General features: G+C 50.8%; 1 protein-coding gene across 1 annotated transcript; it reads left to right on the top strand.

Moving 5' to 3' along the window:
• The first annotated feature begins 57,957 nt into the window (after window positions 1–57,957).
• Window positions 57,958–143,490, top strand: FBXL16 (F-box and leucine rich repeat protein 16). Its single transcript, XM_039493069.1, has 6 exons — window positions 57,958–58,024; window positions 114,646–115,364; window positions 124,306–124,814; window positions 134,826–134,910; window positions 135,517–135,580; window positions 138,947–143,490. The coding sequence occupies exons 2-6, from the start codon at window positions 114,660–114,662 to the stop codon at window positions 139,093–139,095; spliced, it is 1,512 nt and encodes a 503-aa protein (XP_039349003.1). The 5' UTR covers window positions 57,958–58,024; window positions 114,646–114,659; the 3' UTR covers window positions 139,096–143,490.
• The last annotated feature ends 220 nt before the right edge of the window (window positions 143,491–143,710 follow it).

Raw genomic sequence — 143,710 nt, 5'->3', positions numbered from 1 at the left:
TAAATAACCCCAGTTTCCTCGACCTCTCCTCTTAAGTCATATGCCCCAGCCGCCTAATCATTTCCGTTGCCCTCCACTGGACTCTCTCCGATTTGTCCATATCCCTTCTGTAGTGGGGGCACCAAAACTCCGATGCAATACTCCAGATGTGGCCTCACCAGTGTCGAACAGAGGGAATAATCACTTCCCTTGATCTGTTGTCTCTTTAAAGGGTGTCTGAAATTATTCTAGCAAACAACATAATGCGGGTACAGAGTTTCAGACTGATGGCAGTGGGGACTGAAGTTCTCTGCCCACCTCCAGAATAAGAAATGCCAATTGTCTCCCATTGGCTCTTGCCAATGGGCTTCAAATCAGCTGCAGGTCAATGGGATCACTTCAATGGGATCAATTCTGTATCTATGTCCCCATTCAGTCATTGACCTCTCTGAGGCTGCCAACTGCATGTAGAAACGTGCCCATTAGAAACTGGGCTGAGACTCACCAGCTCATTCAACCAAGGCCAATGAACAGCCACCAGGTACATGACCTCTGTTCCCTGCTGACTTGGACTGAATTCCAACCAGTCTCCTAGTGATGAAAGGCTCTATATTATGTTATCCGCCCGCAACACCGTCTGCTCCCCACAATCTGTAGTTTAAAGCATGTAAACCCCTCCAGCTTCGATGGGTCTGCTTCCTAGAATGCTTAGATTACATCCATATTGGGTTTGTACATGTGGGTTCATTTTGGGGTTTGCTCTCTATCAAGGTGACATGTTTAACTCTGGCAAATGGTATGTTCTAGCACGGCTTCTCCTCAGGACAGCAGGAGGTTCCTACACAAGCTAGTGGAAATTTAGCTAGTTTGGTTACTCCAAGGAGAGGTACAAGAATGTTTCTGGGCACCCGTTTCTAGTCTCTGGGATAAGTAGAAAATTGCCACAAGCAATACTGGAGATGTAGGCTCGGTGCGCCCTCTAGTGACCAGAGACAGGCGCACAGATACTGCTTTGTTCTTGTGGCTATCACACAGTTTGATCCTGTGTAAGCTATACAAAGAGTCACCTCCAGTCAAGGAAGGCATGCTGGCTAGGCAAGGTGGAGGGTTCATCTGCCTTTGGAGGATGAGGGGCCTGCTTTGTGACTCAGCCTCATGAGTGTTCGAAATGTCCATACAGCAAAGCCTACTCCCAGATGGGAGAGACTGCTGAGTCTTGCTGTTCAGAGCTTGGACTCCAACCTGGATCTGAACATCCCCAAAATGTTCTGGGGTGGAGGGCCTTGAGTGGGGGCCCATCACTAGTTAAACCATCTCTGGCATCTGGTTTCCAGCTGGCAGGTCCAAGAGAATCAATGCAGGATTTCTCCACTGAGCCCACGAAAGCTTACGTCCAAATAAATTTGTTAGTCTCTAAGGTGCCACAAGGACTCTTTGTTGTTTTTGCTGATACAGACTAACATGGCTACCACTCTGAAACCTGTGTGAAGTCTGTTCTTAGAATAATGCAACAGCAACTGTTTCTAAATACCTGATGGCTCCAATTCTGCCACCTCTGCTCATGCCGAGTGTAAGGGTCCGGTAAGGGGGTTCGTCCTTCTCAGGCGTGGCGGGGAGCCAGGGCACCTCACTACAGGCAGCAATCCATCTCGGGCTCAGACCCCTCAGCAGGGGCAGAGCAAACCAATAGTCTCTAAACAAGGCAGGGCCTGAGTAAACACAGTGTCTATAAGCCCGGCCCTGGAGCAGGGCAGGGCAACAAGCAGTTCCAGCTCAGGCCTTTCAGCAGGGCTGAGCAAACACAGTATCTAAGCCCAGGCCCTTGGGCAGGGCGGGGCAGTAGCAGTTCAGGCTCAGGCCTTTCAGCAGGGCTGAGCAAAACACAGTATCTAAGGCCTCCTCAGGCCAGGGGGAGGGGGAGCCTGCCACCCTTGGAAGGGTGGCAGGGGGAACGCAGGCCCTCCCACTCCACTGCGTTCCAGCTCGGGGCCCTAGCAGCGGCAAAGACTCGCTGCAGTCAGTGGGGATCCTGGCCACAACACACTGACATTGGCTCGGGATCCCCTGGAGCCAGACTGGGGTCGGCTACCCCCGTGCCGCTTCCAATCTCCCCCTCCCTAGGTACCTGTCTCTCGCCGGCGTCATCCGGTGGGTCCCAGACCATGGGCTCCTCAGGATACCAGGCATAGGGGAGCTCAGGCGACTCCTCTGGATACCGGGCACGGGGAAGCTCAGGCCAGCGCTCCTCTGGATACCGGGCACGGGGAAGCTCAGGCCAGCGCTCCTCTGGATACCGGGCACGGGGAAGCTCAGGCCAGCGCTCCTCTGGATACCGGGCACGGAGAAGCTCAGGCCAGCGCTCCTCCAGATACCGGGCACGGGGAAGGCTGGGCCCGGCAGGAGCTCAAGCACCAGCATCTGTCCTCTCTGACAGCCTCCATCTAACTGAGCGCTGGGGCCTGGTTTTTATACTTCCTGTCCCGCCCCTTGACTTCCGGGGGGCGGGGACAGGCGGCGGTGGCTCCGCCCACTCCGGCGCCTGGTCTGGCTCGTCCTTCTCAGGCGCGGCGGGGAGCCAGGGCGCCTCACTACACCGAGTAATACCTTACTCCTTGAGTAGTCCTGTTGATTTCAGTGGGAGTGCTTAGGGGTAGGACTGTGCTCAGTCTGAGGAAGGGTGGCAGAATCTGGCCCTTTGTAATAAATTAGGTGCCCAGAACCTTATAGACCAATCAGGAGGCCATTGCCCCAACTGACAATCAAGGTCTAACCATTAGAGGAGTGAAGTTCTGGAACAGCCTTCCAAGGGCAGCAGTGGGGGAAAAAGACATATCTGGCTTCCATACTAAGTTTGGTATGTTTATGGAGGGGATGGTATAATGGGATAGCCTAATTTTGGCAATTAACTGATCTTTGACTATTAGCGGTAAATATGCCCAATGGCCTGTGATGGGATGTTAGATGGGGTGGGATCTGAGTTACTACAGAGAATTCTTTCCTGGGTGTCTGGCTGGTGAGTCTTGCCCACATGCTCAGGAGGTGAGAGGCAGGGAGCAAGAGATGGGCCCAATCCAAACACCCCTAAACTGTGGGCAAGTTCAGAATGGAATTTCACAGCTGCCCTTAGAAGCCAGATTGTCAAACAAACTCAGCAGCCAGCTGCCCCTCTTGACCCAATAATCCAGCTATTTCACTGAACTGCAAGGGCAGTGGAGCACTCAGCACCCCCAATGGGGCTGAATTTTCCAAAGGGCTCAGCAACCCACCACGTTGTGCTCTTCTGTGAGGTGCTGAACCAAACCCCTTGCTTTGGGGGTGTTTGGGTGACTCTCTGGTTTGAAACTAGGGCTGTCATTGCAATATTAGCTGTGGATTATCGATCCTGGGAGAGCTGCCATCTTTCCCAGGAACTTAGTATTCCCTTCAGAAGGCTCTTTCCTGCAGATATCCCATATGCCTGTTCTCATGCCTTTTATTCCAGGCAGTGGAGTGGGCAAGCAGAGCTCTAAGTTAATAGACTGAATTTCTTTGCACCCCTATATCTCACTGGCTGAATGTGTTCTGATGTGACTGCTTTTGAGTAAACAATATTGTGCCTACCGTTGGGTGTGTTGCAGTAAGAGCTGGGCTAGAGAACTTGGACCAACATTGCCTTCACCGTCACATCAAATGCAGATCTAAAAACCTTGAGTACAAACCTGCCTGTCACCCTGTGTCCGTGGACAGTGCTCTGGCCCTGTACACATTAACTAACTGACTCTCATAACAGCTCAGCAAGGGAAGTAGTGCTCTCCAAGCTGTACCTATAAACATTGCAAACATACCGGGATGTGCTGTCTCTGCACCTACAAATCCTACAACACCACCCCCTATCCCACACAGGGAGGGCCTTTTTTATAGCTATAAGCTGTATTAGGAGAGGCTGTCTGTACCCCTGCAAACCCTGGAACCCCCCATCCCACACCAGGAGGGGATGCCTCTGCACCTCTAACAGACAGTAGCCTTATGGTCCATGAGTATGGAAGGAACTGAGGTCAGAATCATGGGGCTGGCTTTGCTCATGCCAAAATGCCCAAAACCAGAAAAGAATGAAAATATAGTCCCATAAGAGTGTAGCCAAAACCTTATCTCTATTTCCCAACACTATCATCTACAGCGGGAAGCTCCCTAACCAGCAAGGGGCTACATCTGGCCAGCAAACCTGGCATCTTCCCCTGTGTCCAGTGGAACAGGAACAGCTCTGATGCAGGCTGTTGACAAGCACTGCCACTAGAGCTGGGTGGGAAAACCATTTCCCACCCTGTGGGGATTATCAAAATTACAAAACTTGTTTCAAAACTTGAAATGAAAAGTCAATCTTGAAAATGTTTGTGAACTAAAAATCTGCAAAAATTTCAGACTCAGATCAGTTGCTTCAATTTAATTTTTTTTAAAAGTAAAAGATTTTTTTGACTATCAATTAACTCAGATTTCAAGACAAAAAGTTCTTTTTAAGCAAAAAATGGAACTTTTCCTTTTGTTGATTTCAAAACTTTTTTTCCCAAAAACCTTTTCAAAATGGGAAATTCATTGACACCAACCCTGTCTTGGAAAAAGTTGTAGTTTTCACAAATCTGCATTTTCTGATGAAAAACATTCAGTCAAAAAATTCCCAACCAGCCCAAATCCACCAGCTTTCACTGAGCCCTTAATTACATTGATTATCCAGGCAAATTGATGGCAAATGCTGAATTAATGTACAGTTGCAGAATGCTGATCTGGAGGGTTAGGAAATGGGATGCTAACTGAATTCTCCTTAGGATTAATTATTTTATTTTAGCAAGTTGAATCATGGATCAAGACCACATTGAGCTAGGTGCTGTACAAACACAGTAGAAAAAGACAGGCCCTGCCCCAAAGATCTTCCAGGAGTCTTTATATTTTCAACTGTGCAAGTCAAATCCAGAGCCAGTGTCAGCAGGAATAACTCCATTGATTTAAATGGCACCCTTATGCCAGGGCTGTATTTGGCTCTGTTCTGGCAGGAATGGTGACTAGTAACTGCCTGATGTAGAGGAAGATGAGTTGCGAGAACAGAGGGTACCAAGTGTCAGGAGGTAGCCATGTTAGTCTGTATCCACAAAAACAACGAGGAGTCCGGAGGCACCTTAAAGACTAACAGATTTATTTGGGCATAAGCTTTCAGATGCTTACGTTGCATCTGAAGAAGTGGGTTTTTTACCCACAAAAGCTTATGCCCAAATAAATCTGTTAGTCTTTAAGGTGCCACCAGGCTCCTCGTTGTTTTTGAGAACAGAAGGGTTCATCCAAGCTCATTCTCCCTCTGAGTCTCAGTTTGCCTTTCAGATTGGCTGGCATCGGAATGCAAGGAGCACTCTAGTATAGTCCTGGAGTTTGGGAACCATCATCGCTTCTCTACCAGAATCCTGGCCACAGCTTATCAGTGAGAGGAAGGACAGGCTGGTGACCAGAAAGGCCCTAGGTTGGGTTCAATCCCCCTGTTCTGCCATAGACTCCCTGTCTGACCTTGGATGAGACATCTCTTGGTCTCAGTTTTTCATCTGGGAAATGGGAATAGGCCTCCTTCTTTTGTCTTATAGCCTGAGAGCTTTCTGGGGCAGGGATGTGGTGTGTATATGTGGTGTAGCATAATGGAGCCCACATCTCAGCGGGGGCCTACAGACACTACTGGGATAATAATGTATGATGAGGAGGGGGAGCCTTTTAATCAACTAATGTGTGTGATATTGATCTTCCCTTTTCACCCACAATCCTCACCAGAGATTGGTACCAAGGAGCCTGTGACTCTTCAGCAAAACTCAGTTATTACACTAGATAGCCAACCAGGAAAATCCTTCCTCTGTCGTTTCAGAAGGCATTTCTGTCATATCCATCTTTTCACCTATTCTGTATGTCTGTCTATTCAATCCTTCTCTCCATTCCATCTGTCTGCCTATCTGACCTTTCAATCATAATTATATTTACAATATACTCATCCCCATGGTGTCTGGGCACCACTGCCAGGGGCAGCTGCAGGCAGCAGCGCAGCAAGTGCATGCCTGGGCCGGCAAGCTGCAGGGGGCCACCTGCCAGTTGCCATGAGGGTGGCAGTCAGGCCGGTCCCGCGGTTTTGGCAGCAATTCAGCGGCAGGTACGCCGAAGGCGCGGGACCGGCGGACCTCTCGCAGGCATGCCACCGAATCCACGTTACCAGCGGACCTCCCACAGGCATGCCACCGAAAGCCGCCTGACTGCTGTGCTTGAGGCAGCAAAATACACAGAGCCACCCCTGACCACAGCACTTCTGTGATATAGGCTTTGTTCCTACGAAAGAGGCCTATAAGAGTATCACATCAGCATTGCACTGTTCCAGGGAAAATGATTTTGAAACTAGGTGCCATCACCTGACCAAAACCCACATGAAAGGATGAAGGGTCTAAGGCCTTGTCTACACTACAAGACTATTTCGAATCTACTTAAGTCGAATTTGTGGATTCGACCTTATGAAGTCGAATTTGTGTATCCACACTAAATACACTAATTCGAACTTCTGAGTCCACATTAAGGGAGCCGGCGTCGACTTTGGAAGCGGTGCACTGTGGGAAGCTATCCCACAGTTCCCGCAGTCCCCGCTGCCCATTGGAATGCTGGGTAGAGCTCGCAATGCCTGCTGGGGGAAAAAATGTGTCGAGGGTGGTTTTGGGTTACTGTCGTCATTGAACCGTCAATCACGCCCTCCCTCCCTGAAAGCGCTGGCGGGAAATCTGTTCGCGCCCTTGTCTGGTCGGTTACAGCGCGGACGCCACAGCACTGCGAGCATGGAGCCCGCTGCGATCATCGCTGCACTTATGGCCGTTGTCAACTCCTCGCACCTTATCGTCCACCTCTTCCACAGTCAGCTGCTGAGAAACCGGGCGAGGAGGCTCCGGCAGCGCGGTGAGGAGAGTGGCGCAGACCTCTCAGAAAGCAGGGTACGCCGCGCAGTGGAGATCATGGTGGCAATGGGTCACGTTCATGGTGTGGAACGGCGATTCTGGGCCCGGGAAACAAGCACAGACTGGTGGGACCGCATAGTGCTGCAGGTCTGGGATAACACAGAGTGGCTGCAAAACTTCAGGATGTGTAAGGGCACTTTCCTTGAACTCTGTGACTTGCTGTCCCCTGCCCTGAAGCGCCAGGACACACATATGCGAGCAGCCCTGAGTGTGCATAAGCGAGTGGCCATAGCTCTCTGGAAACTAGCAACGCCAGACAGCTACCGGTCAGTAGCGAATCACTTTGGCGTGGGCAAATCTACCGTGGGGGTTGCTGTCATTCAAGTAGCCCACGCAATCGTTGAGCAACTGCTCTCAAAGGTAGCGACTCTCGGAAATGTCCAGGTCATCATAGATGGCTTCACCGCGATGGGATTCCCAAACTGCGGTGGGGCTATAGATGGGACTCACATCCCTATCCTGGCACCAGCCCACCAGGCCAGCGAGTACATTAACCGAAAGGGCTACTTTTCAATGGTGCTGCAAGCTCTGGTGGACCATAGGGGACGTTTTACCAACGTCTTCGTCGGGTGGGCGGGCAAGGTTCATGACGCGCGTGTGTTCAGGAACTCTGGTCTGTTCAAACGCCTCCAGGCAGGTACTTTCTTCCCGGACCACAAAATAACGGTTGGGGATGTGCAGATGCCTACAGTGATCCTCGGGGACCCGGCCTACCCGCTAATGCCCTGGCTCATGAAGCCCTATACAGGCGCCTTGGACAGTGAGAAGGAACTCTTCAACTACCGGCTGAGCAAGTGCAGAATGGTGGTGGAGTGTGCTTTCGGACGTCTCAAGGGGAGATGGCGGAGCTTACTGACTCGCTCGGACATCAGCGAAAAGAATATCCCCGTAGTTATTGCTGCTTGCTGTGTGCTCCACAATCTCTGTGAGAGCAAGGGCGAGACCTTTTTGGCCGCTTGGGAGGTTGAGGCAAATCGCCTGGCTGCTGTTTACGATCAGCCAGACACCCGTGCCGAGAGAAGCGATGTGCATCCGGGAGGCTTTGAAAGCTAGTTTCCTCGCAGAGCAGGGTAACCTGTGACTGTCCACTTGATTTTAAGAGAGCCTGATCATGGGCCTGTGTCTGTATGTGTCGAGTTAGATCTGAGCTCACAAACCCGGTTCTCCAAGTTTCCCCCACTTCCAAAGCACGTTTTAAAACTAATGAAATGTAACAGTAATTAATAATAAATCTTTCGTTGACTTTGCATTTCTGTTTCTTGGTTGAAACATGGAAGCATACTGTGCTGGGTTCGGTGTGCACTGATGTACAGACCGCTTGTCCAAAACAGGACGGACAGCCTCCTGCTCCTACATAGGTCTGTGGGGTGGGGGACGGTTTACGGTGGTTGTGCATGTAGGGGTGGGTTTGCAGGAATGGGTGGGTTTGCAGGAAGGGGCGAGGGGTGCCGTCTTTGGATAGGGGTTTGCATGACGGCTGTGGGCTGTGGGTTTGGGCGTTGGAAGGGATGAGGGGTGTGGGGGAATGGTGAGTATCTGTCCCTGGATGAGGGCTCTTTTTGGGGCTCAGGGCAGCGGGGAGGATCGTGGCTACGGTCGAAGTGCATGTTAAGGGAAGCCTGCCTTTACATTCGGGGATGGCAGGCACCAGGACCCTGGACAAGCATACACATCAACGAAAGACCCGGGGCAGCATACACCACACAGACTGACCCTGGTGCCTCGTGACTGCAGTCTGTGTGTGCCCTGCAGTTGACCCTGCCCCCAAGTCTGTACCATGGTACTGTGGGCTATGCACTGCAATTACAATTCCCCCCCCCCACACACAAAGTCTTCTGACACGAGAAACGTGACGGAAACAGTGAGTAACAGCAAACCGCTTTTAATAATGTAGTACACAGTGGGGGGTTGAAACTTGGAGTTGGGACTGGGTGATGCTGTAAGGAAAGAACTTCTACAAATTTACAGCGTGAGAGGTGTCTTGAACATTAGCGCTCTGCTGCGGTGCAGTGACAGTTCTCACGGCCCCTACCGCCCCTCCTTCTTGTAACTTTGGGTGAGGGGGGGACAGGACTTCTTGGCGTTGGAGAGCAGTTGCAGATGCAGTGCAGGGGGGCTCTCTCCTCCTGCCTGCGGTCCTGCAGAACATCTACAAGGCGCCGGAGCGTGTCCGTTTGCTCCCTCATTAGACCAAGCAGCGTTTGAGTCGCCTGCTGGTCTTCCTGCCGCCACCTATCCTCCCGTTCGATGTGTGTGCGATGCTGCTGACACAGGGTCTCCCTCCACTGTCTCTGCTCTGCCGCCTCTGCTCTGGAGCAGGCCATCAGTTTCTGGAACATGTCGTCCCTAGTCTTTTTCTTTCGCCGTCTAATCTGAGCCAACCTCTGCGAGGGGGATGCCGGGGCAGTCCGGGAAAGAGCCGAAGCTGTGTGATGCAAAAAAGTAGGTGATTTCCTTGAACACATACATGTTTGCCAACAGTGAACACTGTCTAGTCAGTTTCAGTGAACAAGACCATACAGGGCACCAAGTCTCAGGAGATCTCAGAACTAGTTCGAGATTTCGGAATACGCTCTCATTGGCGGCGCCATTGCACAGGAGAGCGGACAAGCGAGGACAGACAGCTGCATCCCTCTTGCACAAAGTCCTGGTAAGCCTTACAGTACATACTGCTTATCAGTTAGTGGATAGCTGTGCTCTCCTGCTAAAGGCAATGTGCAAAGCAGAAAGGATGAGCCTTTTGCAGCCCCTCCCGCCAGTGCACGGGAACGATCAATGGATGCTTGTTCTCTGTGGCCTCTAGCACGTGGCTGTTAGGCGAGGGTCATTGTTATGCAACCTAATTTTAAACCATTAACAATAGTAACACTACACTAATTGCCCTACTTAGATGCAGTATTTGCAGAACGAGATCACCCTGAGGCGGGTCACTCGTGCCCAGAAAGACAGGATGTTACGGGACGCACTGCACAGACCAGGACCATATGCAGCAATGCTAGTAGAGGCGATGATTCCTCTCTATATTCGGATGTCCTGGCGTGGAAGAGTCTGCTTCCACGGAGCGCCCAACAAGGCACCTCTTCCGACGAACCTCCTGCGGAGGCTTTTCGAGGAACTGAATGACACCTTCGTGGAATTGTCGATAGAGGATTATTATTCTATCCCCATTTGTGTGGACCTTCTTTTCATATAGTTTAATATTTAGAATTTTGTAAATACTGTTTCTATTTTTTCTATACCAATGTTATAAAAAATAAATGTTTATACGTGTGTAGCACTTACCGCCTGATCCTTCCCCTGATTCTGAGTCCGGGTTAACGGCAGGGGAGGGTTGGTAGGGGATCTCTGTGAGGGTGATGAAGAGATCCTGGCTGTCAGGGAAAGCGGGAGTGTGTTCGCTGTCGCCTGCGCCGTCCTCAAAAGACCCTTCCTCATCTTCCCCATCGGCGAACATCGAGGAGGAACTGTCCCGGTACACTATTCCGTCCTCGGAGTCCACCGTCACTGGTGGGGCAGTTGTGGCAGACCCACCTAGAATGTCATGCAGTGCCTCGTAGAAGCGGCATGTCTGGGGCTGTGCTCCGGAGCGTCCGTTTGCCGCTCTGACTTTTTGATACCCTTGTCTTAGGTCCTTGACTTTCACGCAGCACTGCATCGCATCCCGGCTGTATCCTTTGTCTTTCATGGCTTTAGAGACCTTCTCGAAGGTCTTCGTGTTCCGCTTGCTGGAGCGCAGCTCCGAGAGCACAGACTCCTCGCCCCACACAGCGATCAGATCCATGACTTCCCTGTCAGTCCATGCTGGGGACCTCTTTCTATTCTGGGATTGCCCGGACTCCTCTGCTGGAGAGCTCTGCATCGTTGCAGGTGCTGCGGAGCTCGCCCCGATGTGCAACCAGGACGTCAGATTCAAAGTGCCCAGACAGGAAAATGAATTCAAATGTTCGCGGGTCATTTCCTGTGTGGCTGGCCAGAGAATCCAAGCTCGGACTGCTGTCCAGAGCGTCAACAGAGTGGTGCAGTGTGGGATAGCTCCCGGAGCTACTAAGTTCGATTAGCATCCACACCAAGCCTAATTCGAGCTAGCCATGTCGAATTTAGCGTTACTCCACCTGCCGGGGTGGAGTACCAAATTCGAACTAAATAGCCCTCTAGTTCGAATTAAATGGCTTCCTGGTGTGGACGGTTGAGCGGTTAGTTCGAATTAACGCTGCTAAATTCGAATTAAAGTCCTAGTGTAGACCAGGCCTCAGTATTGGATAAAGCAAATGAAAGTCACAGTAAATGACTCCTCAGGAAGGCTGCTCCGGCCATAGTGTGAAGGCACAATAGTGAGTGTGAGGGAATTAGGGCATCTCACAAGAGACATCCAAGAAGCCGGCCTGGTGGCAAGTGCATTGAGCTGTCTGTAGGGGAGCCAGGATTTCTGCTTAGGTTGGCAAAGCCTGTGAATCCTGGGGAAGCAGCATGTTGATTGCTAGTCATTCGTGCTGCGGAGGCTTGGGAGAGTACCATCCAGCTCTTCTAGGCCAGAGAGAAAACTGGTACATGGGGGATGTAAGTGGGGCAATTATTTGGAAAGAAACTCAAAGCTGGCTAATTTTGCTTTTCCTTGTGAATTCCTGATCAACCTGCATTTTCACCACATGTTCATGCTGCCAGAGGCTGGCATTTGACAATAATCAGGAGGACATTTCCTTGAGAAAGTATTTTCCCAGTGAAGCTGACATGATTTCCCCGCCACATCTGTGAGGGGAAAATGGGCCCCTCCATTTCAGTGGGATGGAAAAGTGTGTCATGTGCTTGTCACAAGAATCCTACATACCGAGCTAGCTTTGATCTAGCTCAAGTACCAATAGCAGTGAACCTATGGCAGCATAGGCAGCAATTGCTCAAGTGCATACCCAGGGTCCTGAGTGGCATAGATTTTTAAAGATATTTAGGGACATAAAGATGCAGATGGGTGTGTAGTGAGGTTTTCAAAGTGCCTAGGCTGCTTTACAGAACCTGGAGGTCTCCCCTTGATCCCTACAAAGAAAATATTTGCTCCAATATTCACTCTGCCCCCGTTCCCATTGAAAGCAGCAGGAGCATGGTTGGGTAGCTTTGGGATTATGGATTTCTGGATCTGGCTGTGGATTCCTTTTCTTGGAGTGCTTTGCAAACTGGATTCTGTTCTTTCATAGAACTGCATTCAGGAATAGACGTTGCCTGTGGATCTCGACCCCCTCAACAGTTGGGAGTGCTGAGATCAGAGGTTTCAAGTTGGGCCCAGCTCTGGTCTCTGCTTATTTAAATGGTGATTATTTTTATTAATATTATTAGAGCCACCTTTGTGCAGATGACAAAAGCTTCTCTGATACAAAGAGGGATTTTTGAACACAAGGCGGGTGGATCTCTAGAATGCCTGCCTGCCATCTCAACAGCCCCCAGGTGCAGCATAGATTAACTTGTCAGGTCTATTGCACTGACAACTGAGAGCTAAAAACAACTCCTACAACACATGTTCACAGTGCATTTATGAGCAAGGCAGCTTATTAGCCTGGTCAGAATTACCTTTGTATGTGCCAGGGACTTCTTAAATTAAACAAGCATGGTCTTGTGGTTAAGGCATTGGGTCTGGGATTCTGGGTTATAGTCCTGTCTCTGCCACATGCTCACCATGTGTCCTTGGAAGTGGCACCCCATCCTTCTGTGCTTCAATTTCCTATCTATACAATGGGGATACTGTAATAATCTTTCCTTTGTCTATTTAAATTTGAAACCTTCAGGGTAGGGACTGTCTCTTACTATATGTATATACAGTGCCCAGGACAGAGGGCACCTGATCTTGGTTGGAGCATTTAGATGCTATCACAATAATTACAGTTCTGCCTACTAGATGAAATACAGCTTCCATTCCTCCTGGAGTGGCTCCCTCAACCCCCCATCAAAGCTCTGCTGCAGTTTGGAACTACACCTAGCCAGCATGGATTGAACATTGGTTGTTCCAGAGAGGCGTGGGCTGCTGTGGACTCTGCTGCTACAGGGACACTGTAGTGGAACGGATTGGCCACCCACAGACCCAGAGGGGGAGGAGCCCCTCATTGAACCCTGGTGGGTGGAGCCACGGCACACTCAACCCTCCCATTGGAAGTTAGTTGACGGGACCGGAAGTACAAAAGGCAAGCCGGAGAACTCAGCTGGAAGGCAGCCGCCGGAGGAGCCAGACTCCTCCCATAAGTTCCCGAGCTGGGAGACTGCTGCAGACCCCGAGGGAGCCAAGGACTGGCCAAGACCGCCAGGGCCATTTACAGACCCAAGCACGGAGGAGCTGCAAGCACTGACAGAGGCCTTCTTCCCAGATGACCAGGACGACCCTCTGCAGAGACAGGTACACCCTGAGGGGGAGTTAGGAAGTGGCCCAGGGGTAGCCACTGACAGCGAGTGACTCAGCGTGTTGCGGTCAGGATCCCAGCTGACCTAGTGACATACCACTCTGCCACTACTAGGGCCCTGGGTTGGGACGCAGCGGAGTGGGTGGGCCTGCATTCCCCCCTGCAACCCCAATCCATGGGTGGCAGTCTCACACTCTCTTAGGCAAGGAGCCTGCACTTGTCGGCCCTCCGTCAGAGCTAGGAGGCCCAACTGTTTGCTGCTCAGCCTGAATACAGGCCTGAGCCAGAGACTCCTTGCTGCCCCGCCCCAACCAGGGATCTCCATAAGTGTTTGTGGTGTTCAGCCCTTAATGCTGGCCCAAGTTCATGTCTCCCATCACCCTGCTGATTCCCCATGTCAAGCAACGTACTGGGGCGGATTGGCCGCCCAGAGACCCGGAGGAGGAGGAGCTTTTCTCCCTCTTCCCGCCTCCCCCCACAGACTACACTTGGTGGAGAATGCAGGCATTGGCCTGACCCTGCTGCCCTGACCCCATCCAACCCCGTCTGGGGCTATGGAGAATCCCCCTCAATCCCTCAATGCTCATAAGGCTCTCCAAGATGGGACCCGAGGATGACCCGTAGGCATTCCTTGTCACCTTTGAGCAGGCCGCCGTAGTGGCAAGGTGTCCCCAGGAGCAGTGGGCCACTCTCCTGGCCCCCTACTTGACCGGGATGGTGCAGATTGCCTATCAGGGGCTTCCTCTGGAGGAGGCACAAGACTATGGGCAGGTGAAGTCGGCCAGCTTCTATGCCCTCAACATCATGCCAGAGACCTTCCGTCAGCAGTTGCGGATGATGACCTACCCACCCAGCGCCTGGCCCCACGTTGTAGCCCAGGAAATTAAAGACCCGTCTGGTGATGGCGTTTTCCAGAGTGCCGCTCAATGAGCGAACTCGCCGAACAGGTCTCCCTAGAGCAGTTCATCCAGGTGCTCCCACCCCACGGTAGGGCTTGGGTACTCCGCCACTGCCTGATAACCTTGAGTGCAGTGGTCACCTTGATGGAAGACTTCCTGGCCGCAGAGACCCCCATCGGTACAGGAACTTGGGCCATGGGCCCAGCACCTGGCTGACAGGTCTCTGGGTCAGCACAGGGCCCGAACCCAAGACCAGATGCCGATTAGGCATCTGCAACCCCGACGGCCAGCCCCAGGACATTCGTCAGCAATACAGACCTTGTTTCATGGACACGCAGCGCACCCCAGCAAGGTGGGCTGGGACTCTCACCGAAGCCCTCCCCTAGAGATGCCACCTCGGCCAGGACGTCCAGAAGTGGGACCCTGCTTCTCCTGCGGCCATTTTGGGCATTTACAATGGGAATGTCCTGAGATGGACTGCAGCTTTGGCCAGGTATGTACTGAAGAGTCCCTTGCCCGCACGCAGTCCACCACGAAGCTGACAACGCCTGTGGGAGTGGGGCTGAGATGAGTCGTGGCCCTCCTGGACTCGGAGTGCAGGCAAACCCTCATCCATCAGGGGATCGTCCCCAACCCTAGAGTGGTGGAGGGGGAGATCAGACTCCAGTGTCCATGGGGATGTGAGAGCATACCTGCGCGTCAAGGTATTCCTGGTGATAAATGGTGTCACAGAGGAAATGACAGTGGGGTTGGCCCCCACTCTCACCTATCCCATCATTCTCGGCTGAGACTGGCCGGGCTTTAATGACTTGTTGCGGGAGGCCAGCCTTGGGGTACCTCCTACCCGGCCGGCCCTAGAGGGAGACCCCATTGGAGACGGGGACACAGAGGCCGAAGAAGGGGGACCCCTTGAAAATGCAGAGGGGAGGCTGGGAGGAGAAGACCCCAATGAGTCTGAGATCCCAACTCTGCCTCCAGATCCCCCGGGGGAAGGCCCCTCGACAACTCCCCTATCTGACTTCCCTCAAGACCAGCAGGATGACCCTACGCTCCGTCATGCTTATGACCAGGTGGCACACATTAACGGGGCCGTGACAAACACCCAAAGAGCAGTACAATGGCCCCTATTTGAACTCATAGCAGATTGCCTCTATTGGGTGGAGCGGGACCCAGAAACCCAGGAGGTTCGGACCCAGCTGGTCGTTCCCCGGAGTCATCGGAAAGGCATTTTGAAGCTTGCGCACGAATTATGATTACACTCTTTAAATATATCAGAGGGATAAATACCAGGGAAGGAGAAGAATTATTTCAGCTCAGTGCTAATGTGGACACGAGGACGAACGGATATAAACTGTCAGTCAGGAAATTCAGGCTTGAAATTAGACGAAGGTTTCTAACCATCAGGGGAGTGCAATACTGGAACAGTCTACCGAGGGAAACAGTGGGGGCGAAGGACCTCCATGACTTTAAGATTAAGCTAGATAAGTTTATGGAGGGGATGGTATGATAGGATAACGGGCTTAGTCAATAGGTCAATTATGTGCCTGGTATGATATAACCTTTTCCAGAGGGTTTGGCTGGAGAGTCTTGCCCGCATGCTCGGGGTTCAGCTGACCGCCATATTTGGGGTCGGGAAGGAATTTTCCTCCAGGGAAGATTGGCAATGGCCCTGGAGGTTTTTCGCCTTCCTCCGAAGCATGGGGCAGGGGTCGCTTGCTAAGGAGTGGGTGGATCGGCTTATGTGGCCTGCATCTTGCAGGAGGTCAGACTAGATGATCATAATGGTCCCTTCTGATCTTGAATTCTATGATTCTATGATTCTATGATCCCTGCGGCTGGCCATTTGGGACAAGAAAAGACCCTGGCCCGAGTCCTATCCCACTTCTACTGGCCAGGAGTCAATCAGGAGATAAGAGACTATTACTGCTTATGCCCCAAATGCCAAAAGCGCCCTTGGTCCCCTTGATAAGTGTTCCCTTCGAGCGAGTCGCAATGGACCTGGTGGGATCCCTCCCAAAGAGCAAGGCTGGGTCCAGAATATTTTCATCCTAATGGACTATGCAACCCGCTTCCCCGAAGATGTTCCACTGAGAAACACCAGTGCCCACACAATCGCAGCCAAACTGGTGCAGGTATTTGCCCGCGTGGGGCTTCCCTGGGAAATCCTCACTGATCAAGGGACTAATTTCACTTCCCGGCTGCTCCGTCAGGTGTGTGCCCTCTTGGGCATTAAGAAGCTGTAGATGTCAGTGTATCATCTGCAGATGGACGGGCTCGTCGAGGGCTTCAACAGGGCTTTGAAGGTATGTTGAGGAAGTTCCCTCCACAAGAATTGCAGTAGTGGAACCAATTGCCTCCACCATTGCTGCTAGCCATCTGTGAAGTACCCCAGTTGTCCACTAAGTTCTCTCCCTTCAAACTCCTTTATGGTCGATGACCCCACAGGATACTGGATCTGATGAGAGAGGTCTGGGAGCACACCCCTTCAGCTTCACAGGAGCTTCTCCAATATGTGTTGCAGTTGCAGGACCGACTCACTCAGGCAGGGGCCCTTGCACAGGAGAATCTCCAGGCGGCACAGGGTACCCAGGAGCGGTGTTATAACCAGGGGGCCCGAGACTGAACCTTTGAGCCCAGCAACCGAGAATTCCTTCTTCTCCCCTCTGAAGAGTCAAAACTGCTTGCCCCATGGCAGGGCCCTTATGATGTAACCCGTGAGTGGGGCTGGTCATGTATGAAGTCCACCAACCAGACTGAAAAAGAAAAAAGCAGATTTATCACATAAACCTTCTGAAGCCTTGGCATGCATGGGATGGATTGTTAGTTACCCCTCACCCTCCTGAGCTGGACTTAGGTCCCTGATATGGCCAAGACCAAGGAGCCTCAACTGGGGGACACACTCTCCCCGGAACAACAAAAACAGGCTCGGTGCCTGCTGGACGCCTTTTGTACAACCTTTACCGCCCGCCCAGACCGGACTAGCATCATCCAGCACACCATTAAGACGAACCCCAGGGAGGTGGTTCTGGAAACCACTCACCCGCTCCCATGACAGACATGGGAAATTGTTGAAAGGGAAGTCCAACCTGCAAGCCAGCACAAGAGAGATCAAGATTATTTGTGGGATGTTCCTAATTTCTACTTGCTCTGGGAGTTTCAGGGTGAAGCTTTGCTAGCCCAGGATGTGGTAGAATGGGATCCTACTGAGTGCACTTGCCTAAGACAATTGCTCTACATTCACTATCACATATGGCAAAGTCCTGAAGTCCTCATGCAGGCAAAACTTCCCTTGATTTCAGTAAGAGTTTGCCTGAGTACAAGGGAGTAAAAGCTGAGTAGCAACCTCAGTGTCTGGCCCCTTGACTTGGATGGGAGTTTTGCCTGAGTAAAGAATTCCAGGATTAGACCCTTGGTGAAATGAGAACCACCTTTTCCCCAATGTAATATTCCACAGACTATCTCTTTGGGTTATTCTGATCAAATTTAATGTTTCATACCAGGATAAGAACAGCTCTTTGGAGATGAATAGATGTATAATGTGGATGTGTTTCAACTCCTGCTGGAAGACTTTAGGTTAATGTTAGCAGGTGGTTGAGATGAGAAATTAAAAAACCCACAACAATCAATATTCATTCATAATCTGAAAGGAAAACAATATTCCTTCTAAAAAATATTAACAGCACGGACATGAAGAATCTTTGAATTATATTCAAATTGGAGAAGAATCCAGCCTTCTTAAAGACATTGCAATTCCTTGGACTGTGATGCATGGACATGTATGGATTCTGACTAGCCATGATCCTGTGTCTAGGGCACTAGACTGGGACCTGGGTTCGGTTCCTGGCTGTCTCACCGACCATGATGTGTTGGGCAAGTCACTTCACTTCTCTGTATCTGTTTCCCCTCCAGCCCTTTGTTTAGATTGTAAGCTCTTTGGGGGCAGGCACTGTCTATATGTTTATACAGCACCTAGGACATGGGGCCCTGCTCTCAGCTGAGGCCTCTAGATGCTAAATAATAATTATAATAATAACGGGGTGAGGCAGTCCCTTAAGTAGCTTGGCCTGGTGTGTTTAGAAGATTAGGTTCCAAGTCTTGAACATAACTTGATATTTTCTAGGAAGTCAGTGTAAGGAGCAGAGCATCAAACTAAGGTGCTCTAGTCTACACAATGCCCTGCAGTGCCAGGCCCATCAGCCATGTGGAATGGTTGGAGAAGGGACCTAGGAAGCCTGTGAATCTTGCAGTGTGTTTTCCATGCTCCAGCAGAAAGGCTGTTTAGTTTCACTGAAGACATCTGCATGAACATTGCTTCTAGGGCTGTCTATTAATTACAGTTAACTCACTCAGTTAACTCAAAAAAATTAATCACGATTAATTGCACTGTTAAACAATAGAATAACAATTGAAATGTATTAAATATTTTGGATGTTTTTCTACATTTTCAAATATATTGATTTCAATTACAACACAGAGTACAAAATGGACAGTGCTCACTTTATATTATTTTTTATTAAAATATTTGCACTGTAAAAAGATAAACAAAAGAAACAGTATTTTTCAGTTCACCTCATACAAGTACTGTAGTGCAATCTCTTTATCATGAAAGTGCAACTTACAAATGGAGTTTTTTTTGTTACATAACTGCACTCAAAAACAAAACAGTGTAAAACTTTAGATCCTACAAGTCCACTCAGTCCTCCTCTTGTTCAGTGAATTGCTAAGAGAAACAAGTTGGTTTACATTTACGGGAGGTAATGCTGCCCACTTAATTACAATGTCACCTGAAAGTGAGAACAGACATTCGTATGGCACTATTTTAGCTGATGTCGCAAGATATTTACATGCCAGATGTGCTAAAGATTCATATGCCTCTTCATGTTTCAGCCATTGTTCCAGAGGACATGCTTCCATGCTAATGACACTTGTTAAAAAAAATGTGTTAATTAAATTTGTGACTGAATTCTTTTGGGGGAGAATTATGTCTCCTGCTCTGTTTATAATATTTCATGTTATAGCAGTCTCAAATGATGACCCAGCACATGTTGTTCATTTTAAGAACACTTTTGCTTCAAATTCGACAAAATGCAAAGATACCAAGATGAAATTTCTAAAGATAGCTACAGCACTCGACCCAAGATTTAAGAATCTGAAGTGCCTCCCAAAATCTGAGAGGGATGAGGTGTGGAGCATGCTTTCAGAAGTCTTAAAAGAGCAACAGTCTGATACAGAAACTACAGAACCCAAACCACCAGAAAAGAAAATCAATCTTCTGCTGGTGGCATCTGACTCAGATGATGAAAATGAACATGCGTTGGTCTGCACTGCTTTGGAGCGTTATTGAGCAGAACCCATTATCAGCATGGACACATATGGAATGGTGGTTGAAGCATCAAGGGACATATGAATCTTTAGGACATCTGGCATGTAAATATCTTGTGACACCGGCTACAACAGTGCCATGCAAATGTCTGTTCTCACTTTCAGGTGAAGCAAACAAGAAGCAGGTAGCATCATCTTCAGCAAATGTAAACAAACTTGTTTGTCTGAGCGATTGGCTGAACAAGAAGTAGGACTGATTGGACTTGTAGGCTCTAAAGTTTTACATTGTTTTATTTTTGAATGCAGGTTTTTTTGTACATAATTCTACATTTGTAAGTTCAACTTTGATGACAAAGAGATTGCACTACAATACTCATATTAGGTGAATTGAAAAATACTATTTCTTGTTTTTTACAGTGCAAATATTTGTAATAAAAAATAAATATAAAGTGAGCACTGTACACTTTGTATTCTGTGTTGTAATTGAAATCAATATATTTGAAAATGTAGAAAACATCCAAAAATATTTAAATAAATGGTATTCTATTATTAACAGTGTGATTAAGCACAATAATTTTTTTTAATTGCTTGACAGTCCTAATTTCTGCAGATTTCTGCCAAAAACTCCAGGGAATATGTTCTTTCTCCAGTGAGATTTGCCCATAACAGTCCAAGTGTTAAGGGTGGTGTTTAAGTTAGAGATGGAGCTGAGATGCTTCCCAAATGAATTGCTGTACAGTGGCACCATCGAGTGCATTCATCTCTCTGTATTAGCATTTCAACTGCTGGCCCAGATCAGCCCCCTCCCAGCAACAAGAACACATGGGAGGACCAAGGTTAAACCGGGAATTCCACTGCCTTGAAACTGCATTCATACAGTGTGAGTGGGTGGTGGCTCTGTGTGATCCCTGGGGAAATCGTATGGCTCTAGAGGTAGCCACAGAATACCAGGGCTTCGCCCACCAAGGCACTGGCCTCTGTTCTTCTGGGCCTCCCCTCCTGCATGCCAACATAGCAGATAATTATATGCCCCCCAGTGCTGTAGTATCTCTGGTGTAGTATCTCTGGGTAGCACCTCTGGTGTAGGGGCATGTCGTGTCCTTTCAGGGCAGCTCGTCCACCTTTGGTCCCCACCTGTCACTCAGCTCTCACCTGTGGCTCCTAGTAGCTGTAGCATGCGCAGCGGCCACACACCGGGCAACAGCTTCGACAGGCTGGCTAAACCAGGTTGAGGGTAGCCGTCGGGCATAGACCTTCGGTGAGATAGGGCCTTGTCTATCCCGAGCATGTGAAGACAGATTCCGGCGGATTGAGCGGATGAGACCTTTTGGAATAGGACCAATGGTCATGAAGGCGGTTTCTGCAAGCGACGTGGTACGCTAAGAGCATGGCAAGACGCGAAAGACGCCCTGGTCAACCACTGCACCCAGCCCATCTCCAACCATCTCGACTTTTGTCCTGCCATTGGAGCAAGATGGAATCTGGGAAGAGAGAGTGAGGCTGACTATGCGCACCTCTCCCTCACTTTAATCCAATTCACGCGCAAGTCTTGACATCCCTCCAATTCCCGTAAACTTTAAAGTCCTGTGGCGATGGGCGAGCGACGAAGCAGCAGGTGTGGATACACTGGGAGCTGTAGCCGCGGACCTGCACACAGGCGGCTCAGGTCTAATGGTCGTCTTCTTGCTGACCGAAGCAACAGCTGGATTCGGCGTCTACCTGAGTGACTGAGCAGCCCTCTTTAGGACTGCACTGCTCACCTCCGTAGTAGGAGGAAGGGGCTAGAAAAGGTGCCCTAAACATTGTTTGCTTCATAGAACCCTGGCCAGCTTACCGCGGCTGGAGGGGATCCCATCTTATGCGGTCGAATAACAAAATTTCAAACAACAAAACGCAAGGTGACACCACTCATTATTGGTACATGGAATGTACGCATGTTTCAAGACAACCCCTCAGCAGATCGACCAGAAAGAAGAACAGCTCTGGTCGCCAGAGAGCTCGCAAGATTTAACATTGATATTGCGGCCCTGTGTGAAACTCGTCTAGCCAACGAAGGTCAGCTCACAGAAACAGGAGGTGGTTACACATTCTTCTGGTGTGGACGTAACAGTGACAAACGTCGTGAATCTGGAGTTGGCTTTGCGGTTAAGAATCATCTTGTCCGCAAACTTGCCAGTCTTCCCAAGGGCATGAACGATCGACTCATGACACTGCATCTTCCACTACCGAGAGGAAAGTGAGTTATACTAATCAGCGCTTACGCACCCACAATGACGAATCCGGATGAAGTAAAGGACAAGCTTTATGAAGATCTCGATGCCCTACTTTCATCCGTGAAGCGCACCGACAGGCTGATTCTACTTGGCAATTTTAACACGAGAGTAGGATCCGATCACTCTGCCTGGGATGGTGTCATTGGAAAAAATGGAATCGGCAAATGCAACAGCAATGGCCTACTACTATTGAAGACATGTGCTGCTCATGATCTGATCATCACCAATACCATCTTCCGCCTGCCCACTCGCAAAAAGACGTCCTGGATGCACCCACATTCCAAGCACTGGCATCTCATTGATTATGTCATCGTGCGGAGGAAAGACAGACAGGATGTAAGGGTGACTAAGGCCATGCCGAGTGCTGACTGTTGGACTGATCATAGACTTATCATCTCTAAATTAAGCCTTCACATCAAGCCAAAGAGACGTCCGCAGGGAAATAAAGCTGTGATGAAAAAGATCAACGTCAGTAAACTGAGGAACCCCAGCACAGCAGCTTCACTAGTAGAAGATCTCGACAACCAACTCTCAGAGCTGCAATTAGAGGAAAACGTTGAGAGGAACTGGGAATGCTTCCGAAATATTGTGCACTTTTCTGCACTAAAGGTTCTTGGACCCTCACACAGGAAACAGCAGGACTGGTTTGATGAAAACGACGAAGAGATCAAGGCTTTACTTGCTGAAAAGCACCGCCTTCACCGTGCTCATCAGAACGACCCGTCGTCAACAGCTAAGAAAAATGCCTTCAACAACATTCGCAGGACCGTACAGAGCAAGCTTCGTAAGATGCAGGACTCCTGGTTGAGTGCCAAAGCAGATGAAATCCAGAAGTTTGCTGATAGAAACGATGCCAAACGGTTCTACGAAGCCCTTAGATCCTTGTACGGACCTCGGCCTTCAGGGAGTTCCCCTCTACTGGACTTAGATGGTGTAACTCTCATTACTGAGAAGACTCTGATTCTACAGCGTTGGGCTGAGCATTTCCAATCCGTACTGAACCGCCCATCTTCCATCAATAATGAGGCGATTGACAGAATGCCCCAGGCGGATATTAATTACAGCCTGGACGTTCCACCATCAGAGACTGAAACCCTACAGGCCATCAGTCAGCTGTCTTGTGGCAAGGCCTCAGGATCTGATGCGATTCCAGTGGAAATCTATAAGGATGGTGGTGCAATGCTTGTTGACAAACTCACTCAGCTGTTCCAGTCCTTCTGGAATCAAGGGTCCATTCCTCAGGAATTGAAAGATGCGTCCATCGTACACCTCTACAAGAGGAAAGGAAATCGAAAAGTCTGTGATAATCATAGAGGAATATCATTGCTTTCCAGCGCAGGTAAGATCCTTGCACGAGTGTTGCTGAATCGCCTGATTGACCACCTGGAACAGGGTTTACTACCCGAGACACAGTGCGGCTTCCGCAAAGAGCGTGGCACTGTGGACATGATCTTTGCAGTTCGACAGCTCCAAGAGAAGTGTCAAGAGCAGAATCGTGAACTGTATACCATCTTCGTGGATCTTACCAAGGCTTTTGACACTGTCAGTCACGAAGGTCTGTGGCGCATCATGTCGAAGTTTGGGTGCCCTGACAGATTCATCCTGGTGGTACGTCAGTTCCACGACGGCATGACGGCTCGTGTTCTGGACGACGCAGAAGCTTCAGAGGCCTTTCCCGTCACAAACGGCATCAAGCAGGGGTGTGTTTTGGCACCGACCCTGTTCAGCATAATGTTTTCAGCTATGCTGTCAGACGCCTTTCAGAACAGTTCCTTGGGAATCAGCCTGAGATACAGGACTGATGGGAAACTGTTCAACCTGCGAAGACTCCAGGCTGTCACCAAAATAAAGGAGACTGTGCTAAGAGACCTCCTTTTTGCTGATGACTGTGCCCTGAATTCTGGATCAGAGCAGGAAATGCAAGCTAGCATGGATAAATTCGCAGCAGCATGTGACAACTTCGGCCTCCTCATCAACATAAAGAAAACCGAAGTGATGCACCAGCCAGCTCCGAAAGTCCAACACCAAGAGCCCACCATCATAGTGAAGGGACAAAAGCTGCAAGCAGTGGACCAATTTACCTACCTTGGCAGGACCCTTTCTCACTCAGTGACAATTGACATCGAGGTCAACTGCAGAATCGCTAAGGCAAGTTCTGCATTTGGCAGACTGTTGACCAACGTGTGGGACCGCCGTGGAATAAGCCTTGCTACAAAGCTTAAAGTCTACCGAGCAGTAGTGCTAACTACCCTGATGTATGCCAGTGAGACTTGGACTGTATACAGGAGGCACGCTAGGCAACTGCACCACTTCCACATGACTTGCCTCCGCAGACTTCTGAGGATCCGGAGGCAGGATAAGGTGCCAGATACAGAAGTCCTCTCCAGAGCAGGCCTGCTGTCAGTTTACACTCTGCTTATGAAAGCCCAGACACGCTGGGCAGGCCATGTTGTAAGGATGCCAGACCACCGCATCCCCAAACAGCTCTTTTATGGTGAGCTGTCTCAAGGAAAGCGATCACACGGGGGACAAAAGAAACGATACAAAGACACGCTGAAAGCCTCTCTTAAGTCCCTGGATATTGACATCACCTCCTGGGAAACTCTGGCACAAGACCGATCGACATGGCATACGCTGATCCATCAAGGCTGCCAGACATCTGAAGCCAGAAGGATAACTATAGCACAAGAGAAGCGAGCACTCCGTAAAGCCAGAGCTGTAAATGTTGTAACAGTGGTGCCCATACATGTCTGCCCAACATGTGGCAGAACATTTCGTGCCCGTATTGGCCTTATCAGCCACCTGCGGACGCACTGTGGACAGCTCACAACCTGCTAGATGTCAAGGTCTTCTTCGAAAACGATGGACGAACATATATATATCTGAGCACTCAATAATCCTTACTGCATTTAGCTTCCAGACACTCTAGAACTAGCAGTGCTGTTATCTCCATTAGAGATGGGTGTGACGGGGCCCCAGGGTGCAACCTGGACTGTAGAACCACTGAGCCCTTTGTCCCACCAACCTGGGGTATCCCTCTCTAAGTGTAATGCTGTTATTAAGCCACAGACCTCTGGCAGGTACTGCACTTACACAGACATCCACATGTAGGGACACACCCAACTGAGTTACATGAATGCTTTGCACTCATGAACCAACAATAGAGAGGCTCCAGCCAATTCCCCCCCAGCTTCCCAGCCTCATACCCCAGGACTGTACTGACTTGCTCTGGTCAGAAGCCTGACCACTGTAAGTTCATTACCCAGTCTGCCCCTCCCCTAGAGCGGAGAGGATACACAGTATCTTTTGTAACCTGAGCTAAGATTTCCCAAGCACTTCAACCAAAACACATTGTTTTAGGTAAAATATAAAACAGATTTATTAACTACAGAAAGATAGATTTTAAGTGATTATAAATAACAGGCATGGAAATCAGAGTTGGTTAATTAAGAAACAAAAATTAATTCACAGTCTGAGTTCTACAAACTAAATAGGATTTGAATCAAGTAATATCTCACCCTGAGAGATGGTACAAATGGGTCACAGATCCTCAATCCACAGGTTAGGACTCTTCCAGCCTGGGACCACCGTCCCCAGTTCAAAGTCTTTGTCCTCAGACGTGTTTCCAGATGTTGAGTTGGAGAGAGGGGAAGAAGGGGAGAGGCCAAGTGATGTTGTTATTTCCCCTCTTTTATACTTTCTTCCAGCTTGCTTGAAAGTTTGTGATATGGAGGCCTGCTCCCATCGATCAAGCAGTGTCCATTGTCTATTTGCCCTCTCTGAGAAGTCTTCTGGAATGGCTGCTGGGAGAGTGGATTCGTTTTAATGGACCATCAGCATGTCTGGCTACTCCATTGTTGTACCTGAAAGGCTGGTTGTGAGTGGTCCCAACCTCACAACATATTTCAGTACCATATACAGCAATGTTTCATAACCTCATGTACAATGATAGCACATACAATACACCAGGATACCAATATTTAACAAATTAAGACTTTTAAAATGATACCTCACAAGGCATGCATTGTAAAACACATATAATTATATGACAGTGGTGAATATGGGGGTTCTAGGCTGTTCCTTTGAGGTACAGAGTACCACAATGGGGAGCTTAGGCACAGCCCCAGAATGACTTGGCCAGAATCATCCAAGAAGTCTGTGGTAGAACAGAGACTTGAAGCTAGGTTTTGTGAGCACCAGGTTTGCAGCCTACCCAGTGAATCATGCTTCCTGGCTGGAAGTATAGCTCCATCGGGAACCTCACCCCGGCACAAAGCACCAAACTCAAGGAGATGGTGGAGAGAATGGGCCAGGATCTAAGAATGAGTGTGGATGGATTAATAGATTCTGGACCATTGTGATCATCTAGCCTCATCTTCTGGATACAGAGGTCATTCCTACATCTAGCCCAATGCCTCGTGGTGGACCTAAAACGTATCTATTATAGATAAATGGATGATGGAGGATTTACCACAACCCTTGGGAAATCTGACCCACAGGGCCAGCTCTAGGCATCAGCCCTCCAAGCATGTGCTTGGGGCGGCACTTTCTAAGGGGCGGCACTCCGCTCCCCCTTTTTTTATTTTTATTTTTTTGCTTGGGGCAGCATTGCCGGGAGCCGGCCCTGATGCAGCCACTTGCCCTGTCAGCGCACGAGCCATGATCCACGCCCCCTGCCCAACCTGGTGGTGCCCTGCACAGCCCACTCGGGGAAACTCTGCGCCACCCCGGGGAGACTCAGAGCAGCAGCGGGAGCAGGACCCCTCCTCTCTCCCTGCATCCAGGGCCCCGCCTCCCTCCCTCCCCAGCTCCTCACACATTCCAGGAGCCCCTCTCGCCGCCGCTGCCGCAGCGCTCCCAGAGTGTGTGAGGTGCCGGGGAGGGAGGGAGGGAGGCGGGGTCCCCTGGAGCCGAGCCCACGCTGTGGCAGCAGCAAGAGGGGCTCCCAGAGTGTGTGAGGAGCCGTGGGAGGGACGGAGGGAGGCGGGGTCCCCTGGAGCCAAGCCCAGGCTGCGGCAGTGGCGAGAGGGGCTCCCAGAGTGTGTGAGGAGCCAGGGAGGGAGGCGGGGTTCTCTGGAGCTGAGCCCGGGCTGCAGCGGCGGCGAGAGGGGTTCCCAGAGTGTGTGAGGAGCCGGGGAGGGAGGGAGGTGGGCTCCCCGGAGCTGAGCCTGGGATGCAGCGGCAGTGAGAAGGGATCTTAGAGTCAGGGCCGCCCGGGGGGGGGAAAGCAAGTGGGGCAATTTTCCCCAGGCCCTGGGCCCCTCAGGGGCCCCCACGAGTACGTCGGAGGCTCCCCTTGCCTCCATCTTCCCCCATCCCCCGGTGTCTCAGCTGGTAAGGGGGCGGGGCTGCGAGCTGCAGCTGAGCGGCAGGAACTCAGGCCCCGCTGGAGACACCATGCCGCTGTAGCGCTGTCCGGGAGAGGGGGTAAGTGGCATGGTAAGGGGCCGGAGCCAGGCACCCCTCGACCCCATCCCCCCCCAGCCCTGACCCACATCTCCGAGCCCAGCCCCTCTGAGCCGGGCACCCCCCCAGCCCTGACCCCCAGCTCCGAGCCCAGCCCCTCTGAGCCGGGCACCCCCCGACCCCATCCCCCCCACCGGCCAGACCCCCAGCTCCGAGCCCAGCCCCTCTGAGCCGGGCACCCCAGCCCTGACCCCAGCTCTGAGCCCAGCCCCTCTGAGCCAGGCACCCCTGACCCCATCCCCACAGCTCCGACCTCCAGCTCCCCGCCCAGCCCCTCTGAGCCGGGCACCCCCCAACCCCATCCCCCCCACAGTCCAGACCCCCACCACCGAGCCCAGCCCCACTGAGCTGGGCACCCTGACCTCATCCCCACAGCCCTGACCCCCAGCTCTGAGCCCAGCCCCTCTGAGCTGGGCACCTGACCCCATCCCCACAGTCCAGACCCCCAGCTCCGAGCCCAGCCCCTCTGAGCCGGACGCCCCCCGACCCCATCTCCCCACAGCCCTGAGCCCAGCCCCTGTGAGCCGGGCACTCCCCAACCCAGAGCCCAGCTCCCCACCCAGCCCTGGGCAACAGCAGCACCACCCCCAGGCAGCGACAGCCCATTGGCACCAACCATCACCATCACCCAGCAACAGCCCATTATGTAATTGCAAATATATACATAGCATTAAAGCATTTAATGTTTTTAAATAATGTATTTAGTGTATTTTCAAATTATTACAAATTAATTTTTTAATGTATTTCACTAGTTATTTTTTACATTTCCAAATATATGTTACTATAGTATTGCAACTTTTTTTTATGGAAGGAGCCCCCGAAATTGCTTTGCCCCAGGCCCCCTGAATCCTCTGGGTGGCCCTGCCCAGAGTGTGTGAGGAACCGGGAAGGGAGGGAAGCGGGGTCCCCTGGAGCCGGGCCCGGGCTGCGGTGGCGGTGAGAGCGGCTCCCGGAGTGTGTGAGGAGGTGAGCGGCCGGCTGGGCTCATTGGTGTTGAGCAGGTAGCCCCGCAGCCAGAGATCCTCACCTTCCCGCCTGCTGGGGCTAGGCCAGGGCACCGTGAGGCTGAAGAGCAGCAGATCCAGGGAGCTCTCCAGGTCCTCGGCTGCCAGCATGTCAGGAGTGAGGGTAGTGAGCACAAACTGATCCACCTCGGCCACCAGCAGCGCCGCGAAGCCCAGGGAGGGGGCCGTGTTCTCCGCACCTCCCCACAGCCGCACCGCCACCTGGAAGTACTCTCACTCCGTGCCACCCAGCAGCTCCACCCGCATGGGGACAGAGTCGCAGCTGGGCCAGGGCTCGGCTGCCGTGTGCTGGTAGCGGATCCCACATTTGGAGGGGAGCCCAGTGCTGGGGCGGCAGGGGCTGGGGGGGGGGAAAAGAGAGAGCCCAGTGCTGGGGTGGCAGGGGGTGCGGGTGGTGGGGGAGCTCAGGGCTGCGGGGGAGGGGGCAGTCTAAAATTATTTTGCTTGGGGCGGCAAAAAACCTAGAGCCAGCCCTGCTGACCCAATGATCAATTACCCTCCTTGTTAACAATACAGTCTTATCTCCAGTTTGAGCTGGATGATGCTTTGTTGCCTCAGGCTCTCCTCCCTTGGACATATCATGGACTGAAGAAACATGTTTTCCACCGCTTCCATGGCCCCTGTGTCAGAGAGTGGAGGGGCCACATCACCACCCCCCTGGTATTGTTTCACTCCATCTCATGACTAACACATTCATATTCATAGCACACGTCAGTATGTATTTTAGTAAGAAAGCACTCTGAATGAAATTGCATCCTTTAAAACCAGAGATAATGTATTTCCAAGTTAGCATTTCTTATAATAATCATCTCCTTCACAGAGATGTGCCATCTAATAGCTGCTGTGCCACATGCATTTTTATTTTAATCATGAAATCAATTTATGAGCAAAATTGCAACAAACACTACAAAATTTTACCCATTATGATGCCACAGAATCTTCTGATTGATTGTCTTCCGTATCGAGGAAATCTTATGAGCTGCTTCTTGGATTTGACACACTTCTACTTACTTCACTCTTCAGCAGCTCATGCTGATACATAAAATGTCTCAAGAAAGTCCTGATTCTTAGGGCCCAATTCTCCTCTTTCATCAAATCTTGAACTTGGTGTAGGGCTGCACAGTATTGCCCAGGCTGGGTTCCAGGAAGGCAGGATCGTCCTGGGATCACCGTCCCATGGGAAGATGCAGTGTGATCTCCCCATTCTGGGATGGATTGTACCCCCGGGGGGCACTAGCAGGGACTGTAATTGCACCTGGCCCCTGAACTGGGATGTAGGTGAAGGAGGGTCCTGGTGCCATCTCCTCTCATGGGGCCTCACCATGATCTAGCCCTCAGGTTTCACTCCAGCAAACTCCCATTGACTGACTCCTGGACATGGTCTGTTTATACAATGGCCCAAATCAATGCCCAGCCCAATATGCTGGGGTATTTGAAATTGGTCCTGTCTCTCCATGGCTGTGCTGGTGTGCATGACATGGTACAAGGAGAGGGAGAGAGTCATTGCCCCATGGCAGTTACTATGAAAATGAAATCTGTCTTTGTAGCCTGGTTCCAGCCCCCCCTGACCTCAAGGTGCACAGCCCCCTGCTCTCTCCATTCAAATTCTGTTTGGCAGCAGACCACTGAATGCAGCTGAATAACATAGTGAGGATGGACCACAGGCCCTGAGGAGAGACAGCATGTATAGTGTGGGCCGGATCCTTAGCTGGTATAAATCATTCTATTGACTGCAATGGAGCTATGCTGCTTTGTACATGCTAGTCCTGTGTAAGGAACCAGCTCCCCGACTCAATTATAGCTGAAAAGCTGGGGGAAACTAAGTGCTTGTTTGAATCCATCCTCAGCAGCAGTGTGTCCCTCTCCCTGTGGAAGGGCCTGCTGTGCTCCAGGCATTGTCCTCGGAGCACACTAGTCCCCCATCTCCCCCATTAGATCTCTGACTGGAGGTCCATGTTCCCCATTCCCAGCCCCTGGCGTTTGTCTCATCCCTGCCGTAAGTGCTCTGCTGGAGATGAAAGCTCAGCTGGTGTTCGCCATTAGCATTTCTGAGCCAGACTGCCAATTTCACCTGATGTTGCCATTTATTCTGAGCTGAGAATAATTAGGCCCTTTCTTAAAATCATGGCTTGGACTGCAAGGAAATAGTTGCTGGGCAGAACACCACCAGGGGGGGCATTGTGAGTTACCCGCATTGGGATGTAGCTGCTTCCCTTTCAAAAGCGATCCATGCTCCCAAGCTTCCTTCCCCAAACCCATCAGCTGAATGTTCTCAGTGCTCTTAATCCCATCTGTGTGATTTGTTGCAGCAGGAACCCATGGCCTCAGTAACGTGCCACCTTTCACATGAAAATGTGACATTTCCATCTGCTTCCTCCTTCCATGCATCTCACGCAGTGCTCTGAATATATTAGAATTAGAGCAAATCCCGACAAGTATCTTGCACACTGAAGGAAATGCAAAGCTGGTGACATGAGATGGATGGAGGGTTGCTGCAAAGGATCATGCTTGGAGCACTGAGACTCCCCTATTTTCTTCTGCTTTACAACCCTCTCCCCAGACCCTCTAACTCCCAGGCCTGCTACCACTATACTCTGGGCTCAGAAAGACAAGGTGATCTAAGGTAGATCCCCTCCAACCAGCTTGGATTCCATTATGCTCAGTTAGATTCCCTTAGACAGGCCATCACAGGGTGACTGGCCCCTTAAGAGAGAGCAGGGGGGTCCAGTGCACCTAGACTGATTATCTGCTGCTCAGCTAGTTGTAAGGGGGGCCCCTGGGACTCATAAAGAGGGAGATGGCTGCAGACACTGCAGAGAGCAGCAAGGCTCCTACAGGGCCCTGACTCAGCTGGGGGAAGACCTCCAGCAGGGGAGGCCTGTGGAGAAGGCCAAACTCCAGGCAAGAGGTGCAGGGAGAGCAGGAAGACAGACCCTCCGGGAGGAGGGTCTGGGCTCAGCTGAAACTGGGATGAACACTTTGTAGATCAGACTTCGTGAAGGACATAGTAAATTGGACTTCAGAAGGGGAAATGTTCTGAATATCTGGCTTGTGTGGACTTCTTAATGGAGCCTGAGTTAAAAGGAAGCTGAAGCAGGCCTTAGCAGAACCACAATTGGTGAGAAGGGGGTGGTATAGAGCAGGCATGACCTTTGATATCAGCCCACACCTACTTTGCCGACTGGGCAAGGGAGATTGTGTAACTTGCCTGCCAAGGAGCCAGAAGAAGGTGACACTTTAAAGCAGGGTGAGGGTTACTGTAACTTGCAGCTTTGTTGGGGTTTGTTCTTCTCAGGAGTGGAATTATAGCAGGGTGGAAGGGGTGCAAGAAGAGAATCAGGCCTTTGTGTGTAAAGTACAGCAGTTTAGGCCTGGTCTCCACTAGGAAATTAGGTTGATTATAAATGTGTTGCTCAGGGCTTTGAAAATCCACCCCTCCTGAGCCAGTTAAACCGATCTGACCCTTGGTGTAGACAGCACTAGGTTGATGGGGAAAATTCTCCTGTTGACCTGGCTACCGCCTCTTGGGGAGGTGAATTACCTACGCCAATGGGAGAACCCCTTCCGTTGGCATAGGTAGTGTCCACACTGAAGCACTGCAACAGAGTGGGCATAAGTAGGTCTAAGGGAGTATAATTGTGGCCTGATTTTCCCCCTCACTCCAGTTCTATACCACTGTAGCTCCACTGACTTCAGTGGTGTTACTCCTGATGTATATCAGTGTACATGAGAGGAGAATCAGGCCTTGTCTATGTTAGCACGGGGTATGTGTATGTGTGTGCGTGCTAAATTTCACGGGTTTACAGATCACCTCTGAATTTCTAATTCCAACTAGGCACCACTTTGGGTACCTAAATACCTTTGTAAAGCTGGCCCAACACCTTTATAGACATTAGCCAGTTTATTAGACATATGTGATATGTCTACACTGTGGCTGGGAAGTGTGACTCCCTGCATGGGTAGACAGACTTGTGCTAGCTCTGCTTCAGCAACTATGCTCAAAATAGCAGTGTCGACATTGCTGCATGGACAGTGGTTTGAGCTAGCTGCTTGATTCCAACCCCACTTGATTGTCTGGATGGCTAGCCCAAGCCACTGCCCACGCTGCAACATCCACACTGCTGTTTTCAGTGTGCTAGCTTAAGCAGAGCTAGCGTGAGTTTGTCTCCCTGTGCTGGGAAATACACCCCAGCTGCAGTGTAGACATATCTCTGGAGTCCTGCATCATAGCCACCATCCTTCAGTGGAGCTATGCTGATTTATTTGAACTGAGAAACTAATAGGACAAATCAAAGACAAAATCAGAGAGGATTCTACACTCAACCTGGCGGGAATCAGGAGTAACTTGATGATACCAAGTGAGTTATAGCCATACGTAACTGACAAGAGAGGAGAGTCAAACTCAGCATTTTGTTCATCTTATTAGTGTCATTGTAGTATGAGCATCTCTCAGGAGTTAACAACCACATTTGTAACTACCTAGTGCTCTGTTTTTAAGATTATTTTACTTTAAGAATATCACCCTTCATTTTGAATTTTATGGCTCTGGTCAGATTGAGTTGAAACTTTACCATCCTCTGATTATAGGGGTTATTTTTTTGCATTTCCTTTCTTTTCATTAGTTTAAATTTGTATTTCTCAAAGATCAAAATAATTCCCCCATGTGCCCATTAGAAGACTCTGAACTAGCTCCTGGCATTCCAGTGAATGATCCTATTCCATAACCAGTTATTGTGGGATTCTTAAAAATGTCTGTTGTTCAGCAGATGGCCCATAATGGTTTCCCTTTAATGCAAACCCATACTTTGATTCATGTCAGGCCATCGACCAGAACATGATGATGATGATATATTTGGTTCTGTGCAGATTTAAAAAGCTGTGACAAATAACTGTGCAGAACAGGGATTTTAAAGATTAACAACTCAGTCATTCAAAAAAAATGCCCAGATTGTTTGATGAGCTAATAATCTGGACTTCAGCAAAAAACCATGACCCAAAATAGCTTGTGGCCAATTCCAGCCAAAGTTGCAATGGAGTTGGACAGGTGGGGGAGAAAAAGCGGGAGGAATTTGTGACATTCTATACCTTGGGGGAGCGTGCTGTAACCCCCATATTCCTCATTTTCATATAATCATGATTTTACATATAAAGCATGCATTGTAAGTTATCAAGGGAAAGGTTGATCTGCTGAAAGTCATTTCTCTATCCATATTTGTACATCATTAATGCATATAAAGTTATGAGAATTGTGTAGTATGGTTGTCACTAAAACATGCTGTAAGTTGGGGAATCAGCCAGATATTAGCTCCTCAGAGGCAACAGCAAGGAAAGTAACCAATGCCCGGGTGGAGTGTCAAACAACCCATCAACAGCCATTGTCCAGCAAGGGAGCTACAATGCAATGACTCACCTGCATGAGGCACCACCTTGCTGGGAGAGACTCAGCAATGCCCCCCAGACATGCCTGGATTTGTGCTCCCCAAGCACATGGACTGGGAGTATAAAACAGACAGAGTGGACACATACTGGGCCCTTCTTCTGCCCCCACCTTCACTGCAAGCAACCAAGACACTGAGAAGAAGATAAGACTCCAACAGAGGAGATTGGCCCAGGTTTAAGGAACAAACCTGTATACTAAGGACTGCAATATCCAGTGGGGTGAGAAAAACTGCTTAATCTAGATGTTGCCCAGTCTAATAGGGTTGAGAGTTTAGACTGCATGCTTATATTTTATTTTCTTTTGGTAACCACTCTGACTTTTTGTCTATCACTTAGAATCTATCTTTGTAGTTAATAAATGTGTTTGTTTATTCTATCTGAAGCAGTGCGTTTGGTTTGAAGCGTGTCAGAAACTCCCCTTGGGATAACAAGCCTGGTGCATATCAATTTCTTTGTTAAATTGACAAACTTGTATAAGCTTGTAAGGTCCAGGGGGCATAACTGGACACTGCAAGATGGAGGTTCCTAGAGTGGTGTCTGGGATTGGAGATATTTGCGAGTGTCATTTGGTTGCACAATCCAAGGAGCAGCTTACATGCCAGAGGCTGTGCATGAACAGCCCAGGAGTGGGGGTTCTCACAGCAAAGTAGGGTAAGGCTGGCTCCCAGAGTCAAGGACTGGAGTGACCTAGTAGATCACTGGTCCAAATAACACCAGGGGAATGTCACAGAGTTGCACTGTATGTAAGAGAGCAGGGGTGTATGGGGTTGTCAGGGAGGGGTAGTACCTCTGATGGGGGAGCAGACGTACTCCTAGGAGTAGCTCATCCACTTTGGTCCCCACTTGACACCCAGCTCTCACCTGTGGCTCCAAGTAGCTGTCAGCATGCGATAGCGGCCACACCCCGGAAACCGTCTCGACTGGTGGGCTAAACCAGGTGAGGGTAGCCGATGAGTCTGAGACCCCTCGGTGAGTTAGGGCCTGTCTACCCATTGCATGCGAAGGCTGAATCCGGCTGACTGAGGAAACCTGGTTCAACGGTCAGGAAGGCGGTGACAGCAAGCGTTGTGGAACGCTCAAGAGCACAACAAGACACGTAGGCGTCCTGGTCATCCACTGCGCCCTATCTCCAGCTGTCTCGACTCTTTTCCTGCCACTGGATACACTGGATACATGCAACTCTCCCTCACTTTAATCCAATTCATGCACAAGTCTCAACATCACATCATATCAAGTCCTGTGGCGATGGGCGAGCGACGAAGCAGCAGGTGTGGATACACTGGGAGCTGTAGCCGCAGACCTGCACACAGGCGGCTCAGGTATAATGGTCTTTCCTCACTGACCGAAGCAGCAGTGGAGCTCGGCCTCTTCTTGAGCAACTAAGCAGCCCTATTCAGGATTGCACTGCTCACCTCCGTAGAATGAGGAGGGGGCTAGAAAAGGTGCCCTAAACATTGCCTGCTTCACCTTACCCTGGCCAGCATGCGGGGATCCCATAAAAGTGGTCGAACAAAAACAAAACTTAGAGTGACACCGATCACCATTGGCACATGGAATGTGCGCACACTACTGGACAACATCACGGCAGACAGACCGGAGAGAAGAACAGCACTTGTTGCCAGAGAGCTCGCACGCTACAACATTGACGTTGCAGCCCTTAGTGAAACTCGCCTTGCTAATGAAGGACAGTTGTCCGAGTCAGGCGGAGGCTATACATTCTTCTGGAGTGGCCGCAGCAGAGATGAGCGTCGCAAATCTGGAGTTGGCTTCGCCATCAAGAATCATCTTGTTCAGAAACTTGCCAGTCCCCCCAAGGGTGTGAATGATCGACTCATGACAATGCAGCTTCCGCTTCAAAAAGGAAAGCAAGCTACTTTGATTAGCGCATACGCTCCCACAATGACCAACCCAGAGGATGTAAAGGATAAATTCTACGAAGAACTAGATGCTCTGCTATCATCAGTGCACCGCACAGACAAGCTGATTCTGCTTGGCGATTTTAACGCAAGAGTCGGATGCGATGCCGCAGCCTGGGAAGGAGTCATCGGGAAAAATGGAGTGGGAAAGTGTAACAGCAATGGTCTGTTACTGCTGAAAACTGGTGCAGCACATGACCTTCTGATCACCAATATGGTCTTCCGCCTCCCTACCCGTAACAGGACTTTGTGGAGGCATCCCCGTTCCAAGCACTGGCATCTGATCGACTATGTCATCATCAGGAGAAGGGACAGACAAGATGTCAGGGTTACAAAAGCTATGTGCGGCGCTGACTGTTGGACGGATCACAGGCTCATAGTATCCAAAATGAAGCTCCGTATCATGCCGAAGAGATGACCACAAGGCTGTAAGGCTCTCAAAAGGATCAAGAAGCTGAAGAACAGCCACATCACTGAAAATCTAGTGGAAGACCTAGAGAATGAGCTTGCTGATCTTCGTATTGAGGGTGACGCTGAGAAAGACTGGGAGCGATTCCGCAACACTGTCCATACTGCTGCATCGAAGGTATTGGGGCCCTCCACACGCAGGCGGCAAGACTGGTTTGATGAAAATGATGCAGAAATCCAGGCCTTACTTGCTGAGAAGCACCACCTGCATTGTGCATATCAGAACGACCCATCCTCAGTGGCAAAGAAGACCGCCTTTATCAACACTCGCAGAACAGTACAGAATTGACTGCGCAAAATGCAAGACTTGTGGCTGAGCACCAAAGCAGATGAAATACAGGCGTATGCGGACAGGAACGACTATAAGCAGTTCTATGAAGCCCTCAACACACTCTACGGTCCACAGTCTTCTGGGAGCTTTTCCCTCCTGAACTCTGATGGCACTGTGCTCCTTACAGAGAAGACGCAGATTCTCCAGAGATGGGCTGAACATTTTGAAACAGTTCTCAACTGCCCCTCAGTCATCAATGATGAGGCCATTGACAAGATGCCCCAGGTTGCAGTCAATGACTCCATGGATGCTTCACCAGAAGAGGACCAAGTGAAGAAAGCCATCAACCAGCTGTCAAGTGGCAAAGCCCCAGGGTCAGATGCCATACCAGCAGAGGTGTACAAAGTCGGTGGACCCGTGCTGCTATGGAAACTCACTGAGCTGTTTCAATCCTTCTGGAAGCAGGGATCCATTCCACAGGAATTTAGAGACACGTCCATCGTGCCAGGTATGCGACAATCACCGTGGAATCTTGCTGCTCTCTACAGCGGGGAAAGTTGAACCGATTGGTCACTCACCTGGAGCAGGGCTTACTGCCAGAATCACAGTGCGGCTTCCACAAGGGACGTGGGACTATTGACATGATCTTCGCAGCGTGTCAGCTACAGGAGAAATGTCAAGAGCAGAATCGTGAACTCTACACAACTTTTGTGGACCTCACAAAAGCGTTCGACTCTGTCAGTCGCCAGGGCCTGTGGAGGATCATTTCGAAATTTGGCTGTCCAGACAGATTCATATGAATGGTACGTCAATTTCATCACGGTATGATGGCTCATGTCCTGGATAACGGTGAAACATCTGAGGCCTTCCCAGTCACCAACGGCGTCAAGCAAGGGTGTGTTTTAGCACCCACTTTGTTCAGCATGATATTCTCTGCCACTCTGACTGATGCCTTTCAACACTGCACTGAAGGAGTAGGCCTGAAGTACAGAACTGATGGGAAGCTATTCAATCTGAGGCGACTGCGTGCCATCACCAAGGTGAAGGAAACTGTACTTCGAGACTTTCTCTTTGCCGATGATTGTGCTCTGAATGCTAGTACAGAGCCAGAAATGCAAGCCAGTATGGACAAGTTTTCATCTGCATGCAACAACTTCGGTCTCACCATTAACATCAAGAAGACTGAGGTCATGCACCAGCCAGCTCCCCACGCTCCGTACTCAGAACCGTCCATCACTGTAAATGGACAGAGACTTCAGGCAGTGGACCACTTCACATTCCTGGGCAGTACCCTTTCCCGAGCAGTGTCAATTGATGATGAAGTAAACTGCAGAATTGCTAAAGCCAGCTCTGCATTTGGCCGATTGCGCTCCAACGTCTGGGAACGCCGAGGGATCAGCCTACCAATGAAGCTGAAGGTCTACCGAGCAGTGGTGCTTCCAACTCTGCTGTATGCCTGCGAGACATGGACTGTCTATCGGAGTCATGCATGAAGGCTCAATCACTTCCACATTTCCTGTCTGCGAAAGCGTCTAAAAATCAGATGGCAGGACAAAGTGCCCGATACTGAAGTCCTTACCAGAGCCAGTCTGCCATCAGTTCACACACTGCTGATGAGAGCCCAGACCAGATGGGCCGGACATGTCGTGAGAATATCAGATGAGCGCATTCCTAAACAGCTCTTCTACGAAGAACTCACCCAGGGAAAGTGCTCCCATGGAGGACAAAAGAAGCGGTTCAAGGACATGCTGAAGACCTCTCTGAAGTCCCTCGAGATCAACACCGCCACATGGGAAACCCTCGCACTGAACCGTCCAGCATGGCGCAGCCTCATTCACACAGGCATACCTTTGAGGCGAGGCGTACTGCTGAGGCTGAAAGAAAGCGTGATCTGCGCAAGTCCAGAGCTGCCCGCACATCATCGACAGTGCCATCACATGTCTGCCCGACTTGTGACAGGACGTTCCACGCCCGAATCGGACTGATCAGTCATCTTCAGATGCACAGAGCCCGGTCATTGAACGAATGAGTTGTTGAGGTCTTCATCGATAACGATGGATGAACATCATCAATGTAAGAGAGCAGTATGATTGTTCAGAGCTCCAATATGAAACTGGAGAAAAGCCTGTTGATAGTTTAGAGGTGAGAGCAACAAGGTCGTGGTGTCGTGGTGGGCGTCTGCTATAGACCACCAGACTAGGAGGATGAGGTAGACAAGGCTTTCTTTGGACAACTAACAGAAGTTTCCAGATCACAGGCCCTGGTTTTCATGGGGGACTTCAAGCACCCTGGCATCTGCTGGGAGAACAATACAGCAGTGCGCAGACAATCCAGGAAGTTTTTGGAGAATGTTGGGGACAACTTCCTGGTGCAAGTGCTGGAGAAACCAACTAGGGGCCGAGCTCCTTTAGACCTGCTGCTCACAAACAGGGAAGAACTGGTAGGGGAAGTAGAAGTGGGGGGCAACTTGGGCAGCAGTGACCATGAGATGGTCGAGTTCAGGATCCTGACAAAAGGAAGAAAGGAGAGCAGCAGAAGACAGACCCTGGACTTCAGAAAAGCAGATTTGACTCTCTCGGGGAACTGATGGCAGGATCCCCTGGGAGGCTAATATGAGGGGGAAAGGAGTCCAGGAGAGCTGGCTGTATTTTAAAGCCTTATTGAGGGCACAAGAACAAACCATCCTGATGTTCAGAAATAATAGCAAATATGCCAGGCACCCAGTTTGGCTTAACAGAGAAATATTCTGTGAGCTTAATCACAAAAAGGACACTTACATGAAGTGGAAACTTGGACAGATGACTAGGGAGGAGTATAAAAATATTGCTCAAGCATGCAGAGATGTAATCAGGAAGACCAAAGCACAATTGGAGTTGCAGCTAGTAAGGGATGTGAAGGGTAACAAGAAGGGTTTCTACAGATATGTTAGAAACAAGAAGATGGTCAGGGAAAGAGTGGGACACTTAGTGAATGGGGGAGGCAACTTAGTGACAGATGATGTGGAAAAAGCTGAAGTACTCAATGCTTTTTTTGCCTTGGTCTTCACAGACAAGGTCAGCTCTCAGACTGCTGCACTGGGCAGCACAGTATGGGGAGGAGGTGAGCAGCCCTCAGTGATGAAAGAACAGCTTAAGGACTATTTAGAAAAGCTGGACATACACAAGTCCATGGAACCGGATGCAATGCATTCGAGGGTGCTGAGGGAGTTGGCTGATGTGGTTGCAGAGCCATTGGCCATTATCTTTGAAAACTCGTGGTGATCCATTTTGAAGCACTTGGAGGAGAGGAAGATGATCAGGAACAGTCAACATGGATTCACCAAGGGCAAGTCATGCCTGGCCAACCTGATTGCCTTCTATGATGAGATAACGGGCTCTGTGGATATGGAGAAAGTGATAGATGTGATATACCTTGACTTTAGCAAAGCTTTTGATACGGTCTCCCACAGTATTCTTGCCAGCAAGTTAAAAAAAGTATGGATTGGATGAATGGACTATTAGGTGGATAGAAAGCTGTCTAGATCATCAGGCTCAATGGGTAGTGATTAACAGCTCGATGTCTAGTTGACTGCCGGTATCAAGCAGAGTGCCCGGGGTTGATCCTGGGACCAGTTTTCTTCAACATCTTCATTAATGATCTGGATGATGGGATGGATTGCACCCTCAGCAAGTTCGCAGATGACACTAAGCTGGTGGGAGAGGTAGATAGGCTGGAGGGTAGGGATAGGGTCCAGAGTGACCTAGACAAATTGGAGGATTGGGCCAAATGAAATCTGATGAGGTTCAGCAAGGACAAGTGCAGAGTCCTGCACTTAGGATGGAAGAATCCCATGCACTGTTACAGGGACCAACTAGCTAAGCGGCAGTTCTGCAGAAAAGGCTCTGGGGATTACAGTGGAGGAGAAGCTGGATATGAGTCAACAGTGTGCCCTTGTTGCCAAGAAGGCTAACGGCATATTGGGCTGCATTAGTAGGAGCATTGCCAGCAGATAGAGGAAAGTGATTATTCCCCTCTATTCAGCACTGGTGAGGCCACATCTGGAGTATTGCGTCCAGTTTTGGGGCCCCCACTACAGAAAGGATGTGGAAAAATTGGAAAGAGTCCAGTGGAGGGCAACGGAAATGATTAGGGGCCTGGGGCACATGACTTATGAGGAGAAGCTGAGGGAAATGGGGTTATTTAGTCAGCAGAAGAGAAGAGTGAGGGGGGATTTGATAGCAGCCTTCAACTATCTGAATGGGGGTTCCAAAGAGGATGGAGCTCGGCTGTTCTCAGTGGTGACAGATGACAGAACAAGGAATAATGGTCTCAAATTGCAGTGGGGGAGGTTTAGGTTGGATATTAGGAAAAACTATTTCACTAGGAGTGTGGTGAAGCTCTGGAATGGGTTACCTAGGGAGGTGGTGAAATCTCCATCCTTACAGGTTTTTAAGGCTTGGCTTGACAAAGCCCTGGCTGGGATGATTTAGTTGGGTTTGGTCCTACTTTGAGCAGGGGGTTGGACTAGATGACCTTCTGAGGTCTCTTCCAACCCTGATCTTCTATGATTCATCGTTTCTACACAGCACACCACTGGCAAAAATGAGTTGTTTCTGCTAAGGAAAAGTGTGGCACTGGAAGAATAGGAGTGGCTGCAAGTCAGCCTTGAGAGGCATTGTCAGAGCTGCATGTGGGGAACCCAGGACTGTAAGGTCAGGTCAGAACTCAGAGCTAGGGAAAAGCAGGGGTGTTGTAGGGCTTGATTTGGAGGGTTAGCAGAGACTTAGACCAGATCAGAATAGTAGAATTTTATACAGCTGTAAGTGACTACACCATGTAGTGGAATGGACAGTCTGTCCCTGTATATTTGTTCTTTCCTGATTTGTTGGTTGGTTTCTATAATCTGAAATAAATCGACCAGCCAGAGAAATGCACACTTTGCTCTTTGTGTTTGAGGAAACATAACATTTTCCACTCTTTGGGCCAGATTGTCAGTGAAGTGACACTGATTTATACCAGATGAGGATCTGGCCCTATATGCTGTGAATTCCTTAGTTTATCTTTCCCGAACCACTGAACCCAATGGGAGCATTGCCATTGACTTCAGTAGGTGTAGAATCAATCCTTAAACAATGAAGTAAGTTTCACTTTCATTTCTAGTCAATTTCACTTCTGGTTCTTAGTGTTGCAGTGATTGGGTTGTAAACACTATTTGTTTGACATTATTATTATTAATCACCTGTTTGTACAGCACCTAGCACCATGCAGTTATGGTCCTTGGCTTGCCTGTCAGGTGCTACTGCAATACAAATAATATCGTATAACAATAACATGAATTAAAAATCAATGGAAAACATTTCTATCGGTTTTAGGTGTTGTAAATACTTGTTGTTTTAACTAAATCTACACTTTTTGGCCATTTTGTTTGATGAGAGTCCCTTAATATTAATGGGTCTTTAAAACAAATTGCTGTTGTTTCACACATGCAAAAGACCTCCGCAGAATCCAGATGCTGGTACTATATATAAGCGTGCGCATAGCATTCTTTTTAAAGTGTTATCCTAGAGCACCGCTCACATTGTCAGAATGAGGCCCTGCCAGCCCCTCTGTATGTTGGGATGGCAAAGCTGAGCCATTCTGACTGCCAATGCCCTCAGAAATTCCAGCTCAGACAGCAGTAGAGCTTCCCCATATTAACTTTACTGAGTGACTGGGGCTCAATTCAGATATCTCACATGGGTATTCCAACGAGTCCCACAGTGACTACTAATTTACAGTGGTGTCAGTGAGAGAAGAATTGGGCTAACGATTGCCACATTATACAATCACAGCCTTGTCCCTACCACTGGGCCTGATTCTGCTCTTACTTCAGATTTACACCAGTGTAAGCAGGGGCGGCTCTAGACATTTCGCCGCCCCAAGCACGGTGGCATGCTGCGGGGGGCGCTCTGCCGGTCGCCGGTCCCGCGGCTTCGGTGGACCTCCCGCAGGCGTGCCTGCGGAGGGTCCACTGGTCCCGTGGTCCACTGGTCCTGCAGCTTTGGTTGCTTACACTGGTGTAAATCTGAAGTAAGAGCAGAATCAGGCCCAGTGGTAGGGACAAGGCTGTGATTGTACAATGTGGCAATCGTTAGCCCAACTCTCCTCTGAGTGTAAGTCAATTGAAGTCAGTGGAGTTGCACCAGGTTCTATAGCAATGTACCATCAAATAAGATCAGAATCAGGCCTTCTGCCTTCATCACTCCCTGTTCAACCCCTCCAGTCAGCTGGCTCTGGACAGCTCCCTCCATCCATCTCCTCACTGGTGGGGGCAGAACCTTGTTATTTTGTCCTGAATCCAGATCTCACTTGATACTATTGTTGACCTGTTTGAATCCTGCCTAAAAAATTGACTCCTCTCACTTGCTTGTGCTCAGTGCTATCAGCTCCCAATTCACCCCCATCTTATCTAACCAGTGCTCCAAGCATGGCCCTGCTATCTGAGCTCTCATCTAGATTATTGGGGGATAGCTCAGTGGTGTGAACATTGGCCTGCTACACTCAGGGTTGTGAGCTCAATCCCTGTGGGGGCCATTTAGGGAACTAGGGCAGAAATCTGTCTGGAGATTGGCCCTGCTTTGAGCAGGGGATTGGACTAGATAACCTCCTAAGGTCCCTTCCAATCCTGAGATTCTATGGTTTAGTTCTCATCTCAGATCATACTGCATTTTCTGTTAAATCCTCTCTTGTGCAGGTGATCACATGCACACTCCCAGTGGGCCAAGTTCTGCTCTGTTACCATGGTGTAAATCCAACACAACACACTGACTGCAGAAAGCTTCAGCCCTTTTGCTGGATATATTACACTGTAAGTTTGTGTCAAATGTGCTGTCCATTCTCCTTCCGACAGCCTTGTCCATTCTGGCATTTTTGTTAAAACTTCCTGCTGTGGGCCCATCCCCCCAGTGCAGAGTTATAGATGTTGGGGGCTCCTGCCTTGAATGGGGTAAGATCACAGGAGGCCAGATCTTTGGGTCTGGGTTTGTAAGATGCCAGGATGTGGGCAGCCTGCCTAGTGGATGGAGCAGGACCTTGTCTGGTGGTTGTGGTGGCAGTTCAGGGTAGTGGTGAGCATAGATCGAGGAATCAGGCACCAGACTGAGGGTGAAGCTGGAGTCAGAGTGGAGGAGCCAAGCCAAAGGTCAAAACCAGAGCCAGGAGCAGGCCAGGGAGGCAAGACCAGACTGGAATGGACAGGAGTCAAGGCTATAAAGGGGCTGGAACAAGGGCTGGAGGCAGGAGCAGGGCAAGCATAGCTGTGGGCATGGTATGTGTTGAGTGGCTGCTGTGCCCCTGCAAGGCTCAAGAAGCAGCCCACAGACTCTCTTGTCCATGCAGGAAGTATTGCAGTTTGAAGAAGGCTCATTGGACCCAGCTGAGCTTGCTAGGTTGCCTAGCAAGTAGGCTGAGAGACAGATGTGCTCCTGACATGGGTAAACTCCCTTGTCATCATATAGCTCTGCCAGTGGACCTCACTCCTGCCTTTCAGTCCCACTGCAATTCCAGTCCTGCCTCCAGCCCCATCCATAGGTCTGCTGATCACCTCAGTCCTGACCTGCAGCTCCTGTTATTGGAACAGGGCCACATGGAATGGGTGAGCAGCAACTCAGGCTGCCCTGACCCTCCATAGCAGCTAGGTAGTGGTTTCACTTCCACTCCTTGACCTGGGGAGAAGGTCTGGCTCAGTCATTGTGGCAGGGCCACCTGGGGAGGGGGGAAAGTGGGGCAATTTGCCCCAGGCCCCAAGCCCCGCAGGGGCCCCGTGAGCCCTGGCCGAGAATCATAGAATCTCAGGGTTGGAAGGGACCTCAGGAGGTCATCTAGTCCAACCCCCTGCTCAAAGCAGGACCAAACCCAACTAAATCATCCCAGCCAGGGCTTTGTCAAGCCTGACCTTAAAAACCTCTAAGGAAGGAGATTCCACCACCTCCCTAGGTAACCCATTCCAGTGCTTCACCACCCTACTAGTGAAAAAGTTTTTCCTAATGTCCAACCTAAACCTCCCCCTCTGCAACTTGAGACCATTACTCCTTGTTCTGTCATCTTCTACCACTGAGAACAGTCTAGATCCATCCTCTTTGGAACCCCCTTTCAGGTAGTTGAAAGCAGCTATCAAATCCCCCCTCATTCTTCTCTTCTGCAGGCTAAACAATCTCAGTTCCCTCAGCCTCTCCTCATAAGTCATGTGTTCCAGCCTCCTAATCATTTTTCTTGCCCTCCGCTGGACTCTCTCCAATTTATCCACATCCTTCTTGTAGTGTGGGGCCCAAAACTGGACACAGTACTCCAAATGAGGCTTCACCAGTGCTGAATAGAGGGGAATGATCACGTCCCTTGATCTGCTGGAAATGCCCCTACTTATACAACCCAAAATGCCATTAGCCTTCTTGGCAACAAGGGCACACTGTTGACTCATTCAGCTTTTCGTCCACCGTAACCCCTAGGTCCTTTTCTGCAGAACTGCTGCCCAGCCATTCGGTCCCTAGTCTGTAGCAGTGCATGGGATTCTTCCGTCCTAAGTGCAGGACTCTGCACTTGTCCTTGTTGAACCTCATCATATTTCTTTTGGCCCAATGCTCTAATTTGTCTAGGTCCCTCTGTATCCTATCCCTACCCTCCAGCATATCAACCACTCCTCCCAGTTTAGTGTCATCTGCAAACTTGCTAAGGGTGCAGTCCATACCATCCTCCAGATCGTTAATGAAGATATTGAACAAAACCGGCCCCAGCACCGACCCTTGGGGCACTCCACTTGATACCCGCTGCCAACTAGACATGGAACCATTGATCACTACCCGTTGAGCCCGACCATCTAGCCAGTTTTCTATCCACCTTACCATCCATTCATCCAGCCCAGACTTCTTTAACTTGCTGGCAAGAATACTGTGGGAGACTGTATCAAAAGCTTTGCTAAAGTCCAGAAATAGCACATCCACTGCTTTCCCCTCATCCACAGAGCTGGTTATCTCCTCATAGAAGGCAATTAGGTTAGTCAGGCATGACTTGCCCTTGGTGAATCCATGCTGACTGTTCCTGATCACTTTCCCCTCCTTTAATTGGTTCAGAATTGATTCCTTGAGGACCTGTTCCATGATTTTTCCAGGGACTGAGGTGAGACTGACTGGCCTGTAGTTCCCTGGATCTTCCTTCTTCCCTTTTTTAAAGATGGGCACTACATTAGCTTTTTTCCAGTCATCCGGGACCTCCCCCGATCGCCATGATTTTTCAAAGATAATGGCCAATGGCTCTTTCCCTGGCCTTTTTAATTTTTACTCACCCGGCGGTGGCGGGCCCTTCAGATGGAGAGCGAGTGAAGGACCCACCGCCACCACCACCAAAGACTCAGAGCGCCACCCGGTGAGTACAAGCGCCGCAGCGGGTGACACCCATTTTTATGTCCGTTCCCCCGCTTTGCCCCACGCCCCCTGAATCCTCTGGGCGGCCCTTCATGGTGGGAATTCCCAGCAGGCTGCTCAGTTACTCACGCTGTGTTTTGGGTGAGCTACCTGAAGTCCAATGCCTGGGTTCTTTCCACCATTTGTGAAGCAGGCTTGCAAAGCAAGATGAGTCTTACGTTTCACCTGGTCTACTAGATGATAGACTAGAGTGAATTCCATAGCTCAGGGCTTCCCCTTCCCACCCCAGAGTGTTCAAAGCTGGCCCCCCTCAGCTGCAGCACTCCTATAGAAGGCAGCTATGGCAGAGGCCTGAAGAACTGCAAATAGAATAGCATAGCCCCACTCATGCAATGTGGGCTCTGCCCACAGACCCCTTTACCTGGAGGAACAGGCATCCTCTGGTGTGTGAGGTCTGCTCTCTTCTAGCCCAAAGCTTAAACAGTCCAGGTCACCTGCCCTGTGCTCGTTGCTCTTACCACCTACATTACCACATTCACAGAGCTTAGTGAATGATAGGGAATTGGCTTAGTCATGTACCACTGCTTTCTATTGGATGCAATCAGAACTGCTCAACTGTGTGTAATGAGCCCTTTATTGCCAACAATTAAAGGCAATCCCTCCTTCAAGAGCTTTTGGAGCAGGAGGGTCTGGGTTGTATCCACTTGGCTACCTCAAAGCTCCAAGTGGCCACTGTTTCCAGTGTAGTGACATTGGCCACCAATTTGTTACTCCCTCTTTCTACTAACCCTGATTAATTTTCTTTTCTTAATGTGAATTGTAAGCATCATCAGCCTAGAGAGAGAGAGATCCTGCTGTGAGCTGTGCAGATTCACACAACTGAACTGATAGTTAGCAAGAGAGTTTGTCATCCAAACATTTATTTTTACCTGGTCTGACAAAAAAACCAAACAAATGACCAAACACAAACCAAAACAAACAGCCCCCAAACAAGCATCCTCTCCAATGGCAAATGGAGCTGCCTATTGATTTGCAGCAGGGCTAAAAATAACTTTAAACTCTTCATCCAGAGCTGTGAAAAATATTCTATTGCTAGGAGACCATGGTTACCGGGAGACAGACATTGCTAGGCTACACTGGTTGCCTTGGTGACAGCTGGGGGCCTGAGTCATCTGCAGTGCAGTCTATCTTTGGCAAAGGCTGGTCAAATAGTGATGGGGTTCCAGCTGACAGCTCAGCTCCATGTTCTATTGATATTTGTTGCTGGTTGAGAAGGGGAGTGGGGGAGGGAGCTCCAGGGAGATTAAGTACAAATAGATGTACCAAATAAAGCAGTCACTAAGGAGAGAAATGAGGCTGCTTTTGCTTTCAAATGCTCCAAGCATGTTTGTGACTGCTGGGAGGAAAGTATTGCAAGGGTCAATTAAATGCCAGTAATTATAAAGTAGATTTGTGTGTCCTCCAAGATCCAAGCACATTGATTGAGAGGAAGAGACTCACCCATTCGCTGGCATGTTAAATCCTCTTCCTTCCCTCTCCCACTCTGGGATTACAGCTGTAGTAGATGTAGTACCTAGACAGACAGCTAGCCCTAGTGTCAGTATTACAGGACCCAGTCAGGATTTGGCCTACAGACTCAGTTCTGCATAAGTTAATGGGATCATTACCACTGACTTTGGGAGAAGGATGAAGCCTTAAATGAGTTGTTGCGCTGCATTTGAAGCTGCGCAGGGGGTTGAAATCTCCATTATGATGCATTAGTCCTGAAAGTGACTTCATTTAGCAGTAGATAGAAATTACCCATGCTCACTCAATCTTAGCAGGGCTCCCTCCTGAAGTGAACAATCCAGTCTCTGCCTCTGATTTGCTGGCCTTGATTTCAGGGCTCTACACACCATGCCCCAACTCACTGGTGATATTGGTGGGCCTTGGGAGGAAAGGGGGCTTTATGGTTAAGATAGAGTAAGCAGGGCCAGCTTTAGAAAGTGCGGGGCCCAATTCGAACATTTTCGGCAGGGCCCCGGCAGGGATGACTTAAAAAAAAAAACATATTAAAAAAGGCCTTTCATTTCTTAGCAACCAGTTCCCTATAAAAAGTTCTGATTTAAGGGATGTGCCATAGTATGTTTTTTTTGTACCAATAGGGTTACCATATGTCCGTATTTTCCTCCTGGATGGCAATTTAAGAACCAAAAAGACTGACATGTCCAGGAAAATACAGATGTATGTTAACCCTACCTAAAGTTCTTTTTTAAAAAGATGGGCCTGAACTAGAAATGAGCTCCGTTTCACAGGTGTGAGTCCCCACCACTCCCTGAGGGTGTGCTAGGGTGACCAGATGTCCCAATTTTATAGGGACAGTCCCAATTTTTGGGTCTTTTTCTTATATAGGATCCTATTACCCTCACCCCCTATCCTGATTTTTCACACTTGCTGTCTGGTCACCCTAGGGTGTGCACATGTGTGGGTCCTAGCTGCTCCCTGGGAACTGCAGCGCACCAGTGGACATGAGGCTGGCTGGAGGCAGGGCAGGGGCTGACTGGAGGTAGGGTCTGGCTGCAGCCAGGGCAAGGGGTGCAGGGCTGGCTGGAGACAGGGGTGTGTGGGGTGGGCTGGTTGGCTTCAGGCAGGGCCACAGGGAGGTGCAGCATGGGTTGGCAGGGCTGGAGACAGAGGAGTGCGGGACTGGCTGGCTTCAGGCAGGGGTGTGTGGCAGGGGTTGGCTGGAGACAGGGCAGGGGGTGCAGTGTTGGTGTGGGCAGGGCAGGGGGTGCGGCAGGAGCTGGCTGGAGACAGGCTGGCTGCAGGCAGGACAGGGTGTGCGGGGCTGGGTGGAGATGGGCTAGAGACAAGGCAGGGGGGGTGTGGCTGGTTGGAGACGGGCAGGCTGCAGGCAGGGGGTGCAGGGCTGGCTGCAGACAGGGGCTGGTGTAGGCAGGGGGTATGGGTACAGGGGGTACAGCCCACCCTGTACGATGAGTGCCTCCTCCTCCTCCCTCCCCCACCGGGGTAGCGGGGGCTATTTAAAGGGCCCGGGGCTCCCCTGCTTCTACTGCCCCGGCCCTTTAAATAGCCAAGGGAGCCCTGGAGAAGCAGCAGGGCTCTGGGGACTATTTAAAGGACCAGGGTGGCAGAGGCAGCTGGAGCCCCCCCACTACCCCAGGGCTCTGGGGGCTATTTAAAGGGCCCGGGGCTCCCCTGCTTCTACTGCCCCTGGGGAAGCGGCAGGGCTCCAGCAGCTATTTAAAGGGCCAGGGCAGTAGAAGCAACGGGAGCCCCGGGCCCTTTAAATTGCCCCCTGGGGAAGCCAGGCCACCCCGGTACAGCGCACTGGCTCTTGCCGGTACGCCGTACTGGGGCTTGGCACGGGGCCCTCTTAGGGGTGGGGGCCGATTCAGGGGAATTGGTTGAATTGGCCTAAAGCTGGCCCTGAAAGTAAGGGGCTGGCAGGCACTGGGAGATCAGGGTTCTAATTCTGGCACTGTGGGACAGGGAGATAAATCACTTCCCTTTGCTGTGCCTCAGTTCCCCTATCTGCAAAGTGGTAATGAGGGGTTTGTAAAGGTGAGTTCAAAAGCACAGCAAAGAACACTAACCTGTGGCTTTTTTTATTTGCTTCTTTATGATATATGAAGAAAGGGCCTTATTCTCCTTTCACTTACACCATGTATATCTCCACCATGAGCTCAGACTCTGGGCTTGCAGTGTCCCTGCAGCAGTGGGACATATCCTCTCCTACAGCCCTCACCATGTGGTCTCTTCTACAGTGCACTCCCATCGGCCAAGGTGAGGAGACTTGGCTGCAGGAAATCAGGGGTGGGATTTCCTGCCAGATCTCTAAACCAACCAAGACTATGGAGGGGTGGGGAGGCCAGCTCCTCCTCTGCCCATCAGGGCTCTGGGAGATGGCCTTCACAGCACTGCTGTTGATCTGTGGAGTCGGAGAATGCCTTCAGCAACACAGAAATCTCATCACTGTCTTAGAGCGCTATCCTGGAGGGAAGAGTGCTGCCAACTGGTTCATCATCACTGCTCTTGCTCCTCTGAGCTGCCTCAAGTGAGGCAGTGAAGGTAGTGGAGCCTGTTTATTTTGTGCTGCAAACCACTAGGTGGTAGGGCATTAGGGTGATCAGAATGGAAGAAGGACTATAGAAGAGCAAGATCTCAAAATACTCTTGGAGCCCAATCTACCGCTCTTTTCATTGAATTCAGTGCAGGCTGGATGGGCCATTGCTAATTAGCAAACACAATTATTATCAGCAGTTAAGGTAGAAATGCCTATAGTTGAGGTTGCCTGACTTTCCATTGTAAGATTCTGTTTTCATTTGCTTATCACTTTGCCAAACTAACTGTTCAGGATGAAATTTTCCATGCTAGATATTGGCCTCAAGTTGAATTGGTTTGGAAAGTTTCAGCAAAAATGGTCTAGCCATGTCCAAGAACAAGATTAGGGAAAATTTGATTGTATTACCAAAGTTACAAATTGTAAGAATTTTTTAAAGAAGCTTTAGTGTCTCCGTGCTGTGGAGCAGGGACTTGACATCTGGTAGGAGGCTGCTGTGGAAAAAGGAGTTTGTGATCATGTAATTAAAGACTATCATAATCCATATGAGCAAAGTGGGATGAATTAAAGTTGCACAAGCAACCTTAGTTCTGGCATTTCCTAACTTTTGAGGGCTTGACTTTGCAACAGTAATGTTTTTTTAATGCAGGTTTCTAGAGAGAGAGAGAGAGAGAGAGAGAGAGAGAGAAAAATGGCTTTCTCTTTGAGGGATTTGGAAGTTCACTCAAGTGTATGATTCCCCTTTTAAAGACTAGTGAATTTGCAAACTTTTCAGTCATCCTCATCTGATAATGATGATACACCTTTTCCGTAGCAGAGATTACATCATACTGACCTCATGCAAAGTGTTGCAGCTTGGAAGTATCCAGTGCATTACAGGGCCCCTGAGACTATGATAGCATAAAACTGGCAGTGTCATTTTTTGATGCTAACTAGCTAAAGCAAAGGAAGAAAGGCTAATACCTTGGGATAACCAGTGACATGATCCAGTCAGATGCACCATAAATGTTGTGTATTAACTGTTTCCACTACAGAAGCTGAGGGGAGATTAAATGGAGGTGATGATAAACCCTGGGCTGTCCCAGGTTGGGAGAGATGATGAAGCCTGATAGAATTAAAAAGGGTTATGAAGATCTGTATCTCTGTATGACGTGGAAGAACTCACAGCCTCCTTCAGCCCTCTCTCTCATCAGGAATATGGGCTTGATTCTAATCACGACTGGGGCAGATTCATCCCAACACTGGTCAGAGACTCAGAAGAAGTAGTTTTGCTTCCCCTTATATGAGGCCTGCTCAAGCTCAGGGAGCCTGAGGGCTGCACTGACTTGCACTCCTTGTTGCCATAGCACTGATGGGGCTTGCAAGAGCAGAGAATCACCAGGGCACAGGACTGTCCCTGCCACGCCTCTCCCCTTTTCCAGCCAACCCCTAACACTCCACCACCCTGGAGTGCCCCCTGCACCAGGGGCTCCTGAAGGGATAGTATAAAGCTGGCTCAGTGCCTAGCGAAGACCCCCTATACCAGCCTGGGGGCTGCCTGCTGTGCCAGTGCAGCTGGGGCTAAGGAGCTGGGCAGGGATGGTGTCCCTAGCCTCTGTTTGCCAGAAGCTAGAAATGGGCAACAGGGGATGGATCACTTGATGATTAACTGTTCTGTTCTTTCCCTCTGAAGCACCTGGCATTGGCCACTGTTGGAAGACAGTATATTGGGCTAGATGGACCTTTGGTCTGATCCAGTATGGCCATTCTTATGCAGGGCAATATTGAATCTGGCCCATTCACCTTGCTGCAGTTAGTCCAGATTTACACCAGTGGGGGTGGAAGCAGAATCTGCCCCCAGGGAGTGATTTCTCTTCTTTCCTCCTGCAAATTGTTCATTTCATGCATCCTTCATTGTTGTCCAGAAGGGGGTGCAGTCTGGGCTGATAGGGAGCTTCAGGCAAGTTTCCAGGCCTGATTGGCTTCTATTTTCCCTTCTGCACATTTTCCCTTCTTGCTGGCTTGGAAGAAACTTTGGTCCATATGAAACACTGAGGCTCGAAGGATTAGAAAGAGTGAGGGGAATGTGTCTGAGTAAGTGATGTCCATTTCCAGGATGCAAAGGTGAATGCTCACAGGACAGCTGGGCCAAGCTGGCTGAGAAAGGAATAGCAGCACTGATATATATGAATGAAGGATATCCAGAAGGATTAAGAAAGACAGGAACAAAAGCACTGTGCTGCTCAGAAGCATTTTAAAAACTATGGCTCCCAACATTTCTGGGAGTTTTGCATGGGCTCAAGGGCCCATCCCCACAGAGCTCCTTATAGGATTGTAGCTTATGCAGAGGAATCACTTCACTCACCACTGAAATGCAGTCACCTCTAGTGTGGATGCAGCAGCTGATCAGCAATGCACAGCAGCACTGCGCAACAGTTGAAGGCAAGGAGTGAAGACTGCTGCATCCACCTGAAACTTCAGGGTAGAATTTAGGGAGCAGAATGTAATTACCCTGATTTCAAATTGGACACTGGACAGCATTTGAACAAAGTGCAGTGGAATCTGTAATAGCCATAGAGGGATGAGGAGCTCATAAGAGACGGCACGTCTAACTCTACAGAGCTGCCTAATGTCCTGGATACCTCAAGATTACTGCTCGCACAGCAGGTCGCTTTCCATGAGGCCTGACCTTTGTGGCCATTAGAACACTGTGCCTCCTACACCTTCACCTTTAAAAGATTGGTGTGCATTGATTCCAACACTACTGATAATGACTTTTTTTCCAAAGGACAGACAGATGATGTTCTTTGGAGCTAAGGGGCAAATCTTGTCCTTTGGAATCCAATGGGAGTTTTTCAGCTGGCATAATTTATACCAGGCTTTTTGCACAGGGTGATTGAAATAGAATTATTTCATGGACGGGGGCTTTGCAATGATCTCTTATCCCTACCTCGTAGAATATTTTGACTGTGATTTTGTAAGTGCATTATTTCTCACTGGATAATAGTGATACAGGTTGGAACGATTGGCAAACTCTGCCCACAGCTGCAATGGGGCCCTTATCCTGTTTTTGGATCCATGTGTATGGACCCTTGCACCTCTCTGGGGCCCTATTGACTTCATTGTCTGCATGAATCTGATTGTAGGATCGGGACTGTAGATGCTGTGCAAAGGAATGGTCTGATTTTACCCACCGTGAGCAATCTCATTGGCTTCAGCACTGTGCCAATGTGTTTGTAGGACTGGACCCTAGAGCTGTGTTGTACACGCCACTCACACCGGAGAATTAGACAGTGAGGATAAAATTCAGTGCTCAGCTGCACTGATGCAACTCTGCTGAGCCAGCTGCTGATCTCAGTGTTCTTTGTTTTTATGTTCTGTGTTTTTGTACCTGACATCAGTAGAGCTCTTCTGGATTTACACTGAGATTGAGCCCTGAGGATTCCCGAATACTCACACCAGAGTTCAGACACAGTCCTAGCAGGTATTTCCCCTTGTTCTTAGTCATGTATATCAATAAAACATGACCAAGTGGTTTCATAGCCCTAAGCTCTCTTGGTAAGGTGGGAGGTAATTTTCTGTGAATTGGCTGGTCACTCAGACCAGCATTGCCATCTTGCAATATTACGAGGTCTTTTAGCTCTTCTCCAGTTCTTGACAGTTAATCTATTTACAATCATGCTGGATTTCCGTTAGAACCTCTCGTGTGGCTCATTAACATTTCATAGCTCTTCCTTTTAATGGGGATGCATCACATATACTAAATATTGCTGCAGTGGAATTGTTTGTATTTCAAATGGCCTATTCAATTGCCTATCGAAGGCCAGCTTGCAAAGCTGCCCTGCTGCCCACATGTCTGTTACATCTGGCTCTGTGCCAACAGGCTGGAGCCTTCTCAGGTTGGAAAAATTGGTTAAGGGAAGAAATCTCAGGCCTTAGATAGCATGGGATCTGTGCTGCATGTATGTTCCCCTGATATAGACACATCCCTGCATCACAGTGACAGGTCGTTATTTAATTACAGGCATTTCTGTGGTGGTCCTCACTGTAGTGTCTAAGCACTTCACAGGAATGAGTGACTGAATCTCCACAATGTCCCTGCCACATAGGGCAGTATTATTCTCCCTTCCGTGTCCCTACAGCTGGGAAAGCTGAGGCACTAAGCAGTTAAACAACATGTTCATAGCTTGTGCCAGCGCTGTGACTAGAACCCAGATCTCTTCAGTCTCAGTCTGCTGCCTTAATCACAAAAGCAAACCAAAATCCTCTCTTGCTGAGCATAGACCCAAACTGCCTTTTGAGACTGCTTAAGGCCAATCAGCCAGTAGGGTTCATAGTGGAGGAACACAAGGCTGATCCTTGGATGAACTTCAGCAATTCTCAGTTCAGTCAGCTCCGAAAAGAAAGACAGAGGGTTTGGTTTTTCTCCTTGGCCTGCCCCTGTGAGGTGCGGAGTATTGCCTGCAATGACATGTGGGTGCTCAGCACCTCTCAAGCTGAGCAAATAGTCACACGCCTGCAGCCAGATCAACATTGGTGCAGCTGCACAAATAGCAGAGAACAGAGGCCAGAATTTCACATCAACCATGCTGATTGGCAAGACATGGTGCTGTCTTTGGGCAATCAGAACCGCCTTACAGCCACCATTAAGAATGATTTGCCCTTGCCATCCTGTGTGGTTTCTTTGCCACCTCCCCAGCCTTGGGGTTTAATGTAGGACAGTGGTTTCCTTTGTGGGATTGTCAGGGAAGTGAGCAGTTTTGCAGCAATGATGCAGCGAGCATAAACAAGAGGCAAATCTACGCTCTGCCAGGTGTGTAAAACCTGAGTCGGGAAGCAGAAAAGTGGTGCTTCTGTAGTGCTACTGCTCCACTGTGGTTCAGACTCTGGACACTGAGGGCTGTGTCTGTGTATCTGTGTTTCAGGGCTGCATGCTATTTTCCCCTGGGGTGCTCCTCTGGAAATCTGTCGCACCTCCCCTATTGTACTTCCCTTTGAGGAAGATTTAGATCAGGCCCTTTAACCAGGTCACTGCTGAGCAGAGCAAGACACTTTCTTTCCTGCCACAGGCTCTGTGTGTTACCAGGACAGTGTCCCTACCCCAGCCCCAAAATTGGCATGCCAGGAACTGAACTTGGCTCTCCCACTTTGCTGCTGAAATATGACCATGTGTCTGTGTGCGCCTATGTGCCCAATCCTGCAGACTCTGACTTGCGTGCTTAGCCCAACATGTGGGAGTGGGTGCTACATGCAGGAGGAAGGGTTTGCAGGATTGGGATCCTTATGGGTCTGTGTTAATGAGTGTTTGTGTTTGGGTGTTCCTGTACATTTATGTGTGTACAAAAAGCGCTGGTTCTGAATGGTGCAGAAATCTGGCAGGAGCAGCTGTTCCCATGAGACTACAGCCAAGATGATAGAAATCGCTGCAGGTGAGCTAACCTAGTGAGATCTCCATCAGACAAAAGGCTGGAAACTGCCAACAGCAGTGCTTTTATTATGATTAGTGTATCACCTATAGGCCCCAACCAAGATCAGGACCCCATTGTGCTAGGCACTGTACAGACATACCTAGTAAGAGAGAGTCCCTGCCCCAAACAACTGATAGCCTAAATAGAAAAGACAGACAAAGTGTGGGAGGGGAAATTGAGGCACAAGCAGGTGAAATGACTTGCCCAAGGTCACCAGCAAGTCAGCAGCAGATCTGGATTACTCTCGAGAGATCATTTCTGCCATTCAGGGCCAAAATCTGCAGTTTGTGGGAGTTCATGGCTACCATCCTGAACTTTAACCTCAGGCCTGAAACCTGACCCCAGCTAGCCTGATCCTGATTTGAACAGTAACTCCAAAGCCCCTCTTCAGAGGGTGAAGGGGCATTTGTCTGCCTGTGTCATAAACCTTGTTTGCCTCAGTTGTGGTTCATGCATGGTTCTGTGTATGGGTGTGGTCTCTGGGCCAGTGCCCCCTGTCAGTGAACATTGGAATAATCTCATTGGCTTCAATGGAGAGACCTCAATTTACACTAGCTGAGGATCTGGCCCATTGATTTCAATAAAGCTATGCTGATTTACACCAGCTGAGGATCTGGTCCCCTCTCTGGATTTGCCCAGGCAGTTGTGTTTGTGTGATCTGAATGTGGAACTCATTCCTGATGCAGGGATGGAGCGCAGACAATCAGTACAATGGGCTGAATGCATCCTGACCCTAGTGTATCTCCAGCTGCATCTGGGATGAGCGTGGCCCACTGTGACCACACTTCCTGCTGGAGCAGAATCTGTGGAGCCCTGGGAGCTTGCTGTGTCTATCTCCAGGAAGTTTCCCAGGTCTGCAAGGGCCCGTTGCACTGGAAAGTATGGTACCAGGGAAACCAGTTCATCTTTAAGCAAAGCACAATAGGGAGAGAGGGGGACAGAAGTGGGAAATGGAGAGGCTGGGGGGACCTTATAGACAGAGAGAGCAAGTGTGTGTGGGGGGGTGAGTGAGAGAGAGAGAGAGGGATGTTTCTATTTTAAGACCTCTGGTCTATTCTCCACCCCTCCCCCACACAACACATTACATGCCTGCCAGATTGAGAAACCTGACCTGCCTTTTAAATAATCAAGAAGGGAGCAAGGCAGCCAGGCCTCTGCAGGGCTGGGGAAGGTGGGGAAGGCAGGTTTCAGTGGCAGCTGGGGTGGGGAACCTTTAATGAGTGTCCCTGGCTTGAGTGTGAGGGGGGGTTGCCCCCATGCTCGCTGACCGTTCCCTTCCCCCAGGTTTAGTAGGGACACTGGCTGAGTGGCATGTGTGCCCAAGAAAGCTTGTGGGGTGAGGGAGTTGGCATGCTCAGTGTGTTAAGGGACAGCTAGTGGGGTTCAGAGCTCCAGCTCTGGCCTTGCTAACCCTCTGAGTCTGGGGAAGTTTGCTGTCCCTTTGGCAACATATCAGAAGAGTGGTCCATGCAGGCCCCCAGCCTACGAACACAGACGACCACTGGAGCATGTGGGAATGAGGGCGTTTGCTTCCCTTCCCAGTGCCCGGGGTAGGAATTCAGCTGGTTCTCCCATCTCCCTGACTTGACAGCTCATCTGTAGCTGGACCCAGATGGCCTGGAAAGCTAGCTAGCAGGTGTGTTACTCAGCCTGATGGTCATACCCACTGGCTCGGTGGCAGGAATGTGGATCAGGGGTGAAAGGCACAGCTGGGCACGTCATGCCAGTGACAACCCGGAAGGACTCATCGGGAGCAGCAATATCTCATACATTTCATGTGAGTCACAACAACTCAGCTACTTGCCACTAACCCTGCTCTGTACGGGAACTCGTGACAAGCTGCCTGTTTCATTACCCGAGGAAGGGTTACAGTGAAACGACAGCGCTGGTGAACACTACAGTGCTGGTGAACACCGGTGCCCCGAAAGGAGAGAGGGGAGTACCAGGTGCTTTGTGTCCAAAACCAAATATTCAGAGTTAAAATATCTATCTATCTATCTATCTATCTATCTATCTATCTATCTATCTATCACCTTAGTATTCTCCTATCTAGCTGTTTTGTCTTTTTGCAAATGTAAGGCCGTATGATTGACCTCAAGAGGGCAATAAGGGAAGTTGGGGGGAAGCCAATAAAAATCCTAGTCCTGGATGTTTCCCACAGTGAATGGTTGTAATCTCTGAGGATCCTAGCCAGGAGGTGGGGAGACTAGCCAGCCTGCAGTCATGCATTAATGATAATAATGGCTGTGTCTCTTTAACTGGGTTTGGTCTACGACACTCTGTGTGTGTGTGTGTGTGTGTGTGTGTGTGCACGCATGCCAGCGTGTGCGTGTGAGACAGCTTGCATCTTTCAGATCGTGCTCTCTGGATACCAGCTCCGGGTTTGTTGGGGAGGAGGGGAAGTATATTTCAGTCCCCTGAGATCGCTGTCTTGCTTGCTTGCTTTTTTTTTTTTTTTTTTGGTGAGACAAATTCTCTCCCACCCTTATTTTGCAAAACATCAGAGTGGTGGATTCTTCTCTGAAAGACTTGATCTAACGACGCTGTGTGGGAGGATCTAGCTCCCCAGTCCTGTATCTGACCCCGGCTGGGGGCTGGTGTAGATCAGAGTGGGTGATTTGTTCTGTTTCTTCTCCTGATGCTGTTCTGCACATGAAAGGAGGAGCAGCTCCCGAAGAGGCATGGCATGAGCTGGAAGCAGCCACTGGAGGTAAGGGCTGTATCTCGCTGCAGATCCTTTGGCGTACAAAGCTCCTTATGTCAATTTGTATTGATGTCCCTAGGAAAACATCCCACCCAGAGGGATGCAGCTCGGTGCTACAATGAGAACCAGGGAAGATACAAGGGCTGTAATTATAGCCTTCCTTGATGATCATTGCCTAGTAGAGCTTGGGTTCTATAATGGCAGGCAAGCATCACCTTTCCAGTAGAACTAGGCTCCATTCATTTCCATCCAATGCAGTGTTCTTTGCTCTGCCCCGTGCTGCTTCTCTGACTGGCTGGGGGAAATGCTTTGGTGTCAGCCTCTTTTTTCTCTGCATTGAATAGAAATGGTGGAAGCTGAATTCCCAGATGCCAGTGGTTTGCGGTTGATTTATTTATTTATTTATTTATTTATTTATTTATTTATTCGCTCCATAGACCCGAGGCCAATGCTGTGATTCGTGTGGTTGGCAATGTGCTGAATGCTTTGCTTTCTCAGCCCCCCAAGAGCATTTGGGTTAGCATCCTTTGGGGTGGAGTAGCTGGCTGGGCCAGTGGCTCAGAGCATGCTAGCGGGAGGGGGTTTCTCTTGCTCCTCAGCACTGTTCAGGATCATTGTCCATTGTGCTGTTCCCTTCGGCCATGCTCTGGCTCTGAATTGATGTGGCAATCACTCAAGCCAGTGAACCAGAGAGAGTGGCAGCGAATCAACCTCCTGGCTGACTGTTATGGACCCCACTACTTCACCCTGCCCACTGGTGTCAGGGAGGAGGAGTGGGAGGTGTGATGGCCGAAGAGCAATCTGGGCCCAGAGGGAAGGCTGGGGCATTGCTGCTGGCTTTAGGCTGGAGGCCGTCTGGCTTGTGTAACTTCTGTAGGTGGAACAGGCTTGTCAGGCCATAGAAATTTTGGGAAGTCGGTGTCTGTGCAGCTGGCCCATTGAAGCACCAGAAAGTTTTGATTGTGGGGAGGGGGCACTGGAACAAACTCTGCGGAGGAGTGTAAGAGCAGAGAGATTGCTTAGGGACTCAGCCCCCTGCCTGGCTGTAGCACACTGAGTCAGAGGCTCACCAACTGGCAGCATGGGAAGATGGAACTGGCAGCTGCAGCAGGAGCTTTTATGACATTGGCCTGGGCATAACTTTTCACACTGAAAGGGTGGTGGAGAGAGGGAGAGAGAAAGAGAAAGACATAAGAACGGCCATATTGGATCAGACCAAAGGTCCATCTAGCCCAGTATCCTGTCTACTGACAGTGGCCAATGCCAGGTGATTCAGAGGAAATGAACACAACATGTAATCATCAAGTGATCCATCCCCTGTCACCCATTCCCAAAGTCTGGCCAACAGAGGCAGGGCCGGCTCTAGGATTTTTGCCACCCCAAGCAAAACATTTTTTGGCCGCCCCCCCCTTTTTTTTTGTGCCTCCCTGCCCCCGGCCCCACCCCAACTCCACCCCTTCTGAACTCCTTCCTCAAATCCCCAGCCCCTCTTCCTCCCCGGGCATGCCGCATTCCCCCCCCCCATTGCTTCCTGGGGGGCCCCCGCAACCTCCCGCCCTAGCTCACCTCTGCTCCACCTGCTCCCCCCGGTGCGCCGCTGCTCTGCTTCTTCCCCTCCCTCTCAGGCGAGGGAGGATGGAGAAGCGGAGCAGCAGCGCATTCAGGGGAGCAGGCGAAGCAGAGGCGAGCTAGGGTGGTGGGGTGCAGGAAGTAACGGGGAGTAGAGGAACCGCTCCCCGCTCCAGCTCACCTCCGCTCCACCACTGCTGCCTCCCCCAAGCATCCACCGCTCGGCTTCTCCTCCCTCCCAGGCTTGCCGCACGCGAAACAGCTGTTTCGCGCACAGCAAGCCTGGGAGGGAGGGGGGAGAAGCGGAGCGGTGGCGGCTCACTCAGGGGATCAAGCGGAGGTGGAGCAGAGGTGAGCTGGGGCAGCGGGGGCACTTTTTCCCCATGCCCCATAATCGGCATGATGGCCGGCACCAGAATGCCACCCCTAGAAATGTGCCGCCCCAAGCACTTGCTTGTTTTGCTGGTGCCTGGAGCCAGCCCTGAACAGAGGCCAGGGACACCATCCTGGCTAATAGCCATTGATGGACCTATCCTCCATTAATTTATTTAGTTCTTTTTTTGAACCCTGTTATAGTCTTAGCCTTCACAACATCCTCTGGCAAAGAGTTCTACAGATTGACCTTCATCCCCACGGCTCAAAGCTTGAGCCAACCTTTCTTGCTAATTCATCTCTGGACCCTTCCTGTGAGTGCAGCTGGTTACTGCAGATTCATCCCATTCAAGGTGCTGGGTTTAACCCCCACAGGGATCCCAGTGGCTTGGCCTTTCCACCCAGCTCCCCTGTCCTCCCCGCTCTTGGAGAGCACATTGCTTTAGATGCATAATTGCAGGTTAGGTGTAGGACAACTCCGCTCTCAGTAACCTCTGGGCGAGCCCAGTCAAACCCAAGTAGTTGCAATTGGTGTAACTAGGCCACTGTGTATGGAGGGGTGTAGTGGGGGGAGCAGAAGTGATTGATAAAGCAGTGGCCTTTTCTGTAACCATCCTACTTCCATAGATCCAGGGCTGCTTACATTCAGTGTCATGTCTGCTGTATCTATTTGCTTGAGGCCATCATCCAGGACCATGACATCAGGGACCCTTTCTTCTGGTCCTGACCTAAAGGGAAATCCACCTTCTGGGAGCTCAGGGCAGATGCTGAATAGAGCAGGAGCAGCTGAGGCATGGAAGGGAAGGCAGAGGAAAGGTAAAAGAGAGGGAAAGATGGCAGGAAGGTGACAGGAAGAGAGAGAGAGAGAATTCTGCTCTCTGGAATGATGTTCACATTGTCCCCAGCTGCCCTGTGTCCATGGTGTTTTCAGCCTCTGCTGTCCCCACTGGAGCCCAACCCTGGACAGCAAAGGTGAAAACCCATTGAAAGGGTCAGGGCTGGAGAAGGAGGCAGGAGACCTGCAGGCACATTGAAAGCAATGTCAGCAGGATGATTGGCAGTGCCAGCAATGCTATTATAGGGGCATAGGAAAGTCCCTAACGAAAATCAAGCAGGGTATGCTGGGAGGTCAGGCAAAACAGCAACATTCTGTTAGGCCCAGGACTGGCTTGTGGGGTTGGGCATGTCTTTCTCAAGCAGGAGCACCAAGACATTTATTCTTCAGTTTGTGCCTCTGATTCCCCTACTCCCTGTATATACCTGATGTAATTGCAGGTTACTCCACTTGGCTCTGATGCTAGAGGCAGGAACATTTGGGTGTGTTGGGCTTGTCTTCACTGCAATTTGAGTTATAACTCAAGTGTTGCCCCTACCTCCAGTCCTGTCCACACACTAAACCCCTTCACTCAAGTGTGGTGATGGCTGGCCCGTCAGGGGCTGTAGCTAAAGCTCATCAGCAGCTAACACGACCACTTTGCAGTGTGGCTGCAGGGTAGTGCCCCTCAAGGAGTGCATGCCCTCCAGTGCCTTCCCACAGCTCCCCTTCATGTGCCCAGAATGGACACGATTCCACAGAGCAAAGAACTAGGAGGCATGCCCCCGAACTCTTAGCACCACACGTGTGAGTGCAGGGCCAGGGTGGAGAGTTAGTTTGTACTCGAGCTAGGGTAACTGAAGAGGGTAACTCCAGTGAGCTCGGCAGTGTGACGTACCCTTTGGGAAGGTTCCGCTAGGAAGGTTGTTGGACTGATACAGTGTTTTGCCCGCATGGTTTGCACCCACTTTGATAAGTCCACATGTCTCTAGCCCTCTGTATGAGGGTGTCTAAGTGCCCCACTCCTTCCCTGCTTTGACATGTACCTGACACAGTCCAGCTCCACAGCTGGTGTAAATCAGCCCACTGACTTCCACAGAGTGACACCAGTTTATACTAGTTAAGGATTGGGCCCAGAGATTTTTAGCCTGGAGGCAGGGGCGGCTCTAGGCACCAGCAAAACAAGCTGGTGCCTAGGGCGGCAAAATCTAGGGGGCAGCAAAAGGCTGGGGCCCCAGCTCATCCTGCCGCCGGGGGGGGCGGCAGGCTGGGCCGGCGGACCTGCCGCAGTCATGCCTGCGGGAGGTCCACCGGAGCCCCGGGACGAGTGGACCTGCCGCAGGTATGACTGCGGAGGGGGCGCTCGTCCCGCGGCTCGGCTGGACCTCCCGCAGGCATGACTGCGGCAGCTCAAGCGGAGCCGCGAACCGCAGCCGCGGGAGGTCCAGCCGAGCCACGCGGGACCAGCGGTCCCTCTGCAGTCATGCCCGCGGGAGGTCCGCTGCTCCCGCGGCTCCGGGGCGCCTCCCACGCATGACTGCTTGGGGCGGCCAAAAAGGTAGAGCCGCCCCTGCCTGGAGGGCCTCACACTTCATCTCAGGCAAATCATGCAAGGGACGAGACACTTTGCTTGGCTAAGTAAGAGACAGGATGGGAGCTCTAGTCACACCAGCCCCTCATTGTCATGAACTTGGAGAGTCACTTCTCTCCCACAGCTGGCTATGCTTGGAGCAGTAGAAAGAGCCAGGGTTGGGGCAGTGGGCTGAGAATAGTGCTGGGGGCCAGGAATTCATGAGTTTGAGTTCCAGGCCAGCCACTGATTTGGTGTGGGACATCAGGCAAGTCACTTCATAATAATAATACCCTGCCCGTTTGAGGATCTTAGAACACTTTACAAACAGCAGCAAATCCACCTTCCTGTGATGCTGATGAGTGCCACTGAGGCAGTGAGAAGGGAGGTAACTTGGCCCAGGCACCAATGACAGAGTCAGGAACTCAGAGCCCCAGATCATTTCTTCTGTGCTTTAGCAGATTCCGCACTGCGGAATTGGGGTGATGCTAGCTCCTTTCCGCCATGGGTGAGGATCAATCAGTTCATGCTTGTAAAGTCTTTGGATAACCTGAGAGCCAAGTACTATTATTATTTGACTCTAATTGTTATCAGCAGCATCCTGGGTTGTCTCCCACACACACACACACACACACACACCGCCATGGGCGCACAGCTAGCTGTGCAACTTTCTGGTGAAATGTGCATGCAGGTGAGTTAGTGTCTCCCAGACCCCCCACCCATCCACACCCCAGTGCATCTACCCAGCAAGGAGTGGAGTGAGCCTAAGGGCTTCTCAAATCAACAGGCAGCTCCAGCAGAGACAGCCTTATCTTTCCATGCCATCCCAGGGACACGCAGACACCCATGTGCTCTGCTGCACTTGGAGCCTGCCAGTGAAAAGCCAGTAATGTTTGGGTCCTGCTCCACTCGGAGAGGGTGGCTCTGAGAGGTGGATTCTGCTGGACTCCAATGCTGGCATCTGATTCCCAGGGATGTTTTTCCCTGCTGTGTAGAACCTGGGTTATGAATCCTGGTATTCTAATCCCCACCTTTGTGGGCCCTGCGCTAGCAGATCCCATGCTTTCCATCTCTACACTGGTGATTTTGCATTGTGCTCAAGGCTGGGCAGTTGAGGTCTGGCAGTTGAGTTTCCCAGGGCTTACATGCAGGAATGTGGTGTGTTGGAGAGGATGAGGCAGTATTCCTTTTGGAACCAATGCAGACTCTGCCAGGGCACTGCTGGGACAGGAGGAAATCTTAGAAACTGCAGCAGGGCACTTTCTGCTAGCAAGAGGTAGCAGACACTGACTGGAGGCTGCTTTGAGAAATCAGCTGATGCTCTTGTCATAGCTCAGGCTGCTGGCATTCTAGTTGCCATGGCAAGACACTGGTGCTGCTGTGGGGAAGCTCTTGCTGCATCCCAGGACCGGACACTGCTGTGTGGAATCTCCTGCTGCTGGCTTACCAGCTGGGCACACAATGAGCTCTGCTGTGTAGCACTCAGAAGGACTAGCCAAGCTCCCATTCTCGGACTGTTGTAAATCTTTGTTCACCCTCAAGGAGGGTGAGGGACGTTGCTTTATAGTGGGTGGGAATTTTGTTAGCATCAATTTTTCATTATTTTCCCTCACAGCTTTCCTCTGACAGCTGGTCACTTAGTAGTTTGATGGGCTGAAATTTACCCCAACAGTAACTGAAGTCAGAGAAGTTACACCAGGGATAAATTTGGCCTTCTATCTCGAGATTGGCTGTGCTTTCCTTCAGCATCTTGGCCCTCTCGCCTCTGACTATAATCCCTGCCGACTTAGTTGTGGGAAACAATTCATCTTAGTGGGATTTTGTGCCAAGAGAAGGAAAGGGTCTGTATGAGGGATAGGGTGGACAGGCTGATTCTGCATGGTGATGGTAAATTTGGGGCTAGAAGGGCCAGTCCTCCTGTGAGACAGAGAGCTGACTGATGCCCATGTATCTCTGTTGTTCACATAGTGGGAAGCAAGCCCTCGGTGCCTCAATTTCCCCATCAGTAGAATTGAGACAGGGGCTCTGGAACAGTTAACAAATTAATCTTGGCAAAGTTATTATCATTATCTATACTGCCATTGCACCTAAAGGGTCCCATCCACCAGTGACATGCTGACGTATCTGCAATAGAGACACATCAGAAAGGAGAGACTTGCCCAGTTGAGCCTGGACTAGAACCCAAGTCTCTGAGATTCCAGTCCAGTGCTTAGCCTCTGGCCCACATGTCTCCTCCCATAGTCTTATTACTGATCCAACTCTTGGCACAATTCAGTTAATGCTCCTCCAATACTCTGAAATGTGTCACCTGTCTGAAGTCACTCACTGCAGACTATCTAGAAATGTCAGCAATATGACAGCTGTGCTCCCTGTTATATTTTGTGAACATTGCTGTCTTGCTAGAGTACCTGTGGGTGGGCCCCAGTCTGCTGACTTCAGTGCTGGAATCTGTAGCACTGCTGGACTTCTGAATGACTTCAGTGAAGAGGTAAGCTAGCTTTTTCTCTGGAGATCCACAGCAGATTGGAACTGTTTGAGATATTTGAAGTGGAGGCATGAGAAGGACACAGTTCAAAGAATATCAGGGTTGGAAGAGACCTCAGGAGGTCATCTAGTCCAATCCCCTGCTCAAACTAGGACCAACACCAACTAAATTATCCTAGCCAAGGCTTTGTCAAGCTGGACCTTAAAAACCTCTAAGGATAGCGATTCCACCACCTTCCTAGGTAACCCATTCCAGTGCTTCACCACCCTCCTAGTGAAATAGTGTTTCCTAATATCCAGCCTAGACCTCCCCCACTGCAACTTGAGACCATTGCCTTGTTCTGTCATCTGCCACCACTGAGAATAGCCTAGCTCTGTCCTCTTTGTTCAGAAATACTGGTATCATTCTGTCCTTTCCACCCCCACTTGGGGGAGGGTGAACATTTTGGGAGCTTGAAATTGGATTCAATTTCCAAATGCAGGGCCAGAACCGCAGCTAGTGTAAATCAGTGTAGCTGGATTGACTTCACAAACATGGACTTCAGTGGAGCTACGCCTCTTTAGGTCAGCTGAGGATCTGGCCTAGAATGTTGTTTCCTCTGTCAAATACAAACACATTGATTCACTGCAGGTTTTCTCATGAGTTCAGGGCTCCTGGAACTGCTCTCTCTTGCGCGCGCTCTCTGTAGTAGGAAAAAAGCATTGGTTTTGATTTTAAAAGGTCAGGGAAAAAGGATGATTTTGTGGGGACAGGAGACATTAATTCTATTCCTGGTTCTGATATGGATTCCCTGCTCGGTCACTTAATTGATTTTTTGCCTTGGTTTTCCCATCTGAAGTATGGGAATAATCCTGCTTCCCCATCTCACAGGAGTGCATGTCTTTGTTCATTAGTGCCTGGGAAAGTGTGTCGAGTTCCACTAGAGGCAGGTGCTGTGTATGTGCAAAGTATTATTATAAAAGGCAAATATAAATTAGTGCATGGAATTCACAAGGAGACAGAGAGATATGTTATACTTTGGTCCAATCAGCCTTGTCAGTGTCCCTTTAAGACTAATAAGCCATTTGCTTGCCTTATCCAAAGAAGTAATAGTAGAGGAAAAGGCTGGTGCTGCAGCACCTAGAGGAATGTCAGAGGAGGGGAAAGCCATGGGCATGGGTGTGTGTGACTCCCCAAGGTGTGAGGCAGTGGAGGATCAGGCTATGAAGATGCAGTGATTCCTATTAATCTCCGGAAGTTTTATTTACCCATCTGTGGTTTGGGTATTTTGCTGAGCTGAACCAAATCAAGCCACATGGAGTAGCATATTGTAAGGCTTCAAAGAGTGCTTGTGGCTGCCTGCTCTGACTCCGTCCTTTGATCAGGAGACCAGCTTGCTCCTGCCTATGGTAATGGAGCTTTTTGGTTCTAGTGCTGCCTGTGGATTTATTTATTCCTCCCCCTCCCCTGGTGGGAGAAGAAATTGTTTGGGCTCCATGGAAAGTGAATGCAGCAGCCCCTGCTCTGCAAGTAGGCTCCAAGGAACTGGGAAATGCAGAATGTGCTATTTCCGAGGTGACAGGCAGTTCCTATTGAGGCATTCAGAAACCTCAGTGATGGGCACAGTAGAAAATGCACTGGTTGGTTGGAAGGTAGGTAGATAGATAAGAAGCAGCTGAGAAGAGAGCTGGATCTGTATGAAGTGCTGTCTGGCTAGTTTAGACTGTCAGTCTGATCAGTTAGCAGGGGAGTGACTCTTTGCAGGTTCTCCTAAAGCCTTTTTAATCATGTGACTTTTATGGCTGTGAGGAGGACCAGAAGCAAAGAAGTACTTATTCATGTAAATAATGCCAGGGCAGAGAATTTCCCCCTAACCCCCATGTGTGCATGCACCTTCCTCCCACTGCATGCACACACACACACACAGTGCCTGTACCCGCTGCATGAATACATATACACATCCATCCCTACCCCTTATGCATGCATCCACCTGCATGCAAACACATAGAAAGCACGCCCTATCCCATCTCGCTTCTCCCCATGTACACACACTTCCATGGTGCAGAAACCCTTCCACAGTCTGTGCATACATGCACCTCCATGCACACAGACACACCAACCCATACCTCCCTGTGTATATACACACACACTAGAGATGGAGCAGACCGGCAAAGTTCAGATCTGGATCTCCATTTACACAGTGCTTAGGGGTCTGAGTACACTGACAGACAGACTGAAACCATGCAGGCAGATCAGGAGTGAGAATGAAGGACCAAGTGAACGAGCAACAGGGAGTCAAGTGGAGTGACGGTGGAGATGGGATAAGGGGATTTTGGGGGCTAGTTTCAGATCCTGTGGGAGTGGGTGTGACTCCACTGAAGTCAGTGTCATTCCACACATAGAGCTGGCAGAATTATTCACTTCAAGTACATTATCTGTCAAACATCACCTCTTTTTTCCCTGGGTCTTTGCAAATCATCAGCCAGATTTTCTTCTTCATTCTTCAATAGCATTTGCCAACCATTTTGCATGGATGATTTCTGAGCCTACAAAACTGTTTGCTACTCTCATTGTGCTGTTAGAGTCATGTGGTATCACCTCTGCTACCGGACTGGACATGTGGAATCTTTTTAAATAGGAGAGTGAAGGATCTGAATGATGACTAATGGATAGCGATTACTAATAGCAAATACTCTTGTTTGCCCACGTATACCCCTGACCCATATGAATCCCTTTGCTCATATGAGCCATTCCTCAAGAGGCAAGCGAGCCAGAACCCAGCTGGGGAGATCCACATGAACTTGGCTGGTGTTTCTACAGCACCCCACCAGCACTGGCCAGCCTGATCTAATTGCTGGAAATTTCTCTCTTGATGCTCTGTCCTTTCATAACAACCCCTATGGGGAGGGCTCCTAGGGTAGACCTGGGAAGCTGAGTTTTGACTTTACCACTGGGCTGCAGATTAAACCCTTGTTAGTTCCTGGAATTGCCAGTCCCTCCTGGAGCCCTGTGGATTTGCAGAGGATTCTTCTCCACCATGGAGGAGTACAAGGTACCTCTAATGAGCTGGTATCCAGGAGGGAAGAGGATGGACTGAGAAGATCTGGGTGGCAGTCACTTGTCCAGTGAAACTATAAAAAAACATCCCCACGAATACAGATGGAGGAGAAGAAAGAGGCGGCTGAATGAATGGACCACAGGGCTTCCTTCTGGAGAAAAGGGAACTGTTTGGAATTACCTCCACTGGGGCACATGGTAAGCCAACTGCCTGTGCCAAATTCTCTGCTGGTGCAAATGGGTGAAACTCCCATTGTGTTCCCTTCCCTGTGTTCAAGCTAATAGGCAAAACCCTTGTAGGAGGGTTTTTTAAACTGGAAAGAGAAGGTACTGGGGAAGGTCTTGAAAGGGGGATTACACCAGTCATGGGAACAGGGAGAATGGGACAGAATGGTTTATGGGCAGAAGATAAAGGGAAAGAACTGGACAATAAGTGTAGTCTCACTCTTGAAGGTAGGCTATCACATGATCCGAAGTGTCCTCATCACAATACGAGAAGCATGGCAGACTTGCAGGGTGAGCTAGAGGTTTTGGTTAATATGGAAGATCACAGCTTAATGCAAGTGTGACTGGCTGTCTGAGTGGTTACGGGAACGGGGCTGGCTGGTTAATGTGGAGGGCTATAATGATAGTGCATTTACAGATCCAAAGGATTCGAGAGTGAGAGAGACACTACACATGGAACTCATTTCTTCCACCAGCAATGTGTGGCCCATCTGCAATGAAGCACAACTGTTTAACAGCACATGGCAATCCCATACAACAGTTTAGGACAGGAAGTGAAGTGGGATTCTTTATTGAGTTGAGGGAGATTTTGTAGTCTGGACCTCATTTTTCTATGCAGAGGACTGCACTGCTGTCAGCACAGTGCCCCAGCATCATGCTGGCATCACCCTTGTTATGCCTATTTTACTGATAGGTAAACAGAGGCACTAAGTTGGTAAGTGACTTGTGCTGGGTCACCCAGTGAGTCAGTTACTTAGAACCTAGGATTTCTGAGTCACACTTCCTTGATCTAACTACTAGACCATGCTACCTCACACTGTAAGCTTAAGGCAGAAAACAGGGTAAGACTGTGGGGAACAAGAAACATGAATTATCTTTTAAAAAAACTCCCCTCAAATGAGCCATTTGATCTAGTTCATCTGTGCATTGGGCGAGTGAGGGCTGGTCTACACTGCAGGGGTGGGGTCGATGTAAGATACACAACTTCAGCCACGGGAATAGCGTAGCTGAAGTCGACGTACCTTATTTCAACTTACCTCCCATCCTCACGGTGCGGGATTGACGGCCACAGCTCCCCCGTCAACTCCGCTTCTGCCTCTCGCCCTGGTGGAATTCCAAAGTCGACGGGAGCACGTTTGGGGATCGATTTGTTGCGTCTAGATGAGACGCGATAAATCGATTCCCCCGATAGATTGATCACTACCCGCCAATCCGGTGGGTAGTGTGGACGTACCCTGATTTGTGAATGAGGGCAGAGGAGGAACTGCCTTATTTCCAAGGCATGGATTGAGTTTGGAAGATTTGATTTTCTGGTCAGCCAAATTTCTGCAACTAGCTGTATGAGCTACCAGACATTTTCTGGCCATTGTGCTTTGTCTGGGAATTGTCTACTTTTTATACCCAGCACTCTGAGTCTTGTCAGCTGCCTCTATTACAGTCAGGGGTCCGTCTCGCTGTGCCGTTCCCATGGTGGTCTGCAGGGTGCGAAGTGCAATGCAGGCTAAATAGTCCCCAGTGCAATGATCAGTATGTCTCTAGGAGCTCTCCAGACAGCTGGTTAGCAGATGGCTTTACAGCAGTGGATGCTGAGCCCCAGTACCAGAATAGAGACCCCTGAACTCATAGGACATTCCACTCTGGATTTGGCAGCTTGTTATTATTTGTGCAATAGGCCCAACCTGGACCTTTGTATCCAGAATGCTCTGGAACATTGGGAAGAAGGTTCAGATTCAGACCTGATTCCGGTTTCTAACTTGGCATCTCAGCTCCACCATCCACTGAAAATATTGGGTGTGTTGAACACTTGGGCCCAGATCCTCAGCTGATGTAAAATCAGTACAGTTGCACTAAAGTCAATGGAACTATGTGATTAGCACCAGTGGAGGAGCTAGCCCTTAGTGAGTCTTTGATATTGTGATTCTTACTAAAGTTTTAGACAGGGTTACTATGCTAGTGGGTATGGGGAAGCTGTACACATGATCTGCCTTGATTTTAGGAAGGTTTTTGACACAGTCCCACATGACATTCTCATAAACAAACTAGGGAAATGTGGGCTAGATTAAATTACTATAAGGTGGGTGCACAACTAGTTGAAAGACTGTACTCTAGGAGTAATTATCAATGCTTTGCTCTCAAACTGGGGGGATGTATCTAGTGGGGTCCCACACAGGTCAGTCCTGGGTCTGCTACTATTCAATATTTTCATAAATGATTTGGGTAATGGAGTGGAGAATAGGCTTATAAAATTTCCAGATGACACCAGGCTGGGAGAGGTTGCAAGCACTTTGAAGGACAGGATTAGAATTCAAAATGACCTTGACAATTGGAGGCCTGAAATCAACAAAGAAATTCAGTAAAGACAAATGCAAAGTACTATACTTCAGATGGAAAAATCAAATAAATGCACAAATACACAAATGGGAAATAACTGTGCAGATGGTAGTACTGCTGAAAAGGGTCTGGGAGTTATAGTGGATCACAAATTGAATATGAGTCAACAGTGTGATGCAGTTGTGAAAAAGGCTAATATTCTGGGGGTTATTAATAAGAGTGTTGTATGCAAATCAAAGAAGGTAATTGTTCTACTCTACTCAGTCCTAGTGAGGCCTCAGTTGGAATACTGTGTCCAGTTTTTGGTAACGTACTTTAGGAAAGATGTGAACAAATTGGAGAGAGTCCAGAGGAGAGCAACAAAAATAATAAAAGCTTTAGAAAACCTGGTCTATGAGGAAAGGTCATGTTTAGTCTTGAGAAAAGAAGACTGAGGCCCACCCGATAAGTTTTCAAATATGTTCAGGGCTGTTATAAAGAGAACGTTGTGACCAATCGTTCTTCTTGGCCACTGGAGGTAGGACAAGAAGTAATCAGCTTAATCAGTAGCAAGGGAGATTTAGATTAAATATTAGGAAAATATTCTAACTCTAAGGGTAGTTAAGCTCTGGACTAGGCTTCCAAGGGAGGTTGTGGAATCCCAGTCATTAGAGGTGTTTAAGAACAGGTTGGACAAACACCTGTCAGGGATGGTCCAGTTTACTTGGTCTTGCCTCAGCACAGAGACTGGACTAGATGACCTCTCAAGGTCCCTTCCAACCCTACATTTCTATGATCTTTCTCTCCTGTACACTGGCTTTACATCCATGTTGCCCATTGGCTTCAGTAGAGTCACTGCTGATATACGTGACCATAACAGATCAGAAAGAAACCCAAGATTTCTGCTTGGCTAGTGTAAACAGATCCTGTACAACCCATACAAACACATGTCCATCAATCAGGCTGTCTGTTATGGGTAGCAGATTGTGGGAATACTACTCAAATACCTAAAAGCATGACATGTTAAATGAAGTCTTCATTCGTATTTAAGGAGAAGAATGATTGCCATCTCTGGATGTGCATCTCTTTGCAGGTAAGCTAGTTAACCAGAGAGGGTCATGATCTAGGACTATAACAGGGTTTAAAAGAGAACTAGATAAATTCATGGAGGTTAAGTCCATTAATGGCTATTACCCAGGATGGGTAAGGAATGGTGTCCCTAGCCTCTGTTTGTCAGAGGGTGGAGATGGATGGCAGGATTACCTGTTAGGTTCACTCCCTCTGGGGCACCTAGTATTGGCCACTGTTAGCAGACAGGATACTGGGCTGGATGGACCTTTTGTCCGACCCAGGATGGCCATACTTATGTTCTGTTCTTAGGGATTTTGTTTTTGCTCTGTGTTTGTACAACACCTAGCACAAAAACAACGAGGAGTCCGGGGTCACCTTAAAGACTAACAGATTTATTTGAGCATAATCTTTCATGGGTAAAAAACCCGCTTCTTCAGATGCATGGAATGAAAATTACAGATACATGCATAAATACATATTGGTACATGAAGAGAAGGGAGTTACCTTACAAGTGGAGAACCAATGTTGAAGGCCAATTTAGTCAGGATGGGTGTTGTCCACTCCCAATAATTGATGAGGAGGTGTCAATACCAAGAGAGGGAAAATTGCTTTTGTACTGAGCCAGCCATTCCTAGTCCCTATTCAAGCCCATATTGATGGTGTTAAGTTTGCAAATGAATTGTAGCTCAGCAGTTTCTCTTTGAAGTTTGTTTTTGAAGTTTTCTTGTTGAAGAATGCCTACTTTTAAATCTGTTATTGAGTGTCCAGGGACACTGAAGTGTTCTCCTACTGGTTTTTGAATGTTATAATTCCTGATGTCAGATTTGTGTCCATTTATCCTTTTATGTAGAGACTGTCCGGTTTGGCCAATGTGGGGTATTTGACAGAGGGGCATTGCTGGCACATGATGGCATATATCACATTAAATGTGCACGTGAAAGAGCCTCTGATGGTGTGGCTGGGTCCTATGATGGTGTCACTAGAATAGATATGGGGACAAAGAAGGCAACGGGGTTTGTTACAGGGATTGGTTAGTGCTTCTGTGGTGTGGGGTGTAGTTGCTGGTGAGTATTTGCTTCAGGTTGGGAGGCTGTCTGTAAGCGAGGATTGGCCTGCCTCCCAAGGCCTGTGAGAGTGGGGGATTGTTTTCCAGGATAGGTTGTAGATCATTGGTGATGCGCTGGAGGGGTTTTAGCTGGGGGCTGTACATGATGGCCAGTGGTGTTCTGTTATTTTCCTTGTTGGGCCTGTCCTGTAGTAGGTGACTTCTGGGTACCTGTCTCACTCTGTCAATGTCTTTCCTCACTTCCCCAGGTGGGTACTGTAGTTTAAGAATGCTTGATAGAGATCTTGTAGGTGATTGTCTCTGTCTGAGGGATTGGAGCAAATGCAGTTGTATCTCAGGGCTTGGCTGTAGCCAAGGGATTGTGTGATGTGTCCTGGATGGAAGCTGGAGGAATGTAGGTAAACGTAGCGGTCAGTAAGTTTCCGGTATAAGGTGGTGTTTATGTGACCATCACTTATTTGCATTGTAGTGTCCAGGAAGTGGATCTCTTGAGTGGACTGATCCAGGCTGAGGTTGATGGTGGGGTGGAAATTGCTGAAATCCATGTGGAATTCTTCAAGCGCCTCCTTCCCCTGAGTCCATATGATGAAGATGTCATCAATGTGGCGTAAGTAGAGAAGGGGCGCTAGGGGGTGAGAGGTGAGGAAGTGTTGTTCTAAGTCAGCCATAAAAATGTTGGCATACTGTGGGGCCATGTGGGTACCCATAGAAGTGCTGCTGACTTGAAGGTATAAGTTGTTCTCAAATCTGAAATTGTTGTGGGTGAAGACAAAGACACAAAGCTCAGCCACCAGGTGTGCTGTGGCCTCATCAGGGATACTGTTCCTGACAGCTTGTAGTCCATCCTCATGTGGAATATTGGTGTAAAGAGCTTCTACATCCATGGTGGCCAGCATGATGCTTTCAGGAAGATAATCAATGCATTGTAGTTTCCTCAGGAAGTCAGTGGTGTCTCAAAGATAGCTAGGAGTGCTGGTAGTGTAGGGTCTGAGGAGAGAGTCCAAATAGTCAGATAATCCTGCTGTAAGAGTGCCAATGCCTGAGATGATGGGGCGTCCAGGATTTCTGGGTTTATGGATCTTGGGTAGCAGATAGAATACCCCTGGTCAGGGCTCTAGGGGTGTGTCTGTGTAGATTTGTTCCTGTGCTGTAGCAGAGAGTTTCTTGAGCAGATGGTGTAGTTTCTTTTGGTACTCCTCAGTGGGATCAGAGGATAGTGGCCTGTAGAATGTGGTGTTGGAGAATTGTCTGGCAGCCTCCTGTTCATAGTCCGACCTGTTCATGATGACTACAGCACCTCCTTTGTCAGCCCATTTGATTATAATGTCAGAGTTGTTTCTGAGGCTGTGGATGGTGTTGTGTTATGTACAGCTGATCTTATGGGGCAAGTGATGCTGTTTGTTCACAATTTCAGCCCGTGCACATCTGCGGAAGCACTCTATGTAGAAGTCCAGTCTGTCATTTCGACTGTCAGGAGGAGTCCACGCAGAATTCTTCTTCTTGTAGTGTTGGTAGGAGGGTTCCTGTAGGTCAGTGCTCTGTTCAGTGGTGTGTTGAAAATATGCCTTGATTCAGAGACAGCGAAGATCACCACAGACAGGGGCGGCTCTACAAAGTAGGCTGCCCCAAGCAGCGCGGAGCGCTGCGCCGCCCTTCCCCAGTCCCGCGGCGGGTCCCCTCTTCCCGCGGCTCCGGCATCCTGGGAGGCGGCATTTGGCTCGGTGGAGCTCGCCGGCATGCCTGCGGCAGGTCCACGGAGCCCGGGACGAGCGGACCTGCCGCAGTCATGCCAGCGGGAGCTCAACCGGAGCCGTGGGAAGACGGGACCCGCCGCAGTCATGCCTGCGGCAGGTCCGCTCGTCCCGGGCTCCGGTGGACCTGCTGCAGGCATGCCGGCGGGAGCTCCACCGGAGCCAAATGACGCCCTCCCCAGGATGCCGCCCCAAGTGGGCGCTTGGCCCGCTGGTGCCTAGAGCCGCCCCTGACCACAGAACTGTATCATCTGTGTGGGGGTGGTGGAGCAGAAAGAGAGTCCCCAAGATAGGACAGACTCTTCTGCCGGGCTAAGTGTGTGGTTGGATAGATTAACAATATTGTTGGATGAGTTAAGGGTACCACTGTTGTAGTCCCCTGTGGCATGTAGGAGTTTAGATAGTTTACTGTCCTTTTTCCTTGGTAGAGAAGTAAAGTGTGCAATGTAAATGGCTTGTCTTGTTTTTGTAAAGTCCAGCCACGTGGAAGTTTGTGTGGAAGGTTGGTTTTGTATGAGAGTCTCCAGAAACTGAGGAACCACCTGATCATCATCCTGTACAGCAAACAGGAGAAGATCAATAATGAGCTCTCAAAACTGGAGACTCTCATACAAAATAGCTTGCCTGAGGCATTCTAGGACTGCATTAGCCTTTTTCACAGCCACATTACATTGGCGGGTCATAGTCATCTTGTGAACAATGAAGAATGAATACACCCTGGTCTTTCTCCTCCTCTTTCAACTGATATATCCCCATCTTAGAGCAGAGATTGTAACTGAGAGCAGAAGTTGGCCCATCTCCTGGCTTTTCCATCAAGGCTGATTCAGTTACAATAAATGTTGTCCTGTCTGTAGAGCAGGCAGTGCTCTCTATACAGAATATGTAACTCCTACCCCTTGCAAAATGAGTAAGAGTACATGAGGGGCTACCCTACAGAGCAAACGGGCCAGATCTTCAGCTGGTGTAAATTGGCATTGGAGGCAATGAAGCTAATGCTGAATTACACCAGCTGGAGATCTGAGATCTGGCCCCAAATGCATCTCCTTATGCAAAGCACCAAATGGTACATTGATCGCCAGATTGTTCCTTGGCAAGGTTCAGTCTGAAGTATCTCCTGTAACCCTTTGGGATTCGTACCCCAGTGAGCTCTGGTGTGAGAACGGGGAAGATCTTAATTCTTCCAACCCACCATCTGGGAGCATGTATAAGCAGCTCTGTGGAGTAATTAGGGTCACCTCTGCTGTCATTGGTAACATCATTGGGACTTCCCTTGTCTTAGCTCTGGGTTTCTGAAGTTGCCCCTTAAAAAATGTCATTTGCCTGACTGTGTTCATTGGGCCAAATCCTTTCTCCTGCTGTGGGGAAGTGGGCACCAGGCAGGGCATGAGTCCAACATAACATTCAAGAGTGTGCAAGGAGGGGGCCCTGCTGGGTCCTCTAGTACAATATAGCCCCATGGAGGCTGTGGCCAGGCTTGTGCCAGGACAGGGTAGTAGAAGGGGGAGCAAAGATGCTCGAGATGTAGTGGACAAATATTAATGGCAGCAAGCAGAGAGGAACAATCCTTGATATAACTTTATTAAGTGACAAGGAAACATTAAGGTGGGTGAAAGCAGGGGGACCCCTGGGGGCCAGTGACCATAAGGCATAATGAGAAGAGAGGAAAGGAACTAGTGATGAGCATCCTTTGTAAAGAACTATGGCTGGCAGGGTGAGAAAAACAAGAGGAGCTGGTAACCACATGCCTCAGGAGATGATCTGTGGAAAGGGGTGGGCTGGGAGGTAGCACCTAATGTCCAGCACATCCGCATCCCTGCTGGAGGTAAGTGCCAGAGGAAAGGATGTGGGGAGAGCAGCAGAAAGCAGAGGCGGCGGAGTGAAGTGGATCTCAAGGGGGAGGGCAAGTGGAGTGCTATACAGAAACACATGGTAGAGGAGGGGGAAAAACAAGGGCTGACATGTTTCCTCTGGCACAGCAAGAAGTGGTGTAGACACTGCACTGCTCAAGGACTAGCCCTGGGGACATTGTCCCTCCCCTGCTTCCTCCTGACTCAGTTGGGGCAGGCTTAGTAATGTGCTGTGGCTCTATACCAGCAGGGAATTATAACACACCCATGCACCAGCTGTGTGGCCAGCAAAAGAGGGGTGGAGTCAAGGCTCTGTCTATTTGGAGCCCAAAGTGCAGGTCTGGGATCTTGGCTCAGAACTGCCAAGGGGGAGGAGGAGAAACAACAGGTTGATTTAAGGCTGAAACTGGCCCTGGCAAAGAGGAGGATGATAAAATAGTTGTAGGGGGGACTCAGTCAAGGCTTTGTGGATGTATGTATGGCATGAGGCAACATTCAAATAATGTCATGCTGAGGTCTGGGAAGTCAGGGTACAATCTGGGTCATAGCAGACGTGGAACTAGCCAGCACTAAAAGCACCATGCTCATGGACCCATTCCAGAATTCTCTGGGAACTGAGCAAGGATGCAGCTTTAAGATCTGGTCACAAACCTGGGGCTCTCAGAGCTCTGCACGAGCCATTAGCCAATGTTGTTTTGTTTGGCTCTTTGCAAGCAGCCTGACTGGGCTGGGAGAATGTGTGGTTATGTAATATCCTGGTCAAATGTGTGTCTTCCCATCTGACTGACAGGGGTGAGCTGCCTGCTACCTCTCCGAGCAAATGGCACTTGTCTACATGCACTGGGGCAACTTGAGGGGTGATTTCAAATTGATTTAGTTAAACTGATGCAAGAGGCTGTGTGGATGCTTTTATTTTGATTTAGCCTAAGTCAGTTGGGAACAGGGTCAAGCAAAACTGAAGCAAGCCACTCTTGAACCACAAGAGGTTTGCCCAGGGAGAACAAAATCACTGCAAGTTTGTGCTTAGTGAAAGACATAAGCCCTTTAGCTAAGTGTATTTTGTAGCTAGCCATCTCAGATTCAACCCCTGCTGCTGACACAGCCAGGGGGATGTTACAGCTGGGGTCTGTCTGTGAGTCTGGCCTGAGTCTTCCATTACTGCTGTTGGGATTTTGGATGGATGTGAGTATCTGTTGTGGTGCCGGGCATTGCAGATCTGAAATGTCCCTCCTCTACTTTAGAGGCTGCACTTGTAATATTGTGAAGCACAAGAATCCCTGGATGGATCCCTATATATGGGGCTGGGCAGCAGAAGGGCCAAAGAGACCCTTGCAGCCAGTGCTAGTGCAAACCTAGGGCAGGAAGATTATTTTTTATTAGTATCTTTATTTTTATTGGCTATTTCTTACCATGGGGCTCAATTCCACAGCCAGCAAACTGAGCCCAGAATGAATGGAGACCACGTCCTGGTCTGCTGGCTGAGTCTTTAACTGGCTGCAAGATGATCCCTGGATTTTCAAATGTGCCTTCTGTGATCTGTATATCCTTCTACTTTAAAACCACATTGCTTAAAGATGATGAGCAGGTCTGTCTTTGAGGGATAAGACAGAAGAACTCTGCCTGCCCTGCTTAACTCCACTGTAGATCAATGGCTCATCAGTCTCCCGGAGGAACAGGCAGAACAAGTTATCAAGGATCAAAGCACTAAGGCCTGGTCTACACTAGGGGGCGGGGTCGATGTAAGATACGCAACTTCAGCTACGTGAATAGCATAGCTGAAGTCGAAGTATCTTATTTCAACTTACCTCCCGTCCTCACGGCGCGGGATCGACGGCTGCGGCTTCCCCTGTCGACTCCGCTACTGCCGCTCACCCTGGTGCAGTTCCGGAGTCGATGGGAGTGCATTCGGGGATCGATATACCGCATCTAGATGAGACGCGATATATCGATTCCCGATAAACCGATTGCTACCTGCCGATCCGGCGGGTAGTGTAGACGTACCCTAAGAGTTCTGACTCCCTGCCTCCCCTAGTGTTTCTGGACTATCTTCCTCTTTTCTTCCTCACTGGAAGCCTGAGAATGGGCCTGAGATAACAGAGGGATGATCATTCTGAATGCTGGCACACATTTCTCATCTTGCTCTTGGGGGACTGGATGGCTCAAGAGATTTTTACCATGGAGCCTTTCACCTCTATATCACTGATTTGGAGCCCACCCCAAATGGTAACAACAAGAATCTGGGGATGGATTCATTGAAAAAAATGTCTGTCCAGTGAATGTTGCATTTTTTCCTGTCTATGAGCAGATCACAGTTGTCCAAGACATATTGGATACTTGCATTGATTCACAGAGTAGCCCTCAATGTGCAGCTCAAATAGAGCAGGACATTGTTTAGGAAGTACAGTGTCCATAGAAATCTCCACCTAGCCTACTCTGCAGAGCCACCACTCTCCCCACATGCAAATCCCTCCTCAAGTCTCACTTCTTCCATGATGCCAACCAGGGTGAAATCCAGGCCTCACTGAAATCAGTGGGAGCTTTAAACCCAGAGGTGAACCCTGCCAAATGAAACAAATGCCTCCCAGTGATTCTTTCTCTTTGGCCTTCCCCGTGCAGCCCCTGCCATCTCTGCTTCTCGCTCTGAGACAGGCACTTAGCAAATAGTAACAATTAGTAAATAACCCACTGGGGCAGCTGTAAATGCAAATGGGTAATAAGGTGCACACCAGCCTGATCAGTGCATGCAGATGCAGAGGTTAGCACCCTGCAGTGAGTGTTCCCTTTCTTTGGAAATTTGTCCCATCTACTCTGCAATCTAAGCCCTTTTCAAAGCAGCTGGTCAATAAGGGATGCATCTTCCAAGGGAAAAAGGGGGTATGGTTGGGGTTCCACTGCATCCAGGGATCACTAGCTGCTTCTGGCAGCTGATGTAGGTGTAATGTATGCCAGGGGGACTGGATTGGTGTAGAGTTGTCCAGGATCAAGGGAGGGCAAAGGGCAGCTATGGGCACCCTTTTTCTTCACCTGTATCAATGGTTGATCAGTTGCAGCTGAGCTCTGGTCTCTCAGCTTTGCCTTGCTTTTTCTTATTCCAATGCTCTGCCAGTTATGTAACAGCAGGAGACAATTATCCTGTGACTAAGTTCTAGCCCATTAATATTCTCCTCCCTAAGTAGCAGCCATCCATCAGGCTCAGCTGGGAACTATGCAATGCTTATTTTTTTTTTTTTACATCAAATTATTGTGAAACTAATTGTTCCTGTTGGGGGCACTGAGCTTGAATCAGATGGGTTATCCAACATGTTGCACGTGGATGATGGGACACTGGAATGCAATAATCCTTGTGTATGACCTTTTAGAGAACCAGTGTGGTCTATTGGCTAGAGCACAAACCTGGGAGTCCAGAAACCTCTGCTTCTATTCCTGACTCACAACCTTAGACAACTCACTTCCCCTTCTCCTTCCCTTTGTCTGAAAGCTCTTCGGGGTGAGGATTTGTCTCTCAGTATGTGTCTGTGCAGTGCCTAACACTGGAGTGCTCTGACCTCAGGTGGGACTCTCAGGTGCTCCTGCAGTACAAATAAATCATATAAATTACCAAATATTTTAGACCTAAAATCAGAGCTAACCTTTCTGTCCCAGCTCCAGCAGCCAGATAATCTGTTTCATCCCTCATGCACCCTTCCCTAGAACTCTAGCTGGTGGACCCCTGCTGATATCCATTCTCTGACTCTTAGAGCAGGCCTACACAGCCCTGGACCAAAGCTATGCCAGGAAGCTATGCAAATAATAGAAATGGTGTTGAAATCAGTTGTTTCTCCCCACCTTTATAGTAGCTTGGTTCTATTTATTGAATGCAAAGCAAGAAGTCGATACTGAGCAGGGAAATAAGGGCAGGATGACACTAATGCTGCTGATTCCTGTAATCTGTTGGCATCTCAATGAATGGTGGAGATGGTAGCACCTAAGAAATGGGTTTCCTTGCCACCTATATCTCTGATTACTAAAATGATTCCATCATCCAAATGATGGGCAAACCTCAGCTGGTGCTGTCATTTGCAGTTTGGATTAATGACTTAGCGTGCTCTGGGGAGATACACCACAGAGTATTTTAGTGGCTGAACTTTTAGGTTCTTAATCATTTGAGTTTTGTGTGTATGTGGATAGACGAATAGATGGATGGCTAAATGTTGTGAACACACATGTGTCTACACACACCTGCACCAATATATAGTGTGTTCAAAACATCTTTCTTGTCTAATCTAATCTAATCACTATCTGTATAAACACACACACATAAATTGATCTACCTGTCCATCCAGATATTTTATACATCTCTTATCATCACCATAATATCTGATGTGGGCTTTGTCATTTAAATTGACAATAATGTGTTGATCTGGCTAAATACACACACAAGCAGAGGTTAGCCTGATGAAATCAAGATGTGGACCCAGTTTTCAGAATACTAAGTGCTGTTTGCAGAAGGTATACTCCATTATTTATTGTGGAGTGTCTTTATTATTACCATATGCCTAGTTATAAAGGTTCAACACTCAAAGCAAGCTGAATGTGTATTCTATTAAATCCATAGAATATAAACTAAGAAGTTCAATGGGCCCTTTATCCCCAAGACTTTAGGAGAAAGCCTTTGTTTATTCCCTATTACACAGGGGCTCTTCCAGGTTCCCTTTCACCTATTTAGAGCAACTTGATTTGCTTACATTAGCAAAAATGGCTTGTATGATGAATTTAGTGGATGTGACTCTGTGGGGGTGGGGTGTATTTCAGTGCATAGAAACATTAATGTATGTGGCAGCTGAAATAGATCCAAAGGACTGATATTGGGTATGTGTATGCATCAAATAATGACTAGTTTTTTATTTACACGAAGCCCCTTTTATACCAATCTGATGATGTAAAGGGGCTTTAAAGTGAATGTAAATGTATGCCTACAGTGTAAAGGAGCCTTCATGTAAAGGAGAATCTGGTTCTCAGTATCCAGAGACAGCTTCTGGTGCTTTCCAAGCAATAGATCTTTCCTGTGCGCCCCAGACAGAGTTTATCCTCTCTGATCCTGCTGATTTCTTTCCCGGAATCGGAGACTCACTGAGCTGTAATTGAGTCTGAAGTTGTTTCTGACCCACTGCGCTGATGCGGAGCCTTCAGCAACTTCCTGGGTTGCTCTCCAAGGTGCTGATTCTCTCTGTGTTGTTCAGTGTGCCAAAGCCACGTCTGGGGTGTTGGATCTTTGCCTCCCTCACATTGCTTGAAATTCATGTGCATGTAAACACAAGAACTGTCAGATTGTATCATCCCAGGGGTCCATCCAGGATCCTGTCTTGATCAGTGGCCAGTAACAGATGCTTCAGGGAAAGGTATAAGAAACCCTGCAGGAGGCAGCTGTGGGATAAAGATCAAGTAATCATGCATTAGCTAGATGAAGTGCCTGGGATTTGGGATGGTGAAATTCAGCCCCTAACTCAAGGCCAGGGCCTGTACTACATCCCACTATGGCTCCTATTCTAGCATATGGGATGACTGGATCTAAATAATAATAGATCCCTTGAACCTGCCCTTGGCCTATCCCCATTGTTATCCTCCGTGAGACCAGCAGAGAGCCTCCTTCTGCAGCACTTGGCATTGTTGAGGCCCTCTGCCAGAGGTGGCATTTGGATAGGATGAGGGCAGTTCTGTGCTTCATACTAAGTGTTTTTGAAGAGAGAAATAAACCCCATAGGTGTAAGACTGGACTCCTCACAGAGGAAGGAGCTGGGAGATCCTGGCTGGTGTTGGTGGCAGGAGGGGCAATGGGTCTGGAGAACCACCAGCTCCTTGAGCTACAGTGACTCTGACTCCGATGGAGTCTTGACATGCAGCAGGAGCCCCCCCCCCTTCAACAGTGGAACCTAAACACATTTGAGGATCTGGACACAAGTGACTTGCCCAAGCTCACCCAGCAGGTGAGTAGCAGAGCTGGAACTAGTACTCCTGGCTCCCAGTCCTGTGCTCTAGGCCATTGTCACGGACTCACAGATCATGCCCACTCTGGTCCCTGTGCGGTCCGTGGGTGGTGCCCCTTTCAGTGAGACAGCCCCTCTCGGGGGTCCACTCTCTCTCGGGGTCAGGCCCCTCCACCTCCTGGAGCCGCACCTCTCTGAGCCTCAGCACGTCTGTCTCTCGCCGTGGGCCCCCTCAGGGAGTCCCTGCGCTCTGGACCCCCCGAGCCTCCTCACCCCCGAAGGGGTTGATGCAACCCTGTTCTCTAGACCAGAGTGACTCTCAACCAGCATAAAACAGGAGGGTTTATTGAGAGTTGAAGACAGCACAGGAAACTCTCAGGGCCTCAGGCCTGGCCTCCCTCAGCACAGCATATCCCAGTCCCCCTGCATCCAGGTGGGCTCTGCCTGCTTCCCCTCGCCAGCCCCGAGCCCCCCTGCTTCCCAGCTGGGCCTCTGATATCCCCGGCCTCAAGCCCCGCCTCTGTCCATTGGCTTCTCTCCAGGTAAACAGGGTCATAAACAGGAAGGCCTGGGTCTCCTCTCCTCTCAGCTCTCCTCTGGCTGGAACCGGCTGGTCAGGTCACCGGGATCCTCTCTCTGCAGCCCATTGTCCTCCCACTGGCCAGAACCGGCTGTGTCTCTTCAGCTGGGACTCCGGGTCACCAGGTCACCAGTCACCGGGGTCTCCGTCCTCCAGGCCCTCGGCTGGGGTCCCGAGTCCCTCTCCGGTCCTCTGTAACAACAAACTCCCTCTCCCCTCACCTCATTAAACCAGTAACACCCAGGGACATTGAGTCCCACCCCCTGTGCATGCATGCCACTGGAAAACACAGAAAACCCCAAGAAACCCCCCCACTTCGTCACATCTCTCCCCCCTTCATGGCTGAATGGAGCAAGGTCACTTAGCCAGTGACCTGGGGAAGTTCAGGGCCCCCACCCCGTGATAAAGCATCAGCTATAACATTGGCACTCCCCTTCACATGAACCACCTCCATGTTGTACCCCTGGAGGAGCAGGCTCCATCTCAGCAGCTTGGCATTAGCCCCTTTCATTTGATGTAGCCACGTCAGGGGCGAATGGTCCGTGTACATGGTGAAGTGCCATCCAAATAGATATGGCTGCAGTTTTTTGAGGGCCCACACCATGGCCAGGCATTTCTTCTAGATGGCCACATAGTGCTGCTGCCGGGGCAGCAGCTTCTTGCTCAGGTACACAATGGGGTGTCTCTCCCGCTTAGTATCAGTTTGCATCAGCACTGCCCCCAGCCCTGTGTCTGAGATGTTGGTGAACACCAGGAAGGGTTTGCTAAAATCCGGGTTTACCAGCACCGGGCCCTGGATAAGTGTCCCCTTTAGCACACAGAGAGCCCTCTGGCACTGCTCGGTCCAGACCACCTTGTCTGGCTTCCCTTTCCTACACAGCTCCGTGAGGGGAGCTGCCAGGGAGCTAAAGTGGGGCACAAACCTCCCGTAGTACCCCGCCATCCCAATGAAAGCCTGGACCTGCTTCTTAGACTGGGGAGCAGGCCAGTCCTGGATTGCCTCCACCTTGGCTGGCTCTGGCTTCAGATGGCCGCCCCCCACCTTGTGGCCCAGGTATGAAACCTCTGCCATTCCCTCCTTGCACTTTTCAGCTTTTATAGTCAGTCCTGCATCCTGGAGGCTACCCAGCAACCTCTTCACCTGGGACACATGGTCTTCCCAGGTCTGGCTAAAGACACAGATATCGTCAGTATATGCCACAGCAAAGTCCTCCATCCCCCTTAGCAACTGATCCACCAGGCGCTGGAAGGTGGCAGGTGCCCCCTTGAAACCAAAAGGCAGGACCAGGAACTCGAAAAGCCCTATTGGGGTGGTGAAGGCAGACTTCACCCTGGCCTCTGGGTCCAAAGGCACCTGCCAGTAGCCTTTGGTAAGATCCATGGTAGTGAGGTACCGGGCGCCCCCCAACTTGTCTAGGATCTCATCGGTCCTAGGCATGGGGTAGGCATCCAACACAGTGATGGCATTGAGCTTCCGATAGTTCACACAGAACTGGATCGACCCGTCCTTCTTGGGGACCAGCACCACCGGCGAGGCCCAGGGGCTGGCAGACGGCTGGATCACCCCTAAAGCTAGCATATCCCCGATCTCTCTTTCCAGGTCCTGGGCTGTTTTCCCAGTGACCCTGAATGGGGAACACCTGATGGGAGGGTTGGTTCCCGTCTCCACCTAGTGGACAGCCAGGTTAGTGAGCCCAGGCCGGTTGGAGAACAGCTGCCGGTATGAATGCAGCACCTCGCTGATCTCTGCCTGCTGGGCAGGGGTTAGCTGGTCAGAGAGGGCAATTGATTTCAGCAGGGGGTTAGCTCCTGCCTCAGGGAGGAGTCCCACCAGGGGATCCTCTCCCTTCTCCTCCCACTGCCCACACACAGCCAGCACCAACTTCTCCCTGTCCCAGTACGGTTTCATCATGTTGACATGATACACCCGGTGGCTGTGTGCCCGGTTGGACAGTTCCACCACATAGTTCACTTCATTTACCTGTCTGATGACCTTAAAGGGGCCATCCCAGGCAGCTTGCAGCTTGTTCTTCCTCATGAGGATGAGGAGCATCACCTGGTCCCCGGTAGCATAGGAGCAGGCCCATGCTGAGCGGTCGTACCAGACCTTCTGCTTCCTCTGGGCCCTTGCTAGGTTTCCCCTGGCCAAGCCCATGAGCTCCACAAGCTTTTCCCGGAAAGCCAGTACATAATCCACCACTGATTCTCCATTGGGAGAGGCCTTTCCCTCCCACTCGGCCCTCATCAAGTCCATGGGTCCCCTCACCTTCCTCCCGTACAGCAACTCGAATGGGGAGAACCCTGTGGATTCCTGGGGCACTTCCCTATATGCAAACAGCAGGTGGGGTAAATACTTGTCCCAGTCCTGCGGATGCTGGTCCATAAAGGTTTTCAGCATCCTCTTTAGGGTCCCATTGAATCTCTCCACCAGCCCATTGGACTGAGGGTGGTAGGCTGAGGCCCAGGTGTGTCGGACCCCACACTTCTTCCACAAGCACTGGAGCAGGGTTGACATGAAGTTAGACCCCTGGTCTGTAAGGACCTCCTTGGGGAACCCCACTCTGCTGAAGATGGTCAGCAGTGCGTCTGCCACGGTGTCTGCCTCGATAGATGACAAGGCCACTGCCTCGGGGTAGCGTGTAGCGAAATCCACTACCACCAGAATGTGTTTCTTCCCTGCCCGGGTCACCCTGCTGAGGGGCCCCACTATGTCTATGGCCACCTTCTGGAAAGGCTCCTCTATGATGGGCAAAGGTCTCAGTGGTGCTTTACCTTTGTCCCGGGCCTTCCCCACCCTCTGGCAGGAGTCACAGGACCTGCAATACTGTCGGACAGCGTCAAAGACCCCAGGCCAGTAAAAGTGCTGCAGCAGCCTTTGCCTGGTGCACCGGATGCCCTGATGCCCTGACAGGGGAATATCATGGGCCAAGTACAACAGTCTGCGGCGGTACCTCTGGGGAACCACCAACTGCCTCCCACCTGTCCAAGGTTCAGTTTGCCCTGAACCAGCCCATTCCCAGTACAGGAATACCTTCTCCTACAGGAATCGCTCCCGGCGGTCCTCCCCCTGGGACCCTGCCCCGCCGTGACCTGCCAGGGCCCTCAGTTTCTCCAAGGAGGGTCCACCTGCAGCTCCGTTTGGAATTCAGCGGTTGGGTTTGAGGACACAGCCCTGGCTGGTGGTGCCTCAGTTTCCCCACCCTGAGACGGAGGCGCCGGCCCAGCCCTGTCAAGCCCTACCCTCGGTACTTCGGCCTCCCCCCTCGGGAGGTCCCGCGACCCTCGCTGGCTCTGGCTACGGGTAAAGACCAGGGCGCTTTGAGTGCCATCCGGCCAGTTCTCCAAGTCATTACCCATTAGCACCTCGGTAGGCAGGTGATCGTGCACCCCGACCTCTTTGGATCCCTCCTTAGCCCCCCATTTCAGGTGTATCCTCGCTACAGGCACCTTGACGGGGGGCCCGAACACTCCCCTCAGGGTCATGTAGGCATCAGGCACTAGCTGGTCTGGGTCCACCACCTCAGACCGCGCCAGCGTCACCTCTGCGCCCGTGTCCCAGAACCTCTGGATGCTCATTCCCCACACCTCAATGGGGATGATGTGATGATTGTCCCCCAGGGCCTGTCCCACGCTCACCTGGCGGATGGAGTACGGCCGCTCTGGACCTGGGGCCCCGCCTTCTCCTGCTGGCCTGGTCTGGCGGTCCCCTCCCTCTGGCACAGCCCTCTTGACTGCGGCCCCCTGGCCCGGCAGTGCCTCCTCTTGATGGGCTTCCACCCAGTTAACACCCTGCGGGTTCTGCTTGGCTGCCATTTCTTTCATCTTCAGGCACTGGGCCACCTTGTGCCCCTTTTGGCCACAGGTCCCTCAAGTCCCATGCATTCCCGGCCACCCCTGAGCTGGGCTTCCTGGAGTCCCATCTTTGAGAGATCTCTGGGTGACTCCCCTTCTTACCTCCCGGCAGGCCCTCTTGGCCCGCTGTTCCTCCATCGCCAACTCATGTTTCCTCTGTTCTACACGATCCTCTCGTTCTCTCTCTTTGTCCACCAGCCTCCGTTCCTCCAACGCCAGCTCCTTCGCTTTTAGCTCCAGCTCTAGTTTCCGCAGCTCCTCGAGGGAGGAACTTGACTGGGGTCTCCCTGTGCTGACTGGGGAGTCGGGTCTGACACCCTCCCGGTCGCTACACAGACTGCCCCCACGGCTACTCCCCAGCTCACCGGGCACCCCGGGAGCCCCCCTGGGGTCTGGAGTCTGTTCCTCAGACTGGTCATTCTCTACAAGCTGAGCAATCAGCCGCTCCTTAGGGAGTCTCCCCACACTCAGCCCCCTCTCCCTGCACAGACGTGCCAGCTTGCTCTTACGGAGCTGGTTATAGGCCATTTCCAGGCTGGTTCCGTTCAATACCCTCGTTCTATCGCTGGCAGCCACTCACTGCAAAGCGCCTGTGCCCGCAGCCAAACGTTTACAGGGTGCATCCACGAACCATCCTCTGCTACACGTTGTCACGGACTCACAGATCGTGCCCACTCTTGGCCCTGTGCGGTCCATGCGGGGTGCCCCTTTCAGTGAGACAGCCCTTCTCGGGGGTCCACTCTCTCTTGGAGTCAGGCCCCTCCACCTCCTGGAGCCGCACCTCTCTGAGCCTCAGCATGTCTGTCTCTTGCCGTGGGCCCCCTCAGGGAGTCCACACGCTCTGGACCCCCCGGGCCTCCTCACCCCCGAAGGGGTTGATGCAACCCTGTTCTCTAGACCGGAGTGACTCTCAGCCAGCATAAAACAGGAGGGTTTATTGAGAGTTGAACACAGCACAGGAAACTCTCAGGGCCTCAGGCCTGGCCTTCCTCAGCACAGCATATCCCAGTCCCCCTGCATCCAGGTGGGCTCTGCCTGCTTCCCCTCGCCAGCCCCGAGCCCCCCTGCTTCCCAGCTGGGCCTCTGATATCCCCAGCCTCAAGCCCCGCCTCTGTCCATTGGCTTCTCTCCAGGTAAACAGGGTCATAAACAGGAAGGCTTGGGTCTCCTCTCCTCTCAGCTCTCCTCTGGCTGGAACCGGCTGGTCAGGTCACCGGGGTCCTCTCTCTGCAGCCCATTGTCCTCCCACTGCCCAGAACCGGCTGTGTCTCTTCAGCTGGGACTCCGGGACCAGTCACCAGGGTCTCCATCCTCCAGGCCCTCGGCTGGGGTCCCGAGTTCCTCTGTAACAACTCACTCTCTTTCCCCTCACCTCGTTAAACCAGTAACACCCAGGGACATTGAGTCCCACCCCCTGTGCATGCACACCACTGGAAAACACAGAAAACCCCAAGAAACCCCCCCACTTCGTCACAGCCACACTTGATTGAATCATATTTGGTCTGCCTCAGTAAGATGAAGGGCTGGGCAGCTGAGCGTCAAACCTGGGCTCTTTGTAACCTCATGTGTGGATCACTAAACCATTGCCATTGGTCCTTCCCATTGCCTAAATTGGTTTTGGGATGGCAGCTTTGGAGGCATGTTCCAGAGCTGGTAGAACAATGACTCACAAGTGTTTATTCTGAGCTTCCATTTTGATTGCCAGTTGACATGTATTTAATGACTTTCCAAGAGCTGTGAACCTTCTCTCATTAACACACCTAGCAGCAGCGGTTTGCGTGGGGATGTTTTGTGTTCCTATATGCAGGTCAATTAGTTCCTAATTACGTGTGAGCGCACAATGTTTACCTATGTGCCTGATCCCCTATTTCCTGGCACCTTGCTCAGCACATTTTCATACTGCTGTATCATTCCCATCTTAGAGGGTGTCAGGGTTCCTTCCCCACTCTGAACTCTAGAGTACAGATGTGGGGACCTGCATTAAACCCCCCTAAGCTTATTTCTACAAGCTTAGCTTAAAACCTGGTATGCTGCCACCACCAAGGGATTTAATAAGAAACAAGGAAAGGACCACTTGGAGTTCCTCTTCCCCAAAAATATCCCCCCAAGCCCTTACACCCCCTTCCCTGGGGAGGCTTGAGCATAATATCCTAGCCAATTGGTTACAAAAGTGATCAAAGACCCAAACCCCTGGGTCTTTGGACAATGGAAAAATCAGTCAGGTTCTTAAAAGAAGGATTTTATTAAAAAGAAAATGTAAAAATCATCTCTGTAAAATCAGGATGGAAGACAACTTTACAGGGTAATCAGATTCAAAGAGCCCAGAGGAACCCCCTCTAGCCTTAGTTTCAAAGTTACAACAAAACAGGGATAAACTTCCCTCTAGCAAAGGTAAAATTAACAAGTTGAGAAAACAAAGATAAACTAATATGCCTTGCCTGGCTGTTACTTACAAGTTTGAAATATGAGAGACTTGTTCAGAAAGATTTGGAGAAAATGGATTGATGTCCAGTCCCTCTTAGTGCCAAGAATGAACACCACCAAAACAAAGAGCATAAACAAAAGCCCCCCGCCCCCAAGATTTGAAAGTATCTTGTCCCCTTATTGGTCCTTTGGGTCAGGTGTCAGCCAGGTTACCTGAGCTTCTTAACCCTTTACAGGTAAAAGGATTTTGGTGCCTCTGGCCAGGAGGGATTTTATAGTATTGTATACAGGAGGGTTGTTACCCTTTCCTTTATAGTTATGAGACGCCCCCCAAATCACAGATAGTGTTGGACAGCTGGTTCCACACTGGCTGTTATTTCTTCCTGGAGCTCTAGGAGAAAACAGTATTAATAAGACACATGCACCTTTAGACATACACTGATTATATAAAAACTAACAATATGTCCCACATTCCAAGAACAATTTTTAACCAGTTGATTCTGGAAAACTTTCATGGGAGAATGCATCAGCCACTTTGTTAGAAGCTCCTGAAATGTGTTGTATTTCAAAATCAAAATCTTGGAGAGCTAAACTCTACCGAAGAATTTTTTTGTTATTTCCCTTGGCAGTATGAAGTCACTTTAGCGCAGCATGGTCGGTTTGTAGTTGGAAACACTGTCCCCAAACATATGAGTGTAACTTTTCCAGTACGTAAACAATGGCGTAGCATTCCTTTTCACTGATTGACCAGTGACTTTCCCTTTCAGACAGTTTCTTGCTCAGAAACTCGACAGGATGGAATTCTTGATCCGGTCCTTCCTACATTAAAACTGCTCCCACACCACGCTCGGATGCATCTGTGGTTACTAGGAATGGTTTCTCAAAGTCTGGGGCCCTTAGCACAGGGTCAGACATGAGTGTCACTTTAAGCTGGTTAAAGGCCTTCTGACACTCCTCAGTCCACTGAACTGCATTTGGCTGTTTCTTTTTGGTTAGGTCTGTGAGTGCGGCAGCGATTTGGCTGTAGTGTGGTACAAATCGCCTATAATATCCGGCCAAGCCTAAGAAGGATTGGACCTGTTTCTTTGACTTTGGGACATGCCACTTTTGGATAGCATCCACTTTGGCCTTTAGGGGATTGATATTGATAGTTCTTTGACCCACCTGGTGTCCAAGGTATGTCACTCTGTTTAGGCCTATTTGACACTTTTTAGTCTTAACAGTCAGTCCTGCCTCCCTTATGCGCTCGAAGACTTTTTGCAGATGTTCCAGGTGTTCTTCCCATGAATCAGAAAAGATGGCCACATCATCAAGGTAGGCGACGGCAAATTCTCCCACTCCCGCTAGGAGACCATCTACAAGTTTTTGGAAGGTGGCGAGTATATTTTGCAGCCCGAAAGGGAGCACATTAAATTCATACAGCCCGACATGGGTGATGAAGGATGACCTTTCCTTGGCGGATTCATCCAGCGTAGTGGTCCCCAACCTTTTTGTGGCCATTAGCACATTCATGTTTTCAGAAGAGTGTGGTGGTGCTGGCCATGTGTTCTCCACTCTAGAACACACAACAACACACACAGTCCCTGTCCAAAAGAGCTTACAACTGAAGTGCCTGGTTTGGCCTCCCTTCTTCATGTGATTTCCCTGGGGCTACTCAACCTGAACGATAATGGCAGGATTGGGCCCTAAAGAGATGAGCTATCCATATCAGTGTATTTCCCAGTATGTCCCATCTCTGGGTGTCAGCCTCTGAGATCATAAGAGCGGACAAGCATGCCTTATATTTGCTGGTACCTATATGGCAGAGCACAGGATCGATGAAAAACCAATGGTAATGAAGTCTATTATAAACACAGTGCCAGATCCTCAGCTGATGTGAATCATCAGTGGTGCCATTGGTTTTAGTGGAACTGTGCCATTTTATACCAGCTGAGGATCTTGGCCCTTGGTCTTCAAGCAAGCTGGGTTCTATATTAAATACGATGCTGGATGGCCACAGCTGCATAGATCAGAGCTGCTGATTTTAATAAACATTCGCATTTCAGATGCACTGTGTAGCTCATACATCCCAAGATGTGCATCTCCCCTGCCATCCTGCAGGAGACCATGCTGAACAAGTCCTTTAAAAGCTTAAACAGAGCAGCTAGCAGAGGGGAAGGCATGGGAACCATTGTGAAAGCATGGAGCATGCATCCCCATGGCACAGGAAGCTCCTTTCTCCAGTGAAGGTTTTAGGAAGGCTGGGCTGAGTCACTACTAGTTCACCCTTGTCCTAGAATAGCTGGGCAAGAGCCATTCTAGCCCCCGAGCTGAGGACTGCTGCTGAGTAATCAAAGGACACAGCAGGCAGTTTTTTTCCTGACACACAGTCCCAGGGAGCTTGGGGCCAGGGCAAGCTGGTAAATGGCTGAGAGAGCAGGGAGGGTTTCTGTGGGGAAGCATCATGGAGCGGTTACAGCAAGTGCTCCCAGGGAGGAAAAAGGAAGCCAAGCTCAGTGGAACAGTTGAGGGATGTGCAGCTGATTAAAGGATCAGTCTCAGCCAGATTCAGGGCTTTGGGGCAGAGGGCACTCAGGAGTACCAGGATGTTGTTGACTGATATTACCCCTTACATTTGAGGAAGCTGTAGATCCCTGGAATCTATCTAAGCTCTGCATGATTTATATCCCACTCATCACCATGGACCTTATCCAAAGTCTATTAGAATCACTGAGAATCTGTCCACAGACTTTAGTGGGCTGCCCATGCACATATGCTTTTAATGTCACACAGGAAAGGCCCCTGGAACTCCAGCCTTATTCTGGTGTTTCGGTGATGTCCACTACCAATGCGGCTAGGGCTTAATTAGCACCTTCCCTTTGAAGGGGGAGCCTAAAGCTTTCACCCAGATAGTGCAAATCCTGGTGATTAATTATCTGCCTTATGGTCCCCAGAGGAGGCACTAGGACCTGTTCTTTTGGCGCACCAGGAAATTTAAGGCTGGCCATGGTGGAAATTAATTGAGACCTGGACATCTTGGATCAAGATGGGAGCTTGCATGTGTAGGTGATTGGTTAGGGGTGTTTTCTGAATCCTACTCTGAGCCTGAGCCATAGAGGATGGCAATCTGGTACAGCTCCCTGAGCTTGGCTCTTTAGCTCAAGCTGTAGCAGCTCATGCTTTTAGCTCTTGGTTGTCCCTGTTTCAGTGACTGGTGTGCTGGCCAAGATGGCAGTCATCATGCACACTAAGACCTGTAGGTGCTTCAGATCACACAGATGTAATGAAGATGAGGGGAGCTGAAATCAACTGCATTTTCGATGCTACCATAAGGGCTCCTGCAAGCTGCCAATATGGCCCTGGGTTGGGCATACTGTGGGTGTTCTAAATCATTTGCAGGACTGATGACTGATGACTGCTCTTCTTTCAAATAAGCAGTGATGGTCCTAAGACAAAATCCTGTATCCAGGAAAGTTCTGAGCCAGATCCATCTCCATAGCACATCGCTTGAGCCCATTGATATTGCTGTGCCAATGAGCTACCATGCCACAATTGGGTACCGTGCCTGAGCAGAGAGGGCAGAGTCAGCATGTGGACAAATTCTGCAAGCATCTGATAGAGCATAAAGACCTAGGCAGCTGATTTGTATTGATTGTCTATGGATGAGGGAACCTCCAATGGCTGGGGGGTTGGGACCCAAAGCTCAGATGGCTGGCTGAAGCAGGGGGGTTGCCTATTAGCCCCCCAGGGCATCTCATTCAGAGTGTTAATGGCCAGTGTGCAAGGCAGAGACACTAGAGGAGTGTTTCCAGGTCTTACTGCAGAAGAGAGGCAAGTGAGGGAATGGGCCAGCCTAATGCTCCCCAGGAGATGCTTAAACTGGGATTTAGGAGGAGTTGGCCCATCAGCCCTTTCCCAGGCAGAATAGAGGGAGATTGAACCAGCCAGAAGTGGGTGGAAGGCTGTCGCCTGCCCAGGCCCCTCAAAAAGGCAGCAGAAGGAAAGACCACCTGGGTCTGCTGGGAAGAAGGGTTCCTGTGGGTGATTGTGGGGGTGCGGGGGCAGCAGGTCACTGCTTCTGGGACAGCTGAGAGATTGGAAGCACCCTGGGCATTCAGGATCCTGGGAAAGGTTCTGGCCAGGTGCAGATCCTGGGCTCTGGATGAGGGAGGGATATTTGCTTGGAACCTGCTTTGCTATGGAATGGATCAGTACTATTGGGCAGGAGCAAGTTGATGAATGAAGACCTGACAGAGCTATGGTCTGGTGTCCGCTAAGGTGACTCTGCCCCATTCACATGGCTATAGTGACTGTCTGCCAGCCACTCAGGTAGCTGGAGTTCACAAGGCCAATCTGGAAACCTTGCAGCTGCAGGATTTGCTGAGGTGAGAAGCATGCTGCCCAGGGAGGGACAAAGCCGTGAGTGTTTCAGTCAAGCAATGTAAGCACAGGGCTGGGAGTGAGGAATCTTGGGTTTGATCCCTGATTCACTGTCCCAAGGAATTGACACACTAAGTTGAGAAGACAGACAAAGGGTGGGAGGGGAAACAGAGCACAGAGCGAGGAAGTCACTTCCCCAAGGTCATCCAGCAAGTCCATGCCAGAGCTGGGGAAAGAAACCAGGTCTCCTGATTCCCAGCCCAGTGCCCCCCCCCCCCGCATCCCATTAGAATGCTGACCCAGTACAGCAATGAGCTAGCCTGGCCCTGAATTCCTTTGGAAGAAGGACATTGGGCCTTGTTTTAGCCCCAACCAGCTAATCTCCATGTGAGTGAGGTGTGGAGGCTTCATGGGGCCCGTCCCACTCCCCATGAGGCTTCAGGATAACACAGAGTAAGCCCCATGGGAAGCAGCCATGTACACCAGACTCCTCCTTCCATTAGGGAGTCGGACATCTCCATAACAAATCAAGTGGATAAAATGTTTGACTCGACTCGCTCCCTACTTTTATCTCCAGCCCAGGGGAATTGGGCTGCTGAAAGCATGCTCAGGGCCCAATATATGCTGCTGCTCCCAAATTAACAGGCCAGCTAGAAGCACGCTGACTTATTTATTTACTGTCTGTAGTTGCCCTGGACCACCTAGGGGGATGATGTACCATGCCCCCATCTGCTCTAGCCCAAGCTGGCTTCCTCCTGAGCACTCCTTTAATCATGGGAAGTCCCCAGTTGTGCCCCTCATGGAGATTGAACTGTCCAAATTGCCAGCTGAAGCGTGTGTACAGCTGATACCCCCTCTCCCCTTCTCCTGCTTCAGCACTCCCTGTGCCACTGAAATCTCACTGCAAGCAGCACACTGCACTGGGTCACCCAGCTACCTGGGTCCTTTGCAGATTGTTTTCAGTCAGGAGAAGAAACAGGGCCCATCTCGTTCCTCACATGCTGGCTCCCACTGAAACTGGTCAGAAGGCTGCAGTCACCAGGACAATATGTTCTAATGGCAGAGAGTGGTGCCATTAGGCCTATACAGCTGAGTGAGATCCTTCCCTTTCCTCCACCACGCCAGCTAGAGTGCCGGCCACAATTCCTGCTGCCTGGCCGTTTCTGACTCAGGCACCAGTAGGCCTAATGGAGAGTGATTAACTGTCCCCCTGTTGCTTTCCTTTCCTGGTCTCCCCCACCATGAATGTGGTCACCACTGGCCTCTTGAGCAGCTGAGGGAGGAGAAGTGGCTCAGCTGGAGAGAGGTCAGAGACAAGTGAGGTGGCTGGTTGGGAGAGATGGGGTTCCTAAAAGGTGAAAAGGGAGCTAGCTGGGGCTCTCACACATGTGACTTTGCAGAACCCAGGGCTGCGCCTTGCCTGACAGCTTCCTGCAGCTCAGACTGCAATCCTAGCTGCTCTGTATTCAATACAAAGGAAAGGGGAGTGCAGGGGTATAGGAGGCTCAAGTCAGACTGAGGGGCATAGGCAGAGCTGTGTGGCAGCCTGGTAGTGAACTAGCAGGTTTACTCCTAGATTTGGCTCCTGTTGCTGTGAACCCAGGGCCCATTCTGCTGCTGCTCTCTGGGTTTAGACAGAGGTGCTGTACCCTGGCCATTCTGAGTGGCAAGCTTGCAGGGTCCCAGTCACTCACCTTCTCTCTTGTAAGGCTTCCCCCACCCCACTCCAAACAGCCTATGTATGTGTGCACCAAGGATGCACTGTTTCCCTGCCAGAGGTCCTCTTGTGGCTGGGTAACGAAGGCTCTTTAGACAAGTGGTGTGTTTGCTGGCAGGGAGGAGAAGCCACTGCTGGGTGCATGGTGTTCAGGGGCGACTCTAGGTATTTTGCCACCCCAAGCACGGCAGGCAGGCTGCCTTTGGTGGCTTGCCTGCGGGAGGTCCCCAGTTCCGCGGATTCGGCAGCACGCCTGCAGGAGGTCCGCCAAAGCCGCGGGACCAGCGGACCCTCCGCAGGCATGCTGCCGAAGGCAACCTGCCTGCTGCCCTCGCGGCGACCGGCAGAGCGCCCCCCATGGCTTGCCGCCCAGGGCACACACTTGGCGTGGTGGTGCCTGGAGCCACCCCTGATGGTGTTTCTCCCAGCCAGCTGGCACTGTGGAACCAGTCATCTGTGCTGGCAAGTGACCCTCCTCAGCACTAGCCCAGAAATCAGACAGAAGCTCCCTACTCTCCACCTCATTTCAACATGTCTGAGTGTGCGGATTTCCTGGGATACAGCTCTCTGTGCATTCAGGAGGCTGCCTGCCACACAGGAGACGGCTCACAGGTGACATGGAGCCTACGGGCTGCACTGCAGCAGGGAGGAGTCTAAGGAGAGACAGAGGCTCAGGCAATTTAGGGGCTCAAAACAGGCTATCAATTATTCATGGCCATATTTATAGAAGAAAATGCACTTAAATAATACATCTCAGAAAGGGAGGGGGATGAGAGCATGGTTCTCTGAAACATGGAATATTTATTGGCCCGTTTCATTTTCACTCCTTGCTGTCACTTCTCATCAGTGTGCTCTGGGCTTTTGGGTGATTCTAAGTCAGGCCCAGGCCTCATGCCTGGCATGAGGTTCTGCTTTCTATTGCTATACAAATCTGTATATCCCATATGCAGGGGCGGCTCTAGGCACCAGCAAAACAAGCTGGTGCCTAGGGCGGCAAAATCTAGGGGGCGGCAAAAGGCTGGGGCCCCAGCTCATCCTGCCGCCGGCGGGGGGCGGCAGGCTGGGCCGGCGGACCTGCCGCAGTCATGCCTGCGGGAGGTCCACCGGAGCCCCAGGACGAGTGGACCTGCCGCAGGTATGACTGCGGAGGGGGCGCTCGTCCCGCGGCTCGGCTGGACCTCCCGCAGGCATGACTGCGGCAGCTCAAGCAGAGCTTCGAACCGCAGCCGCGGGAGGTCCAGCCGAGCCACGCGGGACCAGCGGTCCCTCTGCAGTCATGCCCGCGGGAGGTCCGCTGCTCCCGTGGCTCCGGGGCGCCTCCCACGCATGACTGCTTGGGGCGGCCAAAAAGGTAGAGCCGCCCCGCCCATATGTACAGCTCTTTCTCTCTCTTTGTCTTTCATCTTTCTATCATCTGTCTCTTTATCTCCATGCTTTATCTAGCTCTGTATCTCTCTCCCATGCATACTCTATCTCCCTCTTTCATCTCGTTATCATCACATATACAAATACCTATACAGGGGAGACATTTCTGAAAGCAGGTGGTTCTTCTTCTAGTGATTGTTCATGTCCATTCCAAGCAGGTGTGTGCGCATTGCGTGCACGCCAGCCAGAAGATTTTCCCCTAGCAGCGCCGTAGGGTCAGCCTGTGCGCCCCCTGGAGTGGCGCCTCCATGGTGCCTCATATAGGGGCCCGCCAACCCTCCACGTCCTCAGTTCCTTCTTACCGCCGGTGACAGCTAGCTGGAACTTTGCTCGCTCTTGCAGCAAGCCTAGCAGTGTCTCTATTAAGTGTATATAGTTCGTTTTTTCTTGTAGTTAGAGTTAGTGTTAGTTGTAAGATAGTTAATAGCTGTTGGGGGGCTTCCCCCCCCCACTGTAATTGTCGCCCCATCTGGGGCATGCCCAGGTGCCCAGGGTTTAAACTCTGCGCAGACTGCAGGAAGTTATCCTGAAGAGTGACCCCCACTCTTCCTGCTTGAGTGCCACCAAAGAGACCGGTGCAGTATCTGCAAGGGGTTTCATCCCAGGACTCTTAAGGACAGAGAGCAGAGACTTAGAGTGCTCCTTATGGAGGCGGCCTTATGGCCACACTTGGACCCCGAGCCTGCCTACCCAGCGCCAGCACCTCATCCTCGGTGCTTAGTGCTCCGGCACCATTAGCAAGAGAGGAGGCCCAGTCTAAGAACTCTAAGTCCCAGCACCGGAGAAAATCGGGACATAGAAAATTGGCTTCCATGTGGCACCGATCACCATCACCGGTGCCCGTGAAAAAAAGGAGGCCGGTGAGAGGCCCCCTAGGGTGACCAGACGTCCTGATAAAATCAGGACTGTCCCGATATTTGGGTGGTTGTCCCGATATTTCTCTCCGCCGGCTGCACTCGGCTTTTTTTTTGCTTCACCGGCAGACCCTCCTCCCCCATGTGTCCCGATATTTTCTTCATCTCATCTGGTCACCCTAATCACCCCACCAAGATCTTAAAAGGCCGGCGGCATCCACAAGTGTAGTGGGACAAGCCGTGCCACAGTTGCATCCTCTCAAGGTCCTGTTGACTCCTGCCCTCGTGGGGCTGCAGTCGAGTCTGGACTGGTTTAGGTCCCCAGACCTCAGCAAGGAGGTGCACCTCCCATCGACGCCTGACTTATTAAGCCTCCCAGTGCCGGCCTCCCCATGCCGGAGGGAAGAGTCACCAGGGACGGTCCGACCCCTGATCCAAGGGGCAAGCTGGCCATGATAATGCCACAGTCCCCGCCCCGCACCGCTCCGGCAGTACCGGTGCAAAGAGAGCGTTCCCTGGCCTCACGGCACCACTCGCCAGCGACAGAGGGTACGGCCCCTCCTCAGTCTTCATATTCGGAAACCTCGGAGGCAGAGGCGGAATCCTACCGCTCCAGTAGATCAAGGAGCAGGAGGTCAGCTTCACAGGCAAGCCAACGACTTTTCCTGTGCCGTGCCATGGCAGCAGCAGTGGCAACCGCCCTCTCAGTGGCCGTTCTGGACTCCCTGGGCTTACCATCAGACCCCGGGACAGGTACACAGTCTGCGCTCCAGGAGTGTGCCACCACAGAATCCAGCACCGATGTGGGCCATGTTTTCGATGCCGCAGGCACCACCCAGCGCACCTCGTCGTTCGGCGTCGACCCTGGTACTGGTCGCGGTGCCACATCCTATATCCACACTGGCCACAGAACCAGAGTACCATGTGCCGCAGGACCCTGCGGAGGCTGAGGGTAGCAAGGAAGGTCCCATGCAAGTGATGTCCTCCTCTTCCTCGCTGGATGAGGCGGTTGCAGGAACTTCAGCGGCACTGGCTCTAGAGGACAACCAGGTGCTTCAGCAGCTACTTAAACATGCTGCATAGAGCCTGGCGATCCAGGCGGAAGAGGTTGAGGTGGACGTAGATCCGGTAGTGGACATCCTTGCTCCCTCGGGCCCGTCTAGGGTCACCCTACCGTTGATCAAAACGATAGTGACACGTCCCTTACCCTTTGGCAGACACCAGCTTCTTTGGCCCCTACAGCCAAAAGGACAGAGAGGCGCTACTTTGTACCCTCCAAGGGCCATGAGCACCTATATGCTCACCCTCCTCCAGACTCTCTGGTTGTGGATGCGGTCAACCAAAGGGAGCATCAGGAGTTTCAAGGGTCTACACCAAAGAACAGGGAAGCCAAGAAGTTGGACCTCTTTGGTAGAAAGGTGTACTCAACAGGTGGTCTGAAACTACGCATAGCCAACCAACAGGCTATAGTGAGCCAGTATGGCCATAACACATGCTCGGCCTTGTCCAAGTTCGCTGAACTCCCTCCCCAGGAATCACAAACGGAATTCTCCGCTGTGGTGGAGGAGGGGAAGCTGATTTAGTGTGCATCCCTCCAAGCGGCCCTGGGTGCGGCAGATGCAGCCTCCCGCACGCTGGCCACTGGGCTGGTGATGCGGTGGGGGTCCTGGCTTCAGGTCTTGGGCCTTCCACATGAAGTCCAGCAGACCATCCAGGACCTCCCCTTTGAGGGGCCCACGTTGTTTTCCGAGAAACTGGACAAGAGGCTCCATAGCCTAAAGGACTCAAGGGCTACCTTACGCTCGCTGGGCCTGCACACTACAGCCACCCAGATCAGGCAATTCAGGCCGCAGCTGGCCCTGCAGCCATACCAGCCCCAGAACCTCCTGGAGCCCTCACGTAGGTGGAGCAGAAGTGGCAGGAGGAGGCAACAACAGCCCTCTGGACAGTCGTCTGGCCAGCCACGGCCTCCGTCGGGGCCTACACCCCAAATTTGATGGTGCAGTCAAGGACAACCTACCTGTCAGGACTTTGGATCCTACCAATCCTACCTTTTTGTCACATCTGTCCCCCTTCTATTGTGCCTGGTCCCTAATCACATCGGACAGTTGGGTGCTCCGCACGGTAGAGGGGGGATATTCTATCCAATTCTCCTGCCCCACCAGCTCCCCTCCCCATCCCTCTTCAGGGACCCCTTTCATGAGCAACTTTTAATTCCGGAAGTGCAGTCCCTCCTTGTTGTAGGGGCAGTGGAGGAAGTTCCTCAGGAACTCAGGGGCAGGGGGTTCTACTCTCGGTATTTCCTAATACTGAAGGGGAAAGGGGACCTCATAACCATTTTGGACTTGCAGCATCTGAACAAGTTTGTGAAGAAGCTCAAGTTCCGTATGGTCTCCTTGTCCTTCATCATTCCCTCCATGGATCCAGGAGACTGGTATTTCCATATCGCGATAATCCCTCAACACAGACGTTACCTCCAATTCGTAGTGGGCAACACCCATCTCCAGTTCGCAGTCCTGCCTTTCAGCCTGTCAACAGCCCCGAGGGTCTTCACAAAGTGCATAGCAGTCGTAGCAGCCTTCCTGTGCAAGCACGAAATTCAAGTGTTTCCCTACCTGGACGATTGGCTCATCAAGGGCCGCTCCCAGGCACAGGTGGAGGCTCAGGTGGCCTTTATCAGACAGACCTTCCTCGAGCTCAGCATCCTGCTGAACAAGGCCAAGTCTACCCTGTCTCCCATCCAGCGGATAGAGTTCATAGGGGCAGTTCTGGACTCGACGCAAGCCAGAGCGTACCTACCGGAGTCCAGGCTTCGGTCCATGTCCGACATAATTATCGGTCTCCAACATGCTGACCACCACAGCAAGGAACTGACTCAAGTTGCTGGGGCATATGGCTGCGTGCATCTATGTGGTGAGCCACACCAGGCTCAGGCTGCACCTTCTTCAGTCCTGGTTAGTGACTGTGTACCAACCAGCCAGGCTCATTGGCTGGTTGGTACACCCAAATGGTGCTAGATTCCCTCCAGTGGTGGTTCGACCCGCGGGAGGTCTGCATGGGAGTAAGTTCGCCAGCCCCCAGCCAGCCCTATCCTTGGTAACAGATGCATCTGATCTGGGGTGGGGGGGCACATCTGGGTAATCTCAGGACCCAAGGTCTTTGGTCCCCAGGGGACCTCACCTTGCACATCAATGTCAGGGAGATACGGGCGGTGCATCTCGCTTGCCTGACCTTCAAATCTCACTTGGCAGGCAGGCATGTTGCAGTCCTCACGGACAATACTTCACCAATGTTCTATATCAACAAACAGGGGGGTGCACACTCCTCTCCCCTGTGCCAAGAAGCCCTTGCATTATGGGACTTTTGCGTACAGAATGCAATTCACCTAAAGGCATCCTACCTCCCGGGGCTGCAGAACAGCCTAGTGGATGCCCTCAGCCGCTCGTTCCATGGTCAGGAGTGCTCCCTTCACTGGGATGTGGCACGTTCAATCTTCTGTCTCTGGGGCTATCCCCAGATAGACCTGTTTGCCTTGCAGGACAACAGGAAGTGTCAACGGTTCTGCTCCCTCATGGGGCGCAGTCCAGGGTCTCTCACAGATGCCTTCCTCCTCTTGTGGGAAGGTGGCCTGCTTTATGCCTTCCCTTCAATTCCGGTGGTCCACAGGGTACGCCTCAAGATTCGCAGGGATCACGCTTGAGTCATACTGATAGCTCTGGCGTGGCCGCACCAGCATTAGTTCACGTCACTACTGCAGATGTCTGTACAGGCGCCCCTCGTGTTGCCCCTGCTCCTGGACCTGCTCACACAGGATCGAGGCCACCTCCATCACCCGAACCTGGAGCCGCTCCACCTCACAGCCCGGATGCTCTATGGCTAAACCCGGTAGAAATGCAATGCTCACAGCAGGTTAGACAAGTCCTCCTTGGTAGCAGGAAACCCTCCACCAGGGCCACATACACGGCCCAGTGGAAACGGTTTTCCATCTGGGAAGAACAGCAGGGACAGGCTCCATTGCTCGCCCTGATCCCACTCATCGTTGACTACCTACTTCATCTGAAACAGCAGGGTCTTTCCTTCTCTTTGGTTCGGGTCCACTTGGCGGCCATCTCCACGTTCCACCTAGGAGCTAACAGCTCTGCTATTGCTCAAACAGCAGTTAAAGGCTTGATGGGGAAATTACTGGGAGAGTTTCTGTGTTCTGTGTTATGCAAGGGGTCAGACTAGATTATCAGAATGGTATAGTCTGGCCTTAATATCCATCCATCCATCCAAGGCATCTTTCTCCTGGGTGTCTTACTGCTCCCCTGAAATGACAAGAGAGGTGCTGAATTGGGGGGATGCTGTTGACAATTAGAAAGAGGGTCATAGGACCATCAGTTGAAGTCTCCAAAAGGAGATCATCTGGGATCAGCCATACAGCTGGCAAGGCCTTACATGAGAGCAAGGTCCAAAGTAACTGGAGTAGGCTTTTGTGGAGGGTTCAGTCCTGAGTTGTGTCCCTCTTTGGTCTTGCTGCTGGAGCAAAGGGCTGGGCTCTGGAGATGAGCTCTTTCCTTCCTCCCCCGCCCCCCTTTCTCTCTTCATCATCTGGCTGTGGGACCAGGTGATAGAGAGAGCCTAAAAGTAGCAGATCCTGCCTGGGCTGCATGGCTCCCAGAAGAGAAGAGCCCCTAAACAGCCCTTTGCTTTGAAAGCGATTAAAGCAACCCCCATGTCAGGGTTCCTTTCCCACTCTGAACTCTAGGGTACAGATGTGGGGACCCGCATGAAAGCCCCCTAAGCTTATTCCTACCAGCTTAGGTTAATACCTGGTATTCTGCCACCACCTAGTGATTTAACAAGAAACAGGGAAAGGACCACTTAGCGTTCCTCTTCCCCCAAAATATCCCCCCAAGCCCTTACACCCCCTTTCCTGGGGAGGTTTGAGAACAATATCCTAACCAATTGGTTACAAAAGTGATTAAAGACCCAAACCCCTGGATCTTTGGACAATGGAAAAATCAGTCAGGTTCTTAAAAGAAAGGTTTTATTAAAAAGAAAAGGTAAAAATCATCTCTGTAAAATCAGGATGGAAAATAACTTTACAGGGTAATCAGATTCAAAGAGCCCAGAGCAACCCCCTCTAGCCTTAGTTTCAAAGTTACAGCAAAACAGGGATACCTCCCTCCCTCTAGCAAAGGAACATTCACAAGTTGAGAAAAACAAAGATAAACTAACACGCCTTGCCTGGCTGTTACTTACAAGTGTGAAATATGAGAGACTTGTTCAGAAAGATTTGGAGAACATGGATTAGTCCCAAGAGCGAACAACCCCTAAACAAAGAGCACAAACAAAAGCCTTCCCCCCACCACAAGATTTGAAAGTATCTTGTCCCCTTATTGGTCCTTTGGGTCAGGTGTCAGCCAGGTTACCTGAGCTTCTTAACCCTTTACAGGTAAAAAGATTTTGGTGCCTTTGGCCAGGAGGGATTTTATAGTATTGTACACAGGAGGGTTGTTACCCTTCCCTTTATAGTTATGACACCCCACCTGGGATCAACCCACCTGAAAACAGTAATCAGGAATGGGGCAGATCCCCTGGAATGTCCATAGGAATATAGATCTAGTGTTTGTCAAGCCAGCTGCACCATTCATTTTCCTGTTCTGCCTCAGTCTAAACTCTGGTATTTCTGCATTCATTACTCCTGATGGCATTCTGTGCCAAAAATAAAAAATTCTGCACCAAAAGATAAAAAATTCTGCAGAATTCTGGGAGTTTTATTTGTCAATAAATAAATATGGAGGCGCCAGCATGGAAGTGGGGAGCACAGGCCACTGGCTGCACAAAGTGGGAGATCACCCTGCAGCCTCCCCACCACCGGGAGATGGACTTAGCAGTGAGGCTGCACCCAACCCTGACACAGCAAAAGGCCTGGGCCTGTCCCAGAAACACCCTGGAGCCCTGCCCCTCTGTGCCAGGTGCACCAGGTGTGGGGCAGGCAGGCTGAACCAGGCAGGATCCAAGTGTGGAGGGGCTCAGTGTCAGCGGATCCAGGTGTGAGGTGAGAGGGTTCTGTGTGGGACAATCTGGGTGCAAACAGCTCAGTGAGGGGTCTAGTGGGGGCTCTGGATGCACAGAGGCTTGTTGGGAGGGGGGTTCCAGCTGCAGGGGCAATGTGACTCTGAATGGGCTTCCAGGTGAAGGTAGTTGGGGCTCAGAGGAGGGATCTGGGTGTGGGGGCTCAGCGGGGGACTCTGGGTGCTAGGGGAGTGGGGCTTGGTGGGATGGGCATCTGGGTGCAGCTAGTTGGGGGTCAGTGACTACCTTCTTGTTGCTAACATATCTGTAGAAACCCTTCTTATTACCCTTCACATACCTTGCTAGCTGCAACTCCAATTGTGCTTTGGCCGTCCTGATTACATCCCTGCATGCTCGAGCAATATTTTTATACTCCTCCCCAGTCATCTGTCCAAGTTTCCACTTCCTGTAAGCTTCCTTTTTGTGTTTAAGCTCACCGAAGATTTCTCTGTTAAGCCAAGCTGGGCTGCCTGCCATATTTACTATTCTTTTTGCACATCAGGATGGTTTGTTCCTGCACCTTCAATAAGGCTTCTTTGAAATACGGCCAGCTCTCCTGGATTCCTTTCCCCCTTATATTAGCCTCCCAGGGGATCCTGCCCATCAGTTCCCTGAGGGAGTCAGAGTCTGCTTTTCTGATACAGAATACAGGTCTGTATTCTGCTGCTCTCCTTTCTTCCTTTTGTCAGGATCCCGAACTCGACCTTCTCATTGTCACTGCTGCCCAGGTTGCCACCCACTTCTACTTCCCCTACCAATTCTTCCCTGTTTGTGAGCAGCAGGTCAAGAGGCCCCTAGTTGGTTCCTCCAGCACTTGCATCAGGAAGTTGTTCCCAACACTCTCCAAAAACTTCCTGGATTGTCTGTGCACTGCTGCATTGCTCTCCCAGCAGATGTCAGGGTGATTGAAGTCCCCAATGAGAACCAGGGCCTGTGATCTGGAAACTTCTGTTAGTTGTCTGAAGAAAGCCTCGTCTACCTCATCCTCCTGGTCTGGTGGTCTATAGCAGACGCCCACCATGACATCACTCTTGTTACTCTCGCTTCTAAACTTAATCCAAAGGCACTCAACAGGCACCCAGGGCTGGCTCCAGACACCAGCCTACCAAGCACGTGCTTGGGGCGGCACCTTGGGACAGGGCGGCGCTGGGGGAGGGAGGAGGGGGACTTGGGCGGCGCGACACTCGGCGGGGGGCGGGCTTCAGCGGCACGGCGCTCGGGGGAGCAGGGACATGGGCGGTGCAACGCGACGCTCGAGGGGCCAGGGACTTGGGCAGCATGACGCGACGCTCGGGGGGACAGGGACTTGGGTGGCATGACGCGACGCTCGGAGGGGCAGGGACTTGGGCGGCACGACGCGATGCTCGGGGGGTGGGGACTGGGGCGGCGTGACGCGACGCTCGGGGGCAGGGACTTGGGCGGTGCGACGCGAAGCTTGGGGCGGAAAGCGTGGGCGATGCAACGCGACGCTCGGGGCGGGGACTTGGGCGGCACAATGCAATGCTCGGGCGGGTGGGGACTTGGCGGCGCACGCGACACTCGGGGGCAGGGACTTGGGCAGCGTGACGCGACGCTGGGGGGCAGGGACTTGGGCGGTGCGACGTGACACTCGGGGCGGGGACTTGGGCAACACGACGCGACGCTCGGGGCGGAGACTTGGGCGCGACGCGACGCTCAGGGGGCAGGGACTTGGGCGGTGCGACGCAACGCAGGGGCGAGGACTTGGGCGGCGCAAGGCTCAGGGGGGTGGGGTCTTGGGCGGCACAACACTCAGGGTGGCGGGGACTTGGGCGGCGCGACGCTCGGGAAGGGTGGGGGGCTTAGGCGGCACGGTGCTCAGGGGGGCGGGGACTTGGCCGACACGACGCTCGGGGAGGGGTTCGGCAACGCGGCGCTCGCGGGGGCGGCGCGGCGCTCATGGACGTGGGGCGGTACTCTTTTTTGGGGGGCGGCAAAAATGTTAGAGCCGGCCCTGCAGGCACCTAAAGCTCTTCTCCAGTTTCATACTGGAGCTCTGAGCAATCATACGGCTCTCTTACATACAACGCAACTCCCCCACCTTTTCTGCCCTGCCTATCATTCCTGAACAGTTTATTCCCATCCATGACAATGCTCCAGTCATGTGCGTTACCCCACCAAGTCTCTGTTATTCCAGTTACATCATAGTTCCTTGACTGTGCCAAGACTTCCAATTCTTCCTGCTTGTTTCCCAGGCTTCTTGTGTTCATGTACAGGCACCTAAGATTGCCCTATTTTCTCAGTATGAATCAGGAGGCCTCCCCTGTTGCACCGTCCTCCTTGTGTTTTCTCCCCACTTCCCTCAGGGCTTAGATCTCCATCCCCCGGCGAACCTAGTTTAAAGCCCTCCTCACTAAGTTAGCAAGCCTGCCTGTGAAGATGCCCTTCCCTCTCTTCGTTAGGTGGATCCCATCTCTTCTTAGCAATCCTTCTTCCTGTAACAACATTTCATGGTGGAAGAATTTAAAGCCCTCTCTCCAACACCACCTGCGTAACCATGCATTCACTTCCACAATTCGATGGTCCCTACCTGGGCCTTTTCCTTCAACAGGGAGGATGGATGAGAAGCATCTGCCTTCCCCCCAGGTTAACCTAACTAATCACTGTCCCACCACTGGGCTGATATGCTCCATTGCACACCTCTTGGACGCAGCTTGCCAGTCTTTTGATGGCACTGTTTCACAGAGACATTGGGACTGAGTGTGATCTCACTCCCACTAGATTTATACAGGTAAGCTCCTTAACTTCAGTGGAGTTACTCCTGATTTATCCCAATGTAGGTGAGATCAGACTCAAGCCTTGTGTATAAGGCAGTAAAAACCTGAGGATGGCAGGAGCCACTAGGATGCTGCTCAGTCATTTGCCATGCAGCCCCTCTGGTCTTGGACCAACGAACCAGTCCTGTTGGCAACTGGGCAGAACACAAGTGCTGAATCAGATGGAGCCTTTTCCATCACGTTCAGAAAACAGCAGGTCATGAACCATCAGGGACCATGTCTTAGTGTTCCATTCACAAAGGCAGATGACAATATTTACCATGTGCTGAACAGTGTGTGACCCAGGCCATTCCGTTTTCTGTGCCCTCTGTCAATCTATCCTCTACACAAAGAGCAGCCAGACTTTGTTCAATGGAGGTCCATGGCAGCAGCTTGCCAGGAGCCCAAGCACCACAGTTAGTGTGTGTGGAATGAAGCAGATCACAGTTGCCCTAAGCTGCATTCTCCCAGGCTCCATCTTGAGCCAGGCTGAGCCCAAATACCAGTGCCTGCAGAGGGGTGGTTTCTGCAGCAGGAGACAGGTCCATACACAAGGATGGGGGCAGCTGGGGGCTGACCTAAGAACTCCATAGTCTGGGGCAAGTCCTACCCTACAGTTTCTCCTCAGCCTCTTCCCTTCAGGAATCATTATGAAAGGTATAGATAATAAGACATAAAATATCATATTGCCTCTATATAAATCCATGGTACGCCCACATCTTGAATACTGCATGCAGATGTGGTCGCTCCATCTCAAAAAAGATATATTGGAATTGGAAAAGGTTCAGAAAAGGACAACAAAAATTATTAGAGATATGGAACGGGTTCCATATGAGGAACAATTAATAAGACTGGGACTTTTCAGCTTGGAAAAGAGACGACTAAGGGGGGATATGATAGAGGTCTATAAAATCATGACTGGTGTAGAGAAAGTAAATAAGGAAGTGTTATTTACTCCTTCTTATAACACAGGAACTAGGGGTCCAAATGAAATTAATAGGCAGCAGGTTTAAAACAAACAAAAGGAAGTATTTTTTCACACAACACGTGGTCAACCTGTGGAACTCCTTGACAGAGGATGTTGTGAAGGCCAAGACTATAATGGGGTTCAGAAAAGAACTAGATAAGTTCATGGAGGATAGATCCATCAATGGCTATTAGCCAGGATGGGCAGGGATGGTGTCCCTAGCCTCTGTTTGCCAGAAGCTGGGAATGGGCAACAGGGGATGGATCACTTGATGATTGCCTGTTCTGTTCCTTCTGGGGCACCTGGCATTTGCCACTGTTGGAAGACAGGATACTGAGCTAGATGGACCTTTGGTCTGACCCAGTATGGCCGTTATTATGAGCCACAGGGAGGGATGACTTACTCAACACTGTATGGAGCGCCATGTGGAGCACTGTGCCTTTAAGAGGCTCTGGGAAGAGCTAGTTGAAACTGGTGATGACTGAACACCACAGGCCAGTATTAGGCCTAGGCAGCTCTTGGCTTCCAGATGCCTCCTCCATCACCTGGATCATGCTGCCTAACAAATACAGCCATACTAATCACAATGGAACAGGAGGTGAAGCCAGGGGATGAAAAGCTGGAGGGAGGCACGTCCTGTGAATGGGAAAAGAGGTGGGGCCACGCCCAATGCGGGGAGCAGGTTGCCCTGGCCAATCTCATTATTAAGATGGGGGTCACACAAGAACATGTTGAGAACCTCTGATTTATTCCACAAAGTGTCCATTAGCAGATCCCGATTGTCTTTAGTCTAACCAGTGTCCAGCACTGCTCACTAATACCTGTTGCCAACTCTTGGTCCATGGTTCATTGGTGAGTGCTTCAGTGCATGTCTGCAATTCCAAGCTGGGTGGAGCTGGAGCTCCCACTGAATGGTCCTGCTCCCTGAATGGATGAGCCTAAAATAGTCTGGGATCACAAATTCTAGATGCGCTCATCTCACAGTGGTGCCAACTGCCCTGCTTCTGTGTTTGTTTATGCTAGTAACCTTAGAATCATAGAAGATTAGGGTTGGAAGAGACCTCAGGAAGTCATCTAGTCCAACCCCCTGCTCAAAGGAGAACCAACCCCAACTAAATCATCCCAGCCAAGGCTTTGTCAAGCCAGGCCTTAAAAACCTCTAAGGATGGAGATTCCACCACCTCCCTAGGCAGGGCCGGCTCCCGACCCCAGCATGCCAAGCAGGCGCGTGGGGCGGCATTGTCCTGGCAGGGCGGCATTTGGCTCCAGCGGACCTTCCGCAGTCATGCCTGCAGGAGGTCCACCGGAGCCCCGGGATGAGCGGACCTGCCGCAGGCGTGACTGCGGAGGGTCCCCTCTTCCCGCAGCTCCACTTGAGCTCCCGCAGGCATGACTGCGGCAGATGCGCTGGTCCCGCTGCACCGGAGCCGCAGGACCACGGGACTGTCCGCAGCACTTCTGCCCCAGCCGCGGGACCGGGGAAGGGCGGCGTGAGCAGCGCAGTGCGCCACCCTGCTTGGGGCGGCGGAATTTCTAGAGCCGCCCCTGTCCCTAGGTAACCCATTCCAGTGCTTCACCACCCTCCTAGTGAAATAGTGTTTCCTAATATCCAACCTAGACCTCCCTCACTGCACTTGAGACCATTGCTCCTTGTTCTGTCATCTGCCACCACTGAGAACAGCCTTGCTCCATCCTCTTTGAACCTTGTTTACTACAAAATCCATCTGGAGCTAAATGAATTAAAAAGGGGCATGAACAGAGCAGGTGGGGTGAGCTACTGAGCTTGTTTATCCATATAGGGCCTGATCCTGCTCTCACTTAAGTCAGTAGCAAAATTCCCATTGGCCTGATCCATCTATACCTGTGCACTGTAGGTGTAAAATATTAGGGGCGAAATCTTGGCTGTATTGAACACAATAGGAGCTTTGTCATTGGCTTAATGGGGCCAGAATTTCACCCTCTGTCCTGAATTATCATCTGAACCAAGGCCCTTTGTACCACTCTGGACAGTGACCTTAACATGGGTGTGAATGGAATTGAGCCCACTTTGCCCCTCCAGAATTGTGTCAAGGGGCCTAAGGCCTTGTCTACACTGCAGAGTTTTGTTGGCAAAAGGCAGCTTTTGGTGGCAAAACAGTGGAGGTGTACATACTGCAATCCCAGTTTTGGTGAAAAAAACTCTTCAGCGCTGGCCCCTCTTAGGCGTGGGGTCCGATTCCAAGGAATCGGGGGAATCAGCCTAAAGCTGGCCCTAGCTCTGGGGTCTGAGACTGGAAAGCTGGAGGTTATTTTTGGCTGTAGTTTCTCTATTGTTGGTTCACTTGCAGTGGCTGGTCAGAGAGCCTGCATGTAACTGCAGCTGGGTGTGTCCCTACCTGTGTGTATGCTGGTGAAAGCCTAAGACTAGGAATGTGTCTACAGCTTGTCATAGCAGCACAGTGGGAGAGGGAGCCCAGGCTACTGGGTCAGAGGTCTCAGCGGTACCCCAGTTCCAGGTGGCACGGGGGGGGGACTTGTCACATATTCCTCTTTTAAAACTCTGGGAATTTTTGACATTCCTCAGCACGGAGGGCTCACAGAGCTGCTGAGGATGCCGCTCCCAGCAGCTGAGGAGGCTGTGGAAGAACTCCGAGGGAATCACAGATACATGGGCGGGGAGTTCCATAGCCACGTGGTGCTCGGGCACCAGCAATATTTAGAGCCCAGGGGCCCAGCTCCACCAATATTTGGGGCTGGGTGTCCTCCACGCCCCACGGCCCCCCTCCCCCCCGTGCCTCCTCTGTCCCCCTCTTGCCTTCCCGGGGCTCCGGAGCATGGCTGCTACTCTGAAAACTGACACACTGTCTCTTCCCTGCAGCTCCGTGTTGCCTCCCTGCAGCAACTGCTGCCTCGGGGTCCTAGTGCCCCCCATCTCCACTGCCATGGCAGACTGACTCTGAGCCTGCCCTTCCCCCTCAGACCCTTCCCTTTTCCGGCAGGACCCTCCAGCAGCATAGGTGTCATCCGTCCCCCGGCCCGCAGTCACTGCTCCTGCCCCATGCTGGGCAAGGAGGCAGCCCCATCCCTCACCCCCCAGTGAAGCTACAGTCAAAGGCAACAGCAGGGGAGGAGGCGTACGCAGCACCCCCCGGCACCCACCACGGGGGAGGCAAGGGACATTCCTGGACCTGAGAGGGGCCCTAGGAGCACATGCAGTGACCGTGTGTTGCTGGGGGGGCAGGAAAGGGGGGGGGGCTCCTCCCCCAGAGCTCACTGCTGCCGGCAGGGAAAGGGCTGGGGGGAGTCCTCCTCTCTAGCCCCTGTCCCGGAGCAGCCTGCCTGCACCCCAAACTCATCCCCAGCCCTGCCCCACCCCAGAGCCCACACCCCCAGCCAGAGCTTTCACCCCCCACCACACCCTCAACCCTCCGCCCGAGCCCTGAGCCCCTCCAGCACCCCAAACACCTTATCCCCAGTGTCAGCCAGAGCCCTCATCCCCCTGCACCCCAAGCCCCTGCCTGAGCGCTGAGCCTCTCCAAACACCCCAAACACCTGATTCCCAGCCCCAGACAGAGCCCTCACCCCCTACACCCCAACCCTCTGCCCAAGCCCTGAGTCCCTTCCACACCCCAAACCCCTCATCTGCAGCCACAGCCCACACCTCCGCACCCCATCCTATCCCCAAACTTCCTCCCAGAGCCTGCACCCTGCACCCCAATCCCCTACCCCAGCCTAGGGCCTACACCCCAGACCTCCTCCCCCACCCAAACTCCCTCCCAGAGCCTTGGGCAGGTGGGGGCGGAGTTTGGGTGGGGGCAGGTTCTGGGCACCACCAAAATTTCTACAAACCTGCCACCCCTGTCACAAAACCATATGCAGGCAGAGTAGGCTGCTGCTGCAGGGGGTGGGGGAGGAAGGAAGGAAGGGGAGAGAAACTGCTGTGCTGTGCAGAGCCAGGGGCTGATGTGTGGGGGTGGGGGTGTCCCCTCCCCCAGAGTTGGTTGCTCAGGCTTCTATCTGAACTTAAAGAGACAGCATGCCGACACACTCTTCCCCAGTACACAGACTTCCCCAACACACATTCTGTTTCTGTCTCTTCCCCTCCACACTTCCTGTCACACCCTCCCTCCCCCTCCCTACACACACTTTAGTTGAAAGGTGGCTGACAATTTAGTAGACAACCCATGGAATGATGGGTTTGAGAAATCTGCATCATGTTACACTGTACTGCCCCATGAGGCATTGCAAACCCTTCCCAAACTACCCTGTGACCAGTTGCACAGTGGGATAGCTACCTACCCACAGTGCACTGTTCTCTGTGTTGATACAAGAGCTGCTAGTGTGGATGTGCTCTGCTGACACAAGGAGCATAGTGTGGGCAGGCAGCAGTGGTTTAATTAAAGCAGCATAACTTTTTGTCTACTCTGCAGTGTAGACAAGGCTTTAGTGTAGATGAGAAGTGGGCCATACTCTTCTAATTTCATAGCATTTTACACCTATCTTCAGGGCTGGCTCCAGGGTTTTTGCTGCCCCAAGCAGCAAAAAGGGGGAAAAAAAAAAAGGCTGCAATCACGATCTGCAGCTTTACTGCCGCCGCTTCAGTCTTCGGCGGCAATTCGGCGGCTGGTCCTTCGCTCCAAGAGGGAGTGAGGGACCTGCTGCCGAAGAGCCGGACATGCCGCCCTGCTCCGTTGGCCGCCCCAAGCACCTGCTTGCTGGGCTGGTACCTGGAGCCGGCCCTGCCTATCTTACAATGATATCAATGCCTGCCCCAGGTGCATGGCAATGACTATTGACATAGGAATGTTCATAGTTGTATTAGCCGCAATGAAAATGTGTATGGGCTATGAACCATCATGATTCAGTGCACCAGCCAACAGCCTGGGGTCAGGAAGGAAATTTCCTCCTGGCCTTGTTAATGCACTGGGGACAAATTCATGTAAGATTTTGCCTGGAAACAAGCAACAGTTTTTAGAAACAAACTGTAGTTGCCATGTTGTCTTTACCCCTCCCTCCGCAAGCACTGTCTGGTGCCTTAGCCATGCAATCCCCATTACAGTGATTTTTAAACAAAATACCTGTTTATTCATTTGTAATGCATACAGGATGATTGATATGCAGAATAACACTCTGCAAACCTTACAGGCAGTGAACTCCAGGCTCCACTGCTGCTTTTAGCCACCCACAGCAATGGGCAGGCATGATGCCTCCAGGTGCTAGGAGCACATGCAGCAACAGTCACTCTCATACCTCTTAACAAGGTACAGTTTGCAGTCCTCCCTCACCAGCTGCTACCCACTGGCTGGTTCAGACAGGGAGTCAGGTGTTGGCCCTGCCCTTCACCTTACTTAGCTGCCCCACTTGAGAATCCAGCTCTGAGAACAGCACTATACTGCCCCGGGTTCTTGCTCCTGTTCTCCTGCGACACACACATTCCTACAACGAAGAAGGGTGGGATCAGCATCCAGCCCCCCATCCTGCGCCCAGTGAACAAAGGTCTTGTCATAACAGATCAAACCAAATATCCACTGTCTTTGATAGTTGCCAATACCAGCTGCCCCCAGAAAGGTGCAAGAAAGCTCTTGATGGACAGCTATGCATTAACATGGCTGGCACTCAGCTGGTGCCCGGAATCATGATGGTTCATAGCCCATATATATTTTCATTGTGGCTAATACAACTATGAACATTCTTATGTCAATGGTCCCAGTTCTTCATTGCCCCACACCTGGGGCAGGCATTTATATCATTGTAAGATAGGTGTAAAATGCTACCAAATTAGAAGGGTAGGGCCAGCGTCTCATCTACACTAAAGCCCCTTGACCCTGCTCTAGAGGGGCAAAGTGGGGTCACTTCCATTCACACCCATGTTAAGGTCACTGTCCAGAGTGGTACAAAGAGTCTTGGGTTAAATAATAATTCAGGATAGAGGGTGAAATCCCAGACCATTATGTCAATGGCATCGCTCCTATTGACATCAGTGGGATCAGGATTTCATCTCTAGTGTTTTACACCTAGTGTGCACTGGTATAGATGAATCAGGCCCAATGGAAGTTTTGCCAATGTCTCTAGTTGGAGCAGGATCAGAACCCAGTTAAACAGCCCACCCCACACCCTCCTGAGCATCAAATTGTGCTAACCTTATCCCTATTCCTCTACAGGTTTATTTTGCACCAGGAATGAAGTCTTCAGAACATTATTATTTATTGTGTGGATTACGGTATCCTTAGCACTGGTATGCAAGACACTGTACAAACATATAACAAAGAGACATGGGTGTTGCTTTCCAACCCAAGGAGATAAAAGGCCATGTTTAAGTGCTGCCTTCCACTGATTGTAAAGAGGAAGGAAAGACTGTTTGATTTAGTCCAGATTCTGCCCTGAGCTCCCCCCTTGAGGGATCCCATTGAGCCAGTGAGATTGCATGAGGGTGGCAAAGGGAGGAGTGCCCCCCCAGCATTACACCCCATTGTGCCGTGGTGGTGCTGGTGCAGGGCTAAAGAGCCCTGTGGTCTCATCGAGGTGAGTTGAGGATGGCATGGCAAGCATTCTTTTGAACATCATGGCTTTTGCCAGCAAAAAAAAGTCTGCTCCTGAGTTTCCAGTATGCAGGTCCCAGATATGACAGTGAGAAGGGGGGAGAGAGAGAGAGAGGCCTTTCAGAGCTCCACACCCCCCTGCCCTCACCCCTTCCACTACAAACACATCAGATTTAGAGATTCATGTTATTGTCCCATCCTTGCCTTTTGAATTGCACTGGGTCTACTTATATATGGAGGAGAATGGCGGCCTCTAGTGGCACATGCTGGGATAAACATTTGACACAGGAAGAGAAGATTGGCTTGTCTGGAGACCCAGGATTGCTGCAATTTGAAAGTAAAACTGCAAGACGGATTGTCCCATTCCCACTCAGCTCCCCTTATCTGTGGAAATAGAACAAGGCATCAGGTTTCCTCCCAGAGTATCCCTACACTGTGCAGTTACAGTCATGGAATCCCAATTCCTTTTGTTGCAGAGTTGTGACTCACATTGTAGGGCTGATGGTCAAGTGAGTGATTCAGCTGGGAAGGGACAGAAAGAAAATGTTCCTTCTTGATGGATGGGCCTCCTGCAATGAGTTTTCAGAATTCCAGACTCTCAGCCATAGCCTTTACCTATAAAACCATTCCCCCTTGGGCATCAGTTGCATGTTCAGGCCGTTTTTTTAACTAAGAGCTTCAGCCAGGTAACTGCAGTCCTGGAGCATTAATATCCCAACTGCCCTTGAGGGGCAGGTCCACTGAACGACGTTGCCCCCTGGGCCAGAGCCCCACCATGTGCAGACCAGGTGGAGCATTTAAGGCCATAGTCAGTGGAAGTCTCTGGAGATGTAACACACACAGGGAAGGGGCAGGACAAGGTGAGATTCTTAGAGCACCTCTAGATTCAGTTGGCCTCGCATCTCGGCTTTGCCCTGGGTTTCCATGTACATCTCAGGCTCCTCCCTTTCCCAACAGGTCTCCAGACAGGCACCCGGGAGGGAGAACTGCCCTCTAACCTCTCCCCATTGTGTTCCAGAGTGACCGTAGAAGATGTCGAACCAGAGTACTGGTGACACCAAGCCCCCATGTTTACCCCGGAATGGACTGGTGAAGATCCCCAACCAGCCCAATGGACTTGGCTCTGCCAGCATCACCAAAGGGACACCAGCAGTGAAAAACCGGCTGTGCCAGCCTTCTTCCGTGCCTGCTATCATCAGCCCAGCCTTATCCAATCACAGTGACCTTCCCATACCCAGTCTGGCATCACCGCTGTCCTTGGCAACTCTGGCAGGGGTGCCATCCCCTTCCAGCACCTCCATGGTGGGACTGAACTTGAGTGAGGCCTCCCCGACAAATGAGCACCCCTCCCCAGAGAGGCACCCTGGCTCCCCCACAGAAAGGCAGCTTGCTGTGGATGAGAAGATCCTCAACCGCTTGTTCTGGTACTTTTCAGCCTGTGAGAAATGTGTCCTGGCCCAGGTGTGTAAGGTGTGGAGGCGGGTCCTGTACCAGTCCAAGTTCTGGGTAGGCCTGACACCAGTGCTGCACACCAAAGAGCTCTACAACACCCTGCCCAGCAGTGAGAAGGAGTTTGTTAACCTCCAGGGCTTTGCTGTACGGGGCTTTGACAGCTTTTGTCTGGTGGGGGTCTCGGACCTGGACATTTGTGAGTTCATTGACAACTACCCCCTGTCCAAGAAAGGGGTGAAGTCCATGAGCCTTAAGAGATCGACCATCACGGACGCAGGGCTCGAGGTAGGTCTCCTGCCCCCAGTCTGGCTACCGGGAACCACCGAGATGCGGCTGAGTGATGGAAGACTCCTGTTCACTGCAGTCCAGCTCCTGGGAGCAAGGCAGGGTTCTTCCTGGTCGCATGTTTTCTAGCCTTCTCTCCAGTCTGGTTTGAAATGTCTCAAATGATGGTTCTCCCAGCACTTCCTGGGAAGTCTTTTCCACAGCCCCATAGAACTCACTTAATTTGCCATTGCTGAATTCCATCCCATTATTCGATATGACCCCGAAACAATCCTGCCTCTCTTTGGGGTCTGAATTCCATCCAATCTCTCTCTCTAGTGAGCCATGCCTGCTATTTCTGGGTCAATCACACCACAGCTGGACTGTTATTACAGAAGTAGCACCTCAGGTCCCAATTGTGAGCAGGGCCCCATTGTGGTAGGTGCTGTATAGACACACCGTCACTGCCCCAAAGATCTCAGAGTCTCAGGCAAGAGACAGGAAGGAAGTGTTGTTATGTCCATTGTATGTATGGGCAGCTGAGGTCCAGAGGGATTTTAAGTGAATTGTCCAAGATCACATAGGAAGGTTGTGGTAGAGCAAGGAATTTAATCCACCAGACCTAAGGTTTAGGCCAGTGCCTTAGCCACAAGATCAGCCTAACACCTCTCTGATTGCTGGTGTGAGCCTCTGCCTAAGTGCCCAGACTCTCACTTGCCATAGTGCAGTGCAGTGCAAGAGAAAACACACTCCTTTAATTCTGTAGCCACAGTACAGAGAGAATGCTTTGTATCCAAATATATTGGCTACAAATTCCCATGATTCCTCCCTTCCCTGGGAGGCTGGGAGCTAGTTAAACAGATCTGTGTCAGCTAAACAGATTGCTTCCTTCTGACACCCCCATAGTTCCACTTCACTATCTTCCCTCGGAGTTGGAATACAGTAACTCCCCATTTAACATCCTCTCGCTTAACGTTGTTTCGATCTTACAGCCTTGCTCAATTACAGAACATGCTCCATTTAAAATTGTACAATGCTTCGCTATAACATTATTTGGCTGCCTGCTTTGTCCACAGCTGGCAGCCCCCCTATCAGCTCTCCTATGCCCCCCCCACACAGCGCCTCCTGCCCTCCAGCAGACCCCACGGATCAGCGCCTTCCCCCTCCTCCCCGCACCTCCTGCCCATGGCAATCAGCTGGCTTGCGGCGTTCAGGAGGCAGGGAAGGGAGAGGGAGCCTGCGTGCTGTGTTCGCACTCCTCCCCCCTCCCTCCTGCCTCCTGAACACTGCAAGCCAGCTGATTGCCTTGGGCAGGAGGCAGGGGAGGGAGGGGGGAGGAGCGAGGACGTGGCGTGCAGAGTAAGGGTGGGAGAAGAGGAGTGTTAAGGGTGGGGACTTGGGGGAAGGGGTGGTGTGTGCGGGCCAAGGGTTGAGCCCCCCCATCCTTGGTGCTTGCAGAATAGAGGAAGCTACCACTGCTGCTACGCAACCTATAGTTTTTCCTAGCCTATAGTACCTTCAGCCTCCTTGCCTGCCTCATTGTCTCCAGTGCCAGTGGGCTGTTCCTGTGTGGGGTAAGGCGGGGGCACCTCCCAACTATAGTATTGTACTATATGGCAAAAAAAAATTCTCTGGAACCTAACCCTTCCCATTTACATTCATTCTTATGGGGAAATTGGCTTCACTTAACATCGTTTCACTTAAAGTCGCATTTTTCAAGAACATAACCACAACGTTAAGTGACAAGTATCAGAGGGGTCGCCGTGTTAGTCTGGATCTGTAAAAAGCAGCAAAGAGTCCTATGGCACCTTATCGACTAACAGACATATTGGAGCATAAGCTTTCGTGGGTGAATACCCACTTCGTCAGATGCATGTCAGATGCAATATTAAGTGAGGAGTTACTGTACTAGATTCACTGCCCCCTGCTGGTACCTGAAGGAGTGAGCACCTGACGTCTGGGATCAAGCTGAGAAAGCCTGCATGGTATGACATAACACTCATCCCCAGGCAACTGAGTCAGCCTGAGTGGATCATTATGGACAGGGCACAGTCTCATCACTCCTTAGTCTCTGTACTCAGCAGCACTTTTGCATTATGAAGGTGAGCAAGGCCCCCATGCTGAGCTCCCCTCATTCTCCCCAGAGGGCAGGACTCAACAGCTCTGGGACTCACTTCTGTTTTTTTGCTTATCTTCCTGAAAGCTAATGCATCAGGGTTTTAGCCAGGCACCTGCAGGGGCGAGGAAGGATTTTTTTCCCTTCCAATGTATGCTGAGGTGGGGAGTTGATCTTCCTCAGAAGAATCATTGATGGCCATAGCTGGAGATGGGACACTGAGTTGGGTGGCAGGGCTCTGAGATGGCACCAAGAATTATTTCACTCAGGTGTGTGGCTGGCTGGTTCTTGTTCATGTGCTCAGGGTCTAGCTGATCACCCTGTGTGTGCTTGGGAAGGAATTTCCCACAGGTCAGACTGGCAGTGCCTTCCTCTGGCTTGCCTTCCTTTGCAGCATGTGGGTGAAGGTCACTTTCTAGGATTATCTGGGTGCATCTCACTTAATCATTTCTCTGCCATTCCATTTGCCTTGGGCATTGGTACACGTCAGTCCCTCCTTTTTGCTGCCTGTGACACATATTCCTTTAGTCTCCCATGGGCTGTAATCCTTTGGGCTGAGTTCAATTGTTGGGTTTAGTGTGCAGGTGCTAGGTGACTTATGGACAGGAGGTCAGATTGTCACGAGATGGTCTGGTGGTTTCTTCTGGCCTTAAATTCTATGACTCCCCATCTTCTCCTCCACTTCCTTGCCGCATTCCAAGTGAAATCTGTCCCCAGACACAAACCTTTGATAGGGCAGAATAAAGGCCCTTTACTCCATTGCCCTTTACAACAATCTGGCCATAATAATATTGCTACCTAGCTTTTCTATAGGACTTTTCATCCACAGATCCCACAGCATTGTACAAAGGAGGCAAGTATTATTCTCCCCATTTTATACATGAGGAAACTGAGACACAGAAAGGTTAAGTGACTTGCCCAAAGTTCATCCAAAAGGCCAAGGGCTGACCTGGGAATAGAACCCAGGTTTCCAGAGTCTTGGAACAATACCTGCACTACTGGACCAAGTTTTCAATACCCCCAGGATTGTTATGTCTTTTGCTCTTTACACAACAAGAATAATATAAAGAAATCACAAGATACACAAGCATGCCAGGCCTAACTATGTCCATCCTGCTGCTCTGGCTGGTTTCCGGTGGCATCTAAAATGGAGAGCACAGTGAGTGCCACAAGAAGGCTCACAACTATTTAAAGGGATACTAACATCTTCCTATACACTGCTGTTACACACACAGGAAAGGTGTAGTTACATTTCCAAGGCTAGCCTTAACTCAGCCCCATATTTCCCCTGCCCTTCCAGCGAGGAGACTCCTCATCAATGCTCCATAAGCAGAAAGTCCACCCTGCTGTGTGTATCCATTCCAGCAGAGCCCTCCATAGCTGTGTGCTGGTAAAGCCCATTCCCAGTCTTCCAGCCTTCATCTGCTACAGGGCAGGGAATCTCTGCCACCCATCAGGAGTGTTTCAGAGCACTTGGGATGTGAGTGCCATCACCATGCTGGAAAGAATCCCCCAGATTTGTAAACTGGTGTCTCCTAGTGCCAGGGTGGCTGCTGCCAGAGCAGTGTGCAGGCCCCAGGCAGAGGAAGGGGAGATGCTTTGACTGCATCTTGGCTCCCTAAGCCTACATCATGTGACTTGGTGACTAACCCAAAGGGAGGGGATACAGGAAGAAGGTGGACATTAAAATGGCATCTTGCTGGCAGTCCCAAGAAGGGCTTCCCCGTCCCTCAGGCACATGGGATTGGCTGCAGAGCAGAGATGGTGGGCCAGGTAGGGCAGGGTCGGACCACTGGTAAGGTCAAGGTGTGACAAGGCTTCACATCTGGTCTGTAGCAGGCTGGAGAGAGATGATGCTGGTCATAATGTAGTGTCTGGATGGGGATGGTGGTGAGCTAGAGACCACAGGGGAAATGTGAATGAAGAGGACTGTGATGTCTAGGTGGAGTGTGGGCGGGGACCCAGGAGCAGAGTTAATGTTATTTTGGAGGCTCAGCTGTGTACATCAAGCATTTGTGTTTTACGTGTTGTTTTGAAGGCAGTGTTTTCCTGACAGTGTCTCTGCCTTAACAGAGAGCTTTAGTCTGGGGCAGTGGTTCTCAATTTATTACACATTGTGGGCGGCATATGTGGCTCACAATGTGTTACCTGGGCCACAGAGGCTGGGTGGTAGGGCAGCAGCAGGCTGCCTGCTCTGGACCCCCACTGCATGGCTGCCCCGGACTCCAGAGGTTGCAGGGCCAGGTGGCTGCCCCGGATCCCATGGGGTGGAACAGCTGCCCTGACCCTGGACCTCTGCCACATGAGGTGGGCTGGACCCCCATCCTGGAACCTCACTACACAGCTGCCCCGGACTGGGGCCCAGGCAGCTGCCCCGGGCCCTTTAACTCATGGGGATAGGCAGCTGCCCGGACCCAATGGGCGGACCAGCAGCCTCAGACCCCCACCACAAGGGGCAGACTGGCTGCCCTGACCCTGGATCCCCACCCCAGGACCTCACTGCACAGCTTCCCCAGACTGGGGCCAGGCAGCTGCCCTGGAGCTCACAGGTCTGGGCGGCTGCCCCAGACCCCGGGCCCCCGACCACATGGGACCAGCAGCGTCAGACCCCCAACCCCACAGGGCCAGCCAGCTGCCCTGACCATATGGCTGCCCCAGACCCCAGAGCTTGCGGTGCTGGGCGGCTGCCCCAGACCTCAGGCCCAAAACCCCATGAGGCCGGCCAGCAGTCCCGGATAGTTATCAGCTGAAGTGAATTCTGTGTCCATGTCTACACTATGGGGACAATAGTGGCATAGTTATGTCACTGTAGCTATGCCAGTATAACCCTGTAATGTAGACATCGCCGCAGAGCTCACTGTAGCTGAGAGACATCTGTGAGCATGTGAGCATTACCAACATACTCTCTCACTTTAACAAACTTCTGTTGAGATGGAGGGGGATTTTTCTTTGCTGAAGAAACACCACTTCCCCAAGCAACACTAGTGAGGTCAACAGAAGCATTCTTCCATTGACCTAGTGTAGAAGGGCAGTCACCCCGCTCCAGTGTGGAAGGGGTTAAAAACAGCCCTGGGAAAGGGTTGCCCTGGGGAGCCAATCAGGAGGTGGCTTGAGGCAGCCAATCAGGGCCTGGCTGGGAGTATAAGAAGCCCTAAGGGAGGAGCTGGGACAGAGTCTCTCTCTAGCTTTAGAGAGAGATGGACCTAGCTGCCTGAAGGAGCAAAGGGTACCTTGAACAGAGCAGCGCTGTGGGGGATGGCAAGAGGAGCTGGGGAGCTCCAGCCTGGCAACTCCCCAAGCTGAGGCCTTGATCAAGGCCGACACAGGTACTGGGGCTGGGAGGTGCAGCCTAGGAATAGGTAATGGCAGCTGGTCTGACCCCCTTGCCAATGATGAGTGGCCATTATGGACTGCAGTATGCTCCAGTGACGGGGGCTAGGTGATGACTGGTAATAGCCCCTGAGGCAAGGTGAGTATAGAGGGTTGTGGGTTCCCCTGGGAGGGGAGACTCAGAGTATGGAGGTACTGCTGGGGAAGAACTCTAAGGTAAAGGGTCACTGGGATCTGGGTGGGACACGGGGGCCTGAGGCAGGTGAGCCACCAAACAGCAGAGGGTGCTCCAAGGCTGGAAAAGAGCTAATTCCCAGGATGAACAGCAGGAGGCACTGCACTGGTGAGTCTTGACCTTGCTACACTTGGTGAAGAATGTGGGCATAAATGGTCACCCCAATACAAGGGGAAGGGACAGGACTGGGACTATTGCCAGACAGAGGAAGGGATGATGGATCCCGGCTATACTGGGGTTTTCTTGGCGGAGGCCCCAGGTGCTATCCTTGGTTGGGGATAGGCGTCAGCGCCCTGGTGAAAAGGGGCTGATGAACCACAGAGGCAAAAGGGATCCCTGCTGCAAGGGATCTGGAACTCCCAAGAGAGACTCTGGGAGGTGCAGTGGGCCCTCCATGAACAGTTGGGGCAGCTGGCAGAGGAGCAGCGGGCCCTGATAAAACTCCTTCGGAGGGAGTTTCAGAGGAGCCGCCAAGAGTGTGATGGAAAGCCAAGTGCCAGGGCCAGGAGGCCTGAGGCAGAGTGCAGGGCTTGTTATGTCTGCGGGAGGCAGGGACATTTGAGAAGGGATTGTCCCTACTGGGTTGGGAGCAAGGAGCCTCACCCAGAACAGGGGAAGGGACAAGACCCTGGGAAGCGCTGTTGGGTGAAGAAACCCAAGAGGGGGTCGACATGTTGGGCCTGTGGGCAGCGAGGGCACCTATGGAGGGATTGCCCAGGCCCAGGGACTGGAAAAGGCCCAAGGTTGGGAGGAGGCAAGGAGTTGCTTCTTGTGCCAGGAGAGGGGCCATATTAGGAGACACTGCCCATTCAAGGGATGAGGGGTGCAGGATGAGATACCTAAGGACCCCGGGGGTGTGTGAAGGCTGTCAGGGTTGATGCTGCAGTGAGGGCAGTAGACCTACGAGGGGGCCAGGCCCAGTGGAAGGTATCCAATAAAGGTACTGTGATAGAGTGGGCCCAGCAGGAAGCAGGGACCCAGACTGACGGAGAGCAGGTTACAGTGGGAACCCAGGCCCTGAAGCTAGAGGACCTGGGGGATGTTAGCCTAGGTACGTGGCTGACGGCAGCGGAACAGGCCTGCTGCATGGCGGAGATGGATCTGCAAAAAGCCCACAAGGAAGACCTGGCCTTAAAACTGAAGGAGAGTGAAGAAAAGCAAGTGTGACTGGAGGGACATCTCTGGGTCACACAGGCAAGAGGAAACACACACACCCCATCCCCGGGCATGAGATTTTGCGTGGCAGTCACTCCAGTGTGGAAGGGGTTAAAAACAGCCCTGGGGAGCCAATCAGGAGCCAGTTTGAAGCAGCCAATCAGGGCTGGGCTGGGAGTATAAGAAGGCCTAAGGGAGGAGCTGGGCCAGAGTCTCTTTCTAGCTTTGGAGAGAGATGGACCTAGTTGCCTGAAAGAGAAAAGGGTACCTTGGACAGAGCAGTGCTGGGGGAAGAGCAAGAGGAGCTGGGGAACTCCAGCCTGGCAACTCCCCAAGCTGAGGCCTTGATCAAGGCTGACGCAGGTATTTGGGCTAGGAGTTGCAGCCTGGGAATAGGTAGGGGCAGCTGGTCCAACCCCCTTGCCAATGATGAGTGGCCATTACGGACTGCAGTTTTCCCCAGTGAGAGGGGGCTAGATGATGACTGGCAGTAGCCGCTGAGGTGAGGTGGGTATAGAGGGTTGTGAGTTCCCCCAGGAGGGGAGACCCAGAGTGTGGGGGTACTGCTGGGGCAGAACCCCAAGGTAAAGAGGCACCAGGGTCCGGGTGGGACACGGGGGGCCTGAGGCAGGTGAGCCACCAGCCAGCAGAGGGTGCTCCAAGGCTGGAAAAGAGCTAATACCCAGGATGACCAGCAGGAGTCACCACACCAGTGAGGCTTGACCTTGCTACACCTAGAGTAGTTGTGTGTACACCAGGAGTTAGGTAGGCATAGCTACAGCACTGAGAGGTATTGATTTTTTTTCATACCCTTGAGGGCCATAGCTATATTGGCCTACATTTTAAGTGGAAACCAGGGTTTTTTTTGTCAGCTGCACTCATGGAAATTGAAAGTTCCAGATGCTGTGCTGGGTGCTTCCAACATCCACTGTGCCTCACGTGCAGTCCTCACAGGACTCAGGCATGTCTCTGGTGTAAAACAGCCTGGGTTAGAGTGCCACAAGAGGTTATAAGCTTCACTGGTATAGTCTCCTGAGCTTGTATGCACCATGAGCCCCACCAAACAGGCCTTCCTAAAGTTAGGTGTTACAAGTTCCACCAGGTTGTGCTGAGGGGGCGTATCACTTTCCAGCAGAGCTTAGGTCTCAAGGATTTCACAGGGGTCAGAACCCAGAACTGCTGGCAGGGTCCATTGTGAATCTGCTGTGCCTAATGTCTCCAGCAGAGCAGAGGCTCTGAGAGAGGGTAGCCCCCTGAGTCCTGGGGGAAATATTTGCATTGGTTCAGTGGGGCTCATTTACACTCAGTTTCACTGTATGTACCATTTTAATGGAAAAGGACACATAACATGGCAGGCCTGGCTCCATGGCCAAACAGCAGGTGATGAAGGAATTGAGCATGGAAGGGTGGCGGAAGGGAAGAAGGTGGGCTGGAGACTAATCAAGGAGAAGCTAGCTAGAAGCTAGGGAGACATCTTCACATTGCCGCATATAACAGATTCAGAGGCCACTCAGGAGAAATCTCATACTTGAGGCCTTCAGCCAGTCACCTGCAGGGCTCAGAAAGGATTTGTAGCTTGATGAACAATTGTCCACGTGTGTTCTGGGTTTTGGGGGGTGTCTGTTTGTTTTTCCTTCCTCTGAAGCAGCAGGGATTGGCCACAGGCGGAGATGGGACAGCCATGTGGCTTGGAAGGGTGCTCTGAGGTGGTACAGAAAATTGTCTCTCTTGGAGGCTGTCTGGTGTATCTCACTCACATTCTCAGGGTTGGGGTCAGGAAGGAATTTTCTCCCTTGGGGGTTTTCACCTTCCTCTGCAGCATGGGACATGTATTGCTTTCTAGTATCATCCAGGCATATCACACCTAATCAGTTCCCTGCCATTACTGGGGCCTTGGGCACTGGTGCACCTGTGGCACACAGTAGTTTAGTCTCCTAAGAACTGAAAAGCTTTAGTCTAACCCAGTTATTGTTCTGAACACATGGGTAGAATGTAGTAACCTGTGAAGTACGGGAGGTCAGGCTAGATGATGTAATGGTCCCTCTGGCCTTAAACTCCATGAATCTATGAAGTGTGGCAGAGGGATTTTCCAGGGCCCATGGGCTTGACAGCATGTCTCTTGGCAGGTTATGCTGGAGCAGATGCAGGGCGTGGTGCGCCTGGAGCTCTCTGGCTGCAATGACTTCACAGAAGCCGGCCTGTGGTCAAGCCTGAACGCTCGCATCACCTCCTTGAGTGTCAGCGACTGCATCAATGTGGCTGACGATGCCATAGCTGCCATCTCCCAGCTGCTGCCCAACCTGACTGAACTCAATCTGCAGGCCTACCATGTGACAGACACGGCCTTGGCCTACTTCACTGCCAAGCAGGGCTACACCACCCACACCCTGCGCCTCAGCTCCTGCTGGGAGATCACCAACCATGGAGTGGTCAACATGGTGCACAGCCTGCCCAACCTGAGTGTGCTGAGCCTCTCTGGCTGTTCCAAGGTGACTGATGATGGGGTGGAGCTCGTGGCTGAGAACCTGCGGAAGCTGAGGAGCTTGGACCTGTCATGGTGCCCTCGGATCACTGACATGGCCCTGGAGTATATCGCCTGTGACCTGCATAAACTGGAGGAGCTCGTGCTTGACAGGTAGGTGGGTAACTAAACCCTCTGCAGGATCCATCCAGGGAGAGGGAATGTGGGAGCTTTGATAACCCCTAATGCGGCGAGCTGAGACAAGAGCATCTGGGAGTACAACTAGCATTGCTCACTGTTCCCTCCCTGCTGTGAGAGGCTGGGATTAGAATAGCTGTCAGCTCCCCTATAGCACCTCCTTCTAGGAGAAGTGAGGACAATACCACTCAAGATCCTGCTCCATTCCCTACAGCACCTCCTCATGGGAGAGGCTGGGGCTGGAGTGGCAGCGAGCTGCCTCTCACTGACTGCTGAGCAGCAAGAATTGTTGGGAGAAATTGCCAATCAACAGCTTGTGACGTTCCCCTCTGGTGTTATCTGGACTGGTGATCTGCTATACTCGACTCAGATAGGTTGGGCATAGAGCCTGAACTTCAAGCCCATGTCTAAGGGGTGTCAGTGACATTCCCCTGGTGTTATCTGGACCAGTGATCTGATGGGTCACTCCAATCCTTGACTCTGGGAGCCAGCCTTACACTGCTGTGCTGTGAGAACCCCCCCACTCCTGGGCTGTTCATGCACACCCTCTGGCATGTAAAGCTGCTCCTTGGATTGTGCAACTCCTTAGGGGGCTGGAGCACATGACTTATGAGGAGAGGCTGAGGGAACTGAGATTGTTTAGCCTGCAGAAGAGAAGAATGAGGGGGGATTTGATAGCTGCTTTCAACTACCTGAAAGGGGGTTCCAAAGAGGATGGATCTAGACTGTTCTCAGTGGTAGAAGATGACAGAACAAGGAGTAATGGTCTCAAGTTGCAGAGGGGGAGCTTTAGGTTGGACATTAGGAAAAACTTTTTCACTAGTAGGGTGGTGAAGAACTGGAATGGGTTACCTAGGGAGGTGGTGGAATCTCCTTCCTTAGAGGTTTTTAAGGTCAGGCTTGACAAAGCCCTGGCTGGGATGATTTAGTTGGGTTTGATCCTGCTTTGAGCAGGGGGTTGGACTAGATGACCTCCTGAGGTCCCTTCCAACCCTGAGATTCTAAGATTCTGTGAACTGAATGACACTAGCCAATATCTCTGGTCCCAGACACAACCCTAGGAACCTCAGTCTTGCAGTGTCCAGTTATGCCCGTTAAACACTGCAAGCTTATATGAGTCTGTCAATTTAACAAAGAAATTTATATATGTACCAGGCTTGTTATCCCCAGGGGTGTCTGACATGCTTCAAATCAAACACACTGCTTCAGGTAGAATAAGCAAACAGATGAACTACAAAGATAGCTTTTAAGTGATTATAAGTCCAAGCATAACAAGTCGGATTTGGTCAAATGAAATACAAGCAAAACGCATTCTAAGCTGATCTTAACACTATTAGTGCCCTTACAAACTTAAATGCTTCTCACCACAGGCTGGCTGGTTGCTCTTCAGCCAGGCTCTCCCCTTTGATCAGCGCTTCAGTCGCTTGGTGTGGTGTCTGTAGATGGAGGTGGAAGAGAAAGGAAGAGCATAACAACAAATGTCTCTCCCTTTTATCTTCCCTCTTGGCTTTGCCCCCCCCTACAGAGTCAGGTGAGCATTCTCATAGTAGTCCCAAACTGACCAAAGGAAGGGGGGTGACTCACTTGAGAGTCCAACAGATCCTTTTTTGTTGCCTAGGCCAGTGTCTTTTGTTCTGTGAGGCTGGACAGGGTTTGTCCCTTACATGCCATGATGAGGTGTGAACTGCCCCTCTGCTTCTGGAGAGTTTTTGCCTGAGCTTGCTTTAAGCCATGAGGACATATTTTCAGCCTCAAATACATACATGAAATTACAACCTATACATTAGAAGCAAGAGGAAGACCAAGGACAGGGTAGGCCCACTGCTCAGTGAGGAGGAAGAAACAGTACCAGGAAACTTGGAAATGGCAGAGATGCTTAATGACTTCTTTGTTTCAGTCTTCACCAAGAAGTCTGAAGGAATGCCTAACATAGTGAATGCTAATGGGAAGGGGGTAGGTTTAGAAGATAAAATAAAAAAAGAACTAGTTAAAAATCACTTAGAAAAGTTAGATGCCTGCAAGTTCACCAGGGCCTGATGGAATGCATCCTAGAATACTCAAGGAGCTAATAGAGGAGGTATCTGAGCCTCTAGCTATTATCTTTGGAAAATCATGGGAGACAAGAGAGATTCCAGAAGACTGGAAAAGGACAAATATAGTGCCCAGCTATAAAAGGGAAATAAAAATAGCCCGGGAAACTACAGACCACTTAGTTTAACTTCTGTGTCAGGAAAGATAATGGAGCAAGTAATTAAGGAAATCATCTGCAAACACTTGGAAGGTGGTAAGGTGATAGGGAATAGCCAGCCTGGATTTGTAAAGAACAAATCATGTCAAACCAATCTGATAGCTTTCTTAGATAGGATAATGAGCCTTGTGGATAAGGGAGAAGCGGTGGATGTGGTATACCTAGACTTTAGTAAGGCATTTGGTATGGTCTCACATGATATTCTTATCAATAAACTAGGCAAATACAACTTAGATGGGGCTACTATAAGGTGGGTGCATAACTGGCTGGATAACCGTACTCAGAGAGTAGTTATTAATGGTTCCCAATCTTGCTGGAAAGGTATAACAAGTGGGGTTCCGCAGGGGTCTGTTTTGGGACTGGCTCTGGTCAATATCTTCATCAATGACTTAGATATTGGCATAGAAAGTACGCTTATTAAGTTTGCAGATGATACCAAACTGGGAGGGATTGCAACTGGTTTGGAGGATAGGGTCATACAGGGGCGGCTCTACATATTCCGCCGCCCCAAGCAGTCAGGCACGGGAGGCGCCCCGGAGCCCCGGGAGCAGCGGACCTCCCGCGGGCTTGACTGGTGAGGGTCCGCTAGTCGCGCGGCTCAGCTGGACCTCCCGCAGCTGCGGGCGATTCGCTGGTCCGGTGGCTGCGGTTGAGCTGCCGCAGTCACGCCTGTGGGAGGTCCAGCCGACCCACGTGACCAGCGAACCGTCCGCAGTCATGCCTGTGGCAGATCCGGTCGTCCCGGGGCTCCGGTGGACCTCCTGCAGCCGTGACTGCGGCAGGTCCGCTGGCCCAATCTGCCGCCCCTGCCGGCAAGTGCCGCCCCACGCGCGTGCTTGTCGCGCTGGGGTCTGGAGCCGGCCCTGGGGTCATAATTCAAAATAACCTGGACAAATAGGAGAAATGGTCTGAGGTAAACAGGATGAAGTTTAACAAAAACAAATGCAAAGTGCTCCACTTAGAAAGGAACAATCAGTTTCACACATACAGAATGGGAAGAGACTCTCTAGAAAGGAGTATGGCAGAAAGGGATCTAGGGCAGGGGTAGGCAACCTATGGCACGCATGCCGAAGGCGGCATGCAAGCTGATTTTCAGCGGCACTCGCACTGCCCGGGTCCTGGCCACCGGTCTGGGGGGCTCTGCATTTTAATTTTTAAATGAAGCTTCTTAAACTTTTTAAAAACCTTATTTACTTTACATACAAAAATAGTTTAGTTATATATTATAGACTTTTAGAGAGACCTTCTAAAAATGTTAAAATGTATTACTGGCATGCGAAACCTTAAATTAGAGTGAATAAATGAAGACTCGGCACACCACTTCTGAAAGGCTGCCGACCCCTGATCTAGGGGTTATAGTGGACCACAAGCTAAATATGAGTCAACAGTGTGATGCTGTTGCAAAAAAAGCAAACATAATTCTGGGATGCATTAACAGATGTGTTGTGAGTAAGACATGAGAAGCCATTCTTCCGCTTTACTCTGCGCTGGTTAGGCCTCAACTGGAGTATTGTGTCCAATTCTGGGCACTGCATTTCAAGAAAGATGTGGAGAAATTGGAGAGGGTCCAGAGAGGGGAACAAGAATAATTAAAGGTCTTGAGAACATGATCTATGAAGGAAGGCTGAAAGAAGGTTTGTTTAGTTTGGAAAAGAGAAGACTGAAAGGGGACATGATAGCAGTTTCCAGGTATCTAAAAGGGTGTCATAAGGAGGAGAGAGAAAACTTGTTAACCTTAGCCTCTAAGGATAGAACAAGAAGCAATGGGCTTAAACTGCAGCAAGGGAGGTTTAGGTTGGACATTAGGAAAAAGTTCCTAACTGTCAGGGTGGTTAAACACTGGAATAAATTGCCTCGGGAGGTTGTGGAATCTTCATCTCTGGAGATATTTAAGAGTAGGTTAGCTAAATGTCTATCCGGGATTGTCTAGACAGTATTTGGTCCTGCCATGAGGGCAGGGGACTGGACTCAATGACTTCCCAAGGTCCCTTCCAGTCCTTGAATCTATATCTCAGTGCATCATGAGCCTTCTGAAGACAACCGACATGACAAACTTTGCATTAGATACCACACAATCATATTATAAGGATGAACATGGGGGTGCTGGATGTTCCCCCCGAGGTACAGAACATCACACAGCTGTGGTCAGAAATGCTACTGTGCTCCTTTCCCACCCAGAGCACCATGAGTAGGGCCCTATGAAATTCATGACTGTGAAAAATGCATCACAGATTGTGAAAGCTGGTCTCCCTCCACCCCTCCGAAATCTGGTGTGCCTTTACCCTATACTATACAGATTTCATGGAGGGAGACCAGTGTTTCTCAAATTGGGGGTCCTGACCCAAAAGTAAGTTGCCGGGGGAATCACAAGGTTATTTTAGGGGGGTTGTGGTATTGCCCCTCTTACTTCTGTGCTGCCTTCAGAGCTGGGCTGCTGGAGAGCGGCAGCTATTGGCCAGATGCCCAGCTCTGAAGGCAGTGCCCCACCAGCAGCACACAAGGGTGGCAATACCATACTATGCCATTCTTTCTTCTGTACTGCTGCTGGCAGTGGCTCTGCCTTCAGAGTTGGGCATCTGCCAGCAGCTACCACTCTCCAGCTACCCAGGTCTGAAGGCAGCAGCAGCGCAGAAGTAAGGATAGCAGTACCGCTATCCCCCTACAATAACCTTGTGACCCTCCCTCCCCCCCCCTCCACACACACAATTCCTTTTTGGGTCAGGATCTCTACAATTACACCACCATGAAATTTCAGATTTAAATAGCTGAAATCAGAAATTTACAATTTTTAAAATCCTATGACTGAGAAATTGACCAAAGTGGACTGTGAATTTGGTAGGGCCCTAACCATAAGGAAATGTCACTGGTGTGTTTGGGTCATGGATACCCCTCAGTCCCCACCAGAGGGCGAGGGTGGCACATGGAAAAGCATTTGGAAAATTGTGAACTAAAACTGGTATTAAGTCTCCAAACATGGTTTCTGCTCATAATGGAACAGCCTTCCCCCTGGGCAATGTATGAAATGGAGAGAAAGGGCAAATAGAGAAGGGTGAGGAAAAGAGAGAGAGAAGGGAAGGAGGGGTATTCTACCTTCCAGTCTTTAGGGGAAGATACATCCTGCTTCTGGCCCTGAGGTTGGAGATGGGCCTGAACCAAATTCCCAGATCCAAGCTCTTGCACCTCCCCCCCCCCCGATTTTGGAAAATCTGGATCAGAACTCTGCTCTTCAGACTCATCTCTACTCATGATGAGAACACCCTCTAGGATTCAGTTCAGAGGAATCCCACCCCACCCACGTGTGAAGGCTCAACCCTCACTTCTCTGAACTGCCTCTGGAGTCAGCAGACCTGGAACAGGAAACTTAAAAAAAGCACAGGCCTCTTCACTAGCTATCTTGCTCTCAGACCAGAAGTATCCAAAGGGCCTTCCTCGTGGTTGTCCTGTGCATCAGCTCATACCGATGCACAGAGCATGATGAAAAAGCGGTGGGATGGGGAGGGGGAATGAACCAAACTTGTTGAACCTCCTGGGTTTGTTTGGAGTCGTGCATTGGCCTATCTCTGCTAAACAGATTGTGCATGATGCTGAGAGCACTATGCAGTGCCTTGCATAATGTCAACCCCATTGATCCTTGGAGCCCCCGTGCCAGATCCACAGCTGCTGTAAGCTATCAGAGCTCTTCAGTGGAGCCTTGTTGATTTACAGCAGCTGAGGATCTGGACTTAAGGTTGCTAAGGTGAAGGATGGCCCATCCTGGATGGGAGCCAAGTTTACCTGTGCTGGGCAATCGTCTTCCTCCCTTCCTCCTCTTCCATCCTCCCTCTTATGTCATGTCAAAGGCCTCCAGCAGGCACCTTACTGTATGCTCCCTCAAACCACACCTATCCTGCCAGCCTCTTCTTCCACACGCAACATCTCCCATGCTCCCTATCCCTCACAGTCTCTGCTGCTCTGAGCCACCCATCCCCTGCTGCTTTCTTGTGTGACATAGGGGAAAAAGGGGGTAGGTCTCCAAGGCAGGAAGGAGGTCCCTGCTGGGGAGTGAAAGCAGGATGATTTAGTTTTGGCCCCATTCTGGAGGCCCAACCTGACCTGATTCTTCCTCCCACTAGCCACAGGACTTCCTTGCATGGTGGTGCTTCCTGGAGACTTCTTCCTAAAGCCAGGAAATGGGCCAGTCCTGACGGTATAAAGCATCCAGTGCCAGTATCTCAGAGAAGGAAAAGATATCGAATGGAGGCCTTCTAGCAGCTCATCTCCAAAGAGATGCAGGTGACAGTAGGCAGAGAAGAGTGCGGTGACCAATAAGCATAGTGGAAGGAAGTTCAAGTAAAGAATGCCAGAGTATCGTAGAGCGTGGCTACTCCAAAATGCCACCTGCTACTTAGTGTGGCACTGCCGGCACTCCCTGCCTCAGTTTCCTTCCCCCAAGATAGGTCTTCTCACCTCTTCATGCACTGGTCTGTGCTGGGGATGTGCCTTAGCTCTCTGGCCAAGTCCCAGACAAACTTAATCCCTGCTGAAATAGCAAAAGTCTAAATGAAAAAGTACCAACAAACAAAAGGATCTTCTGCTCATTGGGGCTTCTCTTCAACCCACCCTCTGAGTTACCTTTGCGAGTCTTTCTGGCTCTGGGAGAGAGCACTAGGCACACAGGCTGGTTCCCTTGGAGTACCATCCTCAGATCCTGGCTCAAGGGGACCTCTGTTTACTCCCTGTGGTTTCAGCTCCCAAACTGATCTCTCTCAGTCCTTTTATAAGGCCCAGGTGTCCCATAAACTACCATCTGACCCTTCATAGGTCCTGCCCACTCAGGCTGAGAAGCAGCTAGTTAATGACAGCCCTTAAAGCCACCAGTCATCCTGCAACAATGAGCACCTGCTGTGGTTGCCTGGTTGGACCTGATTTGGGTCATAGTCTCTCCAACAACCTCTGCAAGCCAGATCCTCAGATGGTGTAAACTGGCATAGCACCAGTGAAGTCAGAGGGCTATACTGACTTTTATACCTCCTGGGGAATCTAGCCCTTCCTCTACAGTCATGGTCATTCTTCCTGGGGTGTGTGTGTGTGTGTTGCCCTCAAGTGCCAGTGGATATGTCACCATAGAATCCTGCTTTTCCCCCAGCATTGGAGAAGTAGAATTCAGGTAGTTCCTTATGTGGAGACTATAGAGAGCCAACTAGTACTGAGGTCGCTATTCATAGAATCTCAGGGTTGGAACGGACCTCAGGAGGTCATCTAGTCCAACCCCCTGCTCAAAGCAGGACCAAACCCAACTAAAACATCCCAGCCAGGGCTTTGTCAAGCCTGACCTTAAAAACCTCTAAGGAAGGAGATTCCACCACCTCCCTAGGTAACCCATTCCAGTTCTTCACCACCCTACTAGTGAAAAAGTTTTTCCTAATGTCCAACCTAAAGCTCCCCCTCTGCAACTTGAGACCATTACTCCTTGTTCTGTCATCTTCTACCACTGAGAACAGTCTAGATCCATCCTCTTTGGAACCCCATTTTCAGGTAGTTGAAAGCAGCTATCAAATCCCCCCTCATTCTTCTCTTCTGCAGGCTAAACAATCTCAGTTCCCTCAGCCTCTCCTCATAAGTCATGTGCTCCAGCCCCCTAATCATTTTTGTTGCCCTCCACTGGACTCTCTCCAATATATCCACATCCCTCTTGTAGTGTGGGGCCCAAAACTGGACACAGTACTCCACATGAGGCCTCACCAGTGCTGAATAGAGGGGAATGATCACGTCCCTTGATCTGCTGGAAATGCCCCTACTTATACAACCCAAAATGCCATTAGCCTTCTTGGCAACAAGGGCACACTGACTCATATTCAGCTTTTCGTCCACTGTAACCTCTAGGTCCCTTTCTGCAGAACTGCTGCCCAGCCATTCGGTCCCTAGTCTATAGCAGTGCATGGGATTCTTCCATCCTAAGTGCAGGACTCTGCACTTGTCCTTGTTGAACCTCATCAGATTTCTTTTGGCCCAATCCTCTAATTTGTCTAGGTCCCTCTGTATCCTATCCCTACCCTCCAGCATATCAACCATTCCTTCCAGTTTAGTGTCATCTGCAAACTTGCTAAGGGTGCAGTCCACACCATCCTCCAGATCGTTAATGAAGATATTGAACAAAACCGGCCCCAGCACCGACCCTTGGGGCACTCCACTTGATACCGGCTGCCAACTAGATATGGAACCATTGATCACTACCCGTTGAGCCCGACCATCTAGCCAGTTTTCTATCCACCTTACTGTCCATTTATCCAGCCCAGACTTCTTTAACTTGCTGGCAAGAATACTGTGGGAGACTGTATCAAAAGCTTTGCTAAAGTCCAGAAATAGCACATAGCACATTGACTAGTGATGTTTTGGGGTTTTTTAGTGAGCCTAGTGCTGATGAAAGATTTTGGATTGACAGCCCTGGGAATGAATTCTCTGTTTCCCCACAGATTGGGAAGGGCATGCGCAGCATCACTACAACCTTCCCTGGACACTGCCTGGTCACCGCTCTGTAGACACTGTGGCATTCTGTGTCTCAGGGGAACACCTTGCACCCCCCCATGGTCATCCTTATAATATGTTTGTGTGGTATCCAACGCAAAGTTTATGATGGGTGTCTTTGGAAGGCTCATGATTGTTATAGTAATGTTATAGATTGTAATTTAATGTGTATATAGTTATGGGGCTGAAAATGTGTCCTCATGGCTTAAAACAAGCCCAGGCAAAACTCTCCAGGAGCAGAGGGGCAGTTCATACCTCATCAGGGGATGTATGGGACAAACCCAGCCCAGCCTCACAGGAACAAAGGACGCTGGCCTAGGCAGCAACAAAGAATCTGTTAGACTCTGAGTCATCCCCCTTCCTTTGGTCAGTTTGGGACTACGATGAGGTAATGCTCACCTGACTCTGAAGGTGGGAGGCAGGGCAAAGCCAAGAGGGAAGAAAGGAAATGATAAAAGGGAGAGACGTTTGTTATGCTTAGAATGTGTTTTGCTTTTATTTCATTTGACCAAATCTGACTTGTTGTGTTTGATTTATAATCACTTAATATCTAATCTTTTGTCCTTAATAAATTTATTTGTTTATTCTACCTGAAGCAGTGTGTTTGGCTTGAAGCATGTCAGAGACTCCCCTTGGGATAACAAGCCTGATACATATCAATTTGTTAAATTGATGAACACATATAAGCTTGCAGCATCCAGCGGGCATAACTGGACATTGCAAGACTGAGGTTCCTAGGGGTGAGTCTGGGACCGAAGATATTGGCTAATGTCATTCAGTTGCACAATCCAAGCAGTGGCTGGCCAAAAGTGCTCACTCACGTAGCTGGGAGCAGCTTACATGCTACAGGCTATGCATGAACAGCCCAGGAGTGGGAGGGTTCTCGCAGCACAGCAGGGTAAGGCTGGCTCCCAGAGTCAAGGATTGGAGTGACCCATCAGATCACTGGTCCAGATAACACCAGGGGAACCTCACCGACACCCCTTAGACATGGGCTTGAAGTTCAGGCTCTGTCAAGCCCATCTGAGCTACTCTTATGAGACAGCCAAAGAAGCTGACAATTGCGGTGGTAGCTTTTGTGATGTGGACACCTCTGTGTGAGACTCACTTTACCCAGGGCCACCAAACAGTCATCTACGACCAGTATTGCAGATGATGTTATCTTTGAGGCAAAAAGGATTCAGCCTTCCTTCCCTACTGGCATCTTTCTTGTGACATTGTGCTTCTGTCCACAGGTGTGTACGGATTACAGACACTGGACTCAGTTACTTATCCACCATGTCATCCCTTAGGAGCCTGTACCTCCGCTGGTGCTGCCAGGTAGGTGAACAGAAAAGGACAATGCAAGCCATGCCCCTTGCTAGGGTTAGATCTCCTTCGACGCATCTCCCCAGTAGGGAGCGACTAACACACTGGAATGGCTGCCTCAGCACTGTGCTTTGAGATCAATGGATTGAAAAATGCTGTGTCAGTGATAAGTAACATGATTGTGATGATAATAGCGACTTGCCTGGGGCACTATTATTAAATGTGGATAAAGCTACCCAAAACATCTCCAGGGGATGCATGTGGAGCCTGCAGAATATGACATTTGATGCAGAGCAAAATGGCTCATTGCAAGTAGATGCTCATTAAGTTAGCAAGTAGCGAGCATTGGTGTCTATTGATTAGAGCAGTGAACTGGGAGTCAGGGGATGTGGGGTCTGTCTCCGCTCTGACTTTGGTCAAGACATACAACCTCTCTGCCTAATTTTCCCCTTCAGTCAAAGGGGAATGATAGCTACATACCAGTGGAGAGGTGAGGCTGAATTTATTGGTGTGTGTTTAGAGATCTTCCAGTTGAAGCTGCTAGTGAAAAGCAGAGTTCATTCTTTTAGTTCTGTATTGACAGTCCAGGATCCCTTCCTCCCTCTTCTGTCGTTTTAGGTACAAGACTTCGGCCTGAAGCATCTCCTGGGCATGAGAAGTTTGCGCCTGTTATCTCTTGCTGGTGAGATCCAAACAGTGGTTTATTCTTGAGATGATAGACTGGTTTCTGGAGAGGGGGAAGCCTCAGCTTAGGGACAGGGCCACGACACAAGGGGTAATCCTAGCCATGTCACAGTCTCGTGAACCATCACTAGAATGTCATAGGAGAATGTTGCTGGGCCATAACACAATGGTGGGCTGGCCAGATGATCTTCCAGCCTGGAATTACCCTTTGTGGAGGGTAAAATTGGCCAGTGAGAGGCAAATGCAGGAGGCAGGTCAGCCCCTGTAAAAAGCAGAGGGGCAAGGAGAAGACCCGTCCTCCTCCTTTCTGTTGAGGAAGAGAGACAGTGGAGGAACCAGTCCAGACAGCTGGAGGATTTCCTTCACCCAGACATTCCATGCTGTCACACACTGGCTGTGTCAATTGCTGTCACCCCACTCACTTTATCTAGTGTCCTGTTTGGTCTTTCCCTGGGGTATTCCAGCTAGAGCCTATCTCCCACTCTGGACAGCAGCACTCCCAAGTTCTCTCTGAACTCATAGGGCCTGGCTGTCAGAAGTGCTGAGCTTCTGAAAAGTCAGACTGAAGTCAAGTGAAGAAGTGCTCAACACTTCTGAAAATCAGACCCAGAGGGCCAAATTCCACCCTAGGGTCCGCAGAGCTCCCAGTCACTACTATTCATGACAGTTCCACACAGGGCAGAGAATGAGCCAGAGAGTTTCATTTCTTGCTACCCACCCAAGCTTCAAGGCATGACTTTTACTGCCACCTTTCCAAGCAGTTTGAATCAGAGTCCTGTTTCTTTAAAGGAGTTCTGAGTTGCGTGAAAGTGGTTGACTGAAATGGATGTGTGTCACGGAGTCTCCAGGCAATGCTCTGGAACTGCTCCCCACAAAGCCAGTCAGGACTTTGGGGAGCCTCCTCTCCCTTGGAGCAGACTGTCTGCAGGGCAAGAAGCTCACACTGCTTCACCTTCCTGGGTCTGACCTTGGAGCATTCAGCATATGTCCCTCCGTGCTCTTCCCACAGCTAGTCCACCCAGGCGGGGTCCTGGGGAAGCCAGAGGGTCCTGCACCCCCACTTTGCAGTCAGACATGACTCTTAGTCAGCCAGTAAAACAGAGGTTTATTAGATGTCAGGATCATGGTCTAAAACAGATCTTGTAGGTACAGAGAACCGGACCCCTCAGCCGGGTCCATTCTGGGGCCCAGCGAGCCAGGCAACCCCATCTGCCCTCACTTCCTGTCCCCAGCCAGCTCCCACTGAAACCCCCGCCAGCCCCTCCTTCTCTGCTGAGTTCCTTTCCCAGGCCAGGAGGTCACCTGACCTCTTTGTTCTCCCACACCTTTAGCATCCCCTTGCAGGGGGGAAGGGCCCGGGCCATTAGTTGCCAGGAGACAGTGTCGGCCAGAAACTGAGGCACCCACACAGTATTCAGAGAAAACATTAAGAACAGTCCCACTTCATCACAATGTGCCAATGTGAATTAATTGTGTTTCCCCTGCTCCTTCACATGACCTTTCCTTCATTCCCAAGGAAAGCCTGATGGAGAAACTTGAGCTTCATTCTCCTCTCTCTGAGACTGGTGCACATGTCAGAGCAGATCCCATGGATTCTAAGGATTCTCATAGGCCACAAGTCAATGGAGAATCCTAGAAAAGTAGGGCTAGCAGGGCCCCCAAGAGGTCATCTAGTCCATCCCCCTGGTGCTAACTCACTAGTGCAGCCTCATGCAATCTTGTCCCCAACCCCGTGCCCTAGTGAGCATCACCTCAATGTGACATTTTGTGTCAACAGCACCCTGCAGTGATCTGCCCTCCCATCTGTTCATGGTTTATGCCACTCAAGCCCATTCACTGGATTTATGTCCTCATTTGCTCTGCTGTGCTAACAGAGCTATTGCTCAACCTGCCCAAGACCCAGATGCGGAGGATGGCATAAATTAAAGACTCATGCTGAGATAATAGTGCTAGGAACAAACTCAGGTCAGTTTCTTTGGCACAACAATAATTGCTTGTATCTCACCTTCAGGAGTCAGCTTTTCTGACATAAATTACTTACACTAACCATTGTGAGATGAGATCAGCTGTTTAGTTGTGAGATGATGGTAGATTTGGCCTTTGTCAAGAGGGCATTTGCGAGGTAGGATCATGGAGCCATTGTTATGCTCTCAACAGAGCTATTCATACTCCATGGCTCACCCGACTCCTTCCTCTGCTGGTTTCTGCGAAGAGAAAAACATGTTTCCTTCTGAATCAAAACAGCAGCAGCACTTTTGAGCATCACTCAAAACCTGATGACTGAATAAGAAAATAGCACAAAAGGTTTCCTGTTAGTCACTTTAAATTTTCTGGCTTTCTGAATGAGGCTTGGGGACAAATGGTCTCTGCGCTACTTACAGTGATGTAAATCAGGAGTGACTCCATTAATCTCCACAGAGTTATGCCAGCATAAAGGAGATCAGATCCAGGCCTTATGTCCTGTAGTGGATGGATGCAGTGCTGCTGAGGAGGTCTAATTGGGTGGATTGGTCCTGCTACCTGCAAATGGGAGAGCATGCTACAGCAGTCCTCCCCAGCCCCAGAGACTCAGGCAGTCTCCCCACCCACCGACATATCTGCTGTCTTACAGTATGTCTACACCATATTTAAAAAATAAAATCTGCAGCAGCAAGTCTCAGAAGCTGGATCAGCTGACTTGGGCTCACAGGACTTGCACCGTGGGGCTCAAAATAGCTGTACAGACATTCAGGCTGTAGGGTCTGAAACCCAGCAAGAGTGGAGGGTCTTGAAGCCCAGTCTCTATCCCAAGCCCAAATGTCCACACTGCTTTAGCTGTGTAGCACGAGCACTGCAAGCCCGAGTCAATTGACCCAAGCTCTGAGACTCACTGCCGTGGGGGGTTTTTGCAGTGTAGACGTACTCCCTACAGTTTAAGGCCAGAAGGGACCTCCAGATCATTTTGTCCCACCCTCCAGTCTTTCACAGGCCACCAACACCCTCCAGCACCTGCATACCAATCTGAGCAACCAGCATTAGATCAAATCATTGGAGCCCTCAGGATCCTGAACTATTGTGTGCCAAGTCGGAGAATAGGAAGGACTGAGGTTCACCATTGCCCAAAGCCCCTGTGATGGCAGGAAATTAATTTAGTGGGATACACCTAGATGATCCTAACAGAGCCGACATGCAGGTGACATGTGATGGAGCCTGATGGCATTGCTCTCCCTTTTGCAGCTGGTATTTAGAGATGGACTTGACTGATAGCAATCCAACCCTCCTCCCCCCACAAAGCAGAGGGATGGCTAAGCTCTTCCATGTCTACCCCAGATGGTAGTACCTCATAGCTTCTCACTCACTGGGCATTTCCACCTTCTGGTTTCAGGCTGCCCGCTGCTCACCACCACTGGGCTCTCAGGCCTTGTCCAACTTCAAGACCTGGAGGAGCTGGAGCTGACCAACTGTCCTGGTGCCACACCCGAGCTGTTCAAGTATTTCTCCCAGCACCTGCCGCACTGCATGGTCATCGAATAAGCAGCCCCAGGGATTGGCCAACCTTTGGAGCTGTCCCCTTCAATCCCAACCCAACACTGATCAACCAACCAGAGTTATCATTTCGTTTAAATTTTATGTTTTGGGAGAGATATTGATTTAAACCATCCACCATGTGTACAGCAATCAGGAGTTAGTTAATCACATCAACGCATTGGATGAGGACACCTAGAGAGAGGGATATATGCTGTCTCCATAGAGATGGGCATCCACCTGTTCCATAAGACACAATCTCCTGCAAGAATCTCTCTGAAAAGTTTGTAAATTTTCCACACCATCACTCATCTTCTTTGTAATGGTCTGTCCTGAAAAAAAAATATTTAAAAATCACAGCTAAACAAAATACCAACGAAAAACGAGCAAACAAAACAAAGTGAATAAATGACCACGATTGGAGAGTTGGGGCAGGTTGGCACAGTTTCATGTCCTGCGTGGTGTCCCCCCTCAATGCTGGATCCCATGTGGTTTCTGCCCAATGTCTCACGTCACAGCAGTTAGAAGTTCCTTCTGAGACCCCCACATTTCTGTGAGGCTTGGCATTGAGTCTGGGGGAGGGGCCTAATTGGAGCCCCTCCCCATTCTGGATGGTTGAAACCAGTGTTTCCATCATGGCATATGTTGGCAGGAGCTGAGCCAGAAAGCTAAGAAGAGAAGAGGAGAATCCTGAGGGACAGAGAGACTTGAAGAAGAAAGGATGAAATTACTGATGCCGTGTGCTTGCTCTGTCTCTTAATTACTTCAGCGGGACACTGCAGAGTCTGCCACGCTGGAGACATTTTAAAAAATAAACTGACCAACGCTGTGAAAGAGAAGCACGGGGCCTGTTCTGAGGCTTTTGGCAGGTCGGGTGCCTTCTGCTTCAGAAGATGGAGCTGATATGTTGACCGAGATTGTATTGTTTTCACTGAAAGTACAGATCCGTGAGCAAATTTCCTGAGACACAAACAAACCCACCTCCCCACTCAATCCTCTGAAAACCCAGTAACCCCAAGGTCACATGATCTTGGGTAGACGGTTGCCTACTGCTGTTTTCATTTTGTTAATAAGATGTTCTTCTCAGAACAGCCTGCAGCCTTCGCATGCTAGCTTGCTTCAGTCTTGTGGTAAGGTAGGTTCTGGAATGTGCAGGGGCTGGGAAGGCCTATGGAGCAGCCCTCTGCCCAGCTCCAGTTCTCTTCCAGTGTGAAGCTGGTGTGGCTTTGTATCCAATCCACATACATTTATTGGAGTACAGGTTTAACTGTGGTAGCTGGGAGCCTAGAGTAGCTCCCCACTCCTCCACCAGCCTGAGCCTCCTTCAACTATCCCCCTTCTAGAGCTGGAGGCTGGAGGCTCTAGAAGGGGTGAGAAAGCTATGGCGTCCTACTGGGCTTGATTTGTGTGGCAGTATGCCTTATGCCTGGCAGCATCTTTCCCCAGGCCCAGCTTGAGGCCAGCTCATTTCTAGGACAGAGGGAAGGCTGGCAGCACGTCAATCAGACCAGTCTGGGATCCTACTAGGGCAGTGGGCCCTAAACTATGGGGTATGCCCCCGGGGGGGTGCATAGGAACATCTGGGGGATGCGGCAGGGCCACTTAGCTCTGCTCTGGCCCCAGCTCATCTCTGGCCCTACCCAACCCCAGCCCCAGTTGCAGCCCCCAGCCCCAGCTTAGGGTTGCCAGGATATTCACAGTAACCAGCCTCTGCCACTGGGGGGGGGGCAGGAAGAACAGCAGCTACTGCTGGAGTCTGGAGGAGCACTCAGCAACTGCTCCAGCCAAGAGAGGTTCACCCTTGGAGCGTGGCTTCCCCTCCTCTGTCCTGCCCCACTCATTCCCCACCCGTGGAACATCACTCCTTCTCCCATGTCCTGTCTCACTCACCCCATCTCTGGGGGCACTGGACCGAGTAAGGAGGAGGAGGTGCTTTAAAAAAGTTTCAGGTCCACTGTACTAGGATCACCACCTTTTCAAAATGCAAAAATGGAACACATGCAGGAGTCATACCCTCTTCAGTGGCCCCAGCCCCTGCTCCTCCTCTTCCCGCTGAGGCCCCATCCCCTGGGCAGGCCAGAAGCCAGAGCCAGGCAGGGGTAAGAAGAGACACCCAGGGAACCAGGGCTGCTGTGGGGAGCTCTGGGCCTGTGTCCCCACCCCCTTGGGGCATGCAGTCCAGGGCAGGTAGAGGGTCTGGGGCTCCCTACAGCAGCTCAGACTCCCTGGCTGGCTCTTACTACTGCCCATCCTGGCCAGCAGTAGAGCTTTGGGGGGGAAGAGGAGGAGCAGGAGCAGGATCTCATGGTGGGGTGGGGCTAAGGCCCATCTCAGCCCCCTGGGAAGAGGCTGGCTCTGCCCCTTGAACCTCAGACAAGGGCAGAGCAGCACTGCTGGGAATCCAGGACAAATGTTGTCCTGGAGTCATTCAGCCCAGTACCGAGTCTTGAACTCCACATTTCAGGGCTGTACTGCCCAATTCAGGACAGGGGGGTCACCCTAGATCCTGGCTTTCCTATTCTTGCTACTCTGCCCTCCAGATCACTTGTGGTTCCAAAGGGGAGGCTTTCCCATGCTGTTCTCAGGCAGCTACCACTTTGACCAGCTGGGCCTTGGCTCCAAGGAGCCCTTTACATCTCCCTGTAGCCTACCCACCGTCATAAGCTGCCAGCAGGTTCCCCTGCCCCCGATCCATCAGGAGGCGCCCAGGGCTCCAGTGCCTGAGCAGCACCTGAGTGCTTGGACAGTGTCTCTGTGCTGCAGTCAGGTCCCAATCCAGGAAGGGCTGGGGGACCTGAGAGAGGAAAGAGTGGCTGAGCTGTACTGTCTGCAGCCCAAACCAGCTCTCATCAGCTGGGCTCTTTAGTCTTCTGGGGATGAAATCTCTTTTGTTTGGGGAGAAGTGAGGGCCAAGGAGAGCCATCAGCTTGTGGGGAGCCAGGCTCTCTTCCCATCACTGCTCATTCCATTGCCAGTGCATTTCTGCTCCAGTTGCTGCTTGCAGTGAGGTTGGAGGAAGCCCGCTCCCAGCTTCACGTACTTGCACACATCCCATCCTATGCATGTCCCCCAACAGATTGAGTTTATGGTTTTGGAGGGATGCCCCCCCTCCCTGATCAGTTACTGTCTGGGCCTCCCCTCTCCTCCAGGAAGGAAGTCGATGGCAATGCAGCCAGCTGGGTGGAGCTCCTGGGCTGGAGAGAGGAGCAGGTTGTTTTCTAGGGGCGTGTGATGAAGAGATTGGGATTCTGTAGGGGTGGTGTCAGGAGAGTCATTCATTCATACCCTGTGGCTGACTCACAGTCCATGGGTGCCATGACAGTCTCCTGTCCCATTGTAATCAAAAGCCAGAGCACATCCATCTCCATTGCAAATAGAGTTTGCAATGCAGGAGAAGCAGCCCAAGGACCTAATGCCAGTGTAGCTATTCCAGCACCTAAAGCCATCTCCCAGACACCAGCACAAAAAGGCCAGGCAATGACTGCTCTGTGTCTCTTCTCCCAAGTCCTCCCAGCATTGTCAGCACTTTCTACACTGCTTCATGCCTGACCTCAGCCAGGAGTGGCCTGAAGGAAAGAGGGTGCTGACCACAGCAGTTGTTTGAAAGGTTCCCGTGGTGAGACACTGTCAATTCTAAGCTCAGTTGCTTCTTCTCAGGCTGGCAGGACCAGGAGCTCTGTAGGAGGCAGCACACACAGCCTAAGAAGGGAAGAAGTGCCTTGCATTGCTCAGTAACAATCTTACCTGTTGCTGTTAGAAGCTCTTGTATTGCACCATAAATGGAAATGGCACTTGCAAACTAGACCGGGTTCCTGCCCTAAGGTCCTTACAGTCTAGCAGTTAATAGGTGCCCTGGTTTGAGTATGGGGCAGTTAGGTAACAGCTGCTGATTAGATGAAGCCAGGACATAAGTGGAAGGGGTTGTCATGGAGTCTTTATTACTAGCTGGGATTAGTGCCCCTGGACTCTATGCTGTCTCTGTGACATCCACTGCCACTCTCAACATGCATTTGGTACCAGAAACTGCAGCAGGCAGGGTGGCCTGGATCCCAGACCACTGGGCTTTCTCATGTGCTGAACAAAGCCAGGAGACTCTCTGCAAATGCCAAAAAGGTTAGGGACCCCCTTCCCAATTCTGAAATACTCCCCTTCCATCTCTCCCATAGCCTCAATCCAGCCCCTAGCTCCTGACCAGCTCTTTTCCAGCCCAACCCAGCCCCAGTCCAGCCCCCTACCATCCAGCTCCTGCCTAGCTCTCCCTTAACCCCAATCTAGCCCTCTTACCCCCCAACTCCCTCATGGTCCCTTACAGGCCCCCAGCTCCCTCCACGGTCCCCCTCATTCCCTTCCATGCTGATCCAACCCCACCAGTTCTTCCTCCATCCTCCTTCAGTCCAGCCCTCAGTTTCCCCAGCTCTGATCCAATGACTCCTCCAGGCCCTTTTAGCTTCCCTGCTGCCCCCCACTTCCATGATCTGCCCCCACAAGGCCCCCCCAGCTCCTCTCTTGGTCCCCTCCAGCTCTGTTCCAACCCCCCTCCATCCCCCAGCTCTGAGCCAGATCCCCCAAGCTCCATTCTGACACCCCCTTTTCAACAGTTGCAATCCAGCCCCCTAGCTCCACC

The sequence above is a fragment of the Mauremys reevesii genome, linkage group 10 (genome assembly GCF_016161935.1).
Source record: "Mauremys reevesii isolate NIE-2019 linkage group 10, ASM1616193v1, whole genome shotgun sequence".
NCBI lineage: Eukaryota > Metazoa > Chordata > Testudines > Geoemydidae > Mauremys > Mauremys reevesii.
The sequence above is the reverse complement of the archived record's forward strand: the minus strand, read 5'-3'. Positions and strand labels throughout refer to the sequence as shown.

Coding starts and splice junctions, on each gene's coding strand:
- FBXL16 (XM_039493069.1), top strand. CDS start 114,660: ATGTCGAACCAGAGTACTGGTGACACCAAGCCCCCATGTTTACCCCGG. Junction 115,365..124,305: donor TCACGGACGCAGGGCTCGAG/GTAGGTCTCCTG, acceptor GTCTCTTGGCAG/GTTATGCTGGAGCAGATGCA. Junction 124,815..134,825: donor GAGGAGCTCGTGCTTGACAG/GTAGGTGGGTAA, acceptor TTCTGTCCACAG/GTGTGTACGGATTACAGACA.